The sequence below is a fragment of the Medicago sativa genome, chromosome 7 (genome assembly GCF_051527215.1).
Source record: "Medicago sativa cultivar Bolivia chromosome 7, Bolivia_mono, whole genome shotgun sequence".
Lineage (NCBI taxonomy): Eukaryota > Viridiplantae > Streptophyta > Magnoliopsida > Fabales > Fabaceae > Medicago > Medicago sativa.
In genome coordinates this window covers 104,137,051-104,281,229 of record NC_140755.1, presented here as the reverse complement: position 1 = coordinate 104,281,229, position 144,179 = coordinate 104,137,051, and the positions used below count along the sequence as shown (strand labels likewise).

Below are 144,179 nucleotides of genomic sequence, written 5' to 3'. Positions count from 1 at the left end.
GACTAAACGAAATTTGGGATTTTTATAGGGACAAAAATTTATTTAACTCTTATCTTTTTTCATTCCTATTGCACTTTTAAGGATCTTGCAGGGGACGATTTGAGTTGTTAAGGAACATAGAGGACTGTACTATCTTTTCTGGTTTTTCTAACTGGTCTGAAGTTGTTGTCTTCCACACTTCGGTCTTAGTCAAAGTCACTCTTCTGCCTCACAATTTGGCTTTAGCTCAAATGTCTCGGCCAACCTCTTTTTTCGAATTTTTTTTTTTTCGACCCTGTTCCCAAAAAAAATTCCAAATCTGACCCCCTTTGACATTTATATACAGAAATGACCCCCTTTCTGGTATTTTTTTTTTGTTTTGTCGTTTTCCTCATTACCGCAGTTTCAAATTGCGGTAATGAGCCTCCTTTCTGACACGCATCGCAGACTGGGCACAGGTGAGCAGGTTTTGTCTATTTTTTTTAATTTTTTTTATTCATTACCGCAGTTTGGAATTGCAGTAATGAATTTTCATTTATTTTTCGTTTTTTCTATTTTTGGCATTATAAAAACAATATAAAATTCATCCAAATTCACAATCATTTTTTCATACATTTCTACTTCTTTTGCATAGTAAAAATAAACATTAAAATCACAAAACTGCTTAATTTTTTTAAATGACGAAGTTTGATTAAAGGTAAAAAAAACAAAGGTCATAAATACTTATAAAAGATTGGTTGAACACATAATACATAACTATATAAACTACCGATTTTGAATGGTCGGACAATTTCTCCTAATATGACCAGGATGCCGACACAACCCACACAGTCTCGGTGTCGGTGTTCTTTCTTCCACCTCATCGTCCATTTCAGTCCTAATGCTAGTACTATTGGGTCGACCTTTCTTTAGTCTTCGCATGTCTGGATTATGACAAAGCTCGGGACCTTCGTATGGGGGCCAATAACTCTTGTCCTAGACTACTTTGAATGCTTTGTTGTAGATGGCGTAAACATTCTCGTTTTTGAACACGTCTGGAATTAGGGTTGTGTAGTCATGGTGAAAAGAAGAACACGCGGCTATGACATGAGAACAAGGCAAATGCAAGGCTTGATATTTCCCACAATCACACCACCCCGCTTGTAGGTCAACCTTGAAAGTTCCCATTGGCCTTCCCTCCCTGTAGTTGATGGTCTCACGAACAGAGAAGGTATACATCTCTCGGTCAAACTGTTTTGGAGAACGTCTGTATCTTTCTAGAGAAGCACTATTGGCAAACCCAATGGCACGATGTGGAAGAATTTTACGAGATATACCGTCAAACTATCCTGCAACACCAGAAACCAATATGATGCCAGATGCAGACATGTGGTCAGATACACATCCACCTAACAGCCTATTCATGACACCTCCACCCCCTTACTTTGACCAAAGCTTTAACCCATCCACCAACTACAACTACGACCAAACTTATCAACCACAACCACAACCGACAAACCAATTCTTTCAAAACTCCCCAATTCCATATCCTACCTACTCTCAACATAGTCATCATGGAGAAAGCTCCCAAATATCAAACTATTCATTTGATGACTTTAATCCAACTCAAAACACTTCAAAAACCAATTACCCAGACCAATCACAATACACCTCTTTCAACCTACCAACCCCTCCACAAAATGTACCCTATCCCCAAACAAACTACGTACCCCAATGGTCACAACCACATACTACCATAGAAAGTCTGGCTGCAGGGTTTAACGAAGATGATTTCGTTAATGGAATTTGGACGAACTCTGTTCCACATGTGCAAAATGAGGTGACTATGGAAACTAATGATGCTGAAATTCAAAATGAGGAGGGGGATGAGGAGGAGGAAGAGGAAGAGGAAGAGCCCGAGGAAGAGGAAGAGCAAGAGCAAGAGCAAGACCAACGACCCGTACGAAGAAAAAAAGATAAATTATGTGCTACAGGAAGTCATAATTTAAATTTAGGTTGGCGTAAATGGTTACCGCGGAGAAAGTAGTTTTTATTTTTAACACAATGAATAATATAATTAATGTTTTTAAATTTATATTTTTTACAATTATCATTTATATTTATTTATTATTATTTGCATCTAATTTTAAAAAACATATATTGTGCCAAAAATAGAAAAAACGGAAAATAAATGAAAATTCATTACTGCAATTCCAAACTGCGGTAATGAATAAAAAAATTTTAAAAAAATAGACAAAACCTGCTCACCTGTGCCCAGTCTGCGATGCGTGTCAGAAAGGAGGCTCATTACCGCAATTTGAAACTACGGTAATGAGGAAAACGACAAAACAAAAAAAAATACCAGAAAGGGGGTCATTTCTGTATATAAATGTCAAAGGGGGTCAGATTTGGAAATTTTTTTGGGAACAAGGGTCGGAAAAAAAAATTCTCTTTTTTCCTTGATGAGTTTTCCATCTCTTAAAACAACCTATTCAGTCTTTTAAGTGTGACATTTGTGGCACAAACTACTTTTTCTTCTAGTCTTACTAATAATGTGGAATCATTTGATCTTATTCATTCTAACGTTTGGGGACATGTCCCTATTTCTAATATTTCTAGTGCGAGATAATTCGTTTCTCTTATAGATGATTGTACTCGAGTAACTTGGTGTTTTATTATGATAGATAAATCAAGAGTACCCTAATAATATTGTACAAACACAATTTGCGAATGACATTAAAAGATTACGTTCTAACAATGGCAAAAAATATGTCAATCATAGCCTCTCAAGCTTTAATAATAAACTGGGCATTATCCTTGAATTTACATGAGTTGCCACCCCACAACAAAATAAGGCTGTGGAAAGGAAAAATCGTCACTTGAAGTTGCTCTAGTCTTTTTCTTCCAAATGTTTGTCCCAAAATTATATTGGGGCGAAGCAATATTTACCGATGCCTATTTAATTAATCTCTAGTGAGCTATCTCTAGTGTATCAGAGAAGAAGTAAACCTGATCTTCTCTTGAAACAACCTTTATCGTCTGAACCGGAGGTAAGTACTGAAAATAATCCTCTTATTAGTGATTCTAAGATTTATGATACTCTTGATATTGATCGAGACAATTTACCTTATTTCTTTGAGAAAAGAAAAAGGGTCTTGTGTCACGTATCCAATTTCTCAATTTGCCTCCTCTAATCATCGTTTCCTGCAGCATCAAAGTTTTATTGCAGTTGTTGAATGTGTGAGATCGTATCATATGTTCAAGAAACATTGAAAGATACTGGTTATGTCCAGGCTATTGATGAAAAAATGAAAACACTTGAAATAAATTAGACTTGAGAGGCAAGGAGGTTAGAAATTCGTTGGATGCAGGTGGATTTGTATAGGCAAGCACAAATCAGATGACACTTTTGATTGATGGAAGGCTAGATTGGTGGTAAAAAGATACCCCAAGACATATGACATTAATTGTGAGGAGACATTTGCTCTAGGGGCGAACATGAACATTGTTAGGATCTTATGGGGTCTTGCTACTTGAATTTTACTTGGGTGACTTTAGTGCACTTAGAGGATGGATAAATGATCAAAATAAAATATTTAGATGAGAGAGAATGGTTGGTTAATAGAGAGACTGGAACAAAGGCACCAAAGTCACCAAACTCAAAGTCACCCAAGTGAAATACCTTGCTACCCACAATGGTTGAGAACTACGTCAGTTTGATGTCAACAATTCTTTCTTACGTGGAGACTTAGAGGTGTATAACTGTATATGGAGATTCCCCCAAGATTTAGACCCACCAGAGGAACAAACCAAGTGTGCAAATTGAGGAAAGTCATACATGGGCAAAAACAACCTTCCTCGGTGTGGTTCGGAAGATCCACAAAAGCAATAGAGGGCATATGCTACAAGTAGAGCCTAGGAGGAGATCATACTTTTTTCTTCAAACATTCACAAGGAGGAAAACTTATTGTTCTTCTTCTTGTTTATGATGATGTCATTATTATAGGTGATGATTTGGATGAGAGAGACAATTGCTCAAAGAGAAACTATTTGGAGAGTTTGAGATTGAAGACATTAGCGAATTCAAGTATTACTTTGGAATTGAGGTGACATACACTTGACAAGATATGTTTATCTTTGAGAGAAAATACGTGCTCGATCTTTTGCAAGAAACTAGCAAACTTTGATGTATGATAAAAGTCAATTCGTCCATGATCCAAAGGCGGGACACCTCAAACTGTGGAACGTGTGTTGCAATATCTCAAGGCTACTCAAGGGAGATGATTCCTATTCAAAAAGGCGGAAGTTTAACTATGGTGACTTATACCGAGCTGATTATCCAGGTTCGATGAGTGATAGAAGGTCCTCCTCCTCCTCCTCAAGGTCTCAGGTTCAATTCTCTCTGGTGTCAATTTGGATGAGCTAATTTAGCTTCCTTAAAAAAAAAGGTCCACTTTAGGCTATTGCACATTCTCGTGCGGGAACCTTGTGACTTAATAACTACAACGTACATTGCTTATGGACGTCAACTAGTAGATATGTTAACAAAGGGTCTATTAATTGAAAGATTCAACCAACTTACTTGCAAGATCTGAACGATAGATATCTATTCACCAACTTGAAAGAGTGTTGTAAACATAATTTTTATTATTTGTACATATTATACTGTGCTTGTTAACTTTTGGGAAGAACTCTCTACCTCACAAGTATAAAAACTTGTTAAATTCTATCAACAGCAAAACCTTTTACAAATGTGTATGAATTCCTATTTATAGGTATGCAAGTTGAATGCTAAAGGCACCTCCTAGATTACTAAAAATAATCTATGGGCCCAAATTACACAATAAACTTCTAAAGAGAACTTAATTGTCACATTTGTTGTGGACACTTCTGATAGAAAGTGTGTCTGACATGTGTTTGTGTCTGACACCGACATGACACAAACGTGATCAAATTGAATTATGTCATTTTCTCAAATTCTGATCGGTGTCGACGTCAGTGTCCCTGTCATGTTTGTGCTTCATGTATTGTCACAATTACAAAAGGAGACAACTAAAAAATACAAAAGCTAAGTTGCAACCATTTTACTACACTTCCAAGAAGACTCCAAAATAATTTGTTTTCATTGGGCTCTCCAACAAGTTTAAAATACAATCTTTTCTTCCATTTTCGTTTAGAGTCTCTTACCTTTACGTCTAATAATCACACCCTCTTGTTGTCCTGGAGCTTCTTGGATGTCCTCATTACTCAATATTAAAAGCTTGTGATGAAATTAATTTGTTGGTGAGCCCAGTAGAGGACTATTATTCAAGAAGAGAAATTCTCCATGGAGGTATATGCATATGCAGACTATGCAGAATTGGTGGCCGACGGGTGATCCACCTCAAAGTGTTGCATATTTCTCGGTGGAAATTTAGTGTCATGCAGAAGTAAAAAGCAAAATATAATTCCAAGTCCGAGAGTCCAGACGCAAAATTTTGAGTGATGTCTAATGGGGCTGTGAACAGTTGTGGATAAAATTCATATTGATGATCTCAAATTATATATGAGACTCCTAGGAGGCTATATTGTGAGTATAAATGCGCCATTAGTATTACAAAAACCTACTTAGGGGTTAAGCACATAGATATAGACTGAGACTTTTCAAGGAGTAACTAGATAATGGTCTTATAGCTACAGCATGCATCCCTTCGGGGTATCAAGTGGAAAAACTATTCTCCAAAATATTTCCTGCAAAACAGTTTCAAGGTCTTACTGGAAAATTGAGAAAAATAGATATCTACTCACTTACTTGAGGAGAAGTGTTGTGTTCTAGGTACGTACGTCTTCACATCTTTCAATTTTGTAGTTTGTAGTTTTTTTTTTTTTGACAAAAGTAGTTTGTAGTTATTACTCTGTTTACTTGATTTTAGGATAGCCATTAATAGAATTATGCAGTCTAGTTTATATGAAGTGACCTTTGTTGGGGGAGTTAAGGTCTAAGGAAAGGAGTGATGAGAATGTCAAGGGTTTGACCCCTTCTCCTGGCATAATGCTAACAATATTAACTTTGTCTGTTTAAAAAAATAAAGAGACTTCTTACACAGTATGGAGTTGTTTTTGTGTGTTTGCATGTGTCTTCATGAGTTCAATTTGATTGCGAACAATTAGTATACAAGTCTATTATTTCCACTCCTGAAAATTTGTAACCTCCTAATTTTGCAGTATTTAGTTATGATGCACAAAACTATAGCTTATCTCACATAATTTTGTGATCGAGAATCAGGTGAATGTGCTGACACACACAAACAAGGTGAATATAGCTCCCTGGCAGAGAGAAAGCATAAATAAATTGAAGGAGGGATACGATAAAGAAGACTATTCTGAACTTTATTGTGAAGCTTCAGCCAATGTTGATGGAAAATATAAATCTAAAGCATTGGACCATGATCAAAAGGCAGAGAATGGAGTTAACCGGATTACACAAAGTAGCCAAGTAGATCCGTGCATTTCATCAATATCCGAAGACTGGTGTGGAAAGTTAGAATCACGGAACACAAAACAATGTGATGATAACGGAAAGGGCTCTTGCACTTACAGAAATGTTGCTGTAAGGAACTCCTCTGTGGAAGATAGTGTTAGTAAAACATCATCTACCAAAGTTTTAGATTTTTCCAGGTCTTCCAAACTGGAACATGTTCAACCTGAAACCAGCTTAGCATCAACTAAGGCAGAGATAAAGAAAGACAGAATGAGGGTTGATTTTTCAGATGGTAATGTGTCTAGTGATCCCAAGATAGAGTCAAAACAAGGCATGGGGAGAGATTCTTCGGACATAGATAATGGGGCTGAGGCTGTCCTTGGTGGTGCTGTTTGGGACATCTTCCGCCGGCAAGATGTCCCAAAGTTAATTGAGTACTTGAGAAAGCACAAGAAGGAATTTCGTCATATCAACAATGAACCTGTTGATTCAGTGAGTAGCATTACCAGCCATTGTTTACTATACTAACCATAGGTGGAAAGCTGAGTCTCTTTTATGATGCTGGTTTCAGGTTATTCATCCTATTCATGATCAGACTCTATTCTTAAATGAGAGGCATAAGAAACGGCTAAAAAAAGAATTTAGTAAGATACTTACCTCATTTGCCTGGTTTAAATTTCGTTGAAAAGTACTACCACAGCATAGTGAACATCTTTTTCTCTATGCAGACGTTGAACCATGGACTTTTGAGCAACACCTTGGTGAGGCTGTTTTCATTCCAGCAGGATGTCCTCATCAAGTGAGAAATAGACAGGTAAATATAGTCTGGTGACAAACATGTATTTTTAAGTTCTTATTATCATCTACATTCTTATAATCTCTGCAAATAGTATGATCTCTCACTCCTGATCTTTGTTTTTATATTTTGTTTTACAATACGGTTTCTTTGTAATTATTTGGACTAAGTCAATGTTTGACCTCCAGTTCACAGTCAAGTAATCTTCCCAGCAGCAAATATTTATTTGAAAAAGGGTTTAGATTATAGCACTAGGGCATTACAAGTTGAAAATTTGAATATAAAGGATTTTCAAGGACCAACAACCTTCAGGGAAACCTGAGCTTTATATCAGGGTTTAAACCTAGGAAAGTTGTGCCTTTCTTGCTTGTGCTCTCCATGCAGTGGCAGCAAAGGATCCGAATCTATATGTTATTAGCTGTACAACTTGGAGAGTATGAGAGTGAATAGCATATGAGTATTGCTATGAGTTATTAGCTGTACAATCATGCATTTAAAAGGACCCATATCTTAAACTATTGGTTGCCAAAATATGTCAATATAGGAAGTCCAATATCGTATCTAGTTACTTATTCCGTAACTAATAATTATAACGTAGAAGGGTTAGTTTGCATCACCTTTTCTTCCTGGCAACTTAACTTAATATTGCATGATCATGATGTTCATGCTGAAGGATTTTCAAAAATTATTTATTAATAAAAATGCTTTAAGGAATTTATTTTTCCAACTACTAAAAGTGTAAACATTATTTACTTATATTTATTGCCTAACTTATTTTCATTGATCAGTCTTGTATGAAGGTTGCGCTTGACTTTGTTTCTCCAGAAAATGTTGAAGAATGTTTACGGCTAACTGAAGAGTTTCGTTTACTCCCAAAGTACCACAGGGCCAAGGAGGACAAATTGGAGGCAAGTCTATTATTTGTCTTTAATTTCTCATGCATGTTGAGTGTTAGTTATCCTTTTATATCCTACCGTTATGATTTGTTCTTATCTTTGTCAGTCTTTCTGTTAATTGAATTGGCTTTGTTTTCAAAGTATATATTTTTGCCAAGAGCTTCCCAATTTTACTTATTCTCCTTGCATTTTAAAAAGGTCACTCTCTGCATTTAATTTTTTTGCCCCATTGAATATTTTACATTCTTGACCGCCCCTCTTCTTTTGCAGGTTAAAAAGATGACCCTTTATGCTGTAAGTAGTGCTGTTAGACAAGTCAAAGAACTGACTATGGCCAATGAGTAAGATTGGTTCAATCTTAATTTTTTGTGAATATTTTTCGTAGAAGCCGTCGCAATAAACTATGAGGGTGGATATTTTTATTTGATTATTACCATTTTTCTCATCTTGATTGTAATTTAGGGAATAAGGTTATAGATATAGAAGACCGATATGTTATTGTCTAGTTTTTCTTTTACAAACAACCAAAACATAAAATAGCCATGTTATGGATATATAGAACTAGAAAAAATTGTCATATTATGTTATGGATGTAGAATTGTGACGAGAGCCCGATGTGTCCCTATATGCGAGTTAGCATATGTTTGATATCGCAATGAAAGACACTCCACCGTACGTTCAGTTGAATTGACAATGTGTAGCTTCTCACATAAACAATCTCAGGACAGGAAAATGGATGAGTCACGAGTGGATGTGCAACCAAGCATAGGCATGGGATTCAAACCTTACAAGGAGCACATGCCCCATTGGCAGGCTGTGGGGCATGAAAATTGTCTATACTTTTCTTCCACTCCTTCAACGGGTTTTGGCCCTTTCATTGCATATTTTGATGAATGATTGTCAAAACAACATATGACAGTGAATGTTTTTCAACAAGGAAAAAAGTGAACGTGATTAAACATATTGGTGTCAATTAATCAGGTGAATGTTTATGTCATTAATCAGATACACTAAGCTTCCCTTCATACAGATGAATATGCCAAGAACTTTTTTTTCTTTTTCGAGAATAGACTATTGAATAGATCCGCCACTAAAAAAATGAGTTATACTAATCCTGAAATTAGATTAGTGTATATAAATTAATTCGAAAAATATGAGAAATTAAATTGTTGACTAATGTAACGAATAACTTTTTGGGAAAATACACTAACCTCTCCTAAAATTTATTAAAATGTCGCTCACACCCCTCTATTTTTCAATCAAGTAGTCACCTCCCTTATTTCTAACTATCAGATACCACCCCTGTGGGTTAACGGTATTTAAACTCTGTTATGAGAGAGAGAGAGTCATAAATTGTTGCATTGTGTGCTTCCTTCTAAGACTACTATTCTCCTATTTATATTTAGGCTTAATAGCAGTTTTGACCCCCTAACAAAATAAAATACAATTCAGCCCCCCCCCCCCCCCCCCCTAAATACTGCAAAAGGCCCCAGACCAATTTTGACCAAGTCAATACTGATGTGGACGCCACATGTGTAATTTTTTTTATTTTAATAATTACTTTAATTTAAAAAATAATTACTTTAATTTTTTATTTTTTAATAATTAAAAAAATTACACATGTGGCATCACATCAGCATTGACTTGGTCAAAATTGACATAGGGGCCAAAACTGCAAAAGGGGCAGTACTTAGGGAGCTAAATTGTAATTTATTTTGTTAGGGGGCCAAAACTGCTATTAAGCCTTATATTTATGAGTGTACTTTTACTTTCCCTTAATCTTCTAATTCCACCGTGTAATTTACTTTTTATTCTCTTTTATTTCTGTTCTCAAATACATGCCTTTGTAACTTGAAATTCATCTGTATCTACAATTTCTCTTATTCTATTTGATGCTTATATTTTCGTAAATATATAGTTAATTTAGCATTTTGTTTGATGAATTAAATGTGTTTCAAGTTAGTTTATTCCAACTTCCTTAATTCCTATTTTTTCCAAATATCAGAAGAGGTAAGCAATGTATCTGGGTCGCAGCAAATAATGTGTGTTGATTTATTTTGCATAAATCTATCATAAAACAATTGGACAAAACAAAAAGATTAAAGAGTTTGATATGTTGCATTTGATTTTAGCAAATGATCTTCACAAAAAAAGCAACCATGTATCATACAAAATGAAGGACGAGAAGTTTTTATATTGACATAAGTAGAACAACTCTAAAACACTACTCTGTTATTTATGGAAACTGTTTTGTTTTTTATTTTGTTGACTGTAAAAACATACTTTTATTAAATTTATGGGTGTATGAGTTTGTTTTGGAAGGTAAATCTTGGGTTAGTTTTTATTTTAATTGCATTTCCCTATTTTTAATGTTGCAGATCTCCGGTTTCAATTAAATGCTTCAATGAACAACTTTAAAGCTGAATTTGCTTATTCGGATGTTAACTATGGGCAAATGTATGTTGTTTTTCATTTTTATTGTTGTTGTACTTTAATTGAACTAAGTCTATTTCATTTTTAATTGTTATTGTATTTGAATTGAACAATGTCTATTCCAGTGATCCTGGAATGATTGCTCCCGAGGACTACCTTTCACCTGATAATTTCATTAGGCGTGATGCCATTAAGGATCGTCCCTTTTGGTCCAAGATGTTGAAAGTTGCTGCTAGCAAAATGAACTAGTTGTTGCTCATGAATTAGGTTGTTGCTAAATAGTTGTTAATAACCTTATATTTATGAGTGTACTTATACTTCCCCTTAATCTTCTAATTCCACTGTGTAATTTATATTTCATTCTCTTTTATTTTTGTTCTCAAATCCATGCCTTTGTAACTTGAAATTCATATGAAGCTACAATTTCTCTTGTTTTATCCGATGCTTATATATTCGTAAATATATAGTTAATTTAGCATTTTGTTTGATGAATTAAATTTGTTTCAACTTAGTTTATTCCAACTTCCTTAATTCCTATTTTTTTCAAATATTAGAATAGGTAAGTAATGTATCTGGGTCACAGCAAATAATGTGTGTTGATCCATTTTGCACAAATCTATCATAAAACAGTTGGACAAAACAAAATGATTAAAGAGTTTAATATGTTCCATTTGATTTTAGCAAATGATCTTCACAAAAAAGCAACCATGTATCATACACAATGAAGGAGGATAAGTTTTTATATTGACATAAGTAGAACAGCTCTAAAACACTACTCTGTTATTTATGGAAACTGTTCTGTTTTTTATTTTGTTGACAGTAAAAACATACTTTTATTAAATTGATGGGTGTATGAGTTTGTTTTGGAAGGTAAATCTTGGGTTAGTTTTTATTTTAATTGTGTTTCCCTGTTTTTAATGTTGCAAATCTCCGGTCTCAATTGAATGCTTCAATGAACAACCTTAGAGCTGGATTTGCTGATTTAGGTGTTAACTATGGGCAAATGTATGTTGTTTTTCACTTTTACTGTTGATGTATTTGAATTGAACGAAGTCTGTTTCATTTTTAACTGTTGTTGTATTTGAATTGAACAATGTCTATTCCAGTGATCCTGGGATGATTGCTCCTGAGGACTACCTTTCACCTGACAATTTCATTAGGCGTGATGCCATTAAGGATCGTCGAGCCTTTTGGTCCAAGATGTTGAAAGTTGTTGTTGGCAAAATGAACTAAGTTGTTGCTCATGAACTAGGTTGTTGCTAAATTGTTGTTGATAACCTTATATTTACGAGTGTACTTTTACTACCCCTTAATCTTCTAATTCCACCGTGTAATTTACATTTCATTTTGTTTGATGAATTAAATTTGTTTCAACTTAGTTTATTCCAACTTCCTTAACTCCTATTTTTCCTAAATATTAGAAGAGGTAAGTAATGTATCTGGGTCGCAGCAAATAATGCGTGTTGAACCATTTTGCACAAATCTATCATAAAACAGTTGGACAAAACAAAATGATTAAAGAGTTTGATATGTTGCATTTGATTTTAGCAAATGATCTTCACAAAAAGCAACCATGCATCATACACAATGAAGGAGGAGAGGTTTTTATATTGACATAAGTAGAACAACTTTAAAACAGTACTCTGTTATTTATGGAAATTGTTTTGTTCTTTATTTTGTTGACAGTAAAAACATACTTTTATTAAATTTATGGGTGTATGAGTTTGTTTTGGAAGGTAAATCTTGGGTTAGTTTTTATTTTAATTGCATTTCCCTGTTTTTAATGTTGCAGATATCCGATCTGAATTGAATGCATCGATGAACACCTTCAAAGCTGGAGTTGCTGATTCAGGTGTTAACTATGAGCAAATGTATGTTGTTTTTCATTGTTACTGTTGCTGTATTTTGAATTGAACTAAGTCTATTTCATTTTTAACTGTTGTTGTATTTGAATTGAACAATGTCTATTCCAGTGATCCTGGGATGATTGCTCCTGAGGACTACCTTTCACCTAACAATTTCATTAGGCGTGATGTCATTAAGGATCGTCGAGCCTTATGGTCCAAGATGTTGAAAGCTGCTGCTGGCGAAGTGAACTAGGTTGTTTCTCATGAACTAGGTTGTTGCTAAATAATTGTTAATAATTTTGTGCATACTTGGACCTTACTCTTCCTTTCTGTGTCTGCGAGTTTGCAGCACTAACCAGGCTTTTTTACCTTCTGATTCCTATCAATCTAATTCGATATCGGTTGTTCTAAATATATTAAGACAAGTAGTGTGTAATCAAAGTTTGTAAACATAAAAAATTAATTTACATTTGTATCATTTCAATATTATTTTTTTATTTTATGATCTTTAACAATTGGTAGATAATTTTTGTATTAAATATTACTTTTAACACACGCACGCACACGCGCGCGCGCGCACACACACACACACACACACACACACACACACACACACACACACATATATATATATATAAAACGTCACACACTAACGAAATTGATTATAGCGAAAGAGGATATACATTCACAATGTGATGAGATATTCCTATTTTGATGGAATTTAATTTTTTTTAATTAAAATTTAAAATAATATAAATGTAGGATAAATAAATTAATAAATAAAATAGTATAAATGAAGGGTAAAATAGGTAAGAAAAAAGTCGGGTCAAACTCATGTATTATCTTTATATTTCCCCTGGTCACATTTATAAGCAAAAAACTATTTTTTAGGTACAATGAATAATTAATGTATCTGGTCACATTTATAGGTCAGATACATTAATTATTCAATGTACCTAAAAACTTGTTTTTTGCTTATAAATGTGACCGGAGGAAGTATATAGTATAGAAGATATACTCGATCTACAATTTTTAAATGATAAAGAAAAAAAATGGACATTTAATCGTATCGTGTTTGTTACATTTTTTTTAAAATTTTGAATTAACTCCAAACCATTATCTTTTTTTATGGATAATAGATTAGAAAAAAAACTGATACTCCATGTTGCATACATATAAGAATTGAGTTTGTTACCTTTTTTAATATTTAAATTTATTTGTATCTATTTTTTGAATATATAATATATTTTTTTTTCTGAAGGAATATATATGTTATTTGTTATGTGTTATTTATAACGAAAATTGTGGTTAATTTTGAAAGAGAAAAGTCAGCAAAAGTAGTTATTTTATATAGAAGAATTATAGTCTATAGATATACAAATATAAAAGATGCTGGAGAAATTCTTGCATGGAGTCGAACGCAACACGTCATATTCACATACATCCAATGAAAATACAACACCTCATTAAAATTAAAACAGAAACAAAAAAATAAAACCGCAGTACAGTACACAACCTCCGTCCGCTTCCATTTCACAATCTCTTGCTGAAATTTGTCTTTGATTTATTTCTGCCGTGCAATTCCAGACTGTAAACTCTTTCATTGACGTCATCTCTTCCAAAATCTTAGTAGGTAGTGTTGCTGCTGTCGAAATCCGTGATTTCAAAATCGTATTTTCTCAAATCGGCTTCGAGATTTCGATTTGGATTTTTCTTTTATTGCTATCATCGAATTGAAGAGGTCTGACAATGTTCTACGCTTATGTGCCGATGCGGCAAGTATCTCATAGGACCCCCTCCAGGGCTCGACGCAGTGGAAGAGGTTTGGTTCATCAGCTGTGTTGACAGAATAAGATTAGGCACAGAGGAATTCAGGCGCGGCCTAATTTTTGTTGTTGTCGGTGATACGTTTAATGAGGCAGGATGCTGGATGTGTATAAACTAGTGACGGTGATAGGCGGTGATATATCAAGCCTTAAGCGACAAGCTGGTCATATTTTTAATGATTTATTTTTATTTTTATTTTTAAATTGCTTACGAGGTGTCATGTTTTCATTGGTTAGGCATAAATAAGTGATGTGTCACGTGGAGTCCATTTAAAGAGTCTTTGTTAGGGAACTACCATTGTGGATGCTCTTACAAATACTCGTATTAATCACTCTTCTAAAAAAACTCAACATTCTCAACATAAGAGTTATTACAATAAGTTGATAACAAAATTTGACAATTATTCAAAATGGATCCCATGTTCCTATTTCTGAGTAGATTCAACAATAATATTTTTCAAATTAAAGGAGTAAATTATTCTTTTAACATATTTGAGATATTGCTTTGATCGACTCTTACAGTTTTAATAACTAAATGCATATTTAGTTACTACCTCAATTTAATAGACACGGCTCTTGAATCATTTATCGTCATTGAAGAGGGTAACCACGTGCATAATGTATTTTTTAAGAAAAATATATACTATTTTCGTTTCAATATTGTTATCTTTGTAGATTTTTGAAAATAAAATGATAGAAATATGTATTTTTATGTTTGTTGCAGTTTTATTAAATTTTCTCCTAGGTTATAAAATGTTCCTGAGAACATAAAACGTTTTCTACGTAAAAGAGTTTGAGATGGGTGCAATCCAAAACAGATTTCGGGTGTAAAAGATATGAAAGAAAGTTTTTTTTTAAAGATAAATGAAAGTTATTCTTTAAGTATCTAACAATTGCTCGCAAACAACTCAAATTACCAAAATACCTCATACGATAATTAACTATTGTTTGCGGAGCTTTTTAAATTATATGTTTAATCAATTTATACAATGTCGAATGATAATTAACTACGGTTTAGTAATAAACAGTAGTTAGTTGCCGTTCAATAGGACCTGTAAGCAGTTGCTAGATGGTTAAAGAACAATCTCCGATATGAAATCAATAGGCATGAGGAAAGGAGAAACACCAGATTGCAGAACACATACGTGGTTTTGCTTAACCTTTTTACACGATAAGAAAGTCACATTGAAATTGAAACCATTATTTGTCGTGACTAAGACACAAAACAAAAAGATACTCCGAAAGAAGCTTCCTATAGTGTAGTTTTTTCCTTTCTATTTTATTCATTTATCATCAGTAGGAAATATCTTAAGATATTATAAGCTGCATTCCATGTGCCCATAGTAGAGTGATTGGCGGGATCGTCACCGGCCATAACATCAACAGATTCATGTTATAAACATTCACATTGGGGAGCATGTTATGCAAGATTTTAGAAACATGAATATTATCCTTTCACAAGTTAACAATTAAAATATTTATGTTTCATTTTCATTATCATTCTCGGACTCCGCTTATGTATCATTAAGGTGAGAATATCAGTGACATTAGTTAATTTAATTATGACATATAAGTCAGTTTAATTATTTTTTCTATCTCTTTCATATATTTTTATGTTTAAAACATTTAAATTGTATTGCCACGTGTTGCCTTTGAATAGGCTAATATCATGCGACAACATGTCACAAAAGTGCAATAATATATTTCTCTACGTTTGTATCTTTGTACATCTCATGTGTCTCATATCAAAAAGAAAGAGAGAAGTCAAGATCATATCCATTTATCAGTCTTTCAATTTCTTTAATAGTTGTGGACCCACTATTTACTTTTTTGTACTGTATTTATATCTCACCAAATGACATTATCTATTTATTTTTAAGGGTTAATTAAGTTTTTAGTCCCTATAAATATTCACAGTTTTGTTTTTAGTCCCTACAAAATAAAATCACACTTTTTAGTCCCTATAAAATTTTCCATCAGCATTTTTAGTCCCTATAAAATTTTTCCATCGGTATTTTTAGTCCCTATAAAATTTTTCATCAGCATTTTTAGTCCCTAAAATGCTTAAGGAAAATGTCACAGGGACTAAAAAGTGTGATTTTATTTTGTAGGGACTAAAAACAAAACTGTGAATATTTATAAGGATTAAAAACTTAATTAACCCAAGATTTTATAAAAGAGTGTCTTACGATGTTATGAACATGTATGTAAAAAAATCTTTCAAAAATGGGTTAATTATGTTTCTAGTCCGTATAAAATAGCGACCTTGTAAGTTTAGTCCCTACTTAATTTTAATAGCATTTTTAGTCCCTATAAAAAAAATTTACTTATAATTTTAGTCCCTGCTAAAACAAAGATTGATTAATTATCCTTAAACTCTTAAATTTTTGAACGATTTTTTTGAGACAAGATTAGAACACTATGAAAGGTTCGTTTACTAAAATTTAGAATTTTCTGACATGAAATGAATTAAATATGAATTTTTTAAAACGACAAAAGTTAAAGATAAAAAGTAATAAAATCTGGATGTAGAAATCAAATTTTGCGATAATTTTTTGCGGACGAACTTTTAGTAATGTTCTAAACATGTCTGCAAAAAATTGTTCAAAAATTTAAGAGTTTAAGCATAAATTAAACAAATTTGAATTGAGTAGGGACAAATACTCAGTGCAGAAAAACAAAATTAGGGACTAAAAATGCTATTAAAATTAAGTAGGGACTAAACTTACAAGGTCGCTATTTTATAGGGACTAGAAACTTAATTAACCCTTCAAAAATTTAGAAGTTTAATCATAATTAAACAAATTTTAATTTAACAGGGACTAAAAACACTAACGAAAATTTTTGTAGGGATTAAAAAGTGTGATTTGTTTTTATAGGGACTAAAAACAAAACTGCAGATATTTATAGGGACCAAAAACTTAATTAACCCTATTTTTAACAAATGGAGAAGATCTTAACTCGGAAGAGAGAGAGAGAGAGAGAGAGATATGATTTTGTCTTTCATTTTTTATCATATAATGATAACAGCAAGATTATGGCATTACAATTTTTGTAGAAAAATCCCCGATTCTCACATAGTCCCTTTCAAACAAAATAACCAATCACACATCTACGAAGTAATTTAATTAATTTTTAGATTGATTGTTCAAATTGACCATATGCGAAACAAGTGACTCTAAAAAACAGATTCTAACAATTTAATTTGAAAATTTTCATATTTTTAACCTTTTATTTTTAGTTGTTGACATAAAGTTTAGAAAAGTGACCTAGGAAACGTTAAAATACAACCTTTCACGTTAAATTAGATTTTTTTTATAAGAGACGAATTAATTATGAACTTTCATAAGCTAAAAACCAAAAAAACAAAACAATAGATCTGCAATTAATTTTTTTTATAAGGGACAAATCTCAAATTAGATTGTTAGAATCCGGTTTTTTGTGTTGGCGGATTTGAGAGGTGTTTTTTTCTTTGAGATTTTTATTTTTATTTTTTTGTGTGAAACTTGCTCCTTTATTTCTACCAAAAAAAACGAAGGTATTTTCAGCATTTCCAACTCAAAGAATTTATGTGAAGTTACGAGGAATTGAGAATACAATAATGCTTCCAATTCACTGCACAACAGCAATAACCCAAAGGGGCACTGGTCTTGCACTTCCACTATCCCCAAGCACCACTTTTCAACAAAGTTCCTAAAATAATGAACTTCACCAATAAAGTTACTAATAAAACTAACTTATATCTCCCTCCAAAAAGAGCTAACTCATATCCACCACCATTAGCTAGTTAAATGATATTAAAGCTAAAAATAACTACTGTAATGTCCATATTCTTTTATGGGCAATGTTATTGTAACACAAACCATAGCTAGTTAAATGGTATTAAAGCTAAAAATAACAACTATGATGTTCATATTCTTTTACCGGCAATGCTATTGCAACACAAACTTTATCAGCATGTACGTGTACCATTAGGCACTGTTTTTTTTTTTTAAGGACCATTAGGCACTGTTTGGCAAACATATAAACAAGCTTATAACTTAGAAGCGCGTATAACAAAAAAAACTTGTTTAGTAATTATATTTTCATTACGAACTTATAGATTATTTTACTGGTTTTATACACTATCTTACTTACTAAAGCTTGTCAGGTCAAGTTAACTCTAACCCTAAAATTAACCTAGCATTTTCCCTCCCATTTCTAACGCATTAATTGCAGGTTTGACCTCCTCACCCTTAATACACGCCATAAATACATTTAAATTCAGGTTGTTTGACAATTCATTTCATTTAAACCCTTAATACACACCATAAATTCATTTAAATTCAGGTTGTTTGGCAATTCATTTCATTTAAGGACACAGTTGTTTGGAAAATAAAATAATATGGTTGCAACATTTCAATATAGAACACGGTTGGAAAATAAGATAATATGGTTGCAAATTTTCAATAATAAGGTTTCAAAAAAATAAACACGGTTCAAATAAAAGAAATGCATTAAATAATTTTTTTTTTAAAAATAAACGATATTGCAAATTAAAATAATATGGTTCAAGTCAAATTATCTTTGTTTCTAAAGTTTGTCTGGTCAAGCAATCCCTAACCCTAATTTTTACCTAGCTTTTCCCTCCCATTTCAACGCAATAAATTCGCAGATTTGACCTCCTCACCCCTTTGTCATGCAATAAATGTCATTCATTTCAAATTCAATTGTTTGAATTTCTCATTTAAATGTTCTTAAAGCATTTCAAATTCTCACATTTGACTTTCTCACTCCTTTGCCATTCATTAAATGCACTTTTACTATTCATATCAAATCTGAAAATTCTCTTCTCATTTAAATGCAATTGTTTGACATTCTTCTTTAAGATCAATCTTTTAAATGCTCCTTTACCACACAATAAATTCTAACATTTGACCTTCTCACCCCTTTGTCACTCAATGAATTTCATTCACATCAAATCCAAAAAAAATCTTCTCATTTAAATGCAATTGTTTGACCTTCTTCTTTAAGATCAATCTTTTAAATACTCTTTTACCACACAATAAATTCTAACATTTGACCTTCTAACCCTTTGTCACGCAATGAATGTCATTCATATGCTCACATTTATCTCTTGTTATTAAAGCTTAACCCCCTCAGCAGAAATCATCTTCACCCTCTCACGGGTCAGCATAGTCAATGAAATGTGTGTGTTTTTTTTTGAGGTATTCTAGATACACCATATTTTCTTTGAGTCAATCCATGTTTTAGAAATTTCTAATTGGGGTTTTTCAAGTTGTAGATAAAACCGAATTTTAATTGTATTACACGAGATTCAGATGTGGTTAGTTCTATGTATTTTTCTTATATGTTTTTAAGTTGTTTCTGTTTTTAATCTCAGACTTACCAATGATGATTTAGAGATGTATTTTTGTTTTATGTTTTCAGTAACGTGTAAGATGTTTCCTTATCCTCAGAAAATCTAATGAATATGTCTTTTTTGCGTTAAGTTATATGTCCACCTTTATTTTGAAGATAATTTGCAAATTATTCCATCTGATATAGTGTTAGAAGAAAATATAAAAGACAAAAAAATTTATGCGCTGACATAGCGTAAACAAAATTTAAATAAGTTAAACAAAGTTTGGATACATCGTTAATACTCAAATTTAAATATGTTCAACTTATTTTATGATTTTAAGAGATAGAAGCAAAGTTATAAGACATCAAACAGGCTAAGATAGAAGCAAAGCTATAAGTTAACAATTATCGGACATCACATAATATATAGTTTAAGCAGGTCACCTACATCACATACTCAAATTTGAACAAGTTCAACTCAGTTTGGATACATTAATAGTACGATCAAGTTTTATAAAGTTCAACTTATTTTATGATTTTAACATGCATCCATATGGAATTTCAATCCGAAAATGGCCAAGATACTTTTCTATCATTATTTATCCTTTTTTAATGTAAGTTAGTTGGTCATATGGTTTAAAGCACACCTGACTATGATTGAATGTATATGTCTGAAACCATTTATTTTAAGTAACATAATGTTGAATGAACGTGTAACCTCTCTTAAGCCTTAGAGGTTAGCATGTCTCAAACATCTGACCTCCACTATCTTCATTCCCATTTAGAGTTTATAAAAATCAAAGATAGTTATATATTCTAATGTAGTAAAAATTTGCTTTGTAAATTGTCCATGTAAATCCAAGAACGTGTTTGCATAAATTGTTCATGTCTCTTATTTGTACTTTAATGATGTCATACTCTAACGATGTCAACTTAATACTAATTATGTAATACATCATATTCCTTATGGAACTATTAAATTACAACCCAATTAGACGATATAACTTATTTGTCGCTTTTCTTCGTTGGTTGGACCCGTGCGTCGCACGGGTCGATGTTCTAGTTTCAAATAGCTTTTGACTTATAACTTACCACTTTTTATTTCATTTTTACCCTTTTATAATTTAAAATAGGGTTTGTCTAACATGTGCAACATTGCACATGTTAGAATAACATTAAAATGAAAAACTTTTTATTGAAAAACACAAATTATTTATGAAAAAGATACATATTTAATATCAATCTACAAGTTTCAATGCAAACTTACCAATTTAAACTTCTTAACATACTATGTAAATTTGCACATGTTAACAAAAAACTTTTAAATATTATGGAAATACATCATTAATAGCTAGTTGAATTGAATAACATTGTTGTTATATCTATCATAAATGAACCATTAAACTGCCATTAATTAAAATAAAAATGAACCATTGGAACGGGGAGCACTTTGATGTCTTTGGTTCCTTTGTTCCTATCTCTCTCTAAACGATTCATTTTCTCTCATCTAAATAATTTATTTTAATCATTTAATTATCATTCTCTCTCCTCTAAAATGCACTAAATTCACCCAAAGGTAAAGGCACCCAAGTGCCACCCCATTGGAACCGTATACGATATATATGGCAGCAATGTTATTAACCAACATAGATTGTTAATCATTTAAGATTCTCTCCATTTATCATCTTCTTCATTTAGAGAGATAAAAACACACAAAAAAGTAATAAGTAATTAATGATGGTATGACTCACTTAATGGTAGAACCCACTATCAATTTTATGTCTCTATCTCTTATCCAAATTGTTTCATCCATTTATTTTTATAAATGGAGAGGATCTTTGTTATTAGTCAATCGTGTAGAGATATTTCATCCCAATACCTAATATGTGTAATTTTCTTCTTCGAACTTGGACCCTCTTTTATTTCAAAAAGTAAACACAAGTAAACACTTCCATCTATTTAATTAAGGTGGCATTTAGGGTGGGAATGGGAAAGAGTTTTCCACCATGGGAAATTTTTTTTAAACCATTAGATCAAAGAGAAACATTAATCATATTATAGTCTGCCCACATTATATCTTTTTTCACTTTGTCTTCAACCTCACCCACCCTCCCACCCTTCTCTCTTCTCCATGCCCACCACCAACAACAACATCACCCGCAACCACTTTCACCACTGGTAATATCAGAAGAAGCAACACGAATTGGAAGAAGATGAAAAAAAATCCCCAAGATGCGAACACATTAGATGACTCATTTTTTACTGTAGCAATTGAATTAAATTAAATTAAATTATATTTTTATTGTGTTGCAAATTGCCAATGTATTTGCTCCTTGCTCATCGGTCCTGTTTGCAATTGAATTGTCAAGGAACTTGTTCTTTGTGAATTGATGAGCAAGGAGATTCTCTTATCTAAGATATCTTGCTTTCCAGTGAAACTTGACCTCCGATTACAATTCTGGCAACCTCCATAACTTCTTCCAGATTGAATATCTTGCTTTTTTGACGACGGCAAAGTGGTAGTTTGAGATGTGGTGGTTCGCAAATATGTCATCGATGGTGAAAGTGGTGGTGAGTTTATGGGCGACGATACACTTCAATCCATCGTCGATGAATGGATCTCTGGTATTGTCATCGAAAATTGGTCGGATTTCGGTGACGGTTGCGGCACCAACTAAGGGAGGGAGGATTGCTGAAGCATGAATCAGAGTTTTGTTGAGAAGTTGACTGGAGATGGAGTCACCGGCGAAGATTTGGTTTTTGGGGAAGATGGTCGGAGATTAACCTTTCTCAATCCTATTTTTTCATTTTTTAAATTGACTAATAAAAAAAATCTAGTATGTAGAGAACATGGTAAAATTGTGTACTTGATTAGATCTAATGATTTAAAAAATCTTTCCCATGGTGGGAAACTCTTTCCCATTCCCACCCTAAATGCCACCTTTAATTAATTAATTAATCCCTTATATCTAATGGCTGCAAACATGCTTACCCTAATTGCTAACCCTTTAAAAATTGTTTGAGTCTTTTCAACTGGTTAGAATAAGTCCTTATTTCAATTCCATGTCAAAATCCATTTTAAGAATTGCATTTGAAGTCATTTTTAAGTCAGTTTAGCCCCTAGGGGCATTTTAGTCTTTTCATGTGTTAAAACTCTGTTAAATTTCTAAAAATTGTCTCTGAGTCTTTTCAATTAGTTTGAATAAACTCTTGCTTTAATTTCATGATAAAAATCATTTTGAAATTGCATCAGAGTCATTTTGAGTCATTTTGGTCCCCAGGGGCATTTTGGTCATTTCACACGAAATTTTGGCAGAGAGAGGTTACTTTAAAGTACCTCATTTAAGTAATTGGTTCATTTTAGTCCGTTTTGTCATTTTTAATCGTTTCTCTTTACGTTATTTTCAAATTACATTTTTTACCCATTTTATTTTATTTTTACTTTTTAGTCCTTTTTGTCATTTTGCATTTTAGTCCCTCTGTTTCACCTTAATTTCTTTTTAGGTTTTAATTTTAAATTTTAAGTCTTTTAGGTCAACTTTTTGGTTTTAGTCCTTTTTTTTAGGTCAATTGCATTCCAGTCCCAAAGTCTTAAAGAATTGCAGATTGGTCCTTAATGTTTTTTTGCAGATCAGTCCTTTAAGTCCTGGAAATTGCAGAATGGCCCTCAAGTCACAACCCAGCAAGGCCGAGCCAGTCTCAGTCCAAATCCAGGTGGCATTTCCTCATTGGTTCAGGATCACACATGGCATGCTATAAATAGTGCATTTACTGCACAGTGTCATCACCACGAATCATTCAAGGTCACATCACAAAAACACTTCTCAAATTTCTCTCTCTGATCTCAAGGATCAAAGCTCAGAAAATTCCAGAATTCTCAAGAACAGTATGAAGAACACAAACCCTAACTGAATTTCCAGAAACACAATCCATCACAAAACCGTTCAAATCCATTCAATTCACGCCAAATTCAACACCACAGAACCATCACAATCATCAAGATTGGTCCAATTTCACAAGAAAACAAGAAATTCACAAAATCACGTATAAACCCTAATTTCCAGAATCAATGAGAAATGTTCAATTGCGACGAATTTGAGTGTGGATTCTCAGAGATTCAACTGAATCATCATCATCGAATACCAATCACTGCAATTCAAGCACAGATCGTACGATCACAGTGAGAAAGAGAAGAAGAGGAATCGAAGGAAAGGGATTAGGCCAGAGAAGGAGAAGGAGAAATTCACCGGTTCATTTTCCAGCAACATTGCAACACTTACCAGAGGAAACGAGGAAGATTACGAAGTTTTCCGAAGAATCTCCGTCAAATCTCCAGTTAAGCGCAGGTAAATTCGTATTCCTCCTTCGTTTCCAGTATTCAGTTGCATATCATAATTAGAACAATAGAACGGTGTAGATTGAAGAGTAACTGTTTAGATTTGAACAGATTCAAGAAAACGTCGTAATCACAAAAGTTTAGATGTAGATCTACACCGATCTATTAGGTTTTGAGGAAAACGAACATCATTTTTGAACTTAGGACGAAGAAGACGATCTAATGATGTAAAAAATTTCAAGAAACAACGAAGTTTCAACTCCGGCGTGGCGGCGCTAACGCCAGCCACCGCGTCGGAGAGAACTCCGGTCGTCTTCTTCGGCCTGCAAGTTGCAGAGCTCAGGAGCCTTTAGAGAGAGAGAGGCGAAGTTAGAGAGAGAAATAGAGATTAAAAGTGAACCAAAACCGGTTCAAGGCCTTATATAGGCCAATGAACCGGTTCAGCCCATGGCCTGACCCATAACCCATGGATTCAGCCTGATCCATCTCTTCCTTTCAGCCCAAACCTGCCATGTGTGACGTTTTGCTATGCGTACCCCCCCTCTCCTGTGTATTCTTGTTATTTCTTGTTGTTTACACCCCTGTCTTGCTTAAAATTCTTGTAAAAAATCCTAAAAAATTTCCTATGTGTTCTTGATCATTTTCCTGATATTTTTGTGATAAATCTTGATTAAAAAATATATGTGGTATTTTTTTTAGTTAAATGTTTACTATGTTTATCAAAATTTGTGAAGTCTTATATGTTTTTGTGTCTAAAAATTCTTTAAAAATTCTAACAATTTTCATACACATTCCTTGATAGTTTTGTGGTATTTTTGTGATGATTTTTGCATATTAAAACTTGGAAATAATAATGTGAGGAATTTCTTGTTATTTTGTGGTGTTTTGTATTAAAAAATTTGTGAAAATTTGCTTGATTCTAGTTCCAATTTCTTGATAAATGTTTGTGACCTATACCATATGATTTTGTGAAGTTTTAGCTACTGTTTGTATGTGTTTCTTGCTGCATGTGAGTATGTGTAATTAGTTTCTTGTTTTACAAGTCATGTAAATGTGTGTATGTGAAAATAAAGTGCTAAGTGTACCTAAAAATATGTCATGATCCTTGACTTGAATATGCCCTATAATTCTCACACTCATGGCACAATGAAGTCTTTGAAAATTGCTTATGATAGGAGAATTATAGGTCATGTACTTATTGAGAGGTTATGATGAATTTTTACTACATTTTGACACTTTATTCTTGTCATTTGTACTATTCTTTGTTTAGTATTTCCTTGCCTATCTTTCTATCATTTTATGCCTTATTTTCACTAACCACTCTACTTCATGTTTCATTCATTCATAAGCATTCCATACTTCCTCTCCTCCTTCATCTTATTTCTTGCACTTTAAATTTTACCAAGAGTTAAAATGTAAAGATTTAGGAATTTTGTAATGTTTTTCTTATGCTTTTTAATTTCTTGCAAGACCATAGAATGTATCTAGGCCAATGATGTAAAGGACAATGGACTCTAATGATGTACACCAACACAAGCACCGACACATGCACACACATCACATAAATATTTTAGATGTATGGCTAGGGTATGCATGTTTAGATGTATGTTTAGGATTGAATGCTTTAGATGTATGTCTATGAACTTTGAAACTTAGAAAAAACTCTCTTTTCCGAAAAACATGAACAACATCACTCAAGTGATTTTCTTAATAAACCTTGGGGTCCAAAACCCCATTGATTTTCTCTTTTATTTTCTTAATCAAAATTTCAATGAATCTTAATCATAATTGACTCTTTTTTTCAAAATCACTAATTCAACCTCACAATTTCACAATCTTATGCCCTTGAGGCCTCTCTCTCTCATTCTTAAAAATTTCAATTTTCAAACTTAAAATCAACCCACAAAAACAAAAACATTTTTTTGGAAGAGAACTACGGTGGATTTGATCCCTTAAAAGGGTACGTAGGCAAGGAATCCAAATTCCTTCAATTCAAATAAAATAAAAATTCAAACACTTTCTTCTCCCTCCAATTCTTGACTTAGTAAATCTTAGGTGTAAATATCAATTTTCAAATAGCATTTAAAAATAAAGCGCGTGTAGAAAGTAAAGACGGTTCCTATGGGATACTATAGTCGTTATGGGTGCCTAACACCTTCCCGTAGCGAAAACAACTCCCGGACCTCGATTCTCAAGGGTTTTGCTTATTTTTTCCCTTCCCAAGAAAAAATGAGATATCACCGGTTAAAAAGGTTCAAACGTAATCAATGTTTGACACCCGAAAACCAAGATAAAACAGGGGTTTGGTTTGTTTGTCAATTTAGGAGTTTCTGTACTGGGATTTTGCAAATAGAAGTAATTTTTCTTTTTTTCATGTGAAGGTTTAGTGGCAAAGTAGCTTTAGCAATTAAAATGTAAAGATTAGTGCAGCGGATATGCAACTTTATGAATGTATGAGGTGTAAGCATTGAAACTGGAATGTTTTTGTTTTCATCCTTTTTGGTTGAAGGTACTTTACTTCTTCATTATCTTTTTGGTTCCTGGTGTAAGAATCAGGTTGCTGGAATGTTTTTGAATTCATAACACTACTATGTGTTGCTTATTGTGTCATATGTATGAGTTTTGCATAATAGACAACATACTCTCTCAAATCAATTTTTTGTTTCTTTTTACCTTTGCAGCCCCAAGCTGTTTGATTGTTTGCTTATATGAACTTTGGCCTATAACATGGTTTTTCAAGCAATGTTTTTTTTTTTTAAAAAAAACATTTGGAATTTTCACTACTTATATCATAGTCCAATATCATAGTGACAAGTTTTAATTTTTGGCTAAAATAGAATAAGTGACTCTGAATTTGCACTACTTGCAATCTTCTATCATTCAAACTACATCGCTAAGCATGTATGATTTGCTGTGAAATTGACATATAGCAACTAAATCGTTTGTTTCTGTTAGGTCATGCATTAGGTATTTTCATTTCTTCTATTTTTTACTTGAATTTATGATTGATCAATGGAGATAAGTTACTTTGCATTGTGTTGTACAATTTGATCAAGGTTAACTAGAATTTTTCTTACCCTCACATGCATTTCATTTGACAATGTCATTGCAAAACTATAATATAATATACTAATCTTGGAAGATTCAACAATGTGAGGTATCATGGCTATTTTACATACATGGCTATTTGGTTTTAACCTTTGTGTGTTTTTCTGCCATTCACTTGCCTTATGTAGTTATTTGAATTCATGCCTTCTACCTTAACCTACTCTAGCATTGAAGGTTCATGTAGTTAAACATATGGTTAGATGAAAGTGTTTAATTTGCTACGTTTTTTATTGTAGTTTTCTGTATCATGGTGCCTTCATATGGATGATTTATGCTTTAATGTATAGATGTTCATAGAAAGGAGTGCTTCTCACTCACTGTATATTTGTGGAATGCGTTGAACCATGAAATTGATTTGTGCTTTAATGTATGGATGATTTGTGCTTTAATGTATAGATGTCAGGTTTAAATTGTTTTATGGCTGTATTATTTTCATTGTTCAGATAGCCACAAGGGTAATAGCCGCTCGATACGGTGTTAAACTCAGCCCTTCGTTCCTGGTGCCGTCTAATTGGACAGGGTGCTTAGGAGTAATGAATAATTAGGAATCTCTCCTCCCAAACAATAAATCTCTGTTTGATATTCCTGTGGTGCGTACTGCAAGTGTGTATTTGACTTCATTAGTTCTTGCTGTTACTGAATTTGCGACAATGCATTGTGAGTTGTTTACACTGTACCTTCTTCTGATGCACTTCACTTTTCTGATACATACTTCTATAGTAAGCAAGAATGGGAAATGAAACTACACTAAACTTGAATAATTAGTCAATGAATATCGTTTACTAAGACCACAGTCTTATGGCTTCTTCAATTGAACCAAAAAGAAGACCACAATCACCGATGTTGGTTTCATACAAATTTTCATGACAGTATTGAGATTATATATAAATTACATAAGAAGATATTTGTAGAAGAACAGAGCTTGAAATTCTTACAATCAATCAAATAAATTGCAAAGTGAAATCTTTGTCTTTTTTATTAAGAAGTCTTTGCTTATTCTTTCCTCTATAAAAAAAATGTATTGTACCCCGTGAATTGAGCCCTATTTTATATGTTTTGAATTTTTATTGTTATTGTTTTCAACACTATATTTAGTGATGATAACAACTATATAGGATTATCTTGGTGCTTGAGCATGAGTGTGATGTTCTTGAAATTGACATAGTGCTTGAGAATGTGTGAGATCATTTTGAGATTGATAGTGCTTGGTGCTACTTTGCTTTTGTAACGATATTGCCAACCAATAGGCTGGAACTCTCCATTTGTATGATTCATTTTAAGCCACTTTTAGAACCTATATTTAATTTATTATGTGCTCTCAATAACATGTTCATTTGGTTACTGATTAGTGTCTTATACCAGCATGCATCTTTCTATCCTAAGAGATCGTTTTAAATTTGAAGTTTGAAATGTGAAGATTTGGATGAGAAACTACTATTGTATAACTTGAATTTACTGTCCAATTTTGATCAGTTTTTTTCCTCACTAAATTTGCCAAGAGGTTTGGGGTTTATGTATGCTAATTAGGCAAGCTTAATAGAGCATTGCCCGTTTATTCTTTAGTTCTTTCCTCTTTTTATTTTGTTTTCCTTTTACTTTTGCTGAATATTTTATTTCAATTATATCTTTAGTTCCTTTGGTTAGTCCCAAGTTGAATGATTGTGAACACAATTGGGATTGAACAATCAATTTCTTTGTGATTCAGATTCGCATTTCAAGATTGGTTGTGGCTGGGGGGCAGATTTGCATTGCTTAGAATTTAGAACTGATATTGATGTAGCTCAAATCTCGATATACCTGACAATGCATATGGTATGTCACCTAAGTTTGTTAATTTTATGCATTCAGTTCTATGTAAATTTGAGGCACATTTCCTGAAATGTTGTATATCGAAAGATATTTAGGAACATTTAGACTTTCCCACGGTTAATATACCTCCTATTTCGGTTTCATTTGCAATGACAATCAACAAAAGTCAAGGTCAATCGTTGAAACAAGTTGGAATATATCTTCCTCAACCGGTTTTTTCCCACGGTCAACTATATGTTGCGGTGTCCAGAGTTACATCAAGAAACGGATTGAAGATATTATTGTTGGATGAAGATGGCAATTGTATGACCACTACATCAAATGTGGTTTATAAAGAAGTATTCCGCAATTTGTAAGGATGCATCGTGTCTTACGATAATTTTTCACATAAACAGGTAGCTGTTGAACTAATAATTAATAGAAAATAATATTGTTCTATAATTTTTCTCGCAGTTGCAGCTGATATATTAAGATGTTTGTGTGTTTGTCCAGGACATTATTGCTGTGAATGACAATATAGAGGCTGCTATTTCTTGGCTGACCAATATGAGATTGTACTTATAACATTGAAGGCAATAGAATGCATTTTAATGTCACATGTTGCTGTTGCGTTAAAGGTAAATACTGCAATATTATAATAAAGCATCTAAATGATTATTTAGTTATCTTCCTGTACACACCATAAACACTGTTATTTGCATGTATTGCAGGTAAAACTTGATTTCATCTTTTTCCTAGCTTTGGAAGGAACTTTTTGGTGATAACTTAATGCTGGTTTTTCCATTTGCAATGCCAATTGCCATTCCAATTTGCAACACTATCCCTCCTGTTCAAGTTTTTGCTATCTTTTCCATGTTTTTTACGTATGTCGTCAGCCGTTTCGTCTTCACAATTGTCCAAGATTTTGTCTTTTTGGTGGCAAGCTTTAAGTTGCTTTTATCTATTTTGATGAACTTACTAGGTGTTGCAATTTTATATGGAAAGCACTATTGCGGCATTATTTTGATGATTCAGCCTTTGTAATTTCGTGAGTACAAAATTGCAGATTGAACTGATGTCAATTATCTTGAATGCTAATTCACCTTGCTTTCATATCAATTCTATTACTTCCAAACCGATTTATAATGGTATTGCAACTATATGGAATTAAATTGTGCTTCTGAGTTCTTATGCTTTATTTGTCACATGCACATGGTTACGATTATTAATTGCCGTTGGAGGTTATCGAGATATTATATTTATTTACGGTTCTTCGACAGTAAGTTACGTTATAAATATCGTGGCGTAGTCAACCAAATATGTTAGCAGAATCAAACAATCACCACATTGCCAATTTTACATTGATTCAAGATACATTTTTAACTTTATCCGCACGGGTATACGTCTAGTTACCTGTTAGTAGTAGTAACAATTTATTGGCAGAAATTAAACTCAACTGTCTATCTAGTCTAGAATAAGAAAGGGAATTAGTAGTGTAACGTTGGATAGCATTTGCTATCCAACCGAACCCCAACAACACCAACTATAATACTAACAACAAGAATAATTTACTTTTTACACGGGTAGTGTAACATTTGTAGTAATATTGTTAGACCAGAATCAGTGCACTGAGTGATGCACCCCACACGGCCCACACTGTCATCAACTCAGAACCGCCTTCCTTCACGCACCCCTAATTGCATTATTTATTTATTCACTCCCCACCATCTCATTTCTTCACTATCACACTTCTTTCTCTCCAACAATGGAAGGGAACAATAACAAAACCCTTCTCTTCCTGTTATTAGCCATCTCCTTCTCCTTCACACTCTCATTAACAACCACCACTAACACACATACTCAAACTCTTTCTATTCGCTCTCTTCCCAACCCTTCTACAACACTTTCATGGCCAGAATCAGAAGAATCTTTATCCATACCCGAATCCGAAGACCCAAAAGAAGAATCACTCTCCCTTCAGCTACACCACATAGACACTCTCTCCTCCGACAAAACCCCACAACAACTCTTCCATCTCAGACTCCAAAGAGATGCTGCCAGAGTCAAATCCTTCGCAACAGCTCTCAACAAAACTCGTCCCCATAGATCCGCTACTGGCTTCAGCAGCTCCATAGTCTCCGGACTTTCTCAAGGCAGCGGCGAATATTTCACTCGCATCGGCGTTGGAACTCCAGCTAGGTATGTTTTCATGGTTCTCGACACCGGAAGTGACGTGGTGTGGCTACAATGTGCGCCATGCCGGAAATGTTATTCGCAAGCAGATCCGGTTTTTGACCCAACAAAGTCACGTTCCTACGCCGGAATCCCATGCGGTGCTCCTCTTTGCCGGCGACTCGACACTGCTGGTTGCAACACCAAGAGCAAGGTTTGTCAGTATCAAGTTTCTTACGGCGATGGGTCTTTCACTTTCGGTGATTTCTCCACTGAAACACTCACGTTCCGAAAGACGCGCGTGGCGCGTGTGGCTTTAGGGTGTGGACATGATAACGAAGGTCTTTTCGTTGGTGCTGCTGGTTTATTAGGTCTTGGTCGTGGTAGATTATCTTTTCCGGTCCAAACCGGTCGCCGGTTCAATCAGAAATTCTCTTATTGTCTTGTGGACCGGTCTGCTACATCAAAACCGTCTTCCGTTGTTTTTGGTGACTCGGCTGTTTCTCGAACCGCCCGGTTCACTCCACTTCTCAAAAATCCTAAACTCGATACTTTCTATTACGTTGGACTTCTCGGGATCAGTGTCGGTGGTGCTCCAGTTCGTGGCGTCTCCGCCTCGCTCTTCAAACTCGACACCGCCGGAAACGGCGGAGTTATCATTGATTCAGGAACTTCAGTAACCCGATTGACTCGACCTGCTTACATTGCACTGAGAGATGCATTTAGGCTTGGTGCTACGCATCTGAAGAAGGCGCCGGAGTTTTCGTTGTTCGATACTTGCTTTGATTTATCTGGTCTGACGGAAGTGAAGGTGCCGACATTAGTGCTTCATTTTCAAGGTGCTGATGTGTCCCTTCCGGCACAGAATTACTTGATTCCGGTGGACAACAGTGGGAGTTTCTGCTTTGCTTTCGCCGGAACGATGAGTGGTTTGTCCATCATTGGTAATATTCAGCAGCAAGGGTTTCGGGTCAGTTATGATCTTGCGAGCTCGCGGGTCGGGTTTGCACCGAAAGGGTGTGAATGAGATTAGTCATGAGAATTGGGATCAACTCTTTCCCTTTCCTCTGTTTTCTGATCATTATTACTATCAATTATTATTATGTCTTTTTTATTCTTGTGTTTTTAAAGTTATTAGTATAGATTAGAGAAGGAAAATGAGATCTTTTTTAGATCTCATGGAGGAACTAAAGGATTTAACAAAATGAGAATGTTTTTTTTAGTTTCCATTCCACCGATCAAAGTCTTTGCATGTTGGTGTGATTTTTATTTATTTCCCAATTAAATACCACAACTACCATCAGGTCTACACGATCTGTTTTGCTACTTCCAACTTCGTACTGTGACGGTACTTATACTTTAATATTTTGTGTTGAAAATACTATTAGTAATTGATCTAATATGTATTGATCTATACAATAATAGTAATTGATCTATACAATAAAAATATTGTTGAACTTTATTTCCTTAAGATCTTGCTTTGTGTCCTTGTAACCTGTAAGATGTCATCTTTCTTGCCATCTCATGCTGCAAAACTCTTGGATTAAATAAAAAGATGATTTAAGTTTGTGGGATAGTGCTAAATTATATTGTCCATTAAAGAGTTAAAGGTGATCGAGTTTAAACAAAGAGAGTTGCTTCTAGAGGGTGTAGTGCTCTAAAATTCTTGCAAGTCATTTTTCCACCAAAACGCGGTGCAGTATCTCTTACTCCTGTCCCCATTGCTTATGATTCATATAATTGAATTTGTTTTAAGGAGGCAAAGCACATGGTTTAGTGCCATATTTACAAAGTGGCCAAATTGCACATGCTAGAGACAGCAAGTCAAAAGATGTGAGCACTAACCCCCCCACACATAAAAAATTGACAAGTACAGACAAAGGGAGAGAAATACGTCGCATAGTTAGTATGTGATAACTTGGTAAAGGTGAAAGCAATCGTCTCTTTTCTAAACTATTGGATTCTAGCTGTGAGAAAAATTATAAGTGGAGCAACCACTAAGGCACTAACCCAAGGCAACTCCTTTTTCTAATGTAATTAAGTGTCTGTTTGGAGTGTCGTTTAATGAAACAAAAGCACATATGCACACAACTTTTTGATGTATAAATTTGGTCGTGTGCTTCTGCCAGAATCGAAGCCAACAACTGGATGCTTAAATGATTTGGTTCACGTCTTTCAATGCCTTAAGTTCTTAAGAAGTTGAGAATTGAAGCTTTCGTGTTAAAATGGTTTTTTATTGTGATTTCAATCAAAATGTAATTTGTAGTCACCCATCCAAACATGCACGAACTAATTAACTAATAAGTGGGTTATGAATTAGTGCTTTGTAATTAAGCCCGAATCATAAAGTGTAGTATATCATAAAGTGTATATAAATAATTAATTACATTCTGATAATAATGAATAAACTATTGAAGTGTATTTCATCATTGTCTCAAGAGAATGGGTCCAATCTATCCTATTTGGTTACACAACAACAACATTATTGCGCATCATGGCTGATAAATTTTGATGTTTTATGTTGATATATTGGTGTGACGGAGTTTAATCTTTTTTCGGTTGGTATATATATTTATAAAATTTAAAATATTTCAAGAACAAACAAAATAATAAAACCTGGTCTAAATTGATTTGGCATGCTATGATCCTCCGTCTAAATATGTTTTGCTTCGAAACTGTGTCTTGATAAGCTCCTTAGAGATGATGCTGTTGAAGTTGAGTTTAACTCATCCTTACAAAACTGGTTTGCAAGGTGTAGAGTGTCTTTCCTATACAAATTCTTTTTATCTAGATTTCTATCTATCCGATGCGAGACTTAGGTCTTTCTCAATAGATGCTCTCTTGAGTCATGGTTGAAATTGACTCTTTGATATTTTGAAGATATATTTCAAGAACCAACAAAATAATAAAACCTTCAAAAAATGGTAGGAGTAGAGTAACATAAAAAGCTAGTCCAATTCCAATCCTTTTGATTCGAAACGGCCATAATTTCCTTGAAAAGAAGGAGAAGAGGGGTAAAATTGCTATAGCCCGTCTTGGCCATACTGAAAAGAACATGCGAGTCGGTTTCAAAGATCGCATTTCTATAACCAATATCACGAGCAAGGAAGAACCATACTTTTTTTTTTTGATAAAATTGCCATTATGGTCGTTAGACACCTCCACATGATAAAGAGCCGTTAACTCATTTTTTTTAACCAAATTAATTGAGAAATAAAATTGATTGACATTTTTTGGATGAGCTTTGCTATTTACAGCAAAAGCAATTTCACGAATTCCTAACGAATGCATTCTCACCGTTGGATCTTTCTATGACACAATACATGGATGGTTGGTGCAGTGCATGGGTGGGTGAATAAAAATTAGAAAAGACTACAATACATATCGCTATGTGATCATGAAGAAACTTTGTTATAAATAGCTTTTCCCTTTTTGGATTTGGAGATTAATTTATCATTTTATAAATTTAAACGATTAACTTATCCAACTACAATATTTGAGTACAAAAATATCAGTCTTTTTCAAAAATTAAGAAAGAGCAATACTTTATATTAAAAAGAAGAACAGTAGTTATTTAAAAATAATCATAAATCCTTAAAAAAAAATCACAAATATTGTCCAAATAAAAAATCATAAATAAAACAAAATTACGTTTGTGATCCTTTAAATTAAACCTTTATTTCTAATTAGTGTTTTAAGTTTCTTTTATCTTCTTTGAACTTTTAACGTTTAAGTTGGACTTTGTCTAATATGCACAAACAAATTAGTATTGCACCATAATTAAGCTTATGTTTCACCGTTGGATCATTATACCTCATCGTATTTCATTTAATATAATAATGAAATTATTATCCCAATTTTAAAAAATTCCATTGTGCATGTTGCAAGATATTAGTCCTTTGTACACCGTAGACTTGGCTTTTTAAGTTATTTTTCTCTTTCATTGTTTTTCTTTATGTTATATTCATTGTCTATAACTTTTGTTTCATAACGAGATAGAAAGAATATTCAGATGTTTACTCATGATACTTTACATTAGAGATAAATTACTCATTATTTTGAGTTCTTGAGTTTCAATGGATACAAATGTTAGTGCAAAAAATTCACAAATTCTATGGTTTTTAGATTTTAGAATTTAAATTTACAAAAAAAAAAAGTAGTAAACTGAGAAATGAAATATGTTAAAATGTCACTTACTAATTTTTTTTTAATAAAACTTGTTAAAAGGATTAACAATAGAAAAAATAAAATGTCACAATATAAGATCAATAAATTCAAAGGAAAAAATAAATAAAAGAAACAATTCGATTTTATTACACAACAGTAAAACGACAGTCGATTTTGTCGTACGGTGATGTAGCGCGCAAGTAAGGAGCAATTGAGCACGAAATGGAATATGTATAAATAAATTTAGGGTTTTCAATTCAAAATCAGATAAAGGGATTGTGAGATTGAGATTGAGATTGAGATTGGATAGGTATGGAAGAAGGCGAAAGAGAAGAAGGGAATGGAAAAGGAGCGAAGGTTAGGTTTTTGATTGAAAAGGCAACAAATTCCACCGCACCGGATGTCGATCACCGCCTCCTCAAAGCAATCAAAACGGTGGTTCGTTACTCCGATTTGGAGCTCCGACTTGCTTCTCAAACCTTAATGGATCTCATGAAGCGTGATCACTCCCAGGTATTTTATTTAATTCTTCTCGCTCTCTAATTAGGGTTAACTCAATTATTTGATTCTTATAATTGCCACGGTCGATGTTGAATTCTTTGGATTTTGGAATGAATTCTCTGATTACATCATGAAACTATACAAGAGAGGGTCTATCAAAAAATTGCTTTTGTTTGGTTCTGCCATCATAAAATTGCTTTTGTACAATTGATTGTTACTAAAAGCGATTTCAACAATAGGTTTGAGTTAAAAATCAATTCTAGAATCAAAAGCTTCTCAAGTTAGAATCAATTTAGACGACTATCTAAGGAAAACTATATCAAAGGTAATAGGATGAGAGAATAAATGATGGAGAATAATCCTTATTGTAGATATAATCAACTCAAGTTTTTTATATTCAGATTAGAGCTGCCATGTCCAATATAAAACCCCCTTGTTGACATGGATTGATATGTGTTTCAGGTTAGGTACCTTGCACTCCAAATAATTGACGAACTCTTCATGCGATCAAAGCTTTTTAGGACTCTCATTGTTGAGAGTTTGGAACAGTTAATGTCCTTGAGTGTTGGGTTTCGGCGAAATTTGCCGCTCCCTGCCCCTCCGTCTGTTGCATCCCTTTTGCGTACAAAGGCCATTGAATTTTTGGAGAAGTGGAATGTTTCGTTTGGGGTTCATTACAGACAGCTTAGATTAGGCTATGATTACCTGAAGAATACACTAAAGCTCAAGTTTCCTAACATACAAGCTAATGTGGAGAGGATTCGGCAAGAGAGAAGGGAGAGGGAGATGAGGTCGAAAGAGATTTTGTTGAACAAGTATGAATCTTTGAAAGAGAAATTTTCTTCAATAAAGGGAGAGATACTGTCTACGATGGAGGAGATTGATGGGTGTTTAGACATTTTGCATTCAAAACAGGAACTCGAGTCAGATGATATCTTAGACGATGAAGAGCTTGAGGACTTTCGCTCTTTGGAGCTGCAGCAGCTTCGTCGTGAAGCATTGAATGAAGGGGAGAAAGTTTATGAAAGCAGTGATAACAAGGTAGTTTTTGATGCATTGCGGGAGCTATACAAACTTCTGGTGACAAAGCACTTGGTTTCCATTCAAGAATGGGTTTCTGTTCTGGTAAGAGTTGAAGTAGCTGACAATAGATTCAGAGATTCTACTTTGAAGGAGTTCATTGATATCCAAAACCGTGTTAAATCAGTTAAAAAAAGATGTGAGGAGGCAGGTTGTTCTTTTCTAAACTCATCAAAACTTGACGGGGAAGAAGATTTTTGGGAGGAGGGGAATGTTGTATCCATTGAAACCCCATCTGGTGTGCCTGATAATAAAAACAAACATCCTGACGTGGCATCAACTTCCCAAAATATGAGTAGTGATAAACTTGGTTCATGTGCTAAAGAGTCTAAAAGCTCTAACACTGACAGCCTACTTCATGGGGGAAATCAATCAGAGTCAAACCCTCTGAGGAGTAAACTTTTGACCAAAGCTCCTGTGGTAAGATGGGGTTCTCACTTGGATACTTGGGGTTCAAACAAGGTTTTTATGGCCAACCAGCGGGGATTGGATCTTGAAAGTCATTGGGGTAGGGTAGATGATGATGCAGTTATTCCATCAGATATAATTTCTGAATTGAGTGTTCCGGCAATGCCTTATGAAGAAAAGCAAATTGAGATCCAACCATGCCGTGCTCCTTTGAGAAAAGGGGGACTCTGTCGGAGAAGAGATATGAAAATTTGTCCATTTCATGGACCTATTATTCCTCGAGATGATGAAGGGAAGCTGCTTAGTGCAAGTCCTTCAGAAGACATGAATGTTAACATAACAAAGACTGATTTAGCTGAGAAGTTAGCAAAACAAGCAGTAAAGAATGTTCGTGAAACAGACAAGAAGGTGGCCAAGAAAAGAGAAATTGATAAACAGGAATTGAAACGTGCAAAACTTGCTAAAATTCGGGAACACAATGATGCAGTTTTACGGGATGCTGCATTGGCTTCAACTTCAAGATCAGCCGCTTTTGGAGAAGATGATGAGGTAACTAACAGAGACAAGAAAGCAAGTCTCGCGTCCATGCTGAAAAAGAAAGTAACGTCAAAAGATAGAATAGCTCAGAAGCTTTTGAGTTCACGGGCAAAGTAGCTAGCATTTGTCAATTGAGGATGCTAAATATAGAGATGTCTTCTCAAATCAGTTAACTTGTATGATTTTGGTTGAGCTTGTCTGATGACTGATTGCTCGGGAGTCTTAACTAAACTTCAGAATCAACTGTATTTTGAGTAAAGCCTTGCCTGTGGATCATGAGACCAATTATTTGAACTGAGAGGGGGAGGGAAATTGTTCATCCATTCATTTATTTTTCCTTACAGTTATTTTTTCTTAGGCAGATTAATTAGGATCAGTTAAGGACAAAGAGAAGTAGTAGTTTGGTCTGTTTATGTGATTTATTTTAAAAAAATTCCTCACATTTTCTGTGAAATTGTTTTGTATAGTAGGTGCCAGAGGATTAAAAACTTGGCAATTGATGTTGTCCTGTGGATGTTGCAAATTTATTTATTGTCAATAATACCTGCTTTGCAGATAGCAACATGTCTTCAATTCATAAAAATTGTCACAAATGTATATTGGCATCTGATTTGGTTTGGCTTTTATGGCTGAGAAAATGAAACTGCAGTAGTGGTACACACCAGATCCGTGTGTGGAAGGAATCTTAATTCGGAAAGTCTCGTGTGATATTTAAGCAGTCTGAAAAGTGTCATAAATGGTTTCCATTATAGTCACAGGTGTTAGGTAATCTGTCATTGAAGTTGTTTAAGTAGTTGCAGCTGGTAGTTGACCTTATTATTGTTTCACTCAATAATAAGATTTTACTAAGATACTTAGATACGTATGTTTGATCTTACTTAAATTTGAAATGATGGAGCCTACTCAATCACCTAAATTATACTACTTCAGGCGTCGTTTTTATCAGTAAATGGATTTCTTTAATGATCTATATAAAAATGAGAAGATGGAGCTGGAGCCAAGTTACTAGGAACTACAAAAGAAATATTCGTCCTTCTTTGGCACTAGACAAAACTTTTGCTGTTAATATTTTTTTTACCAGTGCTTCTAAAATCGTTGATCTTTTCACATTATTTCCTTATAGTTATATACTCATTTTGCATATTTTGTTTCCCATACTTTCTTATTATTTCCCATCACATATCTATTATTCTTGCCATAGTTACATATATATAAGTGTAGGGTTGGATAATTCAACTGGTTTGAACCAAGGGATAAGGAGTTTGAGGTCCTAGTAGTATAAACCCGGATGAAGGAGAACAATTGATCTAACCTAAGTTACAAAAATTCAACGTGAAACTCATCATTGAATATCTTCTTTATCACTTGTGGCTAACAAGAGTGACACTATTTAGTACAACACTATTTGAGCTAACTCAACTAAAAATGAATGCCTTTTATAATATCTCTAGGCGACGAGAGTCACTAGGCATGGTGAATTTTCCTTGAAGTAAAGTTGATTGTGAATCGTTATTATAATGAACAGAACACACATGGAAATCAACTCACTTAAAGTTGACGGTACAACTGATACATTTATGCAAATATAACTCTTCTCTTCATGAACTCATAATAGAAATTCACTGGTGCACACATCATGAATCCTGTTCAAAATTATACTGCACAGGGAAAACCATAATTGAAAGAGAGAGAGACAACTGTACAATATGAACACGTTTACCAAAAAAGAAAGAAATAACAGTAACGACAAGGACAAAATAATTATTTGATCATCAATTATTCACCAGCACAAGGATATCTGTGTTAGCCTTGAAACAAAACTATTGAAGTAAATACTTTATCAGCAAGTGGACAAATATAGCTCTGTAGAGCATCTAGTCCTTACAAGTGTTTTATTTAGTGTCCTCAGATTAAGTAAATCTATGACTAAGGCAATTAAGTCCACAAATTAAGGATATAAAAAATGTAACACTTTGAATACTAAACTAAAATACTAACCATTTGTCTAACTGTGATAAACTTTGCATACACGTGAAAATGATTGATAGTGAGTGGACCTATCATACAGTGTATCCAAAGTGTACACCATGGACGGCAATCATTCAAATGAATTGCGTTTAGCTCATGACTCACTACATATCTTCTTCCACATGCCACATTTGTATAGGACCTGTTCTTTCTTATTTTAAAGAAATAAAAAAGCTCTTTCAAATTGACATAATCCTGATCTTTGTTAGGATTGGAATAATAGGTTGAAGGACTTATGTAATTAATTCCTTCAATAAATAATTTATTTATTTTATCATTGAGAAGAGAAGCCCTTTATTACCATGAAAAGGCCATGGCAGGCATATCCAACAATAGTGACAAATATCTCATTACATGTTCCATCTTAATCTTGGCATCTCATTACTTTCTTCTTAACTTCACCCTTTATAGCTTTTGTTGGTGAAATCATGAAAACCGTTAGACATAAATCAAAGGGTCCTTAGGACTATTGTATGATATCTCTCATATGATCAACCATTCATATCTCAGATTCCACTGTGATATATATGCTTGTGGTTTTGTCTTAAAAATGGAAACAGGTGGAGTTGATAGTAGTATATTGTCATTGACTATGATGGAAGAGGCTGAACATCATCACCATCAGTTTTCTTCAATCTCAAAGCTGCACAACAATGCTCCCACCACTACCAGTGTCCATGATCTTCTTGAATGTCCGGTTTGCACCAACTCAATGTACCCTCCAATCCATCAGGTTTGTTATTTGAATATCATCCATTATATATGTTGCAAGTCTATGTTTAGATTGGTACCTTAATTACTGCTATCTTTTTACGGTTTTAGTTTCTCTTTTGCTTGGGAAATGTTAGTGGTTAGTTTGTTGGAGCCTCAGAAGTAGAGATAATTTGTTAATGGTAGGGATCAAACCTCCTTCTTAACACTCCTTCTTCAGCTTCACAACCTATACCACTTGAAGACAAAATAAACAAGTAAATCGTATATGTGGCTTATCAGTGATTAGTCTATTTGAAAAATAACAAAACAAATACTTATATTTCATTAAATTCTAGTTCATAAGATCTACAATCTATATGCCAAAACCTTCAACCACCAGCTTCTCAATTAAAATAACATAATGGTCCTTCAAACATAGAAAAGTTTTTCATAAGTTTATATATAGATCCTTGCGAACAAGTTAAATAAGAGGGCATTTAAAAATTGAGATATAGATGCTAATTTCAAATATTATAAGCTGTTATCTATACAACATATATATAGTAATTGCAATATCTTTTTTAATATTTCGTCTTTACAAGTGTTTCTTGACAAGTTTATCCAAACAAATTGAAAGATTTAAAAGTGGTACATTTTAGTTCTATATAATAAGTTAATCGCAATTGAAACCAAGGAGATCATAATAGAATACGATGTTCCATTATAAAGTTTCATTAAACCAAAGAACATTCTTGTCCTTGTACAAGAATACAGAAAACTAGATAAATTTGATTAATTGTGTCTATAACATGATGACTAATTCTTAAAAATCAATTTTGCTTTGCAGTGTCACAATGGACATACCCTTTGTTCAAATTGTAAGACAAGGGTACACAACAGATGTCCAACTTGCAGGCAAGAGCTAGGCGATATAAGGTGTTTAGCATTGGAGAAGATAGCAGAATCACTTGAATTTCCTTGTAGATACATATCTCTTGGTTGTTCAGAGATATTTCCATATTTTAGCAAACTCAAACATGAGTCTATCTGTACCTTTAGACCATACAATTGCCCTTATGCTGGATCAGACTGTTCTATTGTTGGAAATATTCCATACCTTGTTGCCCATTTAAGGGATGACCATGGAGTTGATATGCATTCTGGATGCACTTTTAACCATCGTTATGTCAAATCAAATCCTACGGAAGTAGAAAATGCTACTTGGATGCTAACGGTAACTATGACTCTTAAATTTTTTTGCTATTTATGGATCGGTTTAGTTATTTAGCAACTGATGAATTCAGATTTTCGATAGTCACTAATTACATGCATTCATGCTCCAAAGAATTTGAATTCGTGATAGAGACACTAAAAATATCAAATCAGTAGTTAACATTAGCAACTATTGGTTTGAGTTTGACGATTTTTTTAAAACCGGTCTCTGAATTGGTTACTAAATAGAATAGCGAGTATTTTGTAGTTAAATTCATGCACAGTCATACATTTTGAAATGTTATCCAAATTGTTATGACTAACCCTTTTTGTTTGGTTTATGCAGGTTTTCCATTGTTTTGGTCAGTATTTTTGTCTCCATTTTGAAGCATTCCAGCTTGAAACGTCACCTGTTTACATGGCGTTTCTTCGATTCATGGGTGATGATAGAGACGCCAAGAACTACAGCTACAGCTTAGAAGTGGGAGGAAATGGACGTAAACTAACATTTGAAGGGAGTCCAAGAAGCATTAGAGATAGTCACAAGAAAGTGAAGGATAGCCATGATGGCCTAATCATATACCGTAACATGGCACTTTTCTTCTCAGGTGGGGATAGAAAAGAGTTGAAACTAAGAGTAACAGGAAGGATATGGAAAGAGCAGCAAAATTCTGAATGCACACCCAACATGTGTAGCTAGGTTGTGCTATTTCTTGTTGTAGATTACTACTAGATTTTGGAAAGTCTTTATCTAGTTGTCTTGATGTATGTTTTGTTAATGGTTATGTAGGTTTCAATTTCCAAAGAACATGCTTCCCTTCTCAATTATATTTACCATTAGGCAGAAAATCAACCAAATCTTATTTGCTACGTTTCATTTCGTGTTCATAACAAGTAATACAGCATGAATCTCTACTTCTACTACAGCTACTTGGATGTTCCTAGGATCTTTTTAATGGAAACATGTTATCATACTAAGTTTTAAGGTAGTTTTAAGGTTCGTACTTCGAAGTTGATATATGTTTTTTCTTGATAAGCATTTGGTACATGGTTATAAAAATTGTTCCTCAATATTATTTATACACAACTTCTCCACATCTAACCTCATGTTTATTGAGGCACTTTTTTTTATTCCGGAAAATAAAATGCAAAAAGCAATAATCACCCACTTTCCTCTATAATTTTTCCTATTTTCATTTTTATATTATTAAACTAAAAAAAATTAAACCAAATAATAAAAAGAGTTTCTAGGAATATCAAGAATTTTTGGGAATAATATTCCCGGTAATTGGATTTCTCAAAAGGTTAACTCCGAAAATAAAATTTGAAGACATAAAACAGACACACAATTGAAATAAGAGTTGAGTCTTATCGCAATCATGTTAATGTGCGATTTTTGTTGAAGAATTTTGAATGTGAGACTTTTTAAACCATATTTATTTTAATGTAAGATTAATCCATATAAGTTGGTTTGATTTTAGATCTTGAAGTGTGCTCACGAAAACCATGTAACCCGTCCATAAATATAAAATTTTTTAAGTGAATTAAATTATTTATGTTTCTATATTATAGTAGTTATTTTTTTAGGGAATATTATAGATTTCTTTTAAAATCAAATTTAGGCTGTAGGAAGCAAACTTAATCAAAGAGAATAAAATGGTGATTAAAAAAAGAGAGAATTGAGAGACCCATCAACTGGAAACATCTTGTTCCGTCGCCGCGCTGTGTGAGTGTTTCTCTGGGTGGGTTCACTTCCAAGTCCAACACTAAACCAACAACCCTAGGGTGGGGTGTATTTTAGTAATTTTTGTTATTATTAGGGTTTGATTTCATCTCTGACTCTGACACACACCACAAGAAGCTTCTGTCTCCGCCGCGCTTTCATATGATGAAGATTAGTTCAGTAGCACTTAGGTCATTCAATTTTTCACTTTCATCAACAAGAAATCTTTCTACTTGGTTATTTCCAGGTAGGTGTACTCTTCTTCCTCATTTCTGAATCTGTTGTTTTACCATGTGTTTCGATATTTGCATTTTCCACTCGCAATAGATAGAACCTTTCATCAATTTTGAATTTTAGCTGTGCACTCGCAGTAACGTAGGTTAACTATGTCGAATTAATGACTAGAGTTATCCCGGCCGGATATTCCTCCTTATTCTCTCTCTTACTGTCTTCTTCATATTACTTCATTGCTCGCTCTGTGTTCTTTGGGATGATGGATGGAGTGTAGTTTAGGAGTTAATAATAATATGCGCTATTTTTTTCATAACAAATCTCAACATACAATATTTAATGTAAAATGTAGGGACTAAAAATATATTGGGATTAAATTATAAAATGTAGTATATTTTATAGAGACTAAAATTATTTAACTCAGTGATAATAAATATCACATGTTAATTCTCCCCTTTTTCAAAAAGCTATTCGTGGGTAATTTGTTTGTCTATTTTTGCCTCCAATCTAAGTTTGGGTCATCATTTTCTAGCTTGTTTCCATGATCGACCCTCCCTAAATCATGTTGAACAATGGTCGATGTCATGGGTTGTGCAGACTCTGAGGATTTAATCAATATTTATTATGTATATATGTCTACGGTCTATTTAATTAATTAAATGCCTCAACGTTTCAGAAAATAAAATTATTTTGTACCATGAACCCTTACCAGTTACTATATGTTATTTGACATAAGAAATCACAATATATGATTTCTGGTTAAGAATCCTACATTTAAGCTTAAGAGTAAACTCATCATGAATCTTGACCTTTTCGACATGTATATTATTGTTTTTAAGGAGGGTAGACCAAAATATAAATGTAGCATAGTTTGATGGTTAGTGGGAAACTGTGGCCATATCATTGAGAGATCTGTAATCCTTCATGACTGGACATTATGAAGTTGTTTGATCCACATGGCTGTGATCAAATCAGTGTACGATGATTTTCGTCGGTGTTGTAAGTTATGGTTTCGAAGGGTTTTTTTGTTGGCCGCTAACTGACCAGCCCTCATTTGTATAGTGTGTTGGGACCAGCTTTCTTAGTGATAAAAACTGGGCACCAGTGGGCCCAACATTTTTTTTGAGGTACTTACAACAAGTAAGCATCTGGCTATGGGAGGGGAATAGGTGAGCTGGTGTAGTAACCATCTGTTTATTTCTGGGCGCTGGTGTTTTTGCAATTTTATTCTCTTTATACACTTGGGTACTTGCATATTTTGTCCAATAATAGGATGGTTTAATACACTTACCTTAAAAAAAAAATCATTACTGTTTTGAGGGTTATATGACTATTTTCTGTAAATATTCAAAATTCAAAATCGGGAGGGTCAGCATAGTTTCAGGAATAAGAAGGAACCGAGTCTAATAAAGCAAACCTCTATAAATTTTAGTTTTTGAGAAGTTAGATGAGAATTTCATGTTTTCTGTTATAAAGCCATAGTCTGCCTATGGTTAGGATGTTTTGAATTTGTTATTTTCATTTTCTCTCCGATGATGATTTACTTATATAATCCTTGTGATCACCTTATTGAGCAGGAAATGGAATTGCTAATCAGCAGGTTAACAAGTCAGAGTCTCCTGATGAATTTGAGCAGCGGATATTTAGTCCTGGTGGAACTTCCAAAACTGATTTCATTTTAGATAAGCTGAATCAACAAACAAGGGGTCGAGATAGATCTGGTGGAAGTTCCCAGATGCTGGATGATCTGGAACAAACTTTTGACACATTATCTGATGGAATGGATGGGAAACTGAATAATGCTGCCAGATACTTTGAATATGATCCTGATGAAATCGAAAAAGATGATTATTCTTATCGGTATGATACCACTTTTCAGCGTGGATCAACATATAGTACAAAGGTATGCCGAATAACAATCCTAACTTCGTCGGTTATCACTGTGTTCATATTACTATTCCATATTCTGTATATTTGCCTTCTCTTACTATTTTTTTAAAATTTTGTTTGGCATGAGGGCAGCTTATAGTTAATGTCTGAATTGATATTTAGATGTGGTCAATCCTAACAGATATTTGGTGGGAAATATTTCATGAAGTATATTGAAGATTATTTTGTGAAATATACCTGGTTTCTCAAAGATACCATGAAGCTTGTTATGGGAACTGCTGAAAATAATTTAAAACCCAAGTTTTTTATTGCATAGTGATCAATATTCATCATTATACTCTAGTTCACATTGAACATCAATGAGACTTTGCTTTCAAGGAAACCTTGTCTCAAGCAAGTTTTTTGTTCTCTTCTGTTGAAACAAGATTTTTAGGGGGGGGGAACGGGAATCAAAACAGATGTTGACTGATATAGAAACAAATATTTCACACATTGATTTAACACGTAGCCTGACCTATACCTATTCAGCCAAGTTGTCAAATCACACTTCACTCACAGATAGACAGAAACCCTTTTGACCCAAAACACAGTTTCCCTTTTGGTTCCTCTAAAGGAAAATTCTGTGTTGCAGTGGCATAGAATATAATTTTAGGTGCTGGACAGAATTATTGGCGTTTTCTTTTTGTTTTTTTTAAAATTATTGTGATAATATTGATAAAATCCGTTGTATTGCTGGATTTCAATTACATGAAATAACACACACATTTGTACTATTAAGATTTGATATATGGGCCAATAATGCCGATAAGTTATTTTTAGCTCATCAGTTTTTGTCTGCTTCAAACAACAATCGCTATGGTGATTTTATCTGGTGTTTCTTTTATACTAGCTTCACGGGTTCAAGTCTTGGAAACAGCCTCTTGTGTAAAACAGGGTAAGGCTGCGTACAATACACCAAATGGTGGAACCCCTTCCCGGACCCTGCATATGCGGGAGCTCTAGTGCACCGGGTTGCCCTTTTTTTTCTTTTATACTAGCTGTATCAAATTAATTTTCTGATCTGTGCAATATCTTTCTTCATACAGGATCTTGATCTAACAAGACCTGCTGCACGAAAACCCCCCATAAGGAATGAATTTGCAGTATCCACCAAAGATGTTCTTAGTCAAGCAGATTTCAGGGTCAGCACTTCTTTCAGAGTAGTTCTGTTATAAGATATTTTTTATATCATAGCTGTAATTAACTAGTTACTTTCTAATTCTGTTTCTTATGTTGAAGGTGAATTTTTTCATGTACATGAATTTGTTCTTTTTGCATGCAAGTATTATGAAACAATAAAAAAAAATGATTTTGTTAATTTGTTTGGCAAAGTTATGGTTCAGAGCTAATTTGGCAATGTATATAAACTAGACTTGACAATTGTCAAAAATATTTTATACATTTGGCTAGGTAGTTGTGTACAGTGCCCACCATCTTATCATCATTCTAAGATTCTTGGAAAAGGTGTAAGAATGAGTCAACCTTAGATCCTTACCTCAGACCTCACAGAGGATGACCTGTATATGTTAACTCCCATATGTATTAGTGTTAGAATACAGATGACATGTACATGTTACCCAAAAAAAAAGAGGATGAATTGCCATAGATTTCGGATTCATTTGAACTAAGGGCAAGTGTTGTCCTTTCAGTTTTTCCCTAAAATATTATGCCTTGCTTCTTTACACCTTAGATCCAGTTTGGTATCCTTATGAAATTGTGTGAAAAATTCAGGATGAAATTTTTCATATGCAACTCACATAAATTTATTGTGATTTGTCGTGCTAAAGTCCTCATTGATTTATGGCAATTCCACTTCTATTCGTGTGAAGGCAGATGAAAGTGAGGAAAATATTTGCGATAAATATGTTTAATTGTTGTGGCTCGTGATATTGAGGCCAAGACTTGTACATTTTCTTTGATAATGAAAAAATGTTACTATCAATGTTATTTCTGGAATGACTCTTAGTAGTATCATTGGCTTTATGCAGAATGTAAGATTCCTGGCAAACTTTATAACAGAAGCTGGGATTCTAATCAAGAGAAGCAAGGTAAATTCTAATCTGCTGTAGGTTAGTAGACTGGGTAGGAACGGTGAACTATTAAGGAAAAATAAAGGGCAGATGTTTTACAATTTGTACTGCTACTGTAATCATTTTCCTTGTTTCCTCCTACACATTAAATATTGGGATCTTACCAATTGTTTATTCTTATTCATTGTGACTAGACTGGCATCAGCGCAAAGGCTCAAAGGAAGGTTGCCAGGGAGATTAAAACTGCCAGAGCATTTGGCTTAATGCCCTTTACAACAATGGGTACGAAGACATTTGTTTATGGGAGAACTATGGAGAATCTTGATGATGACTTCTCATACAGGAGTGAAATTAGAAACAGGCCTAGTGAACTTGATTTGGAAGGAGACAACGTTTAAGGCATCCATATTAATGTCTATGCAGTGGTGTTGAATTAGCTTGCATAATCTTTTTTTATCTCTTTTTGGTTTCTCTAAATTGTTTGAGAGGCGGTTGAAATTTGGCGAATAAGTGATTGATTACTATGGTGCCTTTGTAGTACTTTTATAAATTCTAATCAAGCCTATTATGTTTAAGCTTAATGAACTGAAAGAGAGTGTTATTGAATACTCTCTTTAGACTCGTATACAAGCAAAAGAGTTAAATATATTTAGTCCCTATAAAATCACCAGCTTTTATTTTTGGTCCATATAAATGTTTCATCGGCTTTTAGTCCTAGGATTACACCTTCTAACACACTCCAATTATAATTTGACATGTCATTCATTTATTTTACCTATTGACCGGTTGTACTAGTTGAGAAAATGTTGTCTCCGTGAATCTCTTGTGGTCAATTTCTGAATCCTTCATTTCAAAGAACGCTTTACAGTTGATAACAAATTAAAAGAAAAGATTCAAACATCACTGAAACCTATATGCAAACAAGGCTACCCAGATCAGAACCCTTTAATGGGTTTTAATTTATCATATTTTTTATTCTTCCCTCCTGTGCGAATCAAAATCTTAGTCGCAAAGTGACAACTGTTGGTTCAGGTTTTCCGTCCTCGCTTTCTGCCTTTATATTGAAAAATATTCAAACTTGGATGTTTTAATTGAAGGAAAAATGTGAAGAAAGATTGTGGGAACTGAACTGTGAAAATTGGCTAGTGAATTTTATCAAAAGTAAGAAGAATGTTTGTCCTGGATCATGTTTTCAATGATAATTTTTTTCGAGGCTCCATTCTTGAATCCTTTGAAGAGATGGTGGTGGGAGGTTGAAGTGCACAGGAACATGAAAAGCTTTTTTGTAATTTAAATCCAAAAAAGTGTGTTAAAGGATGTGATCATGACATTTCTCTGATATAATATATCTCATCAACACTTTTGATTTACACATGGCTAGTAGAAATCCACATGTCATTTGTCAGGTGGACTTTTATAATGATGGGGAAGGTTTCTCATGGATTATTGTTATAAGGAAGTGAGAACATATAGTACCCTCTTCTTATAAAGACGTATTGAATACATCTTCAAGCATGTAACTTACTTACATAACTTCATGATTGCAGCGTGGAATATGCAATAAAAAAAAAAAAAAAAAAACAGATAATGACATCAAATTAAAAGGACAAATGTTATAGATTGTATCCCTTCATGTGTCAACTGTGCTGCTTGATTGTTGTTGCATGATATTTTGGATAAGCAAATTTATTATATTGGATAAGCAAATTTATTATATTAAGATAAGAGGATCCACCTTTTTCAACAGCTCTCTTTGCCATCTCACTTAGTTTACTAGCCTTTTCTCTTCTCTCTTTACTTTCCTCTCCCTCATCCATCATCATGCATATTGCCTCTTTAATACCTTCCTTCTTCACCAACACACCTAAACTCTCTTCCACTCCCAACCTCATTGGAACCTCTACACCAAGGCTTACTCCAATCCTCAACACTTGAGTAACAAGCTTCTCATTCAAAAATTGGTCAGCAAATAATGGCCAAGTTACCAATGGCAAACCAGCACTTATCCCTTCAAGTGTTGAATTCCAACCGCAGTGTGTTAAGAATCCTCCAATAGAAGGGTGTGATAATATTAGCACTTGTGGAGCCCAACCTCTAATTATAAGGCCTCTCTCTGTTTCTTTCCTCACTAATCCATTTTGCCAACTCTTCACTACTTTTATTTCCTTCCCTAATAACCCAAATAAATGGCCTATTTGTCGCTTCCAATGCCAAAGCCAATTCCATAAGCTGTGAAGGAATTAAGTTGCATAAATCTAGCCACTTTAAGCAATGATGTTCACTTATTGAGGCTATATTACCTCTTTGTGCCTTATCCAAACCATCTTTGTTGCAAAGTGAAACTGGTCCAACACACCAGACCTTACCATTTTTTTCCTTCTTGTAATCCTTAACATATGCTTTCTCCAACTCCTCAAAAGTGTTTTATGATTTCACCATATGACTTTATTTCAGCATCATGCATCTTCTCCCCAAACTCCTTCAGTTCACCTTTCAATGTTCCTGGTATCTGCTCTTTGGTGACTTGAATTTGGTCAGGTATGCCGGGCACAATAAAATACTCAGATTCTGAATCGACTCTTTCAATAATCTTTGAAGTTTGTACCTTGAGCATGCAATGGAGACAGAAGCAAGAAAAACCATGGAATGAAATCCTTGGAATTTTATGCTTTTCAGCTATTTCAATAGTCCAAGGAATGCAAAAATCAGAGATTATGCAACTTGGTTTTGGTGTTAATGCATCAAACAATTCTTCAGCTGGTTTTTGGAGCAAGGTAATTGCATGGAAGAGATTCATTCTCATGTCTTTTGAATCCACCATGTCAAAATTCTCACACCCTTCTGGTAACCCTGCTTGTTTTGTTGGAAAATTGAGTGTTACTATTTTGATTCGGAGGCCAGAAGAAACAGCACGAGAAAGAACTGAACTAAAACGTGATGCATTTTTTGGTGTAGTAAATATGGTAACAATAACACCACGTTGTGCTAAGAGTTTAGCAATGTCTATCATAGGTATAATGTGTCCTTGTGCTATTAAGGGAAATAATACAAAATGAGGAACATCATTAATGTTTCCTGGCAAAACCATGGTTGGAAAATAAAATTAATGATTTGTATTTTGAGGGCTACGCTTGAATTGGATTGAAGTGTGTTTCAAATATACTCCTATGTCACACTTCGTTTTATAAAGATGAGATGAGATATGCGTTCTAGAAGGTTTTATAATATATTATATGAGGAAGTAGTGCAATGCGTGGATTGGATGGGGCTAGTAGAATGATATATATGGATCACGTAACATGCTTTATGATTACCTCAAATCTCTGTCGGGGCCAAACAAAAGAGTGAGAGTGACAGAGACAAGTGACGTGAAGATTCAGTATAATTCTATTGGTACAAGATTCGGTATAATTCTATGTTTTCCTAGAAAAGTATATAATGTCTTGCCCACTTATTTATCTCAAGAATTCTTTGTATGATCACATCATGTTTATCATGTATCATTGATTGAATTTGGGACTCCACTTTGGTGCCATTAATGGCACCAATGGCACCATACCATTGCATCTCCACCACACACACATCCCCACACACATCCACACACATCAACGGTCAGGATTGGTTCTATGGCACCATTGCTATGGCACTGAAGTATTTTCCTTGAATTTGTAACCTCAAAGGTTGGAATTTAAATACTATATGAGCTAGTGTGAAATGTCTAATCAAATTAACCTTTCGAAGTTCGATTAATTAAGTTTGAATCGTTCCAAAGATCCAAACTCAAATTTTAATCAAAACATTCTTTGATTAAACTTTGTTTACATCTCAACTAATTTTCAGATTACCACGCCTCTTTTTCTTTTGGAATAAGAGAGTAAAGATCAAAATATTAATTGACATAATTATTTTTACTAAAATCACATTGGTTCATTATATCTAAAATTGAATTTGTAAATAAAAAATGTCTATGATGCAGAAAAAAAGATATATAGTGCAAAAATGATTCACAAAATCTGAAATTGAATTATTTAGATTTTTTCTAGCAAAAACTACATCCATATAACATGTGAGATATTATTGAGTTTGGTCTTTATGTACAGAAGTTTGGCTGTTGCTTCTAGATTATTTTTGGCAGCCACTTCACCTCCATAATTAAGATGGGGACAATTCATTCTCTAGACAAAAACCCTGACCAAACACATGTGCATGGGAAGGTTTGAGCATTTTTCAACCCTTTCAATTTGATACAGGCAAATTTCAAGTTTTATTTAAAAGCAGTTGCTTGATTGGGAAAATATTGTAGCATCCTATAAACTTAGGTTCTCAATCAGTGGCGGGAAGGGACCCATTTTTATTTTTTTACACCAACCTAATATTTTGGTTCTTCTATTTTTATCATAAACATTCTTCTATTTTTACCTTTTTACGGATTTGATTTTATTTTAAAATCTTATAGTTTTAGTTTTTCATCATATTTTTGAATTAAAAATTGATGATGTAATATATTTTAAATGACGTGATATATGAATTGATAATAAAAAATATTGACTTCTATAAATTGTAAGAAAATCTCTTTAAAAACTTCATTTGAAACATGTTATATCATTATATTTTTGATCAAATATTTGATGAACAGACCAATCAAAACTTTCAAATTTAAAACAACGGGGTCAATTTTGCAAAATGATAAAAAATAGAAGACCAAACCTATAAAAAAACCTCAATTATTTTGTAGTGGTCGAGGTTTGAACATCAGACCTTGCATATATTATGCATTATTCATACCAACTAAGTTAAGCTCAACACAAATAAACCTCAATTAGCATGACCCTTTCCTTTACTATACATATCTAAAAAAAAATTGGGCACCAAAAGTTGTGGATATCGATGTGTGTTTTTATTTAAAAACGTCAAATTTGTAGAAAAGAAATAGTATGGTGAAAATTCCTCTAAATGCAAACATTCAAATCTTGAGTCTGTTGAAGATTCTTTTATAATTCATTATATTTTCTATATACCGTAGATCATGCAATCAACTCACTTATAAATTTAAGCAATACAACACATATGAAGAGATTTTTGGATTTTTATTTAGTATTAAAAGACTTAGATCATTCAATGATAACGATATGAAATTATGCTCCAAACTTCTTGAAACATACATAACAGGACGTTTCGTTTCGTATGGTCCTGAAAGTTAAAATTTTATCCGATGAATTAGAAGTCATTATAGAGGTTTTAAGATTTGAATCTAAATCAAGTTATATGATATTGAATTCTTTAAAGATATTTGTTATTATCATAAACGCATGCATGACACAACACACACACAAGGAGGGATATATTGACACCAAAAGTAATTCTTTTGAGTTACTCCAAATCATATACATCCATTTTGCTTTAATCCAACGATGTTAATCAATTATTGAATCATCTCACATATGATCAAGTATTATTAAATCAATGCCTCCGTAACAACGGTTTGGTTCTTCTTCCTCCCGACACCACACAGTTCTTAAGAAACACAGATTTGCCTCAAACCATAGATTGATGGATTAATTCAACTCATTGATACTAATTTTAATTTTTTATCGTAAATTTTTCAAATCTGTTTTTGAATGTTACGACCATAACTATCTCATTCCATCCAATCTCATCTACTCAACCAAAATTATGTACATGCATTAAAAGTTAAGAATTCTATGTTATTCAAAGAAAAAATGAATGAAACTATTGGAATCGACATGAAATTGTGGAAAATCACTAGATTTATATGGAATCAAAATTCTCCGTGAGAATACAATAACATGAAATAAAGACCAATAAGACATCGAATTGAAGGTCTAGTACAATTGTACATGATTAATGATAATTAACAAGACACACTTTGAGAAGTGGGAACATGTTGGGAGGAAGAAGAGGTAACAGAGTTTTCCTTTTTTCAGCGCAACAAAGGAACGAGAGGCAATGATCTAAGTAGTGTTTTATCATATGAGATGATTCAATAATTAATTAATATCGTTAGATTAAAACAAAATGGACGGATGTCATTTGTAGTAACTCAAAAGAATTACTCTTGAAGTCAATATATCCCTCGTATATATATATATATATATATGGGTAATGCTATAAAACACCCACCAAATTATATGAAGATGTGTTTTAGCATTGAACACCTTTTGTTTTGGACAATAAACCCCAACTTGTCTTTTTGAAAACAAGTCAAACTCGAGCAAATATGGGATTTACAACTTGTTATTAATATTTTTTTTTTTTTATTTCAGCTCTTTCTCCCAATTCAACTTTAGGAACCGCTCTCTTTCCTAAGCTCAATGGCATCCATTCAACTCTTCAAGCTGCACCACCACTTACGCATCAACCTCTGTCAATAACAACTCGGTCCTTCATATGTTTGTGCATTAACGATTGCTTGCCGGGCATTTTATGGGAATCAATTTGATGCTCAACTCTTCAACATTGTTATATCTTTCCCATGTTTGAATTAGAGAATTAGGTGTTAATTAGAACAATAAAAATACGGTGATGAAAGGTATGGTGAGAAACTCTGATTTCTCTTTCCTGCATCTGTATATGCATTTGATTGAGGTATGAGAGCTTTTTTGTTTTACGAGAAGGAAGATAAGAGCCAAAATAAAAATTTATAATAACAAATTGTGTATTATTGCATATTTTCCCTTGAGTTTGACTTGTTTTCAAAAAGACAAGTTGGGGTTTTTTGTCCAAAACAAAAGGTGTTCAATGCTAAAAAAAACATTCATATAATTTGGTGGGTGTTTTACAACATTACCCTATATATAGAGCTCAAATTCCGTTTATTTCATTATTAAACTTAATTCTCAGCTCAAGTTTAACGATCATGTCGTAATTTCCATTCGACCTATTTTGTGAGTAATTTTTGGTCGAAATTTTTTGTAAGATAGAAAGGAAAAAAGTTACAGATCTTGAATTCAACCCTTACAGAAAAATAAATATTAATGTAACAAACAAAGTTTTAGGTTCAAACCCAGACAAAGAACTATATATTAATCTAACGATTACTACTAACATTTCTCATTAAAAACAAAATTAAAATAGTATTATTTACAATTGCAACGTTGTATGGTAAAAATTGAAATTTTTTTGTTTGCTTCATCTAAATGCTTACTTCTTAAGGAGGCATTAGATACTATAACACTTGTATTGGGTTCTGAAGTACAAGTAAGTGAATTGTTTTTGACTTGCTTATTATGCAGTGTTATAAAGTACTAGCTTCAGACATTAAGTTCTCCTGTTTGTGCGGTTTGGAATTACATTATTTATTGAATATTAGTTATTTCTTTCATTCCCCCACCATACCTTCCATTTCTTGAGGCTCATAATTGAAGAATTTATAACCACAAACCACAACAAAATTATACAACAAATTAATGATTGGATTGCTTGTTACTTTAGACATAATTCAACTAACAATCAAAATTATCCTTTTAAACTATACTAATTTTACCAAATTGATAAGCTAATTTCAAGTTACAAGACAAATTTTACCAAAAGACTTACCTTTTATATCCCGTAATTTATGTTCAATCATTAACCATCTGTTGCTTTCTTCAAAAAATAAATAAAATAACCATATGTTGCCAATTGTATCTTTTACGGTATTTTCAAGCACGAAGCAACGGTTGTCCCAACCAAAAACCATTTCACCGCTCATTTCTCTAGCTGTAAGTTCTTCGTATTTAAATTACACCTCCTTCCACCATTTAGAGAGCCATGTCTTCGAGAAATCGTTGTGTTTGGTTTCTACCAAGCCGATAATACAGGGTTTAGTTTCAAGATAAAAAATTTTCAATTGAGAGGTCTTTCCACCAGTACAAGCCCCTCTGATGTTCCAACATAAAACCTGCATTATTTTTGTTGTTGAATGTAGAAAAGGGTTGTGGCAAGGTTGTTGATAAGTGCTAGGAAGTGATATTTTCATGTTATATTTTAAGCACTTTTGTTACTTGTTTTGCAAGAAATTTAAGGAAAAGCCGAGATAAAAGCGATAATTGCCTTATTACGCTTTAATTGCCTTACTTTACCCAATTGTGCAGGATTTAACCTCAAGACACTAAGCAAGCATGAAAAAGCCAAGAAAAGTGCAAAAGGCCGCAGGTACTACACTGCTCGCGAGGCGAGCACAGCAGCTCGCAGTGGCGAGCTTCAAAACAAAGCCAAATGGCCGTGAGCACCCCCTTGCTCGCGAGGCGAGCAGAGCTACTCGCCGTTGCGAGTAAGGGCGGTTTGACCCTCCCAGGGTGACGTGGCAGAATCTTAATGGTGAAGGAATCAGAACTCGCCATGGCGAGTAATGCTGCTCGCGAGGCGAGCTCAAGCATAGTGGGAATTCTATAAATAGCCCACTTGCTATTCTTTGTAAATATCTAGGAAATATCTAGGGTTTCTATTTTCTTCTTAGTTTTTCACCTTTAGATATTTTTAGAGAGAAAATAGGGTAGTTCTTCATAGAGTGATTTTGGTTTTGGAAGTTGGATCTTTATTTCTTTGTTGAGACATCACAAGTGTAATGAATCCTTCCTTTTCAATCCATCCTTGCAAGGCTTCCATGATGATGTGTAGCTAAACACTCTTTGTTAGGATGAGAGGTACTTGATCTTGCTAAACATGTAATCCTTTTGATCTTGCAATATATGATTCTAGCAATTTATATTCAATATTGTTGTTATTCTTGTGTTAATGCTTTCAATAAGATTCAAGATGATTTGGACACAAACTCTTGAATCTTGAGCTAGAATAGCAATATATCTTAGGTTAACTTACTTGACATCTTTGTTAATCTTGTGATAATCACCATAATCAAGAGCTAAATGCTTTCGTATAACTTAACCAGGCTGGACACGGTCGATTAGGTTATCCGATCGACTTTGTTATCGTTTAAGGAATTTGGACACGAATGTTTAAACGATAACTTAGAAATAATTATATCACTTTGGACACGAAGGATAGTTTAGAATTGATTGTGATAATGTTGTTTATAAAGCTAGAATTCGTATGGATCATTAGGTTACGTGTGACGCTTGGTTAAGGAACGCTACTCCTAACAAGTTTCAATCCTTATTTATCTCATCTTTTACTTTTTGCAAATTAGTTTAGATAATCACATTTCATTCCAAACAAACAAGTACTCTTAATACTTTGAATGATATTTGATGTTAAACTGTCATTGATAACGCACTATTCCCTGTGGAGACGATACAAAAATACTTATCTTGTTTGATGCTAAATATACTTACATCAAAATGGCGCCGTTGCCGGGGAATGGTGTTTAGTTATTATAGATAGAACGATTGATTTATCGTTTTAAGCATTTGTATATAATCCGTAAATATTTTTTCTTTATTTGATAAGTTGTTTGTACTAACCCCTTGTTGATAAACAAAGAAAAGTTTCTTGTTAGTTGTTTCCGTTTTAGGATCACTACCTAGCCAAAATCATGGCTGATCATGGTTACTTCAACTTCTATACTCCACCCGAGTATGAATCCTATCCTCAGTATCAGCAACATTCTTATGAAGATGAGAGATACAAGGTGATTGAAAATACTTTGAACATCTTCATGCAACAATCCATGATAAACATGCAAGATACCAACCAAAGATTGAAGACTTTATCACTTCAAATTGGGTTGATTCAAGCACAAATCATGGATAACCAAGTCAACAATCAATCCACTCTTGGAGAACAAGAAAATAATCCAAACATGTTTGAGAGAGTCGGAGAGATTGTTGAAGAAGTTGTTGTTCAAAATGAGGTAGTTACAAATGTTGATATTGAAGAAGCAATGGTGGTTGAGGAAAAGGAACGGTTACAAATCAAGGAAGATTTAATGGTAACAAGAGGGAAGAAAATGAACAAGGTTGAAATCGATCGAGTCATTGATGAAATTTGCACCTTGTTCAATAAACCAAAGCTAGGGAGGTCATGGACTCCAAATCATTTGTTCCTAAAGTTCATGGAATTTCTCCCAAAGCGAAGGAGTTCAAAAGATGATGTGCTATCCGTTTCATTTTGGCCACCCTAACGGAAAAGGCGTCGAGCTAACGACGTTAAACAAGCGCTAGTTGGGAGGCAACCCAACTTTGTAAGTCTATTTATCGTTTTAAGGCATATTAGTTATTAGAGTCATGTGCATGCATCAAAACATCCAAAGCAGGAGCCAAAAATTCAAAATTGTTACAACTCGCGAGGCGAGTAAAACTGCTCGCCACTGCGAGCAAACTGGTAGTCAAAATGGTCAAATGACCAAATCACTCGCCACTGCGAGTAGTGTTGCTCGCGAGGCGAGTAAGCTCAGTTGGGCAGTTACACATCCCAAGGCCACTAACTCACATTAACTCCCCCATTATTTTCCTTAAACCACCCATTTTTATCTTTCCCTTATCATTTTCGTTTTTACACTCTCTCTCATCAAAAATTTTCACATTCTTCTCTCTAACACCATCACTAACCCTAAATCTTCAAAGTTTCAATCAAAGTCAAGACAAGGCCACTCATTCTTTTCTGTTTATTTTGCACTTGCATCAATTTAATCTTCCAACAGGTTTGAATCATTTCTTCTTGCTTCAGATTTATTTTCAATTTTGAATGCATGTAAACCCTAGGATTAGAAGATTGAAGGTTGATGAAACTTTTGTTCTGATTTAGCACCCAGATGCCTAAGATGAAACAGAATCATGCACAATTTCGTATTGCTTTTCTCTCTAAACCACCATCTTTTGGTTAACCCTTTTGTAAATTTTGAAAAATAAAAATTAGGGTTTAGTGGCATAAATTCGAATTACAAAACAAAGGCATGATTCAATTCATCTTTAGGTCATTACCAGGGTCGAAAATGCTTTATTTAGGGTTAGAATTCATGAAACTGAACAACTGTTGAAAAAAGAATGGAATTTTGAAAAATTCTGGGTTACTCGCCGTGGCGAGCTTCATCACTCGCGAGGCGAGTGTCCATCTTGAACCCAGAAATTCATCTGCTAACTCGCCACTGCGAGTAGAGCTGCTCGCGAGGCGAGTAGCTTCAGAACCTGAAATTTTTGTTCTGGTTTGAAGTTCTAGTGATGCCAATTGTGCTGATTTGTTTCCATACAGATTTTTGACTGTTATATTGTATTGTGTATGGATTTCCTGGCTGTTTTGCAGGTATGGCTCCTAAGAATCCTCAAAAGAGAAAGAAGGGTGAAGCCTCTGCACCCCAACCCTCCCGAAACCGAAGTTTTGATATGGGTAGATTTAAATCCCGCTTTCATCAGGAGAGGTATGTCGAGTTGCTCGACCAAAACATGTGGGCTGAGAGAGTGTTTAACATTAGCCCTAACGGACCTTATGGGGAAATTGCTAAACTTTTGAAAGACCAAGGGTGGGATAGACTTTGTAACCCCATCACCAACCTAAATGCTGAGCTTGTGCGTGAGTTTTACGCCAATGCTCTTCCAGAAAACCCCTTCACTGATATCTTCCCATATGAGACTGTTGTCCGGGGTCACACCATTAAATTTGATAGGGCAGCCATCAACAAATACCTTGGCAATCCCTTCGAACTAACCCATGACCATGAGTATGATGAATTTCACACCAAACAAAACTTGGGGCACTTTAAGGTTGATGAAACTCATGAAGAAATCAAACGATTTCTTTTGCTTGAGGGTTTCAACTATGACAAGAGTGAAGCCGGGAGAGAACACCGCTGCCAATACAAATTCATGACTAACCCGGCCAAAATAATCCAAAAGTTTATCCTCTACAATGTCATGCCAAGTAGCCACATGTCCGATTGTGTTGTGGAAGTGTGCCCCCTCATTTACTATATCCTTAATGGCAAACCAGTGGACATAGCTCGAACCATTGCTTGGGAATTGAGGAAAGTCGCTTTACAAGGGAAGGGTGAGCCAGCAGCCCGCCTATTCTTCCCTGGTCTCATCATGGGACTCATTAAGGATACCGGTATGAAGCTTCCTTCCGCCGTTCATGAGAAAATTCGCAACCCCATCAATGATATTTTCATCACCCGTTTCATCATGGGTGAATCTAAGAAAGATAAAGGTAAGGGGAAGCAAGCTTCATCTTCTCGGGCACCTCCCCCACAAGAAGAACCCATGCCATTCCAACCCACTGCTGCCTTTGATTTTGCTAGCTACGTTCAGTGGCAACATCAAAGCAATATGCACACTTGGAATATGCTGACAGCTCAAAACCGTGCAAACACCTACTTCCAACAATCTCAGTATGTCATGCAGCAGCAAGTAGGTTACCCACAGGAGGTGATGGATCAGTTCATGACACCACAGGCTTTTCAGAACTATGTTAATTGGCCTGAGGGCATGCCAGGTCCATATGGAGGGGTTGGAGACTTTGCAGGGCATGAGAATGCAACCATGGGAGAAGATGTAGGTGGTGATGAGGATGATGATAGAGATGATCCAGCAAATGTACCGAGTGCTACATCTTCTCACGATGGCTCGGATGATGATATGCAATCTTAAGGAGGAGGAAAAGTCTTGAAAGCCAGTTCTTCATAGAGTGATTTTATCAAGCTTTCATTCATTTCTTGCTGTCTTCCTTATATTTCATTTGCTTTCTCTTTTGATACTTTTTGAACAATGTTACTTCTTTTGTGTTTTGATTTGGCACTAATGACTCAGTTTATTTTTGTATTAGTACAATCGTATTGTGTTATGTTGTATTGTGTTTCGTTGGCACAATTAATTTAATTAGTATTGTGATGTTCTTATTTATCTTAGTATTGTTTATTTTGTATTATGATTAGTTAAATTCATGTTTAGCATATATTTTTTGTATGATCAAGTACCCTTTTGGTTTTAATAGCCAAAGCTTAAATTTCAATTCTCAGATGATTGATATTGATTCATAGTTATGATTAAAAGCGCAAAGCCAAGGTACAAGTTTCCAGTTTTTCTAGGTTTTTACTCTAATATGGAACGAGTACTTTGTGCAAATTTCATTTCATTTAGTTCTTTACAATAATTTATTTGTTTGTGAACCACGTAGTACTAGCCTAAAGTGAGGAAACCTCAAATGTTTGTACATATGCAAGGAGACCGGTATTCATTGTTTAACTCAGTTGTTTTATGTTAAATCAAATAATTGTTTTAAATTGTGTGAAGGCATGGAAGTGATCAAGGCACATTTTTTTGTTTATAAGTGAAACTTACTTGACCACAAATAGCCTACCTTGTGAGAAGAGCGAGTACTTGCTAACCCATTTGAGCCAAATGAATCGGAGTCATCAATTATGAACTGTCAATTCATAAGCACAATGCTTGATGAAGTTGCCTTTAAATTTTTCAAAATTCAGTTCATCTTTGACGCACTTTAGGACTCTGATATGTTTTTAATTGTTGAACCCTAAAATTTCAATGTTATTTGTCCCTTTTGCCTTAGAGTAGAGGAACATTCAATTAGGGTATTTGTTGATTCAAGTTGGGGAGAGAAGGTAGATGTAAATCTTTTGTCAAGTACAATGGTGTAATTTTATCTTTGATCAAGACAACATGTTGTTGTAAATACAAAAAGAAAAGAAAAACAATGTGTACATGAAAAGAAAAAGAAAACGAGAAAAAGAAAGAAAAATCCAAAAAGAAAATAAGTTGTCAAGATCAAAGTGCTTCATGTTTAAGCACCAAGGGTTTGTAATGATTGGTAGGAAAGGTTGTGAAATTTAATGGTTGATACAAGGAATGTTCCTGATTGTTAGGCTTTTTGATTTCAATTGCCCCACATATGACATTTCTTTTGTAGCCAAGCCAAGTTATAACCCTCAAAGACCTTTTGATCCATGTTCTTTATGCCTTTTGAAATGATATTTGGATGGACACATAACTTGATTGGAATGTTAACTTGATTTCCGGATGTGTGTTCATAACCCTCATTTGTTTGTTTTCAATTGTTTATCTACTTTCAAAGAAGTGTGTTAGGTGTGGTTCGTGAATATATGTATTATTGTTTTGAACTATTTGGCATGAGCTGTGTACATAGGACTCATCTCATATTAGTCGTAGAATTCTAAATTAGTTGGAAACTTAGCCTTGCACGCACATTCATTTTGAATCATTATCTGAGAAAGTTTTCAAAACCTTTTGTACTTGTGTCTTGTTCTATTAACTTGTTTGATTTTCAATCTTTTGTTTGAGGACAAACAAAGAGTTAAGTTGGGGAGAGTTTGATAAGTGCTAGGAAGTGATATTTTCATGTTATATTTTAAGCACTTTTGTTACTTGTTTTGCAAGAAATTTAAGGAAAAGCCGAGATAAAAGCGATAATTGCCTTATTACGCTTTAATTGCCTTACTTTACCCAATTGTGCAGGATTTAACCTCAAGACACTAAGCAAGCATGAAAAAGCCAAGAAAAGTGCAAAAGGCCGCAGGTACTACACTGCTCGCGAGGCGAGCACAGCAGCTCGCAGTGGCGAGCTTCAAAACAAAGCCAAATGGCCGTGAGCACCCCCTTGCTCGCGAGGCGAGCAGAGCTACTCGCCGTTGCGAGTAAGGGCGGTTTGACCCTCCCAGGGTGACGTGGCAGAATCTTAATGGTGAAGGAATCAGAACTCGCCATGGCGAGTAATGCTGCTCGCGAGGCGAGCTCAAGCATAGTGGGAATTCTATAAATAGCCCACTTGCTATTCTTTGTAAATATCTAGGAAATATCTAGGGTTTCTATTTTCTTCTTAGTTTTTCACCTTTAGATATTTTTAGAGAGAAAATAGGGTAGTTCTTCATAGAGTGATTTTGGTTTTGGAAGTTGGATCTTTATTTCTTTGTTGAGACATCACAAGTGTAATGAATCCTTCCTTTTCAATCCATCCTTGCAAGGCTTCCATGATGATGTGTAGCTAAACACTCTTTGTTAGGATGAGAGGTACTTGATCTTGCTAAACATGTAATCCTTTTGATCTTGCAATATATGATTCTAGCAATTTATATTCAATATTGTTGTTATTCTTGTGTTAATGCTTTCAATAAGATTCAAGATGATTTGGACACAAACTCTTGAATCTTGAGCTAGAATAGCAATATATCTTAGGTTAACTTACTTGACATCTTTGTTAATCTTGTGATAATCACCATAATCAAGAGCTAAATGCTTTCGTATAACTTAACCAGGCTGGACACGGTCGATTAGGTTATCCGATCGACTTTGTTATCGTTTAAGGAATTTGGACACGAATGTTTAAACGATAACTTAGAAATAATTATATCACTTTGGACACGAAGGATAGTTTAGAATTGATTGTGATAATGTTGTTTATAAAGCTAGAATTCGTATGGATCATTAGGTTACGTGTGACGCTTGGTTAAGGAACGCTACTCCTAACAAGTTTCAATCCTTATTTATCTCATCTTTTACTTTTTGCAAATTAGTTTAGATAATCACATTTCATTCCAAACAAACAAGTACTCTTAATACTTTGAATGATATTTGATGTTAAACTGTCATTGATAACGCACTATTCCCTGTGGAGACGATACAAAAATACTTATCTTGTTTGATGCTAAATATACTTACATCAGTTGTGGATCGCGAAATTGGACCAAAAAGAAAAGAAAATTGATGAAGAAAAAAGGGGAAAAACTTAGGGTTTGGTGAGATATCGTAGAGAGAGACAGACAGATCCTTTGCATATAAGTTCAGATGAATCTAATAATTTTAAATTTATTTATTTTGATAAAATACAATAATGTTTTTAAAGAAAATTAGAGAGATACTTTTAGGAGATTGTGGATTTTCAATCTATATATATATATATATATATAGGGGTTTGCTAGGATACACCCACTAGTTTTTATTAAGGTGTGTTTTAGCAAAGATATAACTAAAAAGTTGTTAAATACACCTTAAGGTGAATGTTGCTAAAACACACCTTCTAAAAAATAAGTGGGTGTATGTTAGCAACTCCTATAGGCATTTGCTAGGATACACCCACTTATTTTTTAGAAGGTGTGTTTTAGCAAGTTATAACTAAAAAGTAGTTAAATACACCTTAAGGTGTAGCTTGCTAAAACACTCCCACATAAAAACTAGTGGGTGTGTTCTAGCAAATCCCATATATATATATATATATATATATATATATATATATATATATATATATATATATATATATATATATATAAGGAGTGTTATTTGTACAACCATTTGGTTGACAACTTATGAGACAACCATAATTTACAAAGAAAAAGTAAGTATTTGCACTAAAATCAAAATAATAGAGAGATAAGTAGAAAATAATGTGAGTATGAGAGAGAAAATTGTCATAAAATGGATGTTCAAATATCATTTCTCTATATATATTGGTACATAAAGAAAACAAACAAAAAAACGAAAAAGAATACTAGACTACAACCTTAAGAACCGCACTCTAGACGCATCAACGAGAAGTAAATCTTCCAAACTTGGAGAATGGGTTCTCTAAGCCGCACCAAGAAAAATCGCAATTGACGCCATGCTTAGCTTAAAAATCCGCACTTGCATTTGCCTCTCAAAGGATGTGGGTCAAATGCACGACGTATATACTAACATTAACTATTAATGTTATTGTTGCAAGTTTTTTCTAAATTAAAATTGTCAAAATTTTATTTTTGATCTATTATATCACAAAATAGATTAAATTGAGAGTGTCTTACATTTCTCGGTGCAATGAAGTTTATTTCAACAAATGCTGCATTTTAGATTTTAAGACCGTTTAACACAATTTATTTTTATATTTACAATTTAATCTAAATTGGAACATTGTGATCTTATCCTTGCGGGCATGAATACAAGAAATTAAAATTTTATTTGTAGTGTGTACAATGTGATGACATATTCCTGAATCTAATACCCTTTGTTCAACTTGTAAGACAGGATTACACATAGCTGCCCAACTTGAAGGGAGGAACTTGAGGATACAACGATAATGGATGATTCACGACTTTTTTTGAAGCGACATGTATTTTGTATGCATTTTTAAATGTCTGTGCAACATGTATTTTGCATGCATTTTTAAATGTCTGTCAATTTTTAAAGATCCGATCGACCAAAAACGCCCTAAGTATGAATATAACGTGTTGTGTTTTTTGCTTTCAGTATCAAAAAGTAAATAGAAACTGATCTATTCATCCAAACACCCTGAGTAGTAAAACAATTATTAATAAAAGCAGACCCAGATCCAAACAAACAAACCCTAAATATAAAGAGATTGGTAAAAAAAATGTAAGTATAGACCGATCCAATCTTAGGGTTATCCTTTTCATACTAATTTAAGTATAAACCGGTCTATACTTACATTTTTTTTTTTACCAATCTCTTTATATTTAGGGTTTGTTTGTTTGGATCTGGGTCTGCTTTTATTAATAATTGTTTTACTACTCAGGGTGTTTGGATGAATATATCAGTTTCTATTTACTTTTTGTTACTGAAAGCAAAAAAACACAACATGTTATATTCATACTTAGGGCGTTTTTGGTTGATCAGATCTTTAATGAATGGATATGTTTATACTTTCTTTTGGATGAATGGATATGTTTATATTTACGGTAGTGTGGATATGTGTTAGTTTCTTTTAATCGTTTAAATTTCTGTTTTAACTAATTGTGTTTGAGTGTATGGATTTGTTTGTGAAGGTTAATTATGTTGCTGCTTATTTGGTAAAATCTTGTTTGACTTTAATTGTTTTTCTTTTCATTGTGGATATGTGAAAGATCCGGGCATTTGGATGTCGTAATAACCGGTGAATCTTTTTTTTTTCTAAGTAATTTTCTGCATGTGACTGCTGGTATGCCATATAAACTGAATTTTTCTTGTTTGCTTTTTAGGATGCTCGTGCTCGTAGAGCACGTCGAAATGCAATCGAGGGCCGCCTCATTAAAAGACTTACACTGGATCAGGCTGCTGCACAACCGTGATCGAATTGAGGCTGTGATGACTGTTTTGAAGGGGTTCAAGATGTCTGTTGGAGACGCTGGTGCAGTAAATCTTCATGGATATGACAGTTAGTTTCATACAAAATTTAAGATTAAAAGAATTTTATATTCACCAATTGAATTATATATAGCTCAAATTCCGTTTATTTAATTATTAAACTTAATTCTTAGCTCAAGTTTAACGATCTAATTGTCGATTTGTAGTTTGAATTATGTTCAACTATTTTATTTGATCGAAAATTAGCATAAGAAATGAAATTTGTAAACACATTCAAATTTCTGCAACATGATTATTAAAAAGTATGTAAACATCTAAAAAAAAAATATTAACCTCTGTTAAAAACCAGTTTAAAGCACTTTATACGAGTTAAGAAGACACATCTAAGAAGAAGTGTTAAAACATGTTTTTACCTTTTGATCTATTTGTTATATGTATGTACTGTCACATAAACTAATAACACTAGACAAGTTTAAGAGAACGCAACTAAGGAATATAATTTTGTAGATGTTTTTATCCACCTCATATGTGTTGCACATCTCTGATTTTTGTAATCATTTGACAATCAATAATTCTCTTGTTACAAAGTGGAGGAATGTTTAACAAGGGAATACCGTAACATATTCTTCAACTTGCCATAACCGTTGACTTTAAAATATTTTAGTTTCGTTAGAGATTGAATTGGAATTTGCTCATTACATTGTTTTTCTTCATATTAAAAGGTTTAAAGAGAAAAACTCACTAAATTGGTTAAAGCATCATGAGGATGAAACAACCCGATTGAGTTAATGATGTAGTTCAGTTAGTATTGTCTTCAACGCATAAATGATTTAATTACGAAAAACCTTCAGTTTGTAAATTACATTTCTAGCAGTGTGTATTTTGGCAAAGCAGTATCGTTAGATATATTCAACAAGAAGTTAAACACACGATCTAAAAGAATGTTTGAACTCCTATTATTTGCGAAAGTATTTTTGAAGATCTACGATCAAGTCCAGACTGCAACAATGACTAGTTCTACATATCATGAACAAATATGTGGTATCTTTCAATCTTTCCAAAGACCAAAAAGTGCCTTGACAAAGCTGAAGTATCATGAATCATCATGTATAAAGTAGTTAGATGAGGCAAATTCCTCAACTCGTTTAGACTTGGCTTTGATCTTTGCTTTCATTGACATCTTATTGGATAAAGCAATTCCTCATGTACAACTCTTCCATGGACATTAAGTTTTGAAATAAGGTTTACAAAAATGAATCTCAGTGCGAATAATTGTTTAAGTTCAACATTTAAACATTAGTTAGTTCTGATATTTCTCTTCAACGTATGGTTTTTTAAGCTCTATAACCTTTAAACTTTTCATTTTTGCAATTACTGATATGTTTTCTAACACACATCTATGAAAGTAATATTAATTAAAGTTGTAACTGAAAAAAGTAATTAATATTACATTGAATAGTGAAATGTGTCTGTGAAATGTGTCAGTTATTTTTGGACAATGATTTTTTACAAAAGGATCACGTATTATGAGACAAAAAAAGTATGAATTTCTCAAAGTGTCTTTCTAAATAATTAAAAGGTCATTACTCATTTAAATTTGTCTTACGATACATTTGTATTGTACAATCTTCATGCTCTAATATTGCATATAAAAACTTTATGCGCATTTGGTATTTTGAATAACTGGAAGTAGGTCTTAGCGATGCAATGCACATGATAATGTGTGTTGAATTCGTCAATATTGTTTGTTAGTCGTTCTAAAACAATTGAAACTAATTATTTTAAGTTAGATGATTGTTCAATGAGTTTTTTAAATTGCTCAACCGATCATGTCGTAATTCCTATTCGACATATTTTGTGATTGATTCTTGGTCGACATTTTTTGTAAGCTAAAAAGATTTTTTTTTACAGATCTTGAGTTCAACCCTTACACAAAAAATATTAATCTAACAAACAAAATTTTAGGTTCAAACTCAAACCAAGAAGTTTATATTAATCTAATGACTACTACTAACATTTGTCATTCAAAACAAAATTAAAATAGTATTATTTACAATTGCAACGTTATATGTAGACATGAATAGTTTTAAATTTAAAGATACTGATTGTTATATTTCCTTGTACAATTGGTATACAAAAACAAATACAACACTAGAACTAACAAAAGAAAGAACACCGAATGTTGGAAGCCTTGGAATAACATCTTGCACCGTAAAAGTATCAAATCCACAACTCTCTTTCTCAAAAGTGACGATCTACATAATATACATTAAACAATAATGACCAAGCTTGCATAGATCCAACAACTCATTAACACATTTTAAACAATACCACCAACAAAAACATATGGAATGTATCATTGTCAGGCTTAAAAGAAGCTATAATGCCTTTGGGTTACCTTATGTTTAACCTATCCGTTAAACATTAAAACGGTAGGTAGGACCCATGCCAGATTCAGGGAAGTCGTATTTTGATTAAAGATGGGTCAATCATCATCGAAAAAGGGGATATGTTATTTATTCAATTCTCATCCTAAACACTTTAACCTTAAGTATGATATATCATCGACAAGGGTCTCTAATGTTCTAAAATTTGAAACAGTTCCTCTACACTATTGGTGCAGTTGTACTATATTTTGTTAGTTCCAAAGATTAGTAATAAAATAGGAAACACAATAAACTTTTTTTCTGGTAAATTTTAGAATAACAAATAAAGACACCTAATTCTCGATTTGATTTTCTTATAATTTGTCATTTTCAAAGCATGGGAAAATATAAATAATTGACAAAACGATAAGGGAATTATCATCTCTTTGCAATAATAGCCAAGGGTGATACCGATAAATTGAAGCATTAAAAAATTATAAAGGATCAAATTGTATTTTCATCTAATCTAGTTGATAATTGTTCTAATCAAACTCGAACTCAAATTCATCTTAACAATTTATTATTTGATAAAATTGGTTAACCACGAACCATTCATTCATTATTATTTAATAAAACTCATTAAGCACTGCTTTTAAAAACTAGTCAATATACCATATAAATTGGATTTGGTAAGGATAGTTGCTTATCGTGGAGTGGGGAATAGTAAGTAGTAACAGAGACATTAATATTAATCTAATCCATTAGATTCCAAGTCATATCCACATCATCTTAAAATAACAGCATAAAAAAATACTAAATAGTCCCAGTTTTATTTGCGTGTCACATGCTGGTTGGTAGTGCCAACACTCGTATGACACCAACAAACACAATTCCACAACGTTAGACATGAACCTTCCTTGTTCCTTCCTTCTCTCTCCTTTTCTTTCTCTCTAAGTTAAAGGGTATAACTGACATTAAATAACATTAAAACACTGTCTCTATCCACTGCAGTAGTATGTATATCTTAGGGGTGTTCGCGGTGCGGTTTGGTTCGGTTTTGAGCATAAAAGTTGTCCAAACCGCGAGATAAAAAAGCATGCGGTTTGGTTTGGTTCGGTTGATTTTTAAAAAGTCATCCAAACCAAACCAAACCAAATCAATGCGGTTTGGATTGGTTCGGTTTGTGCGGTTTATCGCGAGATAAAAAAATATTACATTAACTCTAATATTGCCAACTTGTTACAAAATAAACATAGGACATTTTATTTTGCTGTTTATATGAAAAAAATATTAGGTAAAACTTATATCAAAATAGGTAAAGTTAAGAAGAAACATAAGCATGAAACAAATTATTGGGAAGTAAAGGAAACAAATTCATCACGGGAAATGAATTGAAAGAGATGGAAAGGAATTAGAATCGAACCTGATGGTGCAACAATGGAAAAATCGAATCAAAAGAGATTATTCTTGAGCTATGTAATTGGACTAGTACATTTTTAAGTAATATTCATTATTCTTGCGGTTTGGTTTGGTTTGGTTCGGTTGCTGAGATGCAAACCGCAAACCGAACCGAACCGCACGGTTTAGTGCAAAAGTCATCCGAATTCATCCGAACCAAGTGCGGTTTTTTGCGGTTTCGGTTTGGATTGGTTTGGTTTGCGGTTTTTCTATTGGGTTGGTTCGGTTTTGAACACCCCTAGTATATCTACACGTATACATACATTGTCATAGAAGAAACTACACTAAAGAACATTCCATTTTGTTCAATGTACACACGTTTATACGATGATGACATTTACATTCTTGTCCTTTCGCTTATGTCTGAGTCAATAATAATAACATCAAATCAACCCTTCAAAAAAATATTCATCCATCGTCATCATCATTGAGTTTTTCTTCCTACAAATTTCAATTCAATAACCCGTTACCCTCTTTTGCACTAATTGCTCAAAAAGCTTCCACCTTTCGATCTACGGTGTCGTTTTATCAGCTTGTTGAATTTAGGGTATGATCTTCTAATTTGATCTTTGAGGTAAAATTGGTCTCTTTTGGGGTTTGATCTTTTGATCACTTCCTTCAAAAGATCTTTCCTTTTTGTTCGTATTAGTTTTTGAAAAAACCTTTAAGCTAGGTAGGAGTATGATCGATTGAATTTTTATCATTATCAATTGTTGACCTAATTGTAGAAATATTATGCATGGTTGAGCTGTTTGTTATGATGGTTATTTTGTGAAATTTGTAGACTTTAGTTTTGAGGGGTTTGATTTGATTCTCAGTGTAAACAAAGGTTATTTTGGTTTGCATTGATTCTGTTTAAGAAATATCATTAGTGAAAATGTCATCTGCTGGTGTTAGTACTCTTAGTCCAGTGGATCCCACTGAGCCATTGTTGTCTCCAAATGCATTCCATTTACCATCTCACTTGTCTTTTGAGGACAAATCCATTTCAATATTTCTCTCGTTCTCGGGTTCGTTGACTCCTTTTCGTGTTATGGAATGGGATACTATTGAGTCTGTTAAGTTCAAAATCCAAAGGTGTGAGAGTCTTCCATTTTTAACTAACAAACAGAAGTTGGTTTATGCTGGCCGTGAACTCGCTCGAAGTGATACTCTACTTAAGGATTATGGAGTAACTGATGGAAATGTTTTGCATTTGATAATCAAATTATCAGATCTTCAACTCATCAATGTCAAAACATCTTCGGGGAATGAATTTTCTTTTCAGGTCGAACGAGGTAGGGATGTAAAATACATCAAGCGAAGGATTGCTAAAAAGGAGAAACAGTTTGATGATCTTGAGGAGCAGGAACTTGTGTGTAATGGGGAACGGTTGGAGGATCAGAAGCTTATTGATGACATCTGCTGCAAGCATAATGATGCAGTGGTGCATCTGTTTGTTCGAAAAAGGAATGCAAAAGTTCATAGAAGACCCTTTGAGTTGTCCATTGTAACTACAGACTTGGCTGATACGAAAACTGACGATGTTTTTGAAAATTCTCGTGGAAGAAAATTTGAGGTTGGTGGTGTAGAAGATACCGATGCCATTCAGAGAGCGGTGCCAAGAAAGCTTCCCGATAGAGATTTTCTTTTGGAGCCAATTATAGTTAACCCTAAAATTGAGTTAGCTTCAGTAATTCGAAATATGGTAAACTCTGCATACGATGGACTAGCTAGCGAATACTATCCAATAGGATCTGCAGAAGGTACCGGGGGAGCTTACTTTATGCTTGATTCAACTGGTCAGAAGTATGTGTCTGTTTTTAAGCCTATCGACGAAGAGCCAATGGCTGTGAATAACCCCCGAGGTCTTCCATTATCATTAGACGGTGAAGGCTTAAAAAAGGGTACAATAGTTGGTCAAGGAGCGTTCAGGGAAGTTGCTGCTTATGTTTTGGATCATCCAATAAGTGGACGTCGCAAGTTATTTGGTGATGTGAAGGGTTTTGCTGGTGTTCCTCCAACATTGATGGTCAAGTGCTTGCATAAGGGATTTAACCATCCAGGAGACTTGATGGCTAAGATTGGATCCATGCAGATGTTTGTGAAAAACAATGGGAGCTGTGAAGATATCGGTCCTGGGGCTTTCCCGGTAAATGAAGTACACAAAATTAGTGTACTGGACATAAGATTGGCAAATGCAGATAGGCATGCTGGGAATATTTTGATCAGCACAGTGGAGGACAATGACCAGTCTGTTCTGGTTCCAATTGATCATGGATACTGCTTGCCCACAAGTGTAAGCATTTAATTTTATGTTCTCTTTGTTGTTTTTAATGCATTTGATGCAGTATTGTTATAGAAATATAGCTAAACATAATGTTTTCAAATAGTGGTTATAGCGGCGCTATAGCAATGTTGTATAGCGAAATTTGAACAAACGCTATTTTCCATCATTTGCAATTGACAACACCGATGTGGCAATTCTTCTATGTTATATTTTTGCTTTCATTTGTGCAATCTACAATATATGGAATCAAATTATATTTATGACTTAAAAAATGAATTGGCTAGGATTGCAATTAGATTTATGTGTATTGAAATAATGAAGTCTGGTTGGCATACAAGTAGACATAGATTGTAGACGTAGTTGAGTTTTGTTTAAACCAATCGTTTAACAGTTGTTGCTATTCTGACAGTTTGAAGATTGTACTTTTGAATGGCTTTACTGGCCCCAAGCTCGCCAGCCGTATTCTGCTGAAACTATTGGGTACATAAAGTCACTGGATGCTGAAGAAGATATTGCACTTTTGAAGTTTCATGGATGGGATCTGCCAATTGAATGTGCTCGAACTCTTAGAATCTCAACCATGCTTTTGAAGAAAGGGGTTGAGAGAGGATTGACCCCTTTTGCAATTGGAAACTTGATGTGCAGGGAATCATTGAACAAGGAATCTGTGATAGAGGAAATAGTTGAAGAAGCATTTGAGTCTGTTCTTCCTGGCACAAGTGAAGCTACATTGCTAGATGCTGTTTCTCAAATCATGGACCAGCGCCTTGATAAGATTTTCAACTCTCTTTTTTAATTAGAGTTGATATCTGCAATAGTAACAGGTATATAAATCTGTAGTACATATATGTATAGCTCAAAACATTGGATTTTTAGTTCATAACAACGGAGGTTTGTTTTCTTTGGTTGGAATTTCACACCATTCTTTGTTATAACTTAGTTTTTTTTTTTTTACTTTTCTGTAGTTTCTTACTGATAACAAATTCTTTCAGAGTTTGTAGTTGATTGCTTTATTAAATTTGAATTCCAAGGATAATAGACAAGCCATTCCCCTGTTTGGGTTGTAAGTTGATATTCTTATTTCTTGAACTGAGTGTTGTGTTGTGTTGTTTCAAACTACTTGGTTGTGCTTGCTATGAATGGAAATGGGAAGGTGGAAAATGAAGTGGTTGTTAGTGTTTGGATATATTCAAGTTAAATAAGTATCGAGTATAGGTTACATTTCTCCGATACCCGTACTAATCCCAGTGATCGCATAACACTCATAAAAATTCCTCTAATTTTTTTCTTGAGTTAAGGTTGCTCGTAAGAAAATGTAATCAACATTCTCACATTGCGAATTGTTTTAGATTGTAATACAAAAAAGTTGTTTTTTCAAGGTACTTTTTAACTAAATACTTTTTAACTATTGACATTAGGTGATTGTCGACAAAAAAGCTATGTACATTAGGTATGAGTGAAACAAGAGTAATGAAACATTATCTCTCTTCCTTTTTTCTCTCTCCACTGTTCTTATCAATAAAAGAAGAGAAAAAATATTTTTTAACTAATATATAAATACAAATATTATCGTGTAAGATGTTCGATTTGTCTCGATAAATATTTTCAAAATATTAAATTTTTATAATTTATTACTTTAGATATTAACGATCAAAGTTATGCATTGACATGTATAAGTGATTGGCGACATATTTCAAACGGATGGAGTACATATTTGAAGCACCAACTGAGTTGGACCATTCCCTCAAAAAAAAAAAAATGAGTTGGACCATCCCTAAAATAAAATAAAATACTGAGTAGGACCATTTATATTTACTACCGGAGGAAAAAAAAATCTCCATTTACATTATACTCATGCTGTGTAGCATGCATTTGTGCTTGAATGATGAATACAGGGCACTAACTATGCGGTACGTTTCATATACCAGAAGGTTGCATTATATTACCAGAGCAAATAGTATCCCCTATCAATCAATAATCCTAAGTCCTAACGACCTAACCCACCACAACACAACCTTGGCAGCAGAAACAGGCTACTAAAAATCCAAGCAGGGCACCAGCAAACACTTGAGATGGGGTGTGACCAAGAAGTTCCTTTAGCTTTCTTTCACTAATTGGATGCCCTTGAAACATGTCAGCCAGAATCATGTTAAGCACCTGTGTCCGGCCATACACACAATTTTCTGGTCAAAATTTTTCTTTATAAACAAAAGGTAAACTAAATGACCACAGAATCCAGACAAAATGACAATAGATCTTTTCTATCCCATCATTTGCATTAGAGATCCCCTAACCCTACATAAATACAACAACAACAAAAACCAAGTCTTATCCCACTAAGTGGGGTCGGCTACACGGATCAAATTACGTCATAGTGTTCTATCATAAATCATACACTAACCCTACAGAAATACAACAATAACCACCGAGCCTTATCCCACTAAGGCTTTGTTTGCGAGTTTGGAGGGGAAGGGAGGGGAAGGCTTGGGAAAAAAGGAATGAGCAAGTGGAAGAAATAGAGGAAAATGGGAGGGGAGGGCTTTGGGGGGTTAACTTTTCTTCATAATACTAAACCCTCCTCATTTGGGGGAACTAAAAAATTGTATTGGAGGAGGGTTTTGGGGGGTTTTGGAGGGTTTATATGAAATCTTCATATTTAATCTATGTTGTTATATTATTTTTAAAATTAAAAATATAGCAATCATATACATTAATTTATCATTCTCTAAAAAACTACTCTTTTAAAAAATTTGAAAGATTTCTCCATTTTCCCTCATATTTTCCACCCCTCAAACCTTTCCCTTCCCCTCCCCTCCAAACTCGCAAACAAAGCCTAAGTTGGGGCGGCTACATGGATAAAATTCCGTCATAATGTTCTATCATAAACCATATCCTAACACTACAGAAATACTAACAATAAAAAACATTAGAGTAAGCTGGCTCAAAAGAGCCCAAGTGATCATTTCTGTACAACCTTAGCAAGAGATGCTTGAAATTCAAAAATTGATTGTCATAGAAATACATAAAATGCAGATGGAGAAAGATATGTTGGTTTCAAACTAACAAAAGACTGGGACGACTCTCACGCCTAACTGATAATTTAGGAGCACTAGTCCACATATAGACATTAGGCACGAATATTCAACATGACCCTATATCATTTCTGTAAATTATGCATGATTTCTAAAGATTCCACCAAGCATATACATTTTTTTTAAATGACATCCGGTTCTTTCCAATTTAAGGAAAAATAATACCTCGATCTTACTGTCATTATACTGTCAAAACCAAAGTAGTCTGCTTCAAAAGCTAACTAGTAAATTACAAGAGAAACCTATCAATGAAGAAACATAGTTCAAGGGGGATAGTTTCTAACAGTCTAAATATTGGGCTTATAGCATCCTCTAAAACAAAAAAATTCATAGCCACCAAGACAGGAGAAAACCAAGTATTCGCAAATCAACAAATGATTACTTTCAGCACTTAAACTAGAATGTAAGTTTTAATTTCAACATCCACAAAAAATAAAGGGACCTCCAAGGTGGATGTTTATGAGGTTTTAGATATAACATGGAGATGAGGAATAAGAAAAGAACCAAAATGTTTAGCTTCCTTCAGTCACAGTCACACTGAGGCAAATCCATCATCATTTTGACTCCCAATGATTATATGAACGCGTAAAATTTAGTCACAAACAGGGAGAAATTTACTATTGACACTTCCAGCTTTCCATAACTTAGCTATATGGTTCACTAGATTATTGTTATATACTATAGCAAACAATCTCATCATAATTGGGATGCCAAATTGCAAAACTGTATACTGTCATTTTCCCTTTTTTCCACTGGTTTATTTGTAATAAATAATTCAAGGGGGAGAGATGCTCCTAATGTTCAAAATACTGAATATGGTTGGTAAATTTCTTAGGAAATCAGTATTCATGTAAAGATCTAAAACTCTTATGTTGCTAATTGATGAAAGCTTCTGACTTTTGGTTGTACTATTTAAAAACCAAAGGTTCAACCCAGTTCATTTTTGTTTAACTTCCACCAAATGAATGCTGAGTATGTGACAACAGTCACATGACCCATATCCATATGCTTCCAACGAACACCTTCAGCCTTATGGGAAATATCTTACTAATGTCCAAAAATATGGTTGGTGAATTCCCTAGGAACCAGTTCTCAAATTGAGATATAAAACTGTTCTGTTGCATTACTTCAGAACCAAAGATTCAAACCTAATTCAACCTAGCTAATTCATTATTTGCCACTAAATGAATGCTGAGTATACGCCTACTCTAGTCATGTGAAAATTCCTTATATATATAAATCTTCAGTATTACAAGTTATATCACTTAGAAGCCAGGTGAACAGCTTTGTTGCAACTTAAATAATTGGTTGTGATTAGTTATGCGCAAGGTTGCCAAACTAAAGAGATTATGTTACTTCGCAAACTAGTGAAATGTCTGAAGACTCAAACCAGTAGACTCGTAAGAGTTCACTTAATATAAAATAATGTTTAAAATATCTACGATAGCATCTAAGCATACTTTAATATTCTGTGCACATTAATATTCAACAACTTAACTAACTAAAAATCAAACCACAATAACAAAACTTAAAATGATAAACAAATCCATAATTCAAAAGTAGTGCACAACTAACAAATGATAAACAAATCCACAACTAAGCATAAGAAAGAGAATAGCAGGTTAAAAATCAATGGTCAAACTGACAAATGACAAGGTTTAAAATTATTATAGAATAAAGGACGAAGGGACTAGGTCCTTTTCATTAGAGCTAGATTCAGCTAGGTGTCAACTAATCAGAGTTAGATTCATTCACCTTGTTGGCTTGTTGGGTTCATTGCAAGAATTTGCAATAATAGGTATGTTCATGTTTTCTGTGCCGTGACTTCATTTATGCCGGGAGGGTTTAGACTCAGTACAACATGGTTCACATTTGGATGTTAGATGCATATGTAGAAACAAGTGCTACAACTGCCAGGTTAATGTTTTGTGCACTACAAAGTCTAATAAAACTCTTACCATTCAACTGTTGCATATTGGGTTTTTAAATCATAAGAAAACTAGAACAATTGTCCTCAAACTCACAATTCTATGTGAGTCTATTTGCAACTCTACCCGAGTTTACACAAATTATTTTGTGAGCAAGTTAAATCGATTTCGATACCTAGAGTCCTAACCTCTTAATATTCTTTGAGTTAGCTCGAGAGTTTGACAACCATAGCTATGCAGATTTTGTCACTTAATTTAGTTTTGCAGTTGCATAGCTGTGTGTGACTACAAACACATTATTGTATCAATAATGATAAACAATGAGAAATATTCTTATATTATCCAATTTTACATCCTCTCCGGTCTCCACACTCAGGACATGTTTGGATTAGCTTATTTGAGCTGCTTATTTACTGGCATAAGTTTTGTGAGATTGTTTGGGAGAACTTATAAAAACAACTTATGAGTTATGGCATTTTTATAAGTTTTTTTCAGCTTAATTTCATAAGTTCTCTAAGATGGCTTAAAAAAACAGTTTAAAGCATATACAAAAACAATTTAACTTCATTTTTATCTTTTGCTATAGAAAGAGCTTATGTAAGCTTTTACATAAGCTCTTATCATGATAAGCACTTGTGCTATTTTATAAGCTGCGAATAAGTTGTTTATCCAAACAGAAGCTCAAGCAAATGAATAAAGTGATTGAACAATGTGTATTACTAATACTAATAATCAAATATGAAAGGTTATAGTAGTAATATATACCTGAGCTTGCATGCCAGCATGTCTTCTAACACCAATAGCATCATACATAACAATAAGACTAAACCCCAAAGAAACCGGAAAAAGAGAATCAGCAACACCATGACAGAGAGCAACTGAAGTAGTAAGAGCAGTACATAGCGCAGAATGAGAAGAAGGCATCCCTCCAGAAGCACAGAACAATCTCAAATCCCACTTTCTTTCAACAAAGAAATTCAAGAAAACTTTGATAGATTGCGCCACAAACCACGCAAACAACCCAGAAACAAAAGTTGGGTTTGAAGCCAATGTAGCCACAAAAGGACTAATCTTGACCTTTGCATTCGTCGTTACGCATAACAAAGCCATTCCCAAACCTCCGTTTTGCAAGTAACAACACTTTTCATCGGAAACTTTGTTTTCGGTTTTCAAAGCTGTTAACTGTTTGATTGTTTGCGCAAAAGGGAATGAAACCCAATTATGGTTTCTTTGGGAATTATCTGAATTGGTTGTTGTTGTTGTATTATTATTATTATAAGATTGAGAACAAGAAGTGGAAATGGGTCTGAGGGTGTTGAAGTGAAAGTGAAAGGACAATGATGATGGAAGTTTGGAAGTTAGAGGAAGGAGAGAGTACTCCATGAGTTAGCTAGAATATAGTAATAGAATAGAATAGAATGTTTTTTTTTTGGATATAAGAGGGAAAGTGAAAAAGAATCGTTTGCGTGTTTTTTTGGATGGATTTCTGATTAGAAGAAAGACCTTCCTTTGTCTTGATTTGATGGATACGGTATAATTTAATCAACTCTTCTCGTATATTCCTTCCTCCCTTTTATTGGAGGAGATAAAAAGGGTGGTCCATTTTAATTTTAACTCTATCAAATCAACGGACCAGGATTCCATGACTTTTGGGCGGGAAAAGTCATGTGACTTTCAACAAATCTTGTCCGTTGAAGATTTTTTAACGCACTAGATTGTTTCATTTTGCTTTTATCTTTTTAAACCGGTTATTTGAAAAAGCGATTTTAAAAGTTTTTTGTCTTTTCCTGAAAAATAATATTTTTATCTTTATTTTCAGTTTTATTTTTATCCCTTAGGATTGTATTACTGGCTCTGATACCAGGTTGTGGGCAGGGTCGCCAGCGGAATTTTCTCGAACTTGATTTAACATTTGTTCGATTTTAATTAAACCTTGAAATGGTTTTAAGAGTGTTTTAGCTCTTTCTCTTTGTGTATTTGTAAGATTTTCTAAATCTTCTATTTCTCTTAGAAAGTCTTCGATATATTCTATATGGTATTGAACTAATTCTTTGGAATGGAAAAGAATTTGTCTTAAGACAATTCTTCTATGATAGAATTCTATATCAGAGACTATGTTCTCCAATCTTTCTTTAAAGAGTTTTATTTCTGTTATAAGGTCTAAACCAGGCATTATATAATTTTTTCTAAAGATTGTTCAAATTCAGTTAATTTTTGGGATGGCCATAACAGGGTTGTGGCTCTTTCTTTTTGTGTAACAGAAATATTTTCTGTTTCTTCTAATTCTTTTATCATTTCATCTATGTATGAGATTTGTAAGATCATTAGATCATGGATTCCCCAAATTGTGTTTTTCATTTCTATTCTAAAGAAATTTTCTTCTATTTTGTTAACTAGGTTGTCTAGTTTTATTCTGAATAATTTTAGTTCATTTTTTATTGTTATTCCTGGCATTATAATTTTTTATTAATACCTGAAAGTTCAGTTTTTATTTCTGATAAAGCTTTATTAAGCTTTCTTTTTTCATAACTATCTAATGAATTTCTTGCGGGTAGAAACTTTGGTTCACTTGTGCTTTCTTCTTGTTCTAGAAGAGGTGTTCTTTCTATAGTCATAATAGATTTTGACCTCTTTAATGGTTTTAGAATTGGTGATTCTAATTTTATTAGTGGGGCAAATAGTTCATCTATTTGTATTTTTTCTTTTCCACTGAATTCTATACTATAATGAGAATTACTTAATGCATAATTCATTTTATAACTTATGCTAAAAGGATGGTTTCCTGGTCTCATAAGGGTTTGGTCCTTAAGTTTATAATGAATTACTAAGGATCTGTCTAGATCTATATCATTTAGACTTAAACCTATCTGTAGATTTATGTCAAATTTTATTTTTCCACACTTTAAATTTCCCTCACCTTGGGTTATTAGTGAATGTTTTTCATTCATCCTAGCGTCTTCAATAAGAAGTTCTAGTTCTGCATCTATTCCTTTCATAAAAGTACTTTTTATGATTATTTGGATAGTTGATATATGAATATATCCTATCTTCTGTCTTTTTTCTAACGATAGATGTTTTAATCTGCTATTAATTTGTTCACTATCAATTAAGGATATTACAACAGATCCGTTTGTTGATTCCATTGGTATAGCAACCTCTCCTACCATCATTCCATATTTTAGTATGTTTTCTCTGGATAATTTTTCTTTTATCAAGGAAAAAATACTTTTTTGTTTGAAATTTTCTTCAGGTTTTAAGGTAAAATCTACCTTTTCTATATGATCTATTAATACATCTGCTACAAAACCAGATGAATTTTCTCTTATCATACTATATTCCATTATGAAATGTAAAATTATAAAATATTTAAAATCATACCTGACTTTGTCTTGGATTTTTGATGGTTCTGATCTTTCGATCCTTTGGAATTTGAAATAATCTTTCGATTATTGATATTGAAACTAAAAATCTTTCGATTTGGTTATGACAACTTCAAATCCTACGAAGTCCTTTCCCACAATATGTTTCTCAAACTAAAGGTACTTACTTCATTGATTTTTGTTGTAATTTACAAGTGAGCATCGAGGCTCTTATTTATAGAAGGAAAGGACTTACAAGTGGTTCACCTGTCCTTATCCATGACAGCAAAAAAGAAAAACAATTGAAACACGCAAAGAAAAAGAAAACGCATTATCACCTAAAGTGATAAGATTCTTATCTCTAAGTGGTCCCCATCTGACTCAGATGATAAGGTTCCACTATTACATCATGACTTCTACATGACACGTATCTAGGCTTTTTCTGTAGCTTTATCTCTTGCTGCTGAAGTTGTCGGTATTTTGGTTTCTTCTGCCGACACTTTGTCTTTTGCACACCATTTACAGATATGCCCTTTGTAGGTTGAGAAGTATTGACAACATTCCTGTTGTACTTCGTCTGGAATTCTATGGAGACCATTTTCGAATCCTGAGAATAATTCTTCAAATTGAAGTGTTTGTTTGAGGTGCTCTGTAGAGACCTTTTTCTTTGAGTCACAGACCATGAAACAATAATCTGAGACATATAAGACTTTATAATTGGTGATGGATGACCCATATTTGATTAGATAATCGTAAAAACGTTTCATTTGTTGAACAAATGAGGTTAATGTCCATCCAACACTTGTTGCATTTGGTTCTAGATAGGTTTTGTTTGAAATACCTATCTTTATAGCTGTTCTTGGTCTTACAGCCATCTGGTTATTTTCTTCTTCGAACCATGGATATGTTTGTTCGAATTGGAGAAATATTTCTCTTCCTTTGGCAAGGAAGTCATTAAATCTTTTTGCTGTATCACCGATCTCTTTTGGAAGATCAGCAAGTTCTTGAAATCTATAACCTTCTTTTTCCTCAAGATATACAGTCTTGAGCATTCCATAGTCATAGAATTCTTTAAGTAATTCCTTGGATATTCCTGGAACTGTATTGGCTTTTACCCCATGTTTGGTATTAACTGGATAAAAACATTCAATTGCTAGTTCTTCCTTGAAGTTGGCTAGCCATCTCCACTTTCCCATGAAATCATCAATGGTCTTTATCTTATTTTTTTCTTTTTGGAGGTTTATAATTGATCCTACTGAAACCTTCTTTTTAGATTCCATTTTTGATGGTTGGCCAATATCTTTTGCTATAGCCATTTCCTTGTAGGAGGCCTTGTAAGCTTCTTTTGCTTCTTCCATTGTTGGATAAGCTTTGTGTCTGACATTTTTGCCATTAATGTGGAGGCTTGCAATTGCCCAGTTGTTGTAGATGCCTTTCATTGGACCATCAAAGATGACATACACCTTCTTTGCTGGTTGTAGGTCGGCAACATCGCTTGGCTGGTCTGAACCATTTTTTGACTCCTCATCTTCTTGTTCGACTTTGTCAGCCCATGACTTTTTTGTATCTTCTTCTGGCATAGAGCCTGCTGAGGATGTTGATGAAAAACTTTGTTGTTCATTCAAAGTCTTTTTTGTTGGTTCTTCTGTTATTGTTGTTGTTGCTGTTGGAGCTTCAACATTTATGATCTTGGTTAGACTTTCGATCATTTTAACCATCTCCCCCCTCTCTGAAGAGAGTTGTTTTAGCTTTTGGCTATGAATTTCAATCTGTTCATCTTTTTGCTTTAAGCTATTGTAGAGAACCTTTAGAGCTTGCTCCATTCTCTTGTCAGAGTATCTGCAAAACAATTGTTTTCTGATTTTATTAGTTGAATGTAAGGATAGAATTGTTGGATACGCATTTGCCATCTAACAAGTCTTCCTTGTTTATGATCAACTTTTAAATTGTAGCGCCAAAATCCGCTAGCATAAGTTGAATCTGTTCGTAATAAAAATCTTGATGGAATTAAATCCATTCTCCATTTTTCTAAAACATTTAAACAAGAAAGAGTTTCTTTCTCATTGATATGATATCTTGTTTCAGCATCTTTAAAAGAACCTGAAACATACTTGCATAAGACAAGATCTTTATCCTTAATTCGGATGTTATTGCTTGAATAATCAAGTTTTGAATCAGTTGAAACTGATGTTTTATCTGATCGCCCATTAGGGATATCTGATTTTAACTGTGGGGTTGCGCCCACAATGGTATAGGATTGTTGTGGGGTTTCATCCTCAACATATCCATTGAGATTTAATCCCAATTTTTGTTTACCATTAGGTAGAGCTCTCATGACTCCGGCCCATGTAAACTGATTTGCATCAACATTTACAACCAAAAAATCATTTTCTGTTGGGTTGTATAGTTGTGGTAAAACTTTTAATTTTTCTTTTAAAGATTTTACAGCCTCAGTATCTTTTTGTGTCCATGACCATGGCACTTTTTCAGATATCTTCTTCTGTAAAACTTTTCTATCATTTGCTAAATCTTGGAGAAATCCTTCATTAGCAATATAATTTAAACATCCCAAAAATCTTTGGATTTGTTTTCTATCCGCTAATTGATTGGGAAAAAGTAAAAATTTTTCTTGAACATGCGGTGATAAATCGAGTTTTCCTCCTTCTCTTATGATAAGACCAAGGAATTCGATTTCTTGTTTCAAAAGTATTGACTTTTTTCTAGATAGAACAATTCCTCTATCTTTTATTCTGTTTAAAACAGTAGTAACATCTTTGATATGTTGTTCTTTACTTCCTTTAGTAAAGATTAATATATCATCGATATATACAAAACAAATATGATCAAGACCTTTAAGAGTATTGTCCATAAATCTTTGATATATTGATGGTGCTTGTTTTAAACCAAATGGTAAAACATTCCATTCAAAATGTCCTTCTGGGCAACTGAAAGCTGTTAAAGGTTTAGTTTCTTCTGATAACCTTAACTGCCAATATCCAGATTTTGCATCTAAAGATGAAAACCAATTACATCCTCTTATTTTTTCAAAAACGTAATCTTTTCTTGGTAACTTATATGAGTCACTTATAGTTGCCTCATTAAGTTTTTTATAATTAATCACCATTCGAGCTTTTCCTCTTTTTATCTCATTATGTTTTCTGACATAAAAAGCTGGCGCTGAATGTGGACTAATTGAAGGACTTATTAATCCTTTCTCTAATAGTTCTGTTATTTCTTTTTTAAATTCTTCCTTATCTTCTCCTGAATAAGGGATTTTGTATAGTGCTTTAACTTCCTTTTTAGGATCCTTAAGTTTTATAACAATTAAATCTTGTATTTTATTTATTATAGTATCTAATGGATTTTCAGAACAAACTTGATCTAGATGATGTTCTAGATTTTGTTCAGTTGTTAAGTAAAACTTTCTTTTATCCCACATACATCTAAGTATGTTAAGATTTTCTGAAATTGCCTTTAAAATTTCATTTTTTGTTATAATGTTTGTTGTAACAAATTCACTTTCTTTTGGATTATTGACATCAAACCAATTTAATGTTATAGTGTCAGTTTTTTGAATAAAAGGATTATATAACTTTAAAAAGTTATTTCCTATTATCAAATCTATTCCAGAGTCATGTTCATAAATTGATTTTACATAGAAGTATCTATGTTCAATTTTAATAAAAACATGTTTTAGAACAAACCATATTTGGTGTTTTTTCTTATCAGCAAAGATAATTTCTTTTGGTTTTTGTAGTCTAATCCATCCTTCCTTAATTATGGATTTTCTACCAAAACATAAAGTAGCACCCGTATCAATGTAACCCATAATTTTCTTTTTATTCAGTGTTACCTGGATAAATGTTGCATTAGGATTTCCATTTTTTAAAATTTTTCTACTCATTCTTCAATTTCTTCTTCGGTAGTATATTCAAAAATACTACTTTCGTCAGAATCTATATCTGATTCTATTGGTTCAAAACCTTCTTCCCAAATTAATTTCAAGGTTTCTTTTTTAGAATCTTTCTTTTTAGGACATTCATTTGCATAATGTCCTTCTTCATTACACAACCAACATGTGCATGTTTTCTTTCCTTTAGGACATGAATTCTTTTTAGGATATTTTTTATTTCTCCTAAAATATTTTTGTTTATTGAATTTTTTTGGAAATTTCTTTTTCCTTCTATATTCAGAACGATCAATTTTTCTAAAAACTTTTTTCTTTTTCTTTCTTCTAGGTTTACTACAACCATAGTTTCCTACTTTGTTTTGAATTCTATCACAGCAAACATTTATTTTTGCTTCTCTTTTAGCAGTTTTTTCCATGCATTTTTCGGATATCCATTTTCTTAAAGCAGTTATTCTTGTTCCTAGAGTATCGTCTAGTCCTACGATTACTTCTAAGTGTTCTTGGATTATTTTTTCCATTATTGTTCCAACAGATGATGGGAGTTTATTGTAGAATAATCCTAAAAGATTATATTGTAATCTCTTTTGTGGAGATATTGCATAATAGTATTTGCTAAATTCACATATAAATGGTTCAACATAACACATATCACAAATTCTTAGATTAAAGATCCTATGGATGTTTGTATTCATTAGGTCTGCTTCTGCTTCTGGTGCATCAAAGCCTACGAATTCTTTTTTCAGAATTGAATAAACATGATTTATTACTTCTTCGGTTGTTGATGGAAGTTCTGAGTCTGATTGTTCAGACATAAAACTCCAAGCATTACCTATGGTTTTAGTTTTTAAGTAGTTGAAAATACTCTTTGGACTTAGTTTCCCAAGTGTAGGGTCTAATTGGATTGTTACCATGTGATCATGGTACCAACTTCTTAGTTCCTTTTTAGTATCTTCACTACAATCAATGTTTAAAACATTATCTTCTTTGTGACGATTTATTGTAGGTATATATTTAGATGGTATTTGTTTGAATTTTCTTTCATCCATTTTATTTTGAATGATTTGTTGATCAATAAATCTTTCACTATCCTCTTGACGTCCTCTTTTACGTCCCATTTCTGATGACTCTGGTTGCTCATTGGTTTTCACAAGCCCTACTTGTGGTTCTTCTTCCATACTGAAAGAACTTTCTGATCCAAAGTCGTAAACAAACTTGTTTTCATCATCAGATTCTTCGGTTATTTGGTTTTTTCTATTAATGTCTAGGGAAGCCATTAATGTTTGTAATTCATTTAGCTGGTTAGCTATCTCTTCTTCTGTTTCGTCCATATTAAGGTAACGGCGCGAAAAAGTTAATTTCTTTTCCTGATTTTTCAATATTTTCTGAAATTTCTACCATATCTCCCCCTTCTTTTTTGACAAAAGTTTGTAATTCTTCTAGGGTTAGACATTTATCTCTTATGGGTAAGAGTTTTAATAGATCGATCAAATCATCTATTTTAACACAAAGTTTCTCATCTAACAATTTTTGGTTTTCTTCTAAGTTAGATAATTTTTCATTGAGTTTTTCTTCAAACTCTTTTTCTAGTAGGACTTCTACTATTTTATCTAACTGTTTCTGAAGTACTGTTAGATTTTCAAAAATATCTTGTATATTTTCACTTACACCTTTACTAGCCATGTATAAACTTTTGTATTTTAAGGCTTAAAAGATTTGCAAAATTTTCATACTCCCAGTATGTAGTGTAATTATCTTCAAATATTAGGAACCAATATGCCGTTTCTCTTAACCAATTAATTTGGTTTCTCATTCTAATTATATTATTATAATTAGGTTCTAATATAAATGGTTGAGGTATTATTTTTCCAAATGGATTAATAAGACCATCCATGATTTATTTGACTAGTTTTTGAAGATTTTTTCTTAACGAATCAGCTAATTCTATATTTTCTTTAAAGAGAAAATAATCAAAATCTTCTTTTAGATAATATCGAGCTGTTTCTTCGCACCATTTAATTTGTGCTTTCACCTGAATAATATCTTGATAATTTGGATCTAAAATAAATGGTAGTAAAATCATTTTTCCTTTTGGATTTATTTTATATATTCTTAACCTTCTAAGTCGTTTTTTGTAAAAGCTGGTTTTAAAAGATTTTGTCATGTGTCAAAATTTTATTGGTCAAAGTCACAAAGTTACCAAGTGCCAAAGTCACTGAATCCGCTTCCCAAATGAACATTGAATAAAGCTGAATCATTCTATCACAAATCTACGTTGAGATTAACTACTTGTGTAAAACTGCATGAAACAACTACAAGAGTCGAACTTGATCTTAAGATATGAGTCGAGTCAAATTTAGATTGGTTCAAACTTTAAAATAAATTGGTTAAATTCAAGTTGTTTATTTGAATTACATAACTCAAAAATTGATTTTGTTTTATAAAATTAATGTTAATGTTTTTTCTTTTAGATTTTTAACCTTTCATCTTTTTCAAAAAGACAAAAAATAAAATAAAGCTATCCCAAATGTACTTAATATATAATAGTTGCATTACATTTGACCATTTCTCATACATTAAGAAAAGATGATAAAACTGAGCAAAAAATTTACTATTTTTTTCAACGATTTATAGGTAAAATAATTTTTACTAGATTTTATTTACGTTGCAACCGAACTTCAAATTACTAGAATTCAAGTGAATAAATGGGTGTGCGGAATTCGAACCCCAATATTTTTTAAACAATTAACAATGATTTCTTAAAAAAACAATTAACAATGATTTTTAAGCTAAATCATATGCAAATGTTGATCATAAATATAAACTTTTTGGTTTTAGTCCATGTTTTTTTTTATCCTTATTGTTTTCTTTTAGTCTTTACATTAATAATTCTTTATTGGCTCCGGTCCTTATCATATGTAGAATTGTTTATTTATTTTAGTCCCTTTTAAAAAAGGACCCCATTGTAAATGTCTTGGACCCAACTAACAACAAAGATTCACTAAAAAAATACTTTCGGACATGAGATTGGCCTAATCATGGTGTTAAAACTTTTAAATAGTTTCTATTTTTTTTTAAGATTGGCCTAATCATGGTGTTAAAACTTTTAAATAGTTTCTATTTTTTTTATGAGCAAAAATTAAATGGTTTCTATTCTTAGCACTCATCATTATTATTTATAAATAATAATTATAATAAAGTTTCGACAATGTATTTAAGTCTTGGATCAGGTTATAATGCCGATATTATTAGGTTTAACACAGTTACATTTGTTGAAAATCAGAATAACATTGTTGTATTGTATGTGTTAGTTTTAAGTCATATTTACCGCTTCATCTAGAGACCAAACAAAAAATTCCCATATTTTAATCAATCAAAGTAAAGTGAGTATAAGTTGTTTGTGTATCTGGAATGTATTCCGTCCGTTTCAAAATGAGTGTCGCTTTAGCCAAAATAATTTGTTTCAATATGAATGTCGCTTTAAATTTCCAATACAACTTTAATTTTTTTCTTCCAACTTTACCCTCTCCAACTTTTCTCTCACACAATTTTCAATGCAACTTTAAGTTTGCCTTTTTCTTATAAAGTAAGGGTAGTTTAGTAAAAGTGTTATGTCTAATGATTATTTCATTCCAGTGCAATTGGCTAAAAAAAAAAAAAGTTTCATTAAGTTTAGTCCCTATAATCATAGCTCATTTGATATAACAATGTATTGGAATATGAAAATGTTAACTAGTGTTTTTGGGGACCTGGATTCCCTGCTGCAAAAACAGCACACAGTTTCACACTGTAGTGAATCTGGACCATTCATTTGTGATCCGACGGTTCAGATTATAAAATCAATTTACACAGTAAAGGAATCTCAACCGTTGATCAGAGATTGTATGGCCAAGATCTGTTGCAGCATCCTGCTGTAACAGCGTTGAATCCAAATCCTGTTTTTGGACATCAGGTTAAATGTTGTTTTCAATGCAAAACTTATATTTATTGTTTCCTTAACTAGTGTTATAGGGGTACTAGTTAGCATGATCCATTAAAATATGTAGGAAACTGAGTTTGAACTTCAGACTCTCAACTTATTCACTATAACAAAAAAAAAAAAATTGTAACTATTATACTACTTGACCCAGGAAAAACAAAGTTTAGGCGACTCACCTACAAATCACTCACCGAGACACTTATAGAAATATATTTCATCGAGGTTTCAAGCTTCAAAATCCAAAAGAATTAATAATTTATGGAAGAATTAATGTATTGAATACCCTCCTTAAATGTGGTATATTTCTTTCAATCAATTCCGTTAGTATTTTTTTTCTTTTCAGTTTTTATTTGACAAAAAATCATGGAACTCCTACCATTATTCAGATCACCTCCTACCAATTTTGAAAAAAAGAATAAAAGAGAAATGAGTCCGAGTTTGTTTCATCTATTGTTCTTTTATATAGATACGTGAGACCTATTTTAACAAACGGATCTCAATAATTTTGCTAAAAAAAAACGGATATCAATAATAGGTTTCACTAGTTTTAATCTATCACTTGTGTTTATCTCTCTAAAAAACGAACAATAAGTAATAAGTAGAGTAAGATAAATAGAATAAACTCAAACTCAAATAAAATCAACATCAAATAATGATACATCATTCATCTCATATTTTGTTTATTTAATACTTGATGAAAATGTAATTTTTTTTTTGTAAAGCATGTAAGAATTTTCTAAACTATATCAAGCTACTAATTATTTTTTTGAGAGGATCAAAATACAAATAATTCTTAAAAAAACAACTACTGATGATGACTACTTGTGCCAAAAAAACTAATAATTCTCTAAAAAAATAAGTTTGTAGAATTCTAATTCAAAAATAGTACAATATCTGTTCCAAAATACATGTCGCAATTAACCACTGTACACATGCCAATACACAACTTTGATCATTAATATCTTTAATTAAATATAATACAAAATTATAAAAATTTGATATTTTGAAAATATTCATTGAAACAAATCAAACAACATCTTACATGCATACATTTGTTTAATTATATATAATAAAAAATTATAAAAATTTGATATTTTAAAAATATTCATCGAAACAAATCAAACAACGTCTTTCATGCTAACATTTGTATCTATATATTAGTTAAAAAATATGGTATAAGCAAGTTATGTGAATAGTGCACATGTTAAAATTACGATGTGTATTTTGAATGGAGGGAGTATTTTTTTTTTTTTTAAACGATAATAACAACAAAACACAAGTTTAATGTCATGATCATAAAAAATTGCCTATAATTTTGTCAATGATTGATATTGGAACGCGGTCATCTAACTATAAATAACCATTATCACCCCACACTCTTTTCACACCTTTCAAGTTCATTTCAATCATCTTCTTATAACTCTTTCTATGAATCATTTAACAATGATGAGATCTGGTTTTCTTTTGATTGTATCAATGCTGGTTCTCAGCATTTCTTTATCATTTGCATACAAGTTTAATGTTGGTGGCAATCATGGTTGGGCAGTCAAAAGCTCACCAAACCACTACAACATGTGGGCTAGCAGAACTAGGTTTCGAATCAACGACACTCTTTGTAAGTTCAATCCATTTCTTTTTTCTTTTTTTCATCTCTCAAAATCAAAACTTCTGATACATCATATAATTCCTATTAAAATTTTGTTTTCTTACCAGAGAACCGAAATTTATGTATAATATTCAATATCAAATCAAAAACTTCTTGCATATTCAATATCAAATTAAAAACTTCTTGCATGGTGTATGGTTTTTGGAGTGGTTGTCTTGATTTTTTTCTGCTATTTTTCCTGTTATTTGTGACAGCTTATGGTTCGATCAGTTTGAGTTTGAGGTGGTTTAGTGTGAATGTATTTTGGCTTCATTGTTCCTATTTGCGGTTGAATACTTTATGGTTTGAAGTTTTTTAATAAATTTTTCCTTTATAGAATAGATAAAAATAAATATTTTGTCGGATAAAATACATAATATAGGATAAATACATTTTTAATTGTTACAATCATATTGGATCTTTTCATAAAAAATAAATAAATATTGGGTCTTATTTTTTTGTCTATTATCCAGTTTTGAGAGCCTTTCTTTAGCAATTTAGTTTTGTAATTTTAATACACAGACTAAAATGTATGTACAATGACCATAAACAAAATATTTAGAATTTATTGAAATTAAAATTCATATTTGATTCTAACAATTATTATAAGTGATAATTCTTGTTTCACATCTCATAATGGTGTCTTTTGGCCTGCAGTTTTCAAATATAACAAAGGACTTGATTCAGTGTTGGTGGTAAACAAACAAGACTATGATTCATGCAACACAAAAAATCCAATCTACAAGATGGACGGTGGAGATTCAATTTATAAATTTAAAAAATCAGCTCCCTTTTACTTCATTAGTGGAAACCCTGAGAATTGTCAAAAAGGTGAAAAGTTTAAGGTTGTCGTTTTCAATCCACACCACCACAAACATCATGGTCCATCATTATCTCCAGCGGTTGCACCAGTACACTCCCCATCACCATCTCCCTTGCCGAATTCTCCGGCACCCAGTGCTGCTGCCATCTGGAATGCTCCTTCACCAAGTTTGACTGCTCCGACACACTCGCCAGCAAAATCACCGGCTTGGAATGCTCCTTCACCAAGCCGGACTGCTCTGACACACTCTCCAACACAATCACCTGCTTCACCAGCATGGAATGCTCCTTCACCAAGCCGGACTGCTCCGACACTCTCTCCAACACAATCACCTGCTTGGAATGCTCCCTCGCCAAGCCGAACTGCTCCGACACTCTCTCCAACACAATCACTTGCTTGGAATGCTCCCTCGCCAAGTTGGACTACTCCGACACAGTCTCAAGCACAATCACCTACTTGGAATGCCCCGTCACCAAGTTGGACAGCTCCAACACACTCTCCAACACCATCAGCGGCTTGGAATGCTCCTTCATCAAGTGTGACTGCTCCAACACACTCTCCAACATCATCACCGACTTGGAATGCTCCTTCATCATACAAGGATGATGATGTTGATGATGAAGATGATAGTGAATGAGAGTGGTTTTATTTCTAGCATTTTAATTATCTCTAATAATGTTTGAATAAATAATCTATTTGATTAATCTATAACATGCATACTTGCGACGGATTCTATAAGTTTTCTCTATCCACATGGCATTCATGTAATCACCGTCTCTTCTCCTTAACTTAATAATAATAAACGCTCTCATTTCATAAACAAACGAATAATCACATTTATTCCATAACCAATTTAGCATAATAGTTTTTTTTTTGGTGGTGAAAAGAACTAGCATAATACTAGTTTAATCACATTTCATAAGCATAATAGTTTTTTTTTTTGTGGTGAAAAGAACTAGCATGATACTAGTTTAATCACATTTCATAAACATGTCAATTCATAAATGTAATAACTGTAATTATAATTGTAATTGCAAATGAAAATAAATTATAACCGATTCAGTGCTTTAATTTAGAAAAAATTCGACGTTAGTGCTTTAATTTTTGTAAACAATTAATCAGAGATATTTATTATTATTATGATTTTGGTGTTAACCTTTCTGTTCTTGAAGGAAGAAATTTTGTTAATCTGGAGTTAAATCATCATGACATAAATATAACCTTATCAATCAATTCTAGTAATTGCTTTCATCGAGGAAATGAAATCGTGTGTAAGTTTTACTGTACCACCTTTTTTAGATAGTTTTTAAAATAATTTATAAATATTTATTATTTTGGTAGTAAAATAATTTATAAATATTTATTAGTCATGATTAAATTGAATGCTAAAAAAGTGTTACACAATTGCATATTTTTTATGGTGCATACATTCTAATTTATTACTTATCATTTTTTTTTTTGACGTTTACTTATCATTTGTATTGAAGTAACTACCAGAAATTAATTAAAAATAAAAAATGAAGAGAACTACCAATACATTTTTTCTATATAAAGCACACAAATATAGTACATTACTAGTGTATTTATTTTGCCTAACCTTTTCAACTTCTGCGTGCAACTTACGCCTTGTTTAACAATGGCACTAGATGAATTTTGATATTATACTGAAATGATCTATATTGATTTTATATATTTTACACAAATATGAAAACAATTTCTATATATTGATTTGCAACGTGATTGTGTGTGTATACATGCTACGGTGCATGACTTTTATATATAAGTTTCAGAAGGAAATACAATAGGCGAATGTGTACACCTAATGAAGAAAAGGTATATATTATTTTGGTTTTGTTGATTGTAAAATAAAAAACTGTAACTCCTGCCATTTTTTTAGATCATACCTCCTACCAATTTTGAAAGAAAAAGAAAAAAGCAATGAGTCTGGTTTGTTTCATCTATTGTTCATTTATATAGATCGGCGAAACCTATTTTATTAAACGGATCTCACTAATAAGTTTCACTAGTTTTAATCTATCACTTGTGTTTATCCGTCTAAAAAACGAACAATAAGTAGAGTAAAATAAATAGAGTAAACTCAAATTCAAAGAAAATCAACATCAAATAATGATACATCATGTATCTCATTTTTTTTTTATTTAATACTTGATACAAAATGTAATTTTTTTTTTACAGCATGTAATGAATTTTCTAACCTATATCAAGCTACTAATATTTTTTTTTTGAGAGGATCAAAATACTAATAATTATTTTTTGTAAAAAAAGACAAATAATTCTTAAAAAAAACTACTGATAATGACTACTAGCTATGCCAAAAAAAAAACTAATAATTCTCTAAAAAATTTAGTTTGTAGAGTTATAATTCAAAAGCAGTATATTTTTAAAACGATAATAAGTAACAACAACAAAACACAAGTTTAATGTCATGATCATAAAAAATTACCTATAATTTTGTCAATTGATATCGTAACGCGGTCATCTAACTATAAATAACCATTATCACCCCACACTCTTTTCCCACCTTTCAAGTTCATTTCAATCATCTTCTTACAACTCTTTCTCTGAATCATTTAACAATGATGAGATCCGATATTCTTTATCATCTGCATGTAAGTTATTTCATAAAGAACAAAAGAAATAACTACTTAAACAGCGGAAACTTAAATTAAAGGATCAAGGCATACCTCCAGCCATTGCTCCTGCTTGAAGAAGTTGAGGCTCTTCTAAACCTTCCACAATCTCACTTTGATGGTGTAAGTCTTCTGAATAGAGATGTTAGGCTTAGGGAACCAAAACAAATGAACTGCACTCCTTTATATAACTTCTGCCATCAAGAAGTTACTGAACGTGCAAAACAAAACTGCTCCTCCACTCACTCATAATGGGCAGTTACTAAATTTAAGGGAAAGAATAAAGACCATTTTCTGATTAATGGATAATTACCACTATGTGCACTTAGTGGGTAATTACCACTTATTTATTTAAATAAATAAATAACTTAATTAGGGAAAAATCCAACATTCTCCCACTTGGTCGACACATTCTTTCACATACAATAATAAGAAACAAAAACACACGGATCATAGCGACAGGTCCTCTTTAATTGAGTATTATCTTCTATGTATCACAATGTATTATGTCTCTAACCAAATCATATAACTTAATGAATAAACTCATATCATTTATGTTTATTCTGGTTCCAAACTTAATTGATATTTCTCAAAATTAAATGTATACACTTTAGAGATCAAATATGAGAAAATATCATACATAGAGTTTCAAAAAACTAAAATCGTTCTTACAACGAAAATCAGATATGGGAACCAAGTCCCATACTTTCTACATGATCCTTAAATTTTGACGGTGGCATGCCTTTAGTCAACGGATCAGCAATCATAAATTCAGTGCTAATATGCTCAATAACAATTGTTTGATCTTTAACGCGTTCTCTTATGGCTAAGTACTTAATGTCGATATGCTTACTTCGACTTCCACTTTTATTATTCTTAGCCATAAAAACAGCAGCTGAATTGTCACAGTACATCTTTAGTGGTCTAGAAATTGAATCCACAATTTTCAACCCATAAATGAAACTCTTCATCCATACACCATGTGATGTAGCCTCAAAACAAGATACGAACTCAGCTTCCATTGTGGAAGTGGCGATCAAGATTTGCTTTGCGCTTTTCCAAGAAACAGCCCCGCCGGCTAACATAAAAATGTAACCGGATGTTGATTTTCTTGAATCAACGCAACCAGCAAAGTCTGAATCAGAGTAACCTTTGACCTCTAAATCTTCAGTTCGCCTATACATAAGCATGTAGTCTTTGGTTCCTTTAAGGTACCTCATCACTTTCTTTACAGCTTTCCAGTGTTCCATACCTGGATTACTCTGATATCTGCCTAAAATTCCAATAGCTAATGCAATGTCAGGCCGTGTGCAAACCTGAGCATACATTAGGCTTCCAACAGCAGAAGCATATGGAATATTAAGCATTTGTTCCCTTTCAAAGTCGTTCTTCGGGCATTGTTCCAAATGGAACCTATCACCCTTCACAATAGGTGCTACACTTGGTGAACAATCTTTCATCCGAAACCTCTCTAAGACCTTATTGATATAAGCCTCTTGTGACAAGCCCAGAATTCTACGAACTCTGTCTCTTTGAATCTTAATGCCAATGACATAAGAAGCGTCACCCATATCCTTCATATCAAAACTCTTAGAGAGAAATTGTTTCACCTCATAAAGTAAACCTTTATCATTGGTAGCAAGTAAAATATCATCCACATACAAAATAAGGAAACAAATTTTACTCCCACTGACCTTCTGGCATATACATTGTTCCATAATGTTCTCTACAAATCCAAAAGAAGAGATGACATCATGAAATTTTAAATGCCATTGACGGGAAGCTTGTTTGAGTCCATAAATGGATTTCTTAAGCTTGCATACCAAATGCTCATCACCACTAGAAGAAAATCCTTCTGGTTGTTTCATGTAAACCTCTTCTTCTAGATCTCCATTCAAAAATGCAGTTTTCACATCCATTTGATGTAGTTCTAAGTCAAAATAAGAAACTAATGCTAAGATGATGCGAAGAGAATCCTTCTTAGATACAGGGGAAAAAGTCTCCTTGTAATCTATTCCTTCCTTTTGAGTGAATCCTTTGGCAACGAGTCTAGCTTTATATCTCTCAATGTTGCCTAATGAGTCTTTATTTGTCTTAAAGACCCATTTACAACCAATGGCTTTTAAACCATTAGGCAACTCGACAAGATCCCAGACTCCATTAGATGCCATTGAATTCATCTCATCTATCATAGCATCATACCATAAATTCGACTCTCTAGAACTCATGGCTTGTGAAAACGTTTCAGGATCATTTTCAGCACCAATATTATAGTCCGATTTTTGTAAATATACAACATAGTTATTAGGTATAGCTGACCTTCTCTCTCTAGTAGATTTCCTTAATGTTGGTTCAACATTTTCCTGAGGATCATGTTGCTCAACTATTTGTTCAAAAATTCCTGGAAATTCTTGAACATCTTTATTTACTAGATTATTATCGGCCGCTTGTGGAACTTCAATGACTGATTGTCTAATACCCATTTGATCTTGAGGGGAACTCTGAATGACAATCAATCTGTCACTTGAAGTGGACGGTTCAACATCAATTTGACTTTTATCAGAACCAGTGTCCTGGAATTGATTGCTCCCACTAATCAAGTCATTTTCAAGAAACTTTGCATTTCTTGATTCCACAATCCTAGTGCTATGAGATGGACAATAGAACCTATACCCTTTAGAATTTTCGGCATATCCAATGAAATACCCATTTATAGTTCTAGGGTCTAGTTTCTTTTCTTGTGGATTGTAAACTCTTACTTCAGACGGGCATCCCCAAACGCGTATATGACGCAAACTCGGTTTCCAACCTTTAAATAACTCAAACGGTGTCTTTGGGACAGCCTTGGTTGGAACACGGTTCAATATATACACTGCCGTTTTAAGAGCTTCAGTCCACAAGGACTTTGGAAGTTTTGAGTTGCTACGCATACTCCTAACCATGTCCATTAAAGTTCGGTTTCTTCTTTCGGACACCCCATTCTGGTCTGGAGAACCAGGCATGGTATATTGGGCAACAATCCCATTATCTTGAAGAAACTTCGCAAATGGACCCATGGCTTGTCCATCCTCAGTATATCTACCATAATATTCTCCACCTCTATCAGTTCTCACGATTTTAATTTGCTTTTCGCATTGTTTTTCTACTTTAGCCTTAAAAACTTTAAAGGCATCCAATGCTTCGTACTTATTATGAAGCAAGTAGACATGCATATATCGTGAGTAATCATCAATGAAAGAGATGAAGTATTTCGGACCTGGTATGTCCATATATGGACAACATATATCTGAATGTATGATTTCTAATATTTCAGAACTCCTCTTTGCACCTTTCTTATACTTGTTAGTCTTCTTTCCCTTAATGCAGTTTACACAAGTTTCAAAATCAGTGAAATCTAAAGTACCAAGTACTCCATCATTCACTAGTCTTTTGATTCTCTGAATAGAGATATGACCTAATCTCCGGTGCCACAAAATAGAGGATTCCTCATTTATAACACAACGTTTAGTTCCAGCGTGAACATGCATAACATTATTAGTGGCATTATTTTGTAAATTAATTGAGAAAAGACCATCAGATAATACACCATTTCCAACAAAATTAGATTTATAAAACAAATTGAAAGATGTATCATAAAAATTGAAAGAGTATCCCAAAGGTACAAGTCTTGAAATGGAAATTAAATTTCTAGAAAAACTAGGAACATAGAAAGTCTTTTCCAAATTTAAAACAAAGCCACTACTTTAAACTAAATTGCATGTTCCAACAGCCTCCACATGAGAACGCATCTTGCTTCCTGAATAGATGCCTTGCTCACTTGGAAGTGGTTTCCTTAGGCTTGTCATACCCTGCAAGGTATTCGAAACATGGATTGTAGAACCAGAATCAATCCACCATGTGTTATAAATAACATTAACCATATTAGACTCATAACAGATAAGTGAGATTGATTTACCTTTGTTTTCAAGCCATTTCTGAAACTTGGGGCAATCCTTCTTCATGTGTCCCTTCTTTTTACAAAAGAAACACTTGGATTCTTTCTTAATTCCACCTTGAGGTGGTATTTTGCCTTTCCCCTTATGTTTCGCTTGATTCATGTTCTTTCTTTCAGTTGCAACAAAAACACTCACGCTCTTTTCCATAGTCAACCTTCCTTCTTCTTGAACACACATGGTCAGGAGTTCATTAATTGACCATTTGTCCTTATGTGTGTTATAAGAAATCTTGAAAGGTCCATATTCAGGTGGAAGAGTGTTCAGAATGTAGTGCACAAGAAAAGAATCAGACATATCAACCTCAAGAGTCTTTAGCTGTGCTGCTAAGTCCCTCATTTGCATGATGTGCTCACGCACACCTTTCACAGTGATAAGCTTCATGGATGAAAATTTCATTATAAGGGTGCTAGCAAGTGTCTTATCTGATGTTTTGAATTGTTCATCAATATCCTTAAGCAATGCTTGGACATTATCATGCTGATCGACACAACCACGGATACTAGCAGAGATGTTGGTCTTTATGAACATCACACTGAGACGGTTAGACCGCTCCCACATTTCATAAAGATCAACGTCTTCCTGAAGGCTAGTTTCAGTAACTGCAGGTGGTTCGTCTTTCCGAATAGCATAATCGATATCCATCCACCCTAAGTGAAGAAGAATTCTCTCCTTCCACACCTTATAGTTTTCACCCCTTAGTTCGGGAATTTCACACTTAAAATCAGAAAAATTCATAGGCTGCATAGCTGCAAAATTTGAACATACATGCTTATAATTAAAATTGAGACTACTAAATAAATATCATGTTTTACCAACGTAAATCATGTTTCAAACTATGAACCTAGTGACATAAAATTTACCTGTGGGCTAAAATTTTATTCAATTAGATTCATATAACCGAATGACAAAACTATCAATTTATGTTCCTTTTTCTAATTCCTGAGGGTAAGTTAGAAAATATAAATTGATATTTCATCCTAATTAATTATACAAAACATAACAAAAATTCATGTGGGATAAGATTTACTATGTTCAATATAATTAATTACATCAATGTCACAACCATGATCTTAAAACTTAATATACAATTTTGCATAATTAAAGATGCTGTGGCTAATCCCTAATTAATTAAAATCATATAGATCAACATGACATTTAATCTCAACAAAAATTGCACGAACAGTGGGCAATTAATCTTAATACACAATTGCATAAAACTATAGGCAATTAGCTTATACATTAATTAACCAGAACATGAAACAGGATTTAAATCACCTATATAAGTTTAACAATTGAATGGTTAATCTAGTAACATCATACAAACTCCAGTACCCAGAATGCAATACAAATAAATGCCAATTGTAATGCTTAGTTGTACTATGGAGACCCATGTATGAAATGCCTATATAATCACCATACATTAATGCTATATTGCCATATGCAAACAGATTAACCCACAAACACAGTAGCAGAGTATTTTATAGTAAAATAATACAATGCAAATTGAATTGGTCTAAGCAGTTACAAATTGACAGGAATAAATCAACAAAAGTGGTCTGCGTGCACAGTGTTGTGTCAGTTCAAAACAAATGAGACACGCTACATACTATGCAAGTAATAATTATTTTAATTAAAAACAAAACAAATTTGCTTCTTCAACCTCTGAATGGGTTCATTGACCCGGATGAAATTACTCACAGACTCATTTTTAAAACTGGGATTTCAGACCAATTTAACACCAAAAATCATGAATCTAATACAGAATCAAGAACCAAAACATTCTCTTATGATTTCAAACTATTTTCTGCAATTACACTCAAATTTGAAATCGAAAATTTTGACAAAATTGCCCAAATGCAGAAAACGAAAATCACAAGGCAGAGGATGAAATTGGCTCTGATACCACATGTAAGTTATTTCATAAAGAACAAAAGAAATAACTACTTAAACAGCGGAAACTTAAATTAAAGGATCAAGGCATACCTCCAGCCATTGCTCCTGCTTGAAGAAGTTGAGGCTCTTCTAAACCTTCCACAATCTCACTTTGATGGTGTAAGTCTTCTGAATAGAGATGTTAGGCTTAGGGAACCAAAACAAATGAACTGCACTCCTTTATATAACTTCTGCCATCAAGAAGTTACTGAACGTGCAAAACAAAACTGCTCCTCCACTCACTCACTCATAATGGGCAGTTACTAAATTTAAGGGAAAGAATAAAGACCATTTTCTGATTAATGGATAATTACCACTATGTGCACTTAGTGGGTAATTACCACTTATTTATTTAAATAAATAAATAACTTAATTAGGGAAAAATCCAACACTGCATACAAGTTTAATGTCGGTGGCAACTATGGTTGGGCAGTCAAAGACTCACGAAACCACTACAACGTCTGGGATAGCAGAACTAGGTTTCCAACCAACGACACTCTTTGTAAGTTCAATGCATTTCTTTTTTCTTTTTTTTCTTCTCTCAAAATCAAAACTTCTTATACATCATATAATTCATATTAAAATTTTGTTTTCTTATCAGAGAATCGAAATTTATGTATAATATTCAATATCAAAATAAAAATTTCTTGCATGGTGTATGGTTTTTGAAGTGGTTGTCTTGATTTTTTTTTCTGCTAGTTTTCATGTTATTTGTGACAGCTTATGGTTCGATCAGTTTGAGTTTGAGGTGGTTTAGTGTGAATGTATTTTGGCTTTATTGTTCCTATTTGCGGTTGAATACTTTATGGTTTGAAGTTTTTTAATAAATTTTTCCTTTTTAGAATATATAAAAATAAAAATTTAGTCCGAAAAAATACATAATATAGGTTAAATACATTTTTAATCGTTACAATCATATTGGATCTTTTCATAAAAAAAAAATATTTGATCTTATTTTTTGTCTATTATCCAGTTTTGAGAGCCTTTCTTTAGCAATTTAGTTTTGTAATTTTAATATATAGACTAAAATTTATGAACAATGACCATAAACAAAATATTTATAATTTATTGAAATCAAAATTCATATTTGATTCTAACAATTATTATAAGTGATAATTCTTGTTTAACATCTCGTAATGGTGTCTTTTGGCCTACAGTTTTCAAGTATAACAAAGGATTGGATTGAGTGTTGGTGGTAAACAAACAAGACTATGATTCATGCAACACAAAAATCCAATCTACAAGATGGACGGTGGAGATTCAATTTATAAATTTAACAAAGCAGGTCCCTTTTACTTCATCAGTGGAAACCTTGAGAATTGTCAAAATGGTGAAAAGTTTAAGGTCGTCGTTTTCAATCCACACCACCACAAACATCATGGTCCATCATTATCTCCAGCGGTTGCACCAATACACTCCCTAGCACCATCTCCCTTGCGGAATTCTCCGGCACCCAGTGCTGCTGCCATCTGGAATGCTCCTTCACCAAGTCGGACTGCTCCGACATACTCGCCAGCAAAATCACCGGCTTGGAATGCTCCTTCACCAAGCCGGACTGCTCCGACACACTCTCCAACACAATCACTTACTTCACCATCAAGGAATTCTCCTTCACCAAGCCTGATTGTTCCGACATTCTCTCCAACACAATCACCTGCTTGGAATGCTCCCTCGCCAAGCCGGACTGCTCCGACACTCTCTCCAACACAATCACCTGCTTGGAATGCTCCCTCGCCAAGCTGGACTGCTCCAACGCAGTCTCGAGCACAATCACCTACTTGGAATGCCCCTTCACCAAGTTGGACAGCTCCAACACACTCTGCAACACCATCACCGGCTTGGAATGCTCCTTCATCAAGTGTGACTGCTCCAACACACTCTCCAACATCATCACCGCCTTGGAATGCCCCTTCATAATACAACGATGATGATGTTGATGATGAGGAATGTAAGTTCAGATTATAACCTAAGAGGGGGGTGAATTAGGTTTCTAGGAATATTGGTTAATTTTTTAGAGTTTAGTGTTGTTGATTATTTTTCCGGAAACCAAATATGAAGGTATGAGTGCGGAAAAATAAAAGAGTAATGCTCTCACCCTCTCATTTAAATAGTGCTCTCATTTGAAATGCCCTATATATATAGGGGATGTATCAAATGAGAGGACTTCTTATAATGAGAGGGTGAGAGCATTACTTATTGACCATTGGATTGAAATAAACGGTTCATATTAAAAGTTATACATTAAACTACACATGCCCTTTTTCCTTCTTTCCACGCGCTTCCTTCTTCTCAACCCAGGCTCTTTCATTGTTCTCTCTCTCTATCAAACTTCCTTATTCTTTTTCTCTGCAAATTCTTCTCACAAACTGGTCTAATCAACACAAGATTAATTAATTTCTTTCAAAACCATTTTAATGGCTTTGGTTATCTCAATCCATATGTCTATTTATTAAAAAAAACCTTTTTTTAATCCAAATCGGCCTAAAGCTAACACAAAGGGCATAGCCATGAATTTTTATCTCAAACCTTCGATTAAACCAATGGAAGGAGCACACACCATGAACATTTGAATAAGCTTTTTCTTATGATTTTTTTATTTATTATAAATGGGTACAATGATCAATCCACTGAATTTCAATTCCATACTGAGAAGCAATTTGGGTAATGCAAATCTGGAATTTCAATTCCATACTGAGAAGCAATGAATATGAAAAAGAAAAGGAAATTGATTTGCCAATCTAACGAATTCGGTTGCTGAAAACCCAACATCTTCTTGTGACTCGAGTATAGATTTGCAGGTGGATGTATGTTTAATTTTCCCTTGACCTAAAAAACCAAAAAAATGGGTCTTTGATTATGATGATGATGATAGTGAAGTTTTTGTTGAGACCAATTGGTGAAATTAAAACCATGAGAAATAAAAAAGAAGAAACACAGAGAGTAGAAATTACTTGTGAGAGAAAGAGAACGCGTCAAAGTGGAGAAGATGAAAGGTGGAGGATGTAGTGCATGACCCTTTTTAAAGAGCAATAAAATCTGAACCGTTTATTTCAATCCAATGGTCAATAAGTAATGCTCTTACCCTCTCATTATAAGAAGTCCTCTCATTTGATACATCCCCTATATATATATATATATATATATATATATATATATATATATATATATAGGGGATATATATATATATATATATATATATATATATATATATATATATAGGGGATATATATATATATATATATATATATATATATAGGGGATATATATATATATATATATATATAGGGGATATATATATATATATATATAGGGGATGTATCAAATGAGAGGACTTCTTATAATGAGAGGGTAAGAGCATTACTTATTGACCATTGGATTGAAATAAACGGTTCAGATTTTATTGCTCTTTAAAAAGGGTCATGCACTACATCCTCCACCTTTCATCTTCTCCACTTTGACGCGTTCTCTTTCTCTCACAAGTAATTTCTACTCTCTGTGTTTCTTCTTTTTTATTTCTCATGGTTTTAATTTCACCAATTGGTCTCAACAAAAACTTCACTATCATCATCATCATAATCAAAGACCCATTTTTTTGGTTTTTTAGGTCAAGGGAAAATTAAACATACATCCACCTGCAAATCTATACTCGAGTCACAAGAAGATGTTGGGTTTTCAGCAACCGAATTCGTTAGATTGGCAAATCAATTTCCTTTTCTTTTTCATATTCATTGCTTCTCAGTATGGAATTGAAATTCCAGATTTGCATTACCCAAATTGCTTCTCAGTATGGAATTGAAATTCAGTGGATTGATCATTGTACCCATTTATAATAAATAAAAAAATCATAAGAAAAAGCTTATTCAAATGTTTATGGTGTGTGCTCCTTCCATTGGTTTAATCGAAGGGTTTGAGATAAAAATTCATGGCTATGCCCTTTGTGTTAGCTTTAGGCCGATTTGGATTAAAAAAAGGTTTTTTTTAATAAATAGACATATGGATTGAGATAACCAAAGCCATTAAAATGGTTTTGAAAGAAATTAATTAATCTTGTGTTGATTAGACCAGTTTGTGAGAAGAATTTGCAGAGAAAAAGAATAAGGAAGTTTGATAGAGAGAGAGAACAATGAAAGAGCCTGGGTTGAGAAGAAGGAAGCGCGTGGAAAGAAGGAAAAAGGGCATGTGCAGTTTAATGTATAACTTTTAATATGAACCGTTTATTTCAATCCAATGGTCAATAAGTAATGCTCTCACCCTCTCATTATAAGAAGTCCTCTCATTTGATACATCCCCTATATATATAGGGCATTTCAAATGAGAGCACTATTTAAATGAGAGGGTGAGAGGAATTAATTTAAACCGTTGGATCTAAATCAACGCTTCAGATTTAATTGCTCTTTAAAAAAGGGTCATGTACTGTGTAACCTCCACCCTTTCTCTTTTTCCACTCTGTTCTTCTCTCTGACGTTCTGTGCCGCTTCTTCTTCTTCATGTTTTTAATTTCATGAGTTGGTCTAAGAAAAGGAACTATAACGCTGAGAAAAGGAACATTGACAATCCTTATTCATGGTTTTAATTTCATGGTTTTAATTTCATGAGTTCTTCTTCTTCTTCATGATTCATTATCAATCGACAATCCTTTAAACAGAAAGATCGAAAACAGCTGAGAAAAGGAACCATAGCGCTGTGAATCCCGTTGATGAGTGTTTGTCATCCTTGTTCCTATTCGTCGGCGAAGTTCCTGTTCACCGGAGTTCGTCGCTGCTGTTTTTCGTCTGGAAAAAAGTGCTTGTTTTTTAATCTGAGTTTAAATGTTCTTGATTTCATATTATTTTTAAATTGGATTTTTCATGGTAATATGACAAAATTAGGGATAACAAGGTTGAGATATGAATTAGAGAAGAGTTTAAAAAACCTTAAGAAAAATACAGAAAGGGAACAACTGGAATGAATTTACGGAAGAGAAGAGAACTTGCAACTTTGAATTTAATGGGTTAAGTTTTTAGCTAGTAAACATGAAGGAAGGAAAAAATCATTCAGAAATTGTTTCACTGCACCTAATGAAATCGATTCATAATATTGTAAATCAACATTCAATTTTTGATTGAAGAAACAGTGTGAAGATTAATTGGACTTGAAGTTTAATGGGTTAAGTTTTCACCAAGTTTTTCCAACATTCTATATCCAAAATCTGAGATGCAATTGTGGAACATTGAAATTAAACCTTTTATTAATTTGATTGAAGAAATTGTGTGAAAATTTTGGTAGGTTAAATATGTTTATGAATTTTGGAAAGGAAAAAAAAAATGTGTGTGAATCAATTGAAAGAACCAGAGAGGGATCGCAGTAGTGAGGAAGAGGAATAGATGCAGGCGTGCTAAAATTAAGTTGTTGTTATTAAAAGTAGATACCACCATAAAGATTGATCTAAGGGTTATTATTTAACCCTCTCACCCTCTCATTTAAAAAGTGATCTCACTTGATATGCCCTCATATATATATATATATTCAAATCGAACTGTTTCCGTTCATATCTAAAATTGTTAATAATGGTTTGATTCGATCGGTAGTTTGGTTCATTTTTCTGTTTTTTTTTTCTCCACCCCTACATGCTAGAATGAACTTACACCAAGAAACAGTGAAACTTATAATACAACCTGGGAGAGAAAAATATTGAACAATGAGGTAAAATAATTAATAATAGTGTGAGTGAAAGTGAGAGAGTCAAGAGATTAAATGGTGTTAAGTTGGAATGGAGGTGATTGTCAATTTTTTTTTTTTGTGGTCGGGGTTCGAACCAACTGAGCTATGCTCACGAGGACAGGTGATTGTCAATTTGATAATACTAAGAGGGAAGTTAATTTGTTAAAAAAATAAGAGGGAGGTTAGTGTTTAGTTGAATGATATTATTATTATTACTAGCGGAAAGACGGGCACGACGGGCACTATCGTGCCCGTCTGTCCGCTCTTTCTACTGCGCTAACGCATGTGATTATTTTATTATGTTTGTTTGTATAATTTTGATTAAAATTTTTAAATTTCAAAATATTAATGGAAATTATTGATATATTGATTTATAAACAAAATATTGTGAAGGCATATAACAAAATTATTTTTGAACTCAACATATTTTAGTTTGTCTGCATATAAAATTAAGATAAAATAATCATCATTTATTGTTTATTCATTATTCTAATAGTAATTAGTAACATCATAACATAAATGTAAAATGCCATGTTATGTAAAAGAAACATTGCTATGATTGCGATAAAATAATATCTTTAAAAACTACATTTTTCGTAAAGTCTTCATATTCTCCTTTTATTTTCCCTTCTTTAATGAGAACTTTTGTTGAATTTTGAGAAACTCCTTTTGATAAAGCTACATATAATTGACCATTCGTGGAAGATAGATTTTGACATTGGGAATGGTCTGCCCTTCTGACTTATTTATGGTAATAGCAAAACTTACTGTAATGGGAAACTATTTTCTACTAAGCACAAAGGGAAGTCCTGAACTCACATTTGTTTTTAATTTAATTCTGGGCTAGAATGCTCTTTTTCCAACATTGTTTCCTGTTAGGATTTCCACATCCAACATATTCTTAAATAAATCACGACATATCAATCGTGTCCCATTACACATGCCATATCTAGGGTCTATGTTTTGCAACAACATCAAAGGTGAACCTTTTTTTACCTTTAAAATATGTGGTGGGATACTTCCTTGAGCAATTGAGTTTAGGAATTCCTGTTGATATGGTAGTGTAGCCATTTATTTCTTTCTACCCTATTTATCTATCTTTAATCAACCGGTTCTATTTCCACTTCTATTTGATTTTTTTTCCTTTTATATTGTGATTACGAATTATGATAGTACTCATCGCCTATGAATCACATACACTTCTCATATTAGATGTGTCTGAACACGCGTTGCATCCGCATCCACAATTATAATTACCCTAAATTATGTGATTTTCTCAAATTATAACGTTATTGGCGTGTCAGTATCCATGTTGTATCTGATGTCGGTGTTAGTATCCATACTTCTTAATTAGCGGTCCTCTCTTTTAATGGCCTCTCAGATGGTGGTTTGAATGTAACCAAAAACAAAAGATGGTTGTTTGAAGCTTTCTAGTGTTTCTGTTTTTAGTTGTTGATAACATGAGTGTGATTATGGTTTAACAATTTTGAATTGTTTAAATGGTTTTAACACTTTGATTTCACCGTATTTTGTTGGATATTGGATGGGGGCCATGAGAGCAGTTTATCAATTGTATACATGTAGAACGGCAGGGGAAAGAGCTTAACGGCGGGGGATGTTATTGCTTATTTTTCCTTTATTTAATAATAATTAAAAAAACTGGTTCTCTTTATATAAAAAGAAAAAAGAAAAAAAAGCTACGTGGTCATAGTTTGTATAAGCAATTATAAACCAGCAAAGTCAAATAATCCTTAAAATTAATCGTAAACAATTTGAATCATAATCACTTATGAACCAGCAAAGTCAAATATAATCCATAAAATTAATCGACTTTGATTAGTTGTAACATGAAAGGATTTAAAGTCCAATCTTTAACATTATATTTTGCTCACGTTTGTTACTAATCTTTTTTTCAGAAGATTTAAAGTTCAATATTTAACATTATTTTTTCTCACGTTTGTTACTAATCTTGTTTTTTAGAGTATTTAAAGTTCAATCTTTAACATTATAATATTTTTTGGTAACGTTTGTTGCTAATCTTTTTTTTTATAGGATTTAAAGTCAAATCTTTAACATGATTTTTTGCTCACGTTTGTTACTAATCTTTTTTTAGAGGATTTAAAGTCCAATCTTTAATAATTTTTTTTGCTCACGTTTGTCACTAATATTGTTTTAGAAGATTTAAAGTCCAATCTTTAACATTATTTTTTGCTCACGTTTGTTACAATTGATCATAGGCTAAGGCAGAATAACTTAATAAAATAATATAGAAATATTGTTTTTTGTTTTTTGTGGAAGTAATAAAATAATATGGAAATATTGTTTTTTTGGAAGGGATATGAAAATACTTGGCAATCATTGTCGGTTGTATTGAGGGGAACAACATAAATGAACAACATAAAATCGGTTTATAAAAAAGTAACATGAGTTTTTGTTTTGTGCTAGTTTTTCGTGAGTTTGATCTATGGTTAACACAGGTAAAAGAGGGTTAACGGGGACGATAAGTGACATGAATTAGTAATCAACGTGTTATTTTATAATTGACTAACAATAAGAACAATTCATTAAGAATTGTGTGTAAGTTTTCTCCTTAAATTAAATTTATTCTTATCTATTTGTTACATGTGTTATTTGTATTTAAAATTAAAACAAAAAATTAAAGGTGTTTTTGGAAAGAAAATTCCAACCCAAAAGTGTGCTGAAAGGGGTAGTTTTCTTTATATATAGTATAGATTATAAACAAATATTATATTATTGTTTGGGTTAAACTATGTTTAACCGCGGTAAACAAAAATATTTGGGATTCCAACCTTGTAAAGATTGTTTGGTTTTGGACATCAAATTTTAAAATTTAAGGTATTTTCGTCTTTGTAGTATGGGTAAATTTTTGCTTACCCTCACCATTTCATCTATTTTGTACCGTCAAAAGTTACAAAGGTCCAAAACAAAAGTTTTTTTTTTTTGACTAAAAAACCAAAGAATATTTAAATTATAAAGTTATAATTTAATTGTTTTTAGGGTTAAACCAAATTTCACTCAAGTGGGAGAGAATAAACACCATTAAACTTTTATTATTACTAGACACTTGACCCGTGCTACCGCACATGTCATACCACGTAAAAGTTAATCGAATCAATCGCAATAATGTAAAACAGATTTAGTTAATAGAAGTTTTATAGCAATTTAAAAATATGTTACCTCCTAAGACAACAATAGCAACAAAATGAAATGGTAGCATACATAACAAAAAGTTTTGAATAATAACCATCAAGATACATTACGAAAGACTTCGTGATAAACAACATTTGAGGTCATATCAGTACTCTCTCCATCTCCATCAACGATTAGTATTTTCAAACCCTGTCCTGAAGTGACCCTGGAAATTGCAACGTACAACTGACCATGCGAGAACACAGGTCTAAGTGGTATTTAAATAGGTGTATTCTCACAACTAAGTGGAAAAACAGTGGTATTTAAAGAACAAAATAGAATAGATGTATTCTCACAACTAAGTGGTATTTAAATAGGTAATTGACAAGTTGAATTTGAAAGTTTTAAATGTCGATGACCATCGTCTTCTATTGGTACTAATTATTATTCATTGCAGCCATAAAATCAATTATTGCAAATTGATTTGTAATGCTCTGCGACCTGAAATTTCGATTACCAATAATGAGCAATGAATTTCGATTAGTATAATGCTAGAATAATGCATAATGATTTACACAAGTACGTCTTTATGAGGTAACTGTGATGAAAACATGCTAGCTAATAAAAACAGACTTTCAATTCCCTCTATGTCATTTAAGTTTGTGCGCATGGCATGCCTTAAAATGGACTGCCAATAACGATCGAGTGAACATATAAAAGGCAAGTCAACATGTATGCATTTAAGGAAAACTAACCAATAATGCACTTTAATTATCCTTTGTCTGAAATTGATAGCGTTAAATCATATGGTCGATTATTAGTTAGGATTCAACTGATATGCGAATAGTACGGATATGATAATTGCCATTAAATGTAATTATTAGTTCTTTTAATAGTAAAGGAACTATAGCTAGGTATATTCACTCGCGTGTTTTTAATGTGAATGACCATAGTCTTCTATTGGTAGTAATTCCTATTTATTACAGCCATAAAAGCAATTAGTGCAAATTAAATGTATTTTTCTAAGAAAGTTTTTTGTTAATATCATCATTGCAGTGATGAATGCTTTCAATAGGTAGTAATTGGCAGAGCAGATAATGCATACTGCATAAAAACAATTAAAAGCAATTCTTATTCGAAGAAAGTTTTTCTATTAAAAGTAATTCTTACTAAAAGCAATTACAACCTATTTATTGCAGCCATAAAAACAATTAGCGCAAATTAAATGTATTTTTTTAAGAAAGTTTTTTGTTAATATAATCACTGCAGTCATGAATGCTTTCAATAGGTAGTAATTGGCAGAGCAATTAGTGCATACTGCATAAAAGCAATTAAAAAGCAATTCATATTCGAATATATGACCCAAAAGTATGGTAGAAAATTGGTGCATATATAAAATTAAATGTATTTTTCCAAGAATGGCCTCTACTGAAGTATGTTAGATATGGACATGTCAAAAGTGATGACGAGCCATGCGAATCAATAAATAACTTGTATGAGGAAGATGCAGTTTTTTAGTTAATTATTAACATGTATAGAATTTTCTTTACAACATATCTCATTAATTTGTTCGGATCATGTCAACATAATTGATTGCATTTTTACAACCATAAGCTGAATGTCATCTAATATAACTTAAGTTGATAATGATAGTACTCCTATATTGCACAATGAACGTGTCTCCTTAAAAAGACATCCTTGCACGTAAATGTGAGTATTAAAATAACAATTACTACTTGATGGAGTCTTTATAACTCATATTATTGTAGTCTATCAACCATAAATTAGATTGTAATTCAAAAGGAGGCACATTAAACTGGGAAGACAATAACATAAATTTCATTAAAACGAAAAGATAATTTGAAAACATCAAAATGGATCCAACTACATAAACCCTAAAAACTGAACTCCATCAATTGGCCTGCAGACATCAAACTCTCACAACAGTTGGGCGCTTGACTTGAATGTATATGGTGTCGTTCATGCCAGCATGTGGAAACCCAACTTTAACCACGACACCTTCATCAAGTCTGCGCGCCTGTACCATTCTTTTCCATCCTCCACCAAGTTTGACGTGGTGATGTGGCCTGGATCCAAATATAGTGATACAATTCCACTTGTTTCCACAGTCATCAATCATTGTCAATGAAGTGGTCTTTTTCCCGATAGTTAAATCACACAGGCCCTTGTAAATAAGCATCTGCATAAAAATTACAAACTGTATAACCAAATTTTTAAATGAGGTGATAGAAATGTTCCTAAAAAAGCAATGTAATGCAAAATCAAAATACCATAAATCCAGAAGTGACATCAAAACCAGTTAAATACTTCTTCCACGAGATTTGAAAATTTCTCTCATCAAGATGGAATGTGAGGATTTCACTTGTGACCGGAACACCTTCATATGCAAAGGCTGGCACGATAATTTTCTCAATCTCAAATTTCATAGAAGGAATAAAAAGAGGAGGATCCACAACACGTCTTGATCGATCAATCACATTAATCTCAAACTGTCCAGCACCGGTAAACACCATCACAATAGTTCCACCCAAACGGACATCATAAAAGTCGCGTATGGCATTGAACCCATAGTTAAAAACACACTACCACATATCCTTTCAACCATAACCTCAAACTGGTTGTTGTTAGGGTTGATAAAAGTGGCGTAATCACCTAGTGATGCACCAAAATCAGAGACAAAGGTTTTTGGCAACATAAGTGCACCTTGTTAAACATATACAATCGAAATTAGTAAGTGAAAATGTTAATCAAATGAACTTTTAATTTGAATTGTCGCATCTATAAAAAGACAATATTAGTAATCTTGCACTTACATCTGTTACACGAAACTCAAGTCGAAGAGTTCTATATTGAACTCACAATCTGTTAACAAACTTGTCCAAATTAGTTATAGGATTTGGATCTAATGGAGCTGAAAAAGATCAAAGATTCAAAGAAATTAGTGCAAGTTGAAAAATATATACGAAACAAAAAAGAAGAGATCAAGAAAGAAGATGAAACATGGTTAGATTTTTTTGTGTTATTTGTACCCTTCATGTGCAATGCTAAGAGAGTTAATGGATCACTTTCCATCGGTAAGTCTAAACTGTCTTGATCTAAAAATGATGTTAGGAGAGGATAATGGGAATGCAATCGTTAAGAGTTTCTGTACATAAAAATGATGGTAGGAGATGATAATGGTAGGAGGTGGTAATAGTTAAGAGTTATGGTGATTTGATTAGCATTAACTACGTTTTCAATGACCATTATGACATATCTGTATGAGAGAGGAAATGAGTAGTTTGAAAATAGAGTTTGAATCAACGGCTGAGATTAGATTAGCAATGAATTTGAATCAACGGCTGAGATTAAATACATGCTTAGGAGGGAAAAAAGCTACTGATTAGGGTAAACATGCTAGCTAGACAACTCTAGCTTTTATAATAAAGGATATATAAAAATAAAAAAAAGTGATAACTACGATAGCATATCATGGTTTATTTATTTAGCTGTAAAAGTAGGAGGGTGAGATCTCAAACGCGAATCATGCATTTTTGGAAATGCCACAAATTCAGCATTTGATAATGAAACAGAATTCCTCCATCTTTGTCCATTCCGTGTCTTTGACTACGCTTTTTGCGTCATCTCATTTTGTACATTTCTTTTTATGAAAGAAACAAATTAAAAAACGTTACTAATAAGTTTCAGTTCCACAGCTAGTATTTCTCATTCACTTTCTGTGTGTTGCACCCTTAATTAATCATTTCAAACCCTCGAAATTTTGGAACAAAACAAAACTCTCTAATTATATTATTTTTGTGGTGTATTCAATTCATGATCTTGATTATCTTTTGTGATGGAATGGTCTGCAACATGTGCTACAAGGGCTTACCTTGATACCCTTCGACTGGTATGTACATAATACATATACATTCAACAATCGCTTAATATTTTCTGCTTATTCCAATTATCAACCATGTGTTCTTTTAGATCTGTTATATGCTTTTGTCTTTGAGATTTTCAATACATGAATCAATGATGTGTTTGTTTTGATTGACGTATTTTAGATTATTTACATGACATAAGCACTTGCATGACCGTTTGAGAGAGTTTATGGAAACAACTTATGACATGTTTATAAATTATTTTCAGCCTATTTACTGCAAATACACGGGTTAATTAAGTTTTTTGTCAATAAAAATATAGCCAATTTTGATTTTAGGGATACAAAATGAGTTTGACCATTAGCGATAAAAAACGAAAGGAAATTTTTTGGTAGGACATCCCTTTTTATTATTAGGGATTAAAATTAAAATTAGCTATATTTTGAGGGACAGAAAACTTATTTAACCCTAACAATATATCAGGAATGAAAACGATTTTGACTTTATTTCAATTATTGTTGTAGAAATAGCTTATACATAAAACTTGTATGATAGTTGAAGATATGTGGGTGAAAGAGATGACTGCATATTTTGAGACAAAAAGTTAGCTAGCTCATCTAATTGTTTGCTCTTAGCAGTGTAATAATGTTGATAAAAGGCGAAGTGGCAGTTTGAGAGTACAAGAGTTGGGAAGTAATGAATTTGTATCAGCATTAGCAGCAGGAATGAAAGCAAAACTTATAGTGGAAGTAACATCATCTCCTGCATCTTCATCAACGATAGCCCTTGCCGCTGCTGCGCGACAAACGGGAGGCAAAGTTGTGTGTATTCTTCCTGAGCCAGTCCTGGATGAGTCCAAAAAAGCAATCAACAACTCAGGGCTTAATGACCAAGTAGAATTTAAAACTGAAGATCCATCGAAGTTATTGCCGCGCTACAAAAACATTGATTTCTCCCTTGTTGATTGCAAAGATGAAAGCTATGCAATGTTGCTTAATTTGATAAATGTTAATCCTGTCAGGTCTGTTGTTGTTGCAAATAACTTGGTTGGTGATAGAAAAGGGTTGGAAGGAATAAGGAGAAAAGATGAGAAACTAGCAGTAAGATCTGTGAAACATTCTATAGGCAAAGGTATGGAAGTAACTATGATAAGCAAGAATGATGAAACTGATCATAAGAGACATCATGCAAGAAAAAGGAACAAGAGCAAGTGGGTTGCCAAGTTTGATGAGAAGAGTGGTGAGGAACACATATTCAGATTATCTCAGATGGACTTGTTATAGAATTAGCATTTTAGCTTCTAAATACTGTTACTTCAGTGGGAATCTATACCCAGATACAAAGGGATATATACCAAGTTTTGGTGTAACTTTTTTCTTTACCTAATCAAATTATTGAATTTAGTCCGAATTTTAAATTTGAATCAAATCAAATTTGATGTAGTCCTAATTAATTTAAGTTTTAGATCAAATGAAATATGGTTAGTTTCAAGTTGCTCCACTACTTGGCTGCTGGCCAGCACAGGAGAAGATAACTAGACAAAAATTAATGTCTTATTGACACTCACATGTCTATGAACTTTTTAAACATATCTTATTATTGAAATTTGAAAATTTTAACGTTTGAATAGTTTTGATTGGAGTATGAATCAGTAGTATTCAGTACTGCCAGGAAAATGTAGTTGGATTTGGAGTTCTCAACAATAGAAAATAGAAAATGATGATGATTACCTCATAGTACCAACCATTACACCAAACCAACAACCACCAAATTCCAAACTTGAAATGCAAGAGACTAATACCTCTCAACTGTCTTGTTGTTAGGCTTTCATATTCACATTTCCTCTCTTATTCTTGAGTTTTGTAACTACCATTGTTCCTATCTTTGGATCACACTGATCTGGTCTATGAATGGCAAAGCTAAGATCTTTGGTTCAGCTATGGCCATCTTTTGTTAGGATATGCATGCTGAATCTCGTCTTCAACTTCAATACCATTGCATTAGGAGATGACACAACATCGTCGGAAAGTACATGCAGGAATACAAATTTTCAAATTTTCCTCCCTCCACCTTATCAGAATATATCATCTCCAATATGCAAACCCGTTTGGCATACATATGAATTGAGGGTAAGTTCAAGTTGAATCAGAATTCTAATTCCTCATTGTTGGTTCTACTTCTACTCATTTATTTATTCCATTTCACTTATTATGTTTGATTGTTGTTTAGAATGGACTCGTTTTTTTGGTTTTTTGATCTAGTTCTTCAAAAGTGAGCAACTCTAAAGCTCACTTTAAAGTCCAAAGTCCAAAGTAATATCTATCATTGATGTGATGAATAAATGAATGGTTAATGTTACATGTACATCCTAATTCATAAGTTCGTTGAAATAACAACTTTTGGTTTTTTGACTCAACTTAAGCAAATTAAAAATTGTCTTTTATAACTTAAGCAAAATACTAATCTCCCGACTTCCGTAGAGAATCTGGTTGGCCACCTTTAGCGAGATCATCCATCCCAACCACATTTTTTCCATTCACAAGGTTTGAACCCGAAGCCTTTCTTAAGGATCCGAGTCCAATTCCAATCAGATCAAAATAATGTTGGTAGACAAATTCATTTTGATGTTAGATTATTATTTTTACATGATTTTAGAATTTTGATGTTCTATCGTTCTATATCTTAGACAACTGCTCCAATTCTAAAATCTAGCCAGAAATTAAAGATTTATTATTATTTGAATGTCATGAGATTTTATTGCAGTACACAAAAAATGGTGATACCACAACAATCATATTATCTGCACCCTACACAGTTGGGTGGGTGGGGATTGGATTTTCTAGAGATGGAAAAATGGTTGGTTCAAGTGCAATGGTGGGATGGATTAATAAACGTGGTCATGCAAAAATCAAGCAATATTATCTAAGGGGTAACAAATCATCAGAAGTCATTGCAAACAAAGGTGAATTGCCTCTAAATAACGTGCCTGCTGCTGTGGCAACAAATGGGGCTGAAATTTATTTGGCATTTCAGCTTCAAACAACAATTCCATTTGGAAAGCAACCAATTTTATTGGCTTTTAGTACCAAGCATCCACATGAACACCATCTGTCAAAGCATGATGACAAAACAACAATTATATTTGATTTTTCTTCAGGTGCAAAATCAGGTATCACATTATTTTAATTATCATATACTTTAGCACAAACTTACAGCTGTTTCCAAATTATTGCTAACTTTAATTTCTTTCAACAAAGAATAATTTTTTTTAATGAAAAATGTTAGTAATTAATTGTTAAATTAGTTTTTTTTTTTTTCCTTCGCCTCGGTTTGAACTCATGACCTCTAACTCTTGAGCTATCCAACACCCCTTTTAACATTAACAAAGAATAATATCATTTCAATGGACCACAATTTACTAGTATGATCGTCCCAAAACATAAGATCTCGTTGACTAAATCACAAAAATTAAGAAAGTTGGTATAGTATTAAATTTATTGACAATTAATATTATTTTACAAGTTTCCCCGATAATTAGTTTATGTTTGCACACATAGTATATCTTACAAGTTATAGACATAAAAAAATGCAGCATGTTAGTAAAGAACTGGTTAATGCAGCTGAAATTTGAAAGGAGTCTTATATAAAGGATGAAAGATTACAATCACAGAGATTAATTTCAACTGAATCTTGGTCACAAAATGAATTTCATGAGTCAAAGCAGAGAGCTTTTTATTTGAGGGTCTTATAATTGAAATAGCCATTATTTTGATTTAAAATTGATAACTATTAGATTTTTTTGAAGATAGGTAACTTGAAAATTATCCCTTTTGCAGGTTCTATGGATCCAGCATCCAATGGTTTGATTCAAATGAGAAAGAATCATGGAATAATTGGTATTATAGGGTGGGGATTAATCCTACCAGTAGGTGCAATTGTTGCGAGGTACTTCAAACATAAGGAACCCCTTTGGTTCTATCTACATTCAATCATTCAATTTGTTGGATTTGCATTTGGACTTGCTACTGTCCTTCTTGGATTACAACTCTACTCCCAAATGCATGTCCACATACCAGCTCACAGAGGAATTGGCATTTTTGTCCTTGTGCTAAGTATTCTTCAGGTATGCCACTGACTCATGTTATAATAACAGTAATGCTTGTTTAGTTCTCACTTATCATTCTGTCAAGTACAATTGTTATATTTGAACAACTAATTTTAGACTCACTTGAAATGTTTTCGCAAAAGTTATTTAAATTTGGTTGTTAAAAAATCATTTCTCTTAAAGTACAACTTAAACTGACTTGAAAACCATGTATGTTCAGATATTGGCATTCTTCTTGAGACCAAATAGGGATTCCAAGTTTCGCAAAATGTGGAATTTGTACCACAGTTGGTTTGGAAGAATGGCACTATTTTTTGCAGCCTTGAACATAGTTTTGGGAATGCAAGCAGCAGGAGCAACGAATGCTTGGAAGACAAGCTATGGATTCCTTGTTGGTATTATAATTGTTACAGTTATCGTTCTCGAAATATTGGCATATTTAAAACGGTCAGAGAAACGTTCACTTCCACCAAATTTCCAAATGGATCCTCTTGGAGAAGAAATCTTTCCAAGAAATATTCAAACAAAAGGTACATTCTTTCCTTGTTTTTTAAGTTGTTTTGTGTAACATTGTATCTAATAATACAATCTTGATAATGCAGGGTGAATGTGTTGGATCCTAGTTTTGTACTTGTATAAACTGATCCTTATGGAATGATGTAGATATATATAGCTACCTAGAAGTTTGCCAAGAAGGACAATCCTAACTTTGGCTTCCTCGCATGAACTTGAGATTGAACTTTTTTTTTTTGTTTTCTTCTTTTGAGTTTCTGCTGCTGCTTGATCGGGTGTAATGTCTTTGTTTTATTTTTTTTTTTACATTTTTTTTGTTTTGTTTTTTGTACAAAAGAAATGTTTTTGAAATTTAAGAATCAGATTGGTGAGTGATCATGTTTTGATCAAAAGAGCATATTCACGGGTTCTTAGCGCACATGTTATTCTATGAAGCACGAGGAGTCTAACTGAAGAGGCAAAATTTCTACAACATGTAGGATTAAGATTTAAATCCAGTTAAGAGGCATACACATTTATAGTCTTCGATTATCTTGAGAGTATAAGTCTTTACACTTGCGCGCGAATGATGCTTTTGGTCTTTACACTTTACACTTTAACATTTTTAAATAATAATTACTTAATTTAGTATGTTTAAAGAGTATTTCGAGAACATTCGTTAATAAGACCCAACTTATAAATAACAAAAAATTGTAATAAAGATGCAATGAGTTATATTAATTGGAAAAAAAGTAATATTCATTTAAAACGTATGTTATGTCATTAACCGTTAAATTTACCAAACCTTCAAATTCAATTGGTTAGTTTATTGGGTACCAACTATCTTTATTAGTTATCCTCTATTAGCGGAAGACACACCAATATGTGACACACCAATATGTCCATCTATCCGCTTTTCTACCACACTTAATCATATACTGTGACGAATATTTTTGACAGGATTGAATACGCTCTTTTAATCAGTGACAGATCCAGGATTTTTTAATAGTGGGGGCACCATATAAATTTTTTTGTAGCATTAATTAATAATTGTCCTCTATAATTTTTCATATTATGGAAACTTTGAATGGTTTTCTTATTTTGAAAATCAATAAAAATATATTTCTCTATATAAATAACTAAACAATCATTTAACAGATCATCTCTCATTCGATTTCGCATCCGATTCTTGATAATATTCATATTATCAAGGAAGAATTTGAGATATATGATGATATGTGTGGGCCAAATGAGAAATAATTTGTGATAAGTGTGGGCCATGTGGTCAAAATGTCAACTATTGATACATTATACTACTAAAAAAAATAGTTTCTAAAAATTTAGTGTAGACACAAGCCCACACACAGACCTACATACATCCGTCCCTGCTTTTAATAGTGTTAATTATTGTTCATGTATCTTTTTAAAAAATTATTGTTCATGTAGTGATGTTCCTATTTTAATGTAATTTAACTTTTTTAATTAATAATTTAAATTTTTATTGCATTGACGATGTTGGTATTTCAACTGGATTTAATATTTTTTAATTTAAATAATAAAATAAAATAAATAAAATTGTAAATAATTTAAAATGAAGGATAAAACTAGAAGTGGAAAAGTCACCGGTTCAAATACATTTATACAATCATAATTCAAGTAACATTTACGAAAACTCAATTTAAACACGTTCATGTACAAACTCAATTCACATATAAATTCTAAATTTATAGATCTTTCTTAAACTTAGTTCAAAAATAAAATATTTTAATAAACTCAATTTAAGTAAACTGCGTTTCCATAAAGTTAAGGAAACTCAAAATAATAGTACGAGTTAAGAATAATTTAGTCAACTTTAGGTCTTTGAGAGTGGGTGTAGCTTGGAATGATGGGGTGAAACTAGAAATTTTGAGACGAAAATGCGAATTGGCGCTTCCCCCGAAAATATTTCCCTCGCAAATTTCTTCAATTTTACAAATTTCAGCTTCTCCCTCCTTTTCTTTTCATTTCTAACACAAAAACATCAATTAAATTATTAAACACATTGTTTGTTCCTCCTTCTGTTTTACTTTACTTTCATATAAACATTAGTAGATTTATTTATTCATTTTTTATTTTATTTATTTTCTCTCTTTCATTCTTCGATTTTTGGTGGATCTGAAATCAATGAATTAGGGTTTTGTGTGTTCATCACATCACAATCACAAAAAAGATGAAATCTGGAATTCAGAGTCTGAAGCGATGTAGTAAGCTAGAAGAAGAATCTCCATCACAGATTCAGAAGAAGCCCAAACTCAATAACGCGTTTTACTCTGTCCGTGATGGCGAGATCCACTCCAATTCAGCTTCCACCGATTTGAATATTGTAGCTGAAAATGCACCTCCATTGTCGCGATCATCCAGAGGCCGCGTTAAAATGCTTCCATCCAAGTTCAAGGACTCTGTACTTCTCGGTACTCAGAAGAAGAAGAAGAAGAGTCAACAAATCAAAAGATCTAAGCTCGGTTTTGAAGGTGAGAATAGTGACATTGGAATTAGATTTGTAAATAAGGGAAAGGAAAACAAATGCGATTTGAAAAAAGCGATTGATAATGGTTTTGATGAATTTGATTATGAGAAGCATGCTAAGTCGTTTAAGAGCATTAAAAAGACGGTTAAAGGGAGTCGTATGTTATTGGTTAAAGCGGAGAGTGAAAATGGTTTTGATGAAAAGGGTAAAAAGGGGAAAGAGATTTTCAAACTAGTGGATTTTCATTTGGGTGATATAGTTTGGGCAAAATGTGGCAAGACTTTTCCGGCATGGCCTGCTGTCGTCATTGATCCTATTTTGCAAGCTCCCGAGTCTGTTCTTAGGCGCTGTGTTCCCGATGCAATTTGTGTTATGTTTTTCGGTTATTCAAAAAATGGAAAGCAAAGGGTAACATTTTTCTCTATACACCTTTATCTAAAGGTTTGAGTTATTGATTGTAGTTTTTACTGTTGAAATTCAAAATCTAATGAATTGGTGATGTGCACCTGGCAGGACTATGCGTGGGCGAAGCAGGGGATGGTATTCCCCTTCTTGGAATTCATGGATAGGTTTGTGTCCGTGTGTGTGATTTTGGTTGTTTTTCTGCCTGCAAGAATATTTGGCTCGTTGTTGCTCATATTAAGAATATTCTTGTTCAGATTCCAGGGGCATAGCCGATTGTACAAGACCAAAGAAAGTGACTTTCATAAGGCAATGGAGGAGGCAATGTTGGCAGATAATGGCATTCTGGATCCACATTATAGAGCTGAGCAAATTGTGGAGGGTGCAACTTCCTGTGCTGAACAGGAATATCACTGCCAAGACCAGGTGATTTTAATTTTTCCACTTCGTGTTGTGTATGATCATGATTCATGACTGATGATGCTGTGAATCTATAAGTTAAGTTTAGCATAAAATAGAGAGATCTAATTGTGTGTGAACTTGTAATTTAGATGACCTAGGCTACATGCATTAGTTGCCATTCTTCTTAGTAGGAAGGTTTAAGGGCTATATATACTGTAGCATCTGATTTGGTTATAGCATACTTCTTGGTTATAACAAAAATTAATCACTTATGACCACTGAAGGAAACAGCAAGAGTTTAAACGATGCATGCCATATCATGAGGATTTTTTTAAAATATTATGTCTCAAAATGTAAAATCAAACACTATGATTTTTGTGTGTTTTTGGCCAACTTTTTGATCATTTTTGGTGCATGTGTTTTTAATTTTAAGATATATCTTTATGAGAGATGACACTAATTTCTAATGAATCTTTCTTTTAAATCTTATAGAGTCTAGTTAATTCTATAATTTTATCGTGTGAATAAATTATGCAGGATACAATATCTTGTTATGGCTGCGGTTTGACGTTGCCATGCAAAACCATGAAGAAGATTAAGGATTCAAGCTGTGCTCCTCAGCATTATTGTAAATCTTGTGCAAAGGTTCAGCGAATTACTCATTTAAGATTTCTTTAGTTCCTTGACTTGATTTATCTATTGCCGAAATTTAATTTGCAACATTTATGGTTCTGTTCTTACAGTTACTTAAATCGAAACAATACTGTGGCATTTGCAAAAAGATTTGGCACCATTCTGATGCTGGTGATTGGGTGAGATACTACTTCTCAATTAGTGTCTGCCTGGTTTAATTTATGCTTATTTCACATAGAATCAAAATTTTGAGATCTTATGGGGCTGAACACTGACTTAGGTATGCTGTGATGGTTGTAATGTTTGGGTGCATGCTGAGTGTGACAAAATTTCCAGCAAACGTTTCAAGGTATTGTACCATGGCCAACATGGTTCTACATCTCTCTTTTGACTATTCTTTGCTTGTTTGATGTCCCTGGTCCAAAATTTTATGTAAGATGACTGACTGGTTATTTGACGCAGGATCTGGAAAATATAGATTACTATTGCCCAGATTGCAAGGGAAAGTCGGATCGTAAATTATCCACATCACAAACATACAAATCAAAAATCAAGTATGTAGTAATTATTATCACTTCTGTTTCCCATACTTGTAGGGGCATTAAGCATTTGACTTTATTCTTTGAATCTTATGATCTCATGTCTTTTTTTCCGGACAGATCAGTAGAAAACAACCAAAGACCTGTGTTGCCTGAAAATCTAGCGGTGGTGTGCAATGGCTTGAAAGGAATATACTTTCCAAAGCTTCATTTGTAAGTCTTCAACACTTATTTTATATTATAGGGTTTGATAGCCTAATTAAAATACTTTGATTTCCTCTCCATGCTGCAGACAAATTTCTTAACAAATGTGGCTTGGTTCACAAGTGAAACAACTTCTGATATGAGAACCTACATAATATTGCCCACCCATTTATCTTATATTTTTACCTTTTTTTTTATCTCTCTTTCTTTGATCTCCCCTCTTATTTTTTTAGGTCACCTCTTTCTCTTCTCTTACCTTTTTCTATCTCTTTCTTACACCATTCACAACCCATCAACTAAATCTTTTTCCAAATCAATAAAAGAAACCACACAATTAACTATTATGCCATTCAAGAAGAATTTCATATAACTTTTTTTATTAATTTTTCTTGCAGAGTTTTGTGCAAGTGTAGCACGTGTGGTTCAAAAAAGCAGGCATTGGCTGAATGGGAACGGCATACAGGTTGTACAGCCAAAAAATGGAAACATAGTGTGAAAGTAGAAGGCACAATGCAACCACTAATAAAATGGGTATGTGTCATATCTTGCTAGATTAATATGTGGCAAATTTTTCTTATTATTCTCACTTGAAGTACTTTTATGCTGTCTGCATCACTTTTTTTCCCAAACTTCTCCAAATTTGAAGTATATAAGATATAGTCCTGTAGTGTTGTGTGTACTGTGTCTTCATATTTCCATAATACTTCTGCACTTCTTTCTCATTTTTTATATAACAAAACAAATTTCTTCAGATCACGGAACACAATCCCCAAGCTGGAATTTCCATGAAGTTAAGCCAGAAACAGGTGTTTTCCTTTTTGCAAGGTAAGCATGTATTTCATATGAACTTTTACATACTGAAACTTTCATTTCTTGAATGTGATAAGGAGGTCTTATGGTACATTTCAGTCTCATGTTTTCTTTTAAATACATTTTTGAAATGGAGAAACTCAGTTTACTTTTACTTTATTGCCTCAGAAAAATATGAACCAGTTTATGCAAAATGGACAACAGAGAGATGTGCGGTTTGCAGATGGGTAGAAGATTGGGAAGATAACAAGATTATTATATGTAACAGGTGCTATTATTATCATTCATGATTTTCATCCCCAAGTTGTAAAGTTATTATAGATATTTTAAAATTCTCTTTCTGATTTACAAAACTTTAGGGGATCAAATGTGAATTACTTCGGCATTAAGAGTACTAAGTTGCAGTTCATTTGCAGATGCCAAGTTGCTGTTCACCAAGAGTGCTATGGTGCAAAGAATCTCCAAGATTTTACTTCCTGGGTTTGTAGAGTGTGTGAAACTCCTGATGTAGAAAGAGAGTGTTGCCTCTGTCCAGTAAAAGGCATGTCATCTACATTTAATACTTTCTTTGGTCTGACTGTTTTTGCTGTATTATTACATTATATCAAACTCTTCAGTAGTAACTTATGGATCCCCCGCAATAATTCTATAGTGAGAAATATGCAATTTTCCATTCATATCATGATTGGCTTGACTCTATCACGTACTAACCAATCTATGCATATAATCAATTTAGCTCACTTTCGTAGTTATGGAGAATTCACTTGTATGCCTCATGCAAATATGTTTTTGGGATATCTTGAAGAGCTTTTTGAAAGCTTAGTTGTGATTATTTTATAACATAAGAACTTATAGTAGTGTTTGAATGAACTTATAAATAATTTATGATGTGTTCATAAGTTGTCTTTGGCTTATGTTTGAAGTCCTAGCATTGTCGCCTTACCATTTAAATGGCCTTTTTCCCCTTTTAATTTTTATGCCGCGGTTGTATTTGTTTATCCGTTGCTAATTTGTTTTTATAATATGGGGGAAACTCTTTGCAGGTGGTGCACTGAAGCCAACTGATGTTGAGTTGCTGTGGGTTCATGTAACATGTGCTTGGTTCCGGCCTGAAGTTGTTTTCCGAAACCATGAGGCAATGGAACCTGCCTCTGGAATCCTTAAGATTGCTCCTAGTTCCTTTTTGAAGGTAAACCATAGGGTTTAAGGTTTTCTTGACAGTTGTTGTCAGGTGATTTTCGCTACTAGCCTGCGATATTCTTGTAGCAGTAGCTAGGGAACTAATTTGCATGCTTGTTTTGATAACTAAATGAATTCTGTTGGGGGTATAAAAAATGGCAATTATACAATATAATTTTTTATTTTTTTATTTTTGTCATTTCATTCCCCAACGTTATCTCATTACCCAATATGACTTATACAAAACACTTTCTACTCAAGTTATTGGGGTCCTTTTCTAGTTGTGTTAGACTCTTACTCACATTCATTTTTTCTATGTTTCTTGTCCGCATTGGTGCCAGACTTGTGTGATCTGTAAACAAAGCCATGGTTCCTGTACAAGTTGTTGCAAGTGTGCTACATATTTTCATGTGATGTGTGCATCAAGGATGGGATATAGCATGGCAGTAAGTATGATGATCCTTTTACTTATGTTTAAACCAGTCCTTGATCTGAAGCTGCTATTTTTTCTTCTGAATTTGCTCTTTTTCTGGAGGGCATCAAAGTCATTTATGTCCATAATCAATATATTAATTTTTATGGAAGTAAGCATTTAGTTACATGGCAATTACTTCCGCTGCTGGGAAAATATGTTGATATTGTTTAAATGTACAGTTGCGTTCTACAGTGAAGAAGGGGACTCAAATAACGCAGACGCTAATATATTGTGCAGTTCACAGGTTTGAGCTCAGGTCTTCAAATTATGCTAATCTTATTTTCCATGTGTTCTTTTGGAAAACCGTTTTTACATTTTAATTTCATTTTAGGATCCCAAATCCAGATTCAGTAATGGTTGTGCATACCCCTCTGGGGGTATTCTCTCCAAGAACTTCACTTCAAAATCTCAAGGGACGCTTTAGAGGATCAAAGCTTATTTCATCAAATAACTTAGAACTCCTTGAACCTTCAACCTCTGAACATTATGAGGTTGAGCCACTATCTGCCGCCAAGTGTCGTGTTTACAAAAGGCCTCCCAATAAGGTACTTATTTTCATTGCAAAAAAAGAACAACTTAAGTTATCAACTTCTCTAGGCTTATGCTTTGAAATCATACACAGTCACTTGCGGTTTTTCTGCTGCGTCGAAAACTATGTAATAGATTGTTATCTAATTTCTTTAATTTGGTCTCATTCGATACTTTTTCTTCTATATTGCCAGAAGGATGATGCACCGATAATTCACTTGCTTGGGGGACCAAACCTTCATTCTTTAAGTGCAATAACTCAATTGAACAACAATACGGTAATCTTCTTGTTTTGGTGTTCTGAGCTATGACTGTACCACTTCAACTTTTGTCTTTTGGTCGAAAACTCTCTTAATTCTAATTTTGCTTTGTGATAGGATGCCGGGGTGTTTTCTTCATTTAAGGAACGCCTTCACCATTTACAGGTCAGTTAATTTCTCAATTTGCTAAAGTTAAACTTCATTTCCATATCTTATATATATATATATATATATATATATATATATATATATATATATATATATTGAAATAAAACCACATCTCCTCTTTATTTATATTTTGTTTCGTTTAACATTTATTGTTTTTGGGTTTTAGAAAACGGAAAATTGTAGAGTCTGCCTTGGAAAATCAGCTATTCAAGGGTGGGGTCTCTTTGCTCGTAGAGATTTGCAAGAAGGGGACATGGTAACATTTCGTATTGACTTAAGATGGTCACTGAAGTGTAAAATAAATACTGCTGCAGTTTCCCCTGATATACTAAATGTACATGCTTCATGTGCCTGTCTGCAGGTTGTTGAGTATCGTGGTGAACAGTTAAGGCGTAGTGTTGCTGATCTGAGGGAAGCAAAGTACCGGTTAGAAGGCAAAGATTGTTATGTGAGTCTTGTTAAAATTGTTTGAGATATCTTCTTTTTTTTTGCTCCAAGCCACTTGCCGGGCCCATGCGCTACTTCATATTTTGTTTGGATAGTAGTAAATGGAAGTTCATTATATATTAAAGCAAACCATGTGCGCAGAAGAATAACAATTTGAGTGATTTTCAAAAATTTAATGGTTTATATTTAGATATCCTGTCAAATATCATGAGACTTGATAGGATTGTAGATAGACTATTTTTTGTTTCAACTCCAGACGGGTCTTCAATTTTATAAGGGTACTAGTGTAATCAAATTGATTCCATTTTTAATGTGTTCTAAATATAAGAATTAATTTCTTATATTCTTTCTCCCCTCAAGATAGTGAAAACTTGATTTTCTAGGTAGGGAAATTGGGAATTGTGATTAGAACCTTCTTAGTAGGGTTGGACAAATTGCGCTGTGCTGATAATTGAGACTTCCTATGACAAAAATCATTTGTCATTGGGAGAAGGATAAGAAATATTCTGTTAGATTAGATCTGCTTATCATTTGATCTGCGAGGAAAAGGTTAGTAGTCTTCCTGAAGCTTCTTGTGTGTAATACTGTACTGATGAAAAAGCCAAGACTACCTTTTTATGCAATGTCATGTGATTAAGATGGTGTGGTTTTCTTCTCAATTGGGTATCCATGTTCCTATCATATTAACTTCAACTCTTGGCTGCTTCAGTGGCTAACCTGCTCAGATCAGTTAGCACATCAAATGTTCCGCACATGACTTTGGGAAATATGGAAAGCCAGGAACCATACTGGTTTTTACCCCAGAGGTTGCTGTCTCGACTGCAGAATTCATCCTGGTACTACAGAGAGAATGCCTCTGTTCCCAACCCCCCCTCAGGCCATCACCCAACCTCGAGGTAGTCCCTACAAGCCATGGATCAACAAAGATAAATGTTGAAACAGGCTATTTTGAAGCCACTTGTTCTGGTTGAGAATTGATGGTTCATTATTTTGAAGGTGAAGTCAGCTTTGTTGCCACAAAGTTTGAAAGAATAGAGCTGTTTGCTGTTCTAGCTGAAGCGTTGGGCACAGAGTGGCGCCTTCTTTTAAAAAAGAAACAGAATCTGAACAGAGTAATTATCGAATCTGATGATGAAGAGGTTGTTAATTGCATAAATGGGTCCTCAAAATTTGCAGCTATTGATCTGATTGTCCTAGAATGTGAGGAGCTCTTTTCTCAGTTGGAAAGTGGTTGTTAAAAGGTGCAAGAATGTTGCTGCTCATAAACTTGTTGGTCTAGCTAGACTCTAGGATTTAGAAAATGGGTGGGAAATATCCGTGACCAAATTTATAAAACTCTTTGTAATAATTCCGTTTTTTCTGTTAATTGAAATCTATCTGCTGTAAAAAAAAAAATTAGTTGATTTCTAAATCAATCCAAATCCTAATTTTATAATAAGTTTCAAAATTGTTGTTTGTTTTCCAAATTAAATTAAATCATTTATGATTACTTTAAGATTACAAACACAATGGTGGCACCGACTGTAGAGTCATGTAAATGCTTATCAGGTTTCTTTTGGACTCTTGGTTATGTGGTTTATAATGGCCTGTTTTTGAAGTGTTATTGTTTGCTGCTAACATAGGTTTCACTGTACTTTTAATCTGAATACTAAATGAATAAATTATGCAGCTGTTCAAGATTAGTGAGGAAGTGGTAATTGATGCAACTGATAAGGGCAATATTGCACGTCTAATAAATCATTCTGTAAGTTATTTCCAATTAATCTTGTCTTGGTTTATAGTACTTTGTTTCCTCTGATGCTGAAAAACGAAAGAAAAATGAATGACACACTTGTTAGTTATACACTATGAACATTTTTTGTTTCTGAAAAAAATAATGAATCAATATGACTGCTGCAGTGCATGCCAAACTGCTTTGCAAGGATTATGTGCTTGGGAGATCAGGAGAGCAGGATTGTTCTTATTGCCAAGACCAATATTTCTGCTGGTGAAGAACTAACGTATGATTTGTTGCGATATATATATATATTTGTTATGTGTGTGCATTCGTGCAACATACTGCAGCACTTTTTCTTGTCCAGTAATGAAGTTTTTTGTCTCACTCACACATAGCTTCTTTTTTCCCCATCTACAGGTATGATTACTTGTTCGATACAGATGAGCGAGATGAACTCAAGGTTCCCTGCCACTGCAAAGCCCCCAATTGTAGGAAATTTATGAACTAGGTTAGTTAATGGTTTTGCATTGTTTCGGACGAGGAAACAACTGCACTAAGCAAACCTTACCGGAAATATCTCTCCATTGAGGTTGTACTTTTTTTTTAAGATAAATTAATCAATTTGTACATTACCCCACTTAGTGAGATAAGGCTTGGTTGTCGTTGTTGTAATCAATTTGTATATTGCTTGATTTTATTATAGAGGAAATTTTTTCCAGCCATGAGCTGGAAGCATTCATTATTACTGGCCAGACTCCACTTCCAAACTCCATATATTGAATTTTATGTGTATTGAAGCAATTTAGGCCGCAGGATATATTATGACGATTTCATGCTTTGAAAAGTTACCTCTTTGACAACCATCGCTGCTATGTTTGATTTGGCTTTTGCTAAGGAAAGGAAACATCAACATGGGGTGATTAAGCTTTGGGTATCATGTCATAAAATGTAATTTGCAGTTTTAAGCAGAGGGCTACTACAGTATGATATATGGCTTAGAGCTTGAAAGAAATAAGCTGATCGTACCAAACTTCCGTTGATCTTCTCATATGGTTTTTTTATATGCAGCAAAGTCTTTTTAACTTTAATATTTGGGGATGTTATACAATTAAGCAACTTGTGTATATATATATATATATATATATATATATATATATATATATATATATATATATATATATATATATATATATATATATAGGGTTTTGTTACAAGCCACCTTTTGGTGGTGTCTTTTAACAAGTCACACTTAAGGTGTGATTTTCACTTTTTAGTTATAACTTTGCTAAAAGACACCTTCATAAAAGTAAGTTGGTGTCTTTTCGCAAATGCTCATAGAGTAACTTGATAAAAGACACCTTCATAAAAGGTGTTTTCTATCATAACCCATACATATATACATATATATATATATATATATATATATATATATATATATATATATATATATATTTTATATTGCAACTTGTATCATTTTAAGCAATTGGGATTAATCAACGTAAATGGCTTTATTCCCTTTCCAACGTGAATATGTTTTGCAATTATAAATTTGATGATCTTTGAGGAGGGAAAGAGAAACAATAATGTCTCTGAAGACTTTTTTTTGGATGGAGTCTATAACAAGCCACAACGGTTCAATGAGTTAACTTTAGAATGAACTTGCATATGGGAGTTTAAGTATTAATATATTCTATAGTAAGTGGTTTATATAGAATTAACAGGATGATTTGCCTGACAAAACAAAACTTATGACAGCTGAAAAGTATATTTATTGGTAAACATTTTGTTTTTAAGTTTATCCAATTACCTATTATGCTGACATGGCAAAAAAAAATGACAACTGACTTGATACCTTCTATATCTCTGTTAGACTTTACCAATTACCAATATATAATTCCATTTGACTTTGATTATTGCTTCTTAATTAACGAGGACAAATGGTTTTCAAATATGGAATCTTCATTTTATAAGCTGGTTTGTTCTTGTTCATCTAAAATAGCAATGGACATCTTGAAGTTCCTATTTCACTTGTTCATATTATTTCCTGTCATATATACCTCAGAGGACTATTGTCAAAATTCTTGGTGCAGTGAAAATAACATCCTTATTCGCTTCCCTTTTCAATTAGAAGTTGATGGTGATCCACTTCCTTATTGTGGCTATCCTGGTTTCAAATTATCTTGTACTAATGATAGCAAAACCGTTCTAACACTTCCTTATTCAGGAGTGTTCTATGTTCGCATAATCAACTATCTCGAACACCACATACAAGTCTATGACCCTCATCGTTGCCTTCCAAATCGTCTTCTAAGTCTCAACCTTTCAGGTTCACCTTTCGTCACCGAATTTCTTACTAACTACACTCTCTTAAGCTGCTCAACTCCGAACATGTTAGGATCACAATTCACACCTGTTGACTGTCTTAGCAACTCTACGCATTTTGTATCAGCTATCCCTTCACTGAGCTTCACCAATTCATTGCCTCAGTCTTGCTACATCATTAGAAATTTTTCAGTTCCAGTTGCAATTTCATATCCGGAATTTTTTTTAAACAACTTCAGTGAAGATCTTGAACTAACATGGTCTTCACCGGATTGTAGATATTGCGAATTACAAGATCGCACGTGCGGATTTGAGAGCAGAAACAACAATCAAGTTCGTTGTTTCTCTAATCAGCAAACAGGTACCTATTGAATTTTTCCACATGTCAACTCATTTGTTTAGTGGTTCATGACATGATATTATTGCATCATTCAATATAAATGTTTTGTCAACTTGCTTGCTTAGTCAAAAACTTGACGATCTAAAAGGTTCATATAATATATTGAATGGAGCTGACATATACGGAAATTTATTGAAAATTTTAAGTCAATGATATGGTATCAGTAACCATAACGGTAACATTTTTATGTGTCCGCGGTGGAGACTTATGCCAGCGAGAGTTCGATGGCCACAGTAAAAGGATTTTAGCATGCTTAAAATTTGACATACATACATGTTTTAGTAATAAACAACTAAAGGCCAAAAACAGGTGACAAACTTTGGTGAATACAACGAGATACATGCAAATTGAAAGTAGAAAGTAACATCAAGCCTTCTTATTCATTGACAGATACTAACGTATTTATTCATAATTACTCAGAAATCAAAACTTTTCCATCTTCAGGTCATTCACAACATAGTCTTATGATTTCTAGAATCATAATATTATCAATTGGGGGAGCAGCTATGATGTTTGCAATTGGGATAGGATGTGTAACATGCTTCAAGCGTAGAAGAAGGACAATATCAGCTGAGCCTTCCATTGACATTACCATTACAAGGATGAGGATGGGTCTGGATGAGTCAACAATTGAGTCTTTTGGGAAGGTTGTGTTAGGAGAGAGCCGAAGGCTGCCAGGAGTGGGACACAATGATGGAACCGGATGTTGCTCAATATGCCTCTCAGAGTACAAAAGTAAGGACATAATTAGATGCATTCCTGAATGCAAACACTGTTTCCATGCTCATTGCATTGATGAATGGCTTCGCATGAACGCTACATGCCCAGTTTGCCGCAACTCTCCCTCCCCTTCTCATTCTCTTCTTCATATATCATCATGAATCAACTTAGAGAACCATCAGAGGTTTAGGATATGTATCAGTATTGAAATGGCTTAAGTTACTAAGTTTGCATTCCGATGATAATGCCATTTTATATAGAATTAACTTTATAATATTAAAAATTAGTTTGAACTATGAAGTAATTTGATTTTGTATTTGAAAAATAAAAAAATTGTTTTCAGTCATTTTGCAGGCAAACTTAGATAAAACTTTCAAGCCTGCAAAACTTCTTTTATCGGTTCTGCTCAACGAACTACGGTTATACATCATCATCTAGATTTCTTTGCAGTTGGTACACTATTATTGTATTCTTTTACTTATAAAGAGGAAAATATTCCAAATTCCATATATAATGAATTTTATGACGTATGGAAGCAATTTAGGCAACTCGATATAGGACCCGTTTGTTTTGGATTTTTTTTACAAAAAATCTATTTTTTGATATAAAAAAATCACTTTTTTATTTTTGTAGCTTTTGTTTTAGATTTTTAAAAAGTCCATTTTGTTAAAAAAAACCATTTTTAGCCTCAAAATGAAAAGATATTGCAAGCAGCTTTTCCAAAATCTATTTTTTTCTAAACATAAGGAACTCAAGTGTAAGAGCTTTAAATCTTAAAAAATGATTTTTATGATAGTAAACAAACAGAAATTGTTTTAGATTTTTTTAAAAATCTCTAAATAAAAAACTCTAAATTCTTTCAACTCAAAATCTATTTTTTTTAAAGCTAAAACAAACGCACTCATATTATGAATATTTCATGCTTTGAAAAAAAAAAAAAAAACTCCTGTGACAACCATCACTACTATATTTGACCTGGTCTTTACAAAGGATAAAAGCTACATGGGGTGATCAAAATTTGGTTTCATTTTATATAAAAATGAAATTTGCAGTTTTAATTCCGATACCTTTCGAAATTCACAATTATGGCTACAGTAAGATATAAGTAACTTTAAGACATATATTGATGTTGGCTAACTTTCGTTGATCTTATCACATGATATTTTAATGTGTAGGTAAATAATTTTTATTTTTATACAGTTACTAAGCAGTAAAGCAACTTGTGTCATTTCAAACGACAGACTTACGCTTTCGTGATAAAAATACAGACTAAACAATTAACAATTTAGTTTAATCAATGTAATGTAAATAAATTTTACTTGATATATTATGAAAAAGAATAATTACTTTATTATGAAAATATTTATGTTTCTTCAAAACATGGCTTTTAGGTGGAACAAACCTTGTGCAGCAGTACAATACAAAACCTCAAATTACAATAATTTATTAAAGTAAATCTTGTTAATTAATTGTATGTATATATCACTCGCAATTATAAATTTGATGATATTTGGAAAGGAAAAACTAGAATGTTTCTAAAGACTCTTTTTTGGAAGATTCAACTTGAATTACATGCCCTGTTTGTCGTAACTCTGCCTCCACTTCTTATTCTCTTTTACCTGCCCCATTAATCTGGGACCTTGTAAATCACACTACCATATGTATCAGTATCTGGAAGATGGGTTAATATAGTGAGTTCCAATGAATGTTTGTTGAATTTCTTCTAAATGGTTTTCATACTGTAGAATAAACTTCTAAAGTTAAAACTTAGTTTAAAGTAATTTAATTATCTTTTTAAAAATTATTATTATGAAGTAATTTCACAGGAACACATAAAAAAATTTCAAGGTTGCAAAATATTTTTTTATCAACGACAACAACAACCACCAAGCCTTTATCCCAGTAATATTTTTTTATCACTTCTATATAAAATTTTCAAGGTTGCAAAGTATTTTTTTTATCACTTCTATAGAAACAAGAATTTATAAGGCCAATTTATTTGTTTAAGTGTCGGTGCATTGTAAAGAATATAAAGATGGTTTGGTGGTTGAAATGAGAGAGTTAAGGAGTAATAGAGGTTAAGGGTTTGATCCCCACCCTTGCAGAAAAACAAACAATACTCACATTGGCCATTTAAAAAAAATGCCACTGCATCGATGAAACTATCTGGAATCTAAGACTATTTTACCATCAAATAAAAACAAAATTGAAATTGTTCATAATACATAACAACACTAACAAACACTCGGGTATACATTGTCCAGCTTCTTTTGGCAGTTTGTTAACAGTATTATTGCATCAAATACAGCTCATAGTGAAAAACAAAACAAACATAAAAGCAGGCATTAGTTGTTTCGCAAGCCGATACACAATTAACTGCTAAACAAAAACAGAAGATCGGTTATAAAATACTGTACAGAGAACAAACTGCTTCAGCGATGATAGATGCATATCAAAATACTTTTCATTTCTTTGCTAGCAGTTTCTTTGGAAGTTTATCCAGGGGAGTTGATTTTAAAAGAAAAAGCCTTGCAGCACGTTCCTGCAAGGTACCTCCACATTTTAACCCACGTGACTGGAGTTCAGTCTTCAAATTCTCCAAGCCAAGAACCTGTGAAGATCCGATCCATGGAAAATACATCAAACGTAAGAGACTAACAAATAGTACTTGATTAGTGGATCTAGTCTATAAATGAGATGACTTATCTTCTTATATCTTATCATGCATGTCTAAAACTACAGTTTGTCACATAACATTCTATTCATTAAGTTAGAAAAAATATAAATATCGATAGATTCCTTAAAAAAAGAGTTTGCTAAAGTATTGCATTTTGCTTAAAAGTTATCGTATACATCAATTAAATGAAATACATAAACATATCAAAGTGTAGAACACTACATAAGCCCTCATTATGTTTTAAAAATATACCTCAAGTTCTGCAGCTGAATTAAAAACATCAAAATTAAGAGGATCGTCCTTTGCTGGAACACCAGTGCTTGGCAAGCTTTCTTCAATGACCACTGTTTTATGCTCAAGAGAACCATCAATTTCCATGTCATTGGACACAACTTCAGAGCTCACAACATTTGAGGCTTGAGCACCAGTGCCATCAACCTTGTTATCATGATAATCATCGTCTTGAACACTAATTAAAGAATCCAAGGTCTCTGAACAAGGCACAGCGTTAGCCTCCATCATTTCATCATTTACCATGGGTTCAGCAGCAATACTCAGTTTTGCCTCAATACTTTCAGTACTCTGGGATCTTTCAACAATTTCCACTTTGCCTTCTCCAACAGTTTCCTTTTCTTCTTCAGATCCACTCTCACACGAACCAACCCCAGAAGAGTCTCCATCCCGCTTGAAACCAGTCACAGAATCAGAACTGCCTTCAGCCTTATTTAACCCAGACTCATTCTGACTATTTAACAAAACAGATTTCTCAGTTTCTCCCTCGTCATCAATAACATCTTCATCAGAATCATCATCACTTTCATTCAATGCCCTCTTCCCCATCCTAGAAAAAGCAAACAACAACACAACACAAATATAAATACCAAATCCATAAAATCCAACAATTAACCCAAACAAATAAACACATCCAAATTTCATATTAAGGTCCTGTTAGCATTGGCTTATTTGAGCTTATCTACTGACATAAGTTTTGTGAGATTGTTTGGGAGAACTTATGAAAACCGCTTATGAGTTATGACATTTTTCATAAGCGTTTTTGAGCTTATGTTCATAAGTTATTCAAGATAGCTTATGAAAACAACTTATAGCATATAAAAAAATGATTTAACTAAATTTTATCTTTTGCTATAGAAATAGCTTATGAAGGCTTATATTAAAGCGCTGATAAGAGCTTGTGCTATAAGCTGCAAATAAGCTGTTCACCCAAACAGACCCTAAACCTATGTTTGGTGCCATGTTTGTACACCTAAATCTATGTTTGGTTCTATAATTGTTCCCCTATAATCAAATATATATATATATATATATATATATATATATATACACACACACACACACACACACACACACACACATACACACAAAAAAAGCAATTATGACACAAACTATCCAAACATAAACTAAAGAACTGATATAACTAACTTTTTTGTGTATCCAAACATAAACCATTTTAAATCAACCGACCCACTTTCAATCAAAACCAAATTTATAAAATCAATTTGTGTGACCGCATAAGCAAACACACACTAAACTATTTAGTTAACCATTGCCTTCATAATAATTTAAACCATACAACAATTGAAAAATACAAAACCAAAACTAAGACGAACCAAAATGGCTTACCATATCTTCAACTTCTTCTGATCACGAGAAGGAGAACCTTCCGATATAGGCGAAGATTTACGCTTAGAATATCTTATCGATTCCTGAACAGACTCAGCAACCTCGGCAACACAACGTTCAGATTGCTCCCTATACTTAGCAACATACTTCTGAGCCTCAACATCACCATTCTTGCCCTTGCCCTTATTATTCTTCTTCATCTGTTTCTTCAAAAACTCCTCCGCCGTTTTCTCAAGCTTCCTATCCTCTTCCCCTTCTCTCCACTCCTCCAACCTCTTCTCCGCATTAACATGCCTCAATCTTCTCCCACTCATATCCCTACACGCGTCGAAATTATTCGTCTTCTTCTGCCCCGCTTTCGTCGCTGCACCACGAAGCAACGATCCGAATCCTCCTTTACCGCCTTTCAGACGGAGAAGAAGACGAACGGAGGGGAACATGTTTCCACCTTCCGGCGAACAACATATCGCGGAATTATCATCGTTGAGGTGGCGGGAACCGGTGACGAGGCGTTGGTGTTGGATTGGGATTCCGGTGAGATGGAAAAGACGATCTTTGATTGAAGTAGCGGAAAGGATCGGAGAAGGGAATAATAGGGTTAGGGTTTTACCGTTCAAGTGCTTCACGAATAGATTGAACATTCTATGGCTCTTTTCTTGTTCCATGGTTGAATGAATTTGGGAAATTAGGGTTTCTGATGAATGAGAAATTGGAGTTCGAGAATGAATAGATGAACGAATGGGTCGATTCCAAATCGGTATCGGGCGGGTTGGTACCCGTATCACTCACGCTGATCTCCTTTTATTTAATTTTTAAAAGAAAGTTCTCTATTGTGTGGATTGCAAACGAAAGTATTATCTATTGGGTCTTGTTATCTTGTGCCCTTAAGACACAAGTTAAGGAATCTAAAATTAGAAGTTTTGCATAAAAAAGAATAAAATGTTGATTTTAAAAAGTTGAATAAAGTTGAATGCACATCTTTTAAGACATTTATTTCTATTTTAAATTCCTTAACATATGTCCCAAGGGCACATGTTAACATTTGCCTTATCTATTTTATACTGTATGTAAAGAAAATAACGGTTTTCAGTTTTTGTGGGATTTTTTTTTTAAATGCCTTCAATTTTTAATATAAATAACACATGTTACTGATAAATAAGAATAAATTTAAAATATTAAAATAAAAGTGTAATAAATACAAATGTTCAGTTTTTATTTTATTATTAAAAAATGTAATAAATTAGATTAATGTATTTATACTTACTTTTTCATTATCTCAATTATATCCTTAAACAATAATTTTTTTATAATAAAGATTGTTGTTGGTGTCATTACAAAAATAAGAATTCAGATTATATTTTTTTTTGTTATATTGATAGATAATCATGATTAGTTTGATTTGTTATAATTTGAAAGAAAAAATATTTAAATTTTTTCTTTTAATAAAAATTAAAATTTCATAAAAAAACATTTGTTCATAATTTTCAAATGTTAACACAATAAAAAGAGTGGAAAGACAGACGTGTGAGTGCCCTTCTTTTCGCTAGTAAAAATATAAAATAGTTTAAAATTTAAATGAAAGAAAGATTTCAATCTAAAAAGGAATATTATCTCATTTATATTTTGTTATAGATAGATATAGCCAATTTGGTAAAAACAAAATAAAAAATAATTAGGATCTTGTTAATGAATTACATCATTTATAGATTACAAAATGTTCATTAAGCATCTTAAATTTCTCATAAGCACTTCAAACTTTGGAAAATACATTCATCGGTTTCTAATCCTCATTCGCTCCTGATCGTGAGTTACAAATCAATCCCAAAATTGATAGTTACGAAATGGAGCCATGGAAGGAATGAAGGTATCACAATGAAAGAAAATGTTGCAGTAGTTTGAAAACATCTGGGCAGTCAAAACAATAACCTCACTTCTTGTAAGGTGGCTAATCTTATTCCTTCCCTAATGTCAATGGTGATTAGTTTAAGAAAACATATAAAGCAAAAACAAAGCAAAACAATGAGGTACCTTAGTAAAGGAGATCCACTGCACTAACTTTCTTGGTTTGATATAACAAGTTCCAACATTAAAAAAATTGTATAAATAGGTTACATTTCAATATTATATATATATATATATATATATATATATATATAATATTAAACTACTATAAATTTTCATATCTTGTAAAAAAAACTATAAATTTTCATATATATTAATATATAATATATCAAACTACCGTAAATTTTCTTTAATTTTTTTTAATACAAAAAGTTACAACAAATATTAATGTGCCATATATACAAATGGTATCTTGGAACAATATCAAAACAAAATATAAGTAAATCAATTTTTAATGGAATTGATTATTGAATCTCTGACAATTTATTTGCTAATAAAAAATAGGGTTAATAGTGTTTTTAGCCCCTGTAATATGGTGCACTTTTGGTTTTACCCCTGTAATTTTTTTTTTTAGATTCCACCCTTGAAAAATGAAGATTCTTCAGGATTGACCCCTGACCCCAATGAGTCAGCAGAATCTCCTACGTGGTAGTGATGTGGCATGCTGCGTCACCTTTTTTTGATGACGTGTCACGCTGACGGTATAATTAATTTTATTTTTTTATTGGGGTACACGTGGCATTTTTGATTTTTTAATTAAAAATTAAAAAATTCTAGAAAAATTAATAAAAATGAAAAAAAATCTGAAAAAATACGGAAAAAATTTTAAAATTCTGGAAAAATTAATAAAATTAAAAAATGATTAAAAAATAAAATAATCTAATAAAATGAAAAATAATGAAAAAATTCTGGAAAAATTAATAAAAAAAATGATTTAAAAAATAAAAAAATCTAATAAAATGAAAAATAATGAAAAAATTCTGAAAAATTAATAAAAATAAAAAATGATTAAAAAAATAAAAAAAACTGGTAAAATAATTTTTTTAAAAAAAATTCTGGAAAATATATAAAATAATTTCGAAATTTTCGAAAAAAATTAAAAAGATTAATCATTTTTAAAAAAATGAAATTTTTGAAAGAAGACTAATCATATTTACAAAAACTAAATTTTCGAAAAAAATTCTGCAAAAGATTAAAATAAAACTTCTTACTTTTTAAAAAAAAAATTGAATGTTTTCCATTTTTCCGTTATTGAAAAAATTCTGGATATATGATTTTTTTTCTAAATATATTAATTTTTAGAAAATTTCGATATATATTAATCTTTTCCGGATTTTATTTTTATTTTCAGAATTTTTTTCATTATTTTTCATTTTATTAGATTATTTTATTTTTTTTAATAATTTTTTTTTTTATTAATTTTTCCAGAATTTTTTAAAAAAATTCCTTGTTTTTTCAGATTTTTTTTTCATTTTTATTAATTTTTCTAGAATTTTTTTATTTTTTTAATTTTGAATGACGTTGACATTAATTTACACGCGTGGCATGAAAAAAAATTAAAAAAGAAAAAGAAATTGATACGTCACTGCCACGTAGGAGATTCTGCTGACACATTGGGGTCATGGGCCAATCCTGAAGAATATTCATTTTTCAAGGGTGGAATCTAAAAAAAAAAATTTACAGGGGCTAAAACCAAAAGTGCACTATATTACTGGGGCCAAAAACACTATTAACCCTAAAAAATACTTTTGAACAAAATGAAGTTGGAATTCATTTTCTAATCAAATATTTTTTTTAGAGTAACATATATTTTTAAAAAAATCTAGTGTGAATTTATTTTTTAACTGAATTTAAATATAAATATTTCACATATCTAACGATAGAGAGATTTTAATATAGCGGAAATGTTTTTTTTAAAGGTATACCAAAATATTTGTTTTGTTAATTTGTTCACATAAGAACATAAAGTAACAAGTTAGATGACCTACTAATACTTGAATGAGTAAGTTAAAAAGCCTCTTCACACATGATGTTGACATAAAACTTAAATCTTTTTTGTAATTTTGTTACAATAATACGAAGTTTCACCACTGTTAACAATGATTAATCTCCGCCAAAAAACTTTAGGGCACACAATGTGGGTTCTTCTCCCCTCTTAACCGAATGATAATGTTATTACATTAACAACAAGATGATATGTTTTATGTATAAAACATAGAATGTCTTAGTAAATAATATGAAACATGATAGCAAGTTTCATCCTTATGTCATCTCAAGGTTATAGGGTGTTATTTCTTATTCAACAGTGATAATGACAAGAGGGTATTAAACTTGATATCGCTTCACTCCCTTGAACTCACTTCATTGGAGCTAGATTGCCTTGTACTCCCTTCAACAGAGGGAGGTTTGGATACCTTGAACTTTAATATCCCTATGCTGAAGAGCATTAAATTCTTCAGCTCATTGATACACGAGCTTGATACAATGACTTCCAATGTACAACTTTTTTTCTAAACTTGAGATTATGCATGTAACCACATTTTCGATGGTTAGTAATAAAATGTTGAAAGAGTGAGTTTTTTTTTTGGGTTGCATTTCTCTGTTTTTGAATTTTACATGTTTCGTTCATGCCACAACTTCCGGATAAATTATTCAACCTTGTCCTTTTTCTGAACTCATTCATCTTAGATGATGTGGAGTATGATCCTGTGTGGATCTTAGACATCCTTGGAAGTATTTTATTTTTATAATTTTACAAAATTTTATAATTAGTTTAAATAATTTTTTAAGATGTTTTGACTTTTGATTTGTATCCATTGATACTTGTTTGTCAGCTTTTAATATCATTCCTACTGTGATTTTACTTTTTGAGGCAGTTTGGTACTTCAGAGTTCTCTAAAAATCATAAAGATATTAGGGACGTTGAAAGATTTTTTCACGACGAGGTAAAAGTTGTTGAATTGAGAGGTTGTGTTGGCAATGAAACTGAGTGTGTTATGAATGTTTTAAAATATCCTCACAAGTTTGAGATAATAGTTGTGAGTTGGAAAGAAGGCGAATCATTGAATTGCGTGTCTGATGCTGAGTGGTTTGAAAGTGGATGTAAAAGGATGAGGGAAAAGTTGGAAGGCCGATAAGTAGTAGGACGAGAAAAACTTGCGTTCATTGACTAGAAGGAAGGCTAGCAATCTAAAGGCACACTCGGAGCAAAAAGTTGTTAACTTTTTTGGCTTTAAGACATATGATGATAAGACTAGTATGCATCATACTAATCTCTTGGTCATAGAATTAATATAAGACTTACTTTTAACTTTGGGATGTAGTAATCATACTCTTAATTAGGAATTAAGTTTAGTTTGTGTGTGCACTTATAAACTTGGTAACTTAGGTACTGTTTTCAGTTGTGTGAACTTTAAGCGTCATGTCATTTTGTCTTAGACTATATATGCATTTTATTTGTATGCTATTTGCAAACTAGGAAGAAAGAAAACACATTGTGTGAGATTAGAGAAATGCTCTACATGATTCTTCTTTGAACCAAAATTTGAACTTTTATCACGAGTCTCTTATCTTTGTGGTGATTCTACATTGATTTGTCGTTCCATATCATGTGGTATGGTATTCCGAGTCTCTCACCAAATGGTAATATTTGGTATTAATTTCTTTTTAAAGTCTCTTGCGTGGATAAATTTTGAGACTTTAGCTTATATTAATCCAAATCCCTGTAAAATCTTGAGTTGGTAGTTGATTATAAGTGTTATAAGTGTGTGGGAATGTTTAGTTTGACGATTGTTTATTTATTTTACGGTGCCTCTCTAACAAGGCATGAGAAAACCATAAAATAAATCACATTTTCTCAACCCTAATTCGAATTTGATTATTCCAACGGCGCTGACAACACATCAGAAAAAGAAAGATTGTGGAGTAGTTGTTTAGTTTTCTTTAATATGTTATAAACTATCTCCTCCAATTATTTTTAGTTGACATTGAATAACTTGTTACACAACTATGTATATGTTTTCTATAATAATCTTTATCATAAATTATGTCATTCCATCTAGTTCTCTCTTCGATGTATTATGTGTAACTAAGTATAATTTTGACAAAAATAATATAATAATGTATAACTAAGTATAACATTGACATAAAAGTACAATAACAACAACAACAAAAAAAACAACAATTGATGTTTCTTTGAATTTGAGAACGGCTAGTATCACTCGATCTATTCAAGGGCAAGATTTAGTTCTTTAAGGTTGCTTACTTGGTGGTAAAGGCTCATTCTGTTGGAACAAAATGTGTTTAACAATGAACCTTAAAGAGTTTTGATGATAACAAGGTATTAAAAATTGTAAATTGGACTAGCTAATATTTGTTCAAGTGTACAGGACCATAATTATAAAGTTACATCATCATTGGTTCTGAATGAGCAAATAAAGAGCAAAGGAAACAACAAAAATTTGAAGCTTGGACGCTCCTGAAGGCAACTTGTTACTGAAGGGAAAAAGCGCTCCTGAAGTTAAGTCGCTTCTGAAGTAAGGATAGTGCTCCTGAAGTTAAGACGCTTCTGAAGTAAGAATAGTGCTCCTGAAGACAAGAAGTCCAGAAGTCATATCATCAGAAGCTGCAGAAGTCATATCATCAGAAGCTGCATCATCAGAAGCTGCCTCATCAGAAGCTATTTCACCAGAAGCTGAATCTCAACTGGATTTGCAAAAGATTCAAGAATTGAAGAATTATCAATGCAAAAGCTGTCTATTGGATTCGAAAACACAAACAAAGGATTAGTGGAATTTTGCAACGGTCATTTCAAAGGTGTTTGAAGGCTTGTGCTTGCAATTTGGACGAAAGCGTTGACATTGTACTTTGTACGAATTGTACAACCACGTTCTCCACCACTCTGTTTTGTGTCCACGCTACAAGACAAGAAAACAGCTCCAGAATACGGTCTCGCCTGCATATATGTTCCTTTGGATAAGGAATGGATTTCAAATTGGTTCTTCATAGGACAACAACCAAATCAGGCAAAAGATCATTGGTGAAAGATCAAGCTTCAACAACGACTCTTTGGTGTGCTGGCAATTTCACAACGTCTCTTTCACACCTCTATATAAAGGAGTGAAGAATTAGAGTTTTGGCAATGCATGAACGCTGAACGAAAGACTCATAACATTTTTACAAGTGCCAAATCTCTGCTGAAATTGTTCTGCATTCACTTAGAATTTCTGTGTCTAAAAGTCATATCTTAGAAATTCTTAAGTCCTTTGAGTCTGTATCTGATTTGTATTGTGAGCACCTCTGATTGTACATCAAGTGTTCAACCTTAAACAATTTTCTGTGTAATTTTGTTTAGTTAGGAAGTCTCTTACAGTTGTGCTTGAGCAGGAAGTCTCTTGATTGTGTTCTTGAGCAAAGGAAGTCTCTTGCTTGTGTGCTTGAGCATTGGAAGTCTCTTGCTTGTGTGCTTGAGCATTTGTAATCAGATATTACTCATAGTGAAATCTCCTTGGAAGTGCAAGGGGGACTGGACTACTTCCGGATTGTGGAAGGAACCAGTATAATTGCTTTGTGTCGTTCTTCTTCTCTCTCTCTGTTTTATTCCGCTGCATTTAGATTCTGATTATCACTTCAGAAGCTGTCTCACTTAGCTTCTGATCAGTGTGTTCAGTTTTTAGGAGAAACGAAGAATTTTTCAAAACACAATTCAACCCCCCTTCTTGTGTTTTATCTCACCTTCAATTGGTATCAGAGCCTTGGTCTGTTGTGTAACACTTAACCGTGCAACAGTCAAAGATCTGAGAAAAACATGTCTACTCCTCCTCCTACTGGTCCTAGTGATACTAGCTATAAGAATGTCTCACATGATTATAGTGATAGTAAGAAAACCAGCGTTGGAAAAGTTCCAAAGTTCAATGGAGATGCTGAAGAGTTCTCTTGGTGGAAGACCAACTTTTACAGTTACATCATGAGCCTAGATGAAGAATTATGGGATATTCTGGAAGATGGTGTTGGTGATTTAGTCCTTGATGAAGAAGGAGCTGCTGTGGATAGAAAGAAACATACTCCAGAACTGAGGAAACTCTACAAGAAGCATCATATTATCATAGGAGCTCTTGTCACTGCCATACCCAAAGCAGAGTACATGAAAATGAGTGACAAATCCACTGCTAAAGCTATGTTTGCTTCTCTCTGTTCAAATTATGAAGGGAGCAAGAAGGTCAAAGAAGCAAAGGCTCTTCTGCTTGTACATCAGTATGAGTTATTCAAGATGAAGGATGATGAAACTATTGAGGAGATGTACTCAAGGTTTCAAACCTTAGTTTCTGGGCTACAGATTCTAAAGAAGAGCTATGTTGCTTCTGATCATGTAAGCAAGATACTCAGAAGCTTACCTGCAAGATGGAGACCAAAAGTGACTGCCATTGAGGAAGCTAAAGATTTAAACACTTTAAGTGTCGAAGATCTTGTTAGTTCTCTCAAAGTTCATGAGTTAAGTCTTAATGAACATGAGACTACTAAGAAGAGTAAATCAATAGCTCTTCCATCCAAAGGCAAGTCATCAAAAGCTCTCAAAGTAGTTGAATCTGAAGAGGAAGAACAGTCAAGTTCAGATTCTGAACCAGATGCTGCTGAAATGGCCATGCTCTCAAACAGACTTCAATATCTGGCCAAGAAGAACAGAAAGTTTCTCTCCAGAAGGGGTAACTCCAGAAGCTCAAAGAAAGAAGATCAGAAGGGATGCTTCAACTGTAAGAAGCCTGGACACTTCATTGCTGAATGCCCTGATCTTCAAAGAGAAAAGTCAAATGATAAGTCAAAGAGGTCTACATTCAAACCAAGCAAACTCAAGAAGCAGATTAAGCAGAGTTTAATGGCAACCTGGGATGATTTGGGTAGTGAATCTGGATCTGATAAAGAGGAAGCTGATGAAGATGCAAAGGTAGTTGTTGGGTTGGTAGCAACAGCAACTTCAGAAGCTGGATCAGATTCAGACTCAGAAGATGAAAACGAGGTATATTCCAAAATTCCCAGAGATGAACTTGTTGAGTCTCTTAAAGAACTTCTTACATATTTTGAAGTAAGAACCAATGAGTTGAAGGATTTAAAAGAAAAATATGCTGATTTGGTACAACAGCAAAAATCAACTCTATTGGATCTGAAAGCTTCTGAACAAGGACTTAGGGGCTTTGACTTCATGTGTAAAACATATGAAGACCAGCTCAGGTTCTTATGTCAGAAGCTACAAGAAAAGTGTAATGAAAAACCTTTAAGTAACCATGAAATTGCTCTTGAAGATTTCATTATATCCGGCATTGACAGAAGCAGAGTGGCTTCTATGATTTATAGCATTTACAAGAACAACGGCAGAGGAATTGGTTTTCCAGAGGTGAAACTTGAGAAAACCAATCTAAAATCTTGTTGTGAATGCATCAAGGAAGGTCAGAAAACATTCTTTGTACCAGAAGGGGCTGAGTTGGAAACTGTTGTTCAATCAGAACCTGAAGCTTCTAGTCCTAAGGCTAAGATTACTTCAAAGCCAAAGAACTCTAAGTCAAAGGCTATGATCAAATCTGATTCCAAGACTTCAAAGGTCAGGATCCTGAAAAGATCAGAACCTATTCCTCAGAGTCTGGTGAAACCAAAATCTGGGGCTCTGAAGTCTAAGTTTCAGAAGAAGACAATTACTGCTTCTGAAGTACCAAAACCTAAGGTGATGGTTAATCAGAAGCAACCCAACTCACAGCACAAGGTACAAGAAGTGAAGAGTAAAGCCTTAAGTACTAACCTTCCAGGACCCATAGAACAATGGGTACCTAAATCTAAAAATGTCAATGATGCAGGTATGTCTAAGAGCAGTGCCAAAGCAAAGATCATGGTACCTAGACAGTGGTTGCTCAAGACACATGACAGGAGACAAGTCCATGTTCCTCAGCCTAACAATGAAAGAGGGAGGAAATGTGAAATTTGGAGGCAACCAGTCAGGCAAGATCATAGGTAGAGGAACTATTGGTAATTCCTCTACCTCAATTAATAA

General features: G+C 33.2%; 13 protein-coding genes, 1 long non-coding RNA gene and 3 pseudogenes across 17 annotated transcripts in view; 13 read left to right on the top strand and 4 right to left on the bottom strand.

Moving 5' to 3' along the window:
- Positions 1-8,719, top strand: part of LOC146911693 (Transcription factor jumonji (jmjC) domain-containing protein) — a 13,766-nt gene extending 5,047 nt beyond the window's left edge. For both annotated transcript variants that reach the window (XM_085726522.1, XM_085726521.1), the window contains 5 exons: positions 6,224-6,910; positions 6,990-7,062; positions 7,147-7,232; positions 8,003-8,122; positions 8,381-8,719. In XM_085726522.1, coding sequence (XP_085582648.1) covers positions 6,224-6,910; positions 6,990-7,062; positions 7,147-7,232; positions 8,003-8,122; positions 8,381-8,455 — 1,041 coding nt within the window. In that variant the 3' untranslated portion in view covers positions 8,456-8,719. The remainder of the gene's footprint in view (positions 1-6,223; positions 6,911-6,989; positions 7,063-7,146; positions 7,233-8,002; positions 8,123-8,380) is intronic.
- An 18,634-nt stretch (positions 8,720-27,353) lies between these two features.
- On the top strand, positions 27,354-29,910 carry LOC146911692 (uncharacterized). Its single transcript, XR_015019013.1, has 2 exons — positions 27,354-27,660; positions 28,709-29,910. It is a non-coding gene; the product is annotated as an uncharacterized LOC146911692 (long non-coding RNA).
- A 316-nt stretch (positions 29,911-30,226) lies between these two features.
- On the top strand, positions 30,227-32,289 carry LOC146911691 (Eukaryotic aspartyl protease family protein). Its single transcript, XM_085726520.1, has one exon. The coding sequence runs from the start codon at positions 30,557-30,559 to the stop codon at positions 31,988-31,990; it is 1,434 nt and encodes a 477-aa protein (XP_085582646.1). The 5' UTR covers positions 30,227-30,556; the 3' UTR covers positions 31,991-32,289.
- A 3,106-nt stretch (positions 32,290-35,395) lies between these two features.
- On the top strand, positions 35,396-38,214 carry LOC146911690 (ENTH/VHS protein). The gene is made up of 2 exons (XM_085726515.1): positions 35,396-35,643; positions 36,094-38,214. Exons 1-2 carry the CDS (start codon positions 35,443-35,445, stop codon positions 37,771-37,773), a joined length of 1,881 nt encoding a protein of 626 aa, XP_085582641.1. The 5' UTR covers positions 35,396-35,442; the 3' UTR covers positions 37,774-38,214.
- A 1,794-nt stretch (positions 38,215-40,008) lies between these two features.
- On the top strand, positions 40,009-42,513 carry LOC146911689 (E3 ubiquitin-protein ligase SINAT5-like). Its single transcript, XM_085726517.1, has 3 exons — positions 40,009-40,417; positions 41,225-41,611; positions 41,936-42,513. Exons 1-3 carry the CDS (start codon positions 40,172-40,174, stop codon positions 42,287-42,289), a joined length of 987 nt encoding a protein of 328 aa, XP_085582643.1. The 5' UTR covers positions 40,009-40,171; the 3' UTR covers positions 42,290-42,513.
- A 716-nt stretch (positions 42,514-43,229) lies between these two features.
- Positions 43,230-48,166, top strand: LOC146911688 (Ribosomal protein S18). The gene is made up of 5 exons (XM_085726518.1): positions 43,230-43,559; positions 45,121-45,446; positions 46,519-46,614; positions 47,461-47,520; positions 47,697-48,166. The coding sequence occupies exons 1-5, from the start codon at positions 43,475-43,477 to the stop codon at positions 47,898-47,900; spliced, it is 771 nt and encodes a 256-aa protein (XP_085582644.1). The 5' UTR covers positions 43,230-43,474; the 3' UTR covers positions 47,901-48,166.
- Positions 48,167-48,922: 756 nt separating this feature from the next.
- Positions 48,923-50,656, bottom strand: LOC146911687 (UDP-glycosyltransferase 73C25 pseudogene; annotated as a pseudogene).
- Positions 50,657-69,707: 19,051 nt separating this feature from the next.
- On the top strand, positions 69,708-72,659 carry LOC146911686 (phosphatidylinositol 4-kinase gamma 4-like). The gene is made up of 2 exons (XM_085726513.1): positions 69,708-71,579; positions 71,980-72,659. The coding sequence occupies exons 1-2, from the start codon at positions 70,179-70,181 to the stop codon at positions 72,364-72,366; spliced, it is 1,788 nt and encodes a 595-aa protein (XP_085582639.1). The 5' UTR covers positions 69,708-70,178; the 3' UTR covers positions 72,367-72,659.
- Positions 72,660-73,350: 691 nt separating this feature from the next.
- LOC146911685 (Acid phosphatase/vanadium-dependent haloperoxidase-related protein) lies at positions 73,351-78,102 on the bottom strand. The gene is made up of 2 exons (XM_085726514.1): positions 77,356-78,102; positions 73,351-73,727 (listed from the first exon to the last, which is right to left on the bottom strand). The coding sequence occupies exons 1-2, from the start codon at positions 77,971-77,973 to the stop codon at positions 73,566-73,568; spliced, it is 780 nt and encodes a 259-aa protein (XP_085582640.1). The 5' UTR covers positions 77,974-78,102; the 3' UTR covers positions 73,351-73,565.
- Positions 78,103-89,167: 11,065 nt separating this feature from the next.
- Positions 89,168-91,029, top strand: LOC146911684 (uncharacterized). Its single transcript, XM_085727220.1, has 2 exons — positions 89,168-89,450; positions 90,138-91,029. Exons 1-2 carry the CDS (start codon positions 89,264-89,266, stop codon positions 90,938-90,940), a joined length of 990 nt encoding a protein of 329 aa, XP_085583346.1. The 5' UTR covers positions 89,168-89,263; the 3' UTR covers positions 90,941-91,029.
- An 8,273-nt stretch (positions 91,030-99,302) lies between these two features.
- On the top strand, positions 99,303-100,823 carry LOC146911683 (uncharacterized; annotated as a pseudogene).
- An 8,795-nt stretch (positions 100,824-109,618) lies between these two features.
- Positions 109,619-110,824, bottom strand: LOC146911682 (uncharacterized; annotated as a pseudogene).
- Positions 110,825-111,458: 634 nt separating this feature from the next.
- LOC146911681 (uncharacterized) lies at positions 111,459-113,057 on the top strand. Of its 2 annotated transcripts, none has more exons than XM_085726359.1 (2): positions 111,459-111,641; positions 112,251-113,057. In XM_085726359.1, exons 1-2 carry the CDS (start codon positions 111,588-111,590, stop codon positions 112,896-112,898), a joined length of 702 nt encoding a protein of 233 aa, XP_085582485.1. In that variant the 5' UTR covers positions 111,459-111,587; the 3' UTR covers positions 112,899-113,057. The 2 variants fall into 2 exon arrangements, with proteins under 2 accessions (XP_085582485.1, XP_085582486.1); XM_085726360.1 differs by having other exon boundaries at positions 111,460-111,641; positions 112,254-113,057.
- A 420-nt stretch (positions 113,058-113,477) lies between these two features.
- On the top strand, positions 113,478-116,625 carry LOC146911680 (Cytochrome b561/ferric reductase transmembrane with DOMON related domain-containing protein). Its single transcript, XM_085726358.1, has 5 exons — positions 113,478-113,744; positions 114,379-114,784; positions 115,452-115,738; positions 115,941-116,250; positions 116,323-116,625. Exons 1-5 carry the CDS (start codon positions 113,526-113,528, stop codon positions 116,325-116,327), a joined length of 1,227 nt encoding a protein of 408 aa, XP_085582484.1. The 5' UTR covers positions 113,478-113,525; the 3' UTR covers positions 116,328-116,625.
- A 1,392-nt stretch (positions 116,626-118,017) lies between these two features.
- On the top strand, positions 118,018-127,224 carry LOC146911679 (histone-lysine N-methyltransferase ATX3-like). Its single transcript, XM_085726355.1, has 23 exons — positions 118,018-119,126; positions 119,232-119,287; positions 119,378-119,546; positions 120,060-120,167; positions 120,266-120,334; positions 120,436-120,504; positions 120,618-120,709; positions 120,815-120,907; positions 121,294-121,429; positions 121,651-121,723; positions 121,877-121,976; positions 122,125-122,249; positions 122,752-122,897; positions 123,229-123,333; positions 123,542-123,606; positions 123,694-123,907; positions 124,085-124,168; positions 124,268-124,315; positions 124,485-124,574; positions 124,680-124,766; positions 126,435-126,509; positions 126,665-126,765; positions 126,900-127,224. The coding sequence occupies exons 1-23, from the start codon at positions 118,422-118,424 to the stop codon at positions 126,988-126,990; spliced, it is 2,901 nt and encodes a 966-aa protein (XP_085582481.1). The 5' UTR covers positions 118,018-118,421; the 3' UTR covers positions 126,991-127,224.
- A 1,167-nt stretch (positions 127,225-128,391) lies between these two features.
- On the top strand, positions 128,392-130,431 carry LOC146911678 (putative RING-H2 finger protein ATL21A). 2 transcript variants are annotated; one of them, XM_085726353.1, is made up of 2 exons: positions 128,392-129,165; positions 129,649-130,431. In XM_085726353.1, the coding sequence occupies exons 1-2, from the start codon at positions 128,433-128,435 to the stop codon at positions 130,083-130,085; spliced, it is 1,170 nt and encodes a 389-aa protein (XP_085582479.1). In that variant the 5' UTR covers positions 128,392-128,432; the 3' UTR covers positions 130,086-130,431. The 2 variants fall into 2 exon arrangements, with proteins under 2 accessions (XP_085582479.1, XP_085582478.1); XM_085726352.1 differs by having other exon boundaries at positions 129,625-130,431.
- A 1,688-nt stretch (positions 130,432-132,119) lies between these two features.
- Positions 132,120-134,993, bottom strand: LOC146911677 (Ubiquitin-like superfamily protein). The gene is made up of 3 exons (XM_085726357.1): positions 134,243-134,993; positions 132,854-133,442; positions 132,120-132,535 (listed from the first exon to the last, which is right to left on the bottom strand). The coding sequence occupies exons 1-3, from the start codon at positions 134,905-134,907 to the stop codon at positions 132,389-132,391; spliced, it is 1,401 nt and encodes a 466-aa protein (XP_085582483.1). The 5' UTR covers positions 134,908-134,993; the 3' UTR covers positions 132,120-132,388.
- Between the last annotated feature and the right edge of the window lie 9,186 nt (positions 134,994-144,179).

Bases quoted from the DNA above. Each gene is read 5' to 3' on its own strand.
- LOC146911689 (XM_085726517.1), top strand. From the start codon at position 40,172: ATGATCAACCATTCATATCTCAGATTCCACTGTGATATATATGCTTGT. The intron at 40,418-41,224 runs GTTTGTTATTTG...TTTGCTTTGCAG, and splicing joins TGTACCCTCCAATCCATCAG to TGTCACAATGGACATACCCT. The intron at 41,612-41,935 runs GTAACTATGACT...TGGTTTATGCAG, and splicing joins ATGCTACTTGGATGCTAACG to GTTTTCCATTGTTTTGGTCA.
- LOC146911690 (XM_085726515.1), top strand. From the start codon at position 35,443: ATGGAAGAAGGCGAAAGAGAAGAAGGGAATGGAAAAGGAGCGAAGGTT. The intron at 35,644-36,093 runs GTATTTTATTTA...TATGTGTTTCAG, and splicing joins TGAAGCGTGATCACTCCCAG to GTTAGGTACCTTGCACTCCA.
- LOC146911685 (XM_085726514.1), bottom strand. From the start codon at position 77,973: ATGGAGTACTCTCTCCTTCCTCTAACTTCCAAACTTCCATCATCATTG. The intron at 73,728-77,355 runs GTATATATTACT...GGCCGGACACAG, and splicing joins ATGCTGGCATGCAAGCTCAG to GTGCTTAACATGATTCTGGC.
- LOC146911677 (XM_085726357.1), bottom strand. From the start codon at position 134,907: ATGGAACAAGAAAAGAGCCATAGAATGTTCAATCTATTCGTGAAGCAC. The intron at 133,443-134,242 runs GTAAGCCATTTT...TGCTTTTTCTAG, and splicing joins CAGAAGAAGTTGAAGATATG to GATGGGGAAGAGGGCATTGA. The intron at 132,536-132,853 runs GTATATTTTTAA...GGATCTTCACAG, and splicing joins ATTCAGCTGCAGAACTTGAG to GTTCTTGGCTTGGAGAATTT.
- LOC146911679 (XM_085726355.1), top strand. From the start codon at position 118,422: ATGAAATCTGGAATTCAGAGTCTGAAGCGATGTAGTAAGCTAGAAGAA. The intron at 123,908-124,084 runs GTACTTATTTTC...CTATATTGCCAG, and splicing joins ACAAAAGGCCTCCCAATAAG to AAGGATGATGCACCGATAAT. The intron at 126,510-126,664 runs GTAAGTTATTTC...TGACTGCTGCAG, and splicing joins CACGTCTAATAAATCATTCT to TGCATGCCAAACTGCTTTGC.
- LOC146911686 (XM_085726513.1), top strand. From the start codon at position 70,179: ATGTCATCTGCTGGTGTTAGTACTCTTAGTCCAGTGGATCCCACTGAG. The intron at 71,580-71,979 runs GTAAGCATTTAA...CTATTCTGACAG, and splicing joins GATACTGCTTGCCCACAAGT to TTTGAAGATTGTACTTTTGA.
- LOC146911678 (XM_085726352.1), top strand. From the start codon at position 128,433: ATGGAATCTTCATTTTATAAGCTGGTTTGTTCTTGTTCATCTAAAATA. The intron at 129,166-129,624 runs GTACCTATTGAA...ATAATTACTCAG, and splicing joins TTTCTCTAATCAGCAAACAG to AAATCAAAACTTTTCCATCT.
- LOC146911688 (XM_085726518.1), top strand. From the start codon at position 43,475: ATGATGAAGATTAGTTCAGTAGCACTTAGGTCATTCAATTTTTCACTT. The intron at 43,560-45,120 runs GTAGGTGTACTC...CTTATTGAGCAG, and splicing joins TTCTACTTGGTTATTTCCAG to GAAATGGAATTGCTAATCAG. The intron at 46,615-47,460 runs GTCAGCACTTCT...GGCTTTATGCAG, and splicing joins TTAGTCAAGCAGATTTCAGG to AATGTAAGATTCCTGGCAAA.
- LOC146911691 (XM_085726520.1), top strand. From the start codon at position 30,557: ATGGAAGGGAACAATAACAAAACCCTTCTCTTCCTGTTATTAGCCATC.
- LOC146911684 (XM_085727220.1), top strand. From the start codon at position 89,264: ATGAATCATTTAACAATGATGAGATCTGGTTTTCTTTTGATTGTATCA. The intron at 89,451-90,137 runs GTAAGTTCAATC...TTTGGCCTGCAG, and splicing joins TCGAATCAACGACACTCTTT to TTTTCAAATATAACAAAGGA.
- LOC146911681 (XM_085726359.1), top strand. From the start codon at position 111,588: ATGGAATGGTCTGCAACATGTGCTACAAGGGCTTACCTTGATACCCTT. The intron at 111,642-112,250 runs GTATGTACATAA...GTTTGCTCTTAG, and splicing joins ACCTTGATACCCTTCGACTG to CAGTGTAATAATGTTGATAA.
- LOC146911680 (XM_085726358.1), top strand. From the start codon at position 113,526: ATGGCAAAGCTAAGATCTTTGGTTCAGCTATGGCCATCTTTTGTTAGG. The intron at 113,745-114,378 runs GTAAGTTCAAGT...ATTTTATTGCAG, and splicing joins GGCATACATATGAATTGAGG to TACACAAAAAATGGTGATAC. The intron at 115,739-115,940 runs GTATGCCACTGA...ATGTATGTTCAG, and splicing joins TTGTGCTAAGTATTCTTCAG to ATATTGGCATTCTTCTTGAG.